Raw genomic sequence first — 137,898 nt, 5'->3', positions numbered from 1 at the left:
TCTAACTGTTGCCATCGTGGAATTAGTGGAAAAGACCCTGAGGATTGAAACCAATTGCTCGCCCACCACTGCCAAGGCCACCACTAAACTATGTCCCCAGGTGCCACATCTACACGGCTTTTAAACCCTTTCAGGGATGGGGACTCCACCACTACTCAGGACAGTCTGTGCCAGGGCTGGATGAGCCTTTCCACAGAGATTCTTACTGATGTCCAACCTGAACCTCCTCTGCAACAACTTGAGGCCAGTGCCTCTTGTCCTGTCCTTTGTTCCCTGAGAGCAGTGCCTGACACTCACATGACTGCATCCTCCTGCCAGAGGGTTGTGGAAAGAGAGAAAGTCCCCTCAAGCCTCCTTTTCTCCAGGCTCAGTCCTCCCAGCTCCCTCAGCTGCTCCTTGTGCTCCAGACCCTTCCACAGTTCCATTCTCTTTTCTAGACATACTCCTGCCCCGCAATGTCTTTTTTGTAGAGAAGCACCAAGAACTGACCCCAGGACTAGAGGTGCCTCACCACAGCTGGGTGGTGACTGCCCTGGTTCCACTGGCCACGCTGTGGCCGGTACAGCCCATGTGCTATTGGCCTCCTTGCCCATCTGGGCGCAACTGAGCTCATGTTCAGCCGGTGTGCGCCCAGGGGGCAGGGAGATGAACGGGCAAGACTTCCCAACCGAGCAGCGGTCTACTCTGGGGAGTCCGAGCTGCCCCAGCAGGATGGAGCTCCGGACGCCACCCGGATATACCACAAACACGGTCTGGACACACAACACACATCCCAGACGTCCCGCACAACCTCACCCCCAACTCCCGCCCGTCTCGCCTTTCGTCGCTGTTTCCACTTCCGCCGCCATTTCCGCTTCCTGCAGTGGTAGTCGTAATGTCGGCGCTGGCAGCGAATCCAAACAACCCCGTGGTTTTCTTCGACGTAACCATCGGCGGGCAGGTGGGGGTGCTCCTGGACGGGGAGCGGCGGCGCCCGGGGAGGGACTGCGGGGATAACTGGGGATGTCGGAGTGTTGTGGGGATGAGAGAGCACGGGCGGTGCCGGGGGTTCAACGTGGGGCTTGCGGGGCCGCAACTGGAAGCGCTGGGAGGGGCGGTACCAGGAGCCGGATGGCGGGACTGTCGGGTGACTGGGCCCGTCGGGAAGGGCTCGCAGGGGAGAGGGGAAGGACTACGTCAGGAGGAGCATGGAGGGGTGGGGATGAATGGGGGTGAATGAGGTGACCGGATTTGTGGGAGTGCCTGGGGTCGGGCGGCAGGCGTCTGTGTGCGAGGGGATCTGGAAGACTCACCTGGCCCTCGTCTCCTCAGGAGGTCGGCCGCATGAAGATCGAGCTGTTCGCAGATGTTGTACCCAAAACAGCAGAGAACTTCAGGTAACGAGCGGCTACCGTTCCTGCAGCTCAGCTTGGACTGGAACTGCAAAGGCTTTCTGGTGCAAGAATGGCTTTTGGTGGCAAACTGATTAACTGACACCCACCCCAAACTGCTTCACCTACGTTCTGTCTCTCTGTTCTCAGAGATGTTGTGTGGCATCCTGGTCTCTCAGGGGACCCTGTCTGGCTGGAAGGGGTCCTCCTCTGCTTCTTCTGCAAAGCCTCCTGATTTGCTCCATGCATTTAGAGCAGGCAGTGCCTTGCGTCATGGTGGAGGTCTCCTGGCCACCCAGTTCTCCTGCCATCAACTGAGAGATGCACCATGTAAAATCCCACTTCCATTGGGTTAACTCTCTGACTTCTTCACTACAAAGAGTACAGAATATGTTTTGAAATGTCAGGGGGAAGGAGTTACCATTTCCTGTTCCTGTTTCTCTGGGAACATCTCTGATGCAGTAAGGAAAATCCTGTGCACCTGTTGGTGCAGCCCTCAGAGTTCATATGCACCTAACACTCTGTTCTCTTTTTGTTTGCCAGGCAGTTTTGTACAGGTGAATTCAGGTAAGTGGATTATAATGTCCTTTAAGTGTCCCACTGGAGAAACAGGGCTGGGTGAGGTAGAAAGGGTTTGTTTTGAACTTTTTCATGTTATACTAGTACAAAATGGAAGAGAAATCTGCTCTGAGGAAATTGTGAGAGGCTGGAGACTCACAGAGATGGCAGGTTTCTCTTTCTGATATGACTTTTTTTGTGCTCAGGTGACTCTAAAAAGCCCTATCTGCAAAGCCCCCTGCTCATGCTGCACATTGCAGTGGGACCCTGTGAAGGCGATGGTGTGGGTGTTGCAGGGAACAGAGTTATTTCATATGCAGAGCCCATTTGAGGCTTTTTTTTTGCCTCCAACAGCAGCAGCCGAGAGGCTGCGGCACTCAGCTGTATTTCAAGGCAGCTGCTAATGTATACAGCAACTCTTTGGAACTCTGAATTGCTGAGACAATTCTGTGTTGGAATATCTAGTAGGTTGCAGTAATTCTCCTTTTCACTTCCCTGCAGGAAAGATGGTGTCCCTATAGGTTATAAAGGAAGCACTTTCCACAGGTAAATCATCTACTGTTGTTTTGACACTGAATAGCGTGCTTGAGACATACGGGGTTTTGTGACCTGCCATGAGCTATTAGTGGTGTTGGAGACATTTGCGGATCATGGCTAATGTAATTCTGTGGCTCTGGGGGACCTGGGGATGCTGTCTTCCCCACTGGGAGGAATCCCCTGGTTCTGATGTGCCATGTCAGATACAGCATCTGTGATGTAATCACTATCCCTGTTCAAAAGCAATGAGTCCTAAATAGCCTCATATCAACCATTAATTAATATTTGTTGTAGATTTTAGGCTGCAGCATTCACAGACTGTCAACTTCTGTTGCACAGCAAGGAGAACCCCTTTTCATCTTACCCTGAGCTTCTTGAGGTTTTTGACCACTGAGAACTAAGTGTTGTTTTACTTCTTTAGGGTAATAAAGGATTTCATGATCCAAGGAGGTGACTTCGTAAATGTATGTACTCCTGAACTCTTTTTGTCCTTTTCCTCTATGGTATAACATGCTACTGTTTCCAAGGGTCTGTGCTGATTTGTGGGCTCTCTTTCTTTTTTGAGGTATCCAGTAGTAACTGGAGGTATCCTCATAGCATTGCTGTCATCTTACTGCAACAGACAATAAACCACTTGAAAACAAATCTGGAGCCTTGGGTGAACACACATTCTTCCCAAAATATTTTCTCTCTGCAATAACCTGCCAAAACCCTGGAAGCTTTCAAAACTTGAAAAATTTTCTTTGCCCTGTTTTCCTTCCCCCTTCTGTGGACCTCCTCCAGACAAAACACCTCTGTGAATTTCAATTCACATTGTTGATAAACCCGAAGTACAAAACCCAGTGTGTAATGTAAGAGGTCATTTAAATCAAAACTAGCCTTTTGTTACTAAATTTTCTCAAAATAGAAAAGTCTTTGCACCCACAATGGTGGTCGTGCTCTGACAGGAGGATAAGCAGAACATATGAGTAAGGCTGAAGGGCTACAGGATCTCTTCACTGTTCTAGGATCTAGTAAAATTATTTTATTTTGGGAAGTGTTTCAAAATATGAGGGAAGTAATAAAGCTTTTTTAATATAAAACTTGGTTGTAAGAAAGTCTCTTAGAGAAATGACCACAACAGCAGGTGGTTCAGCAACACCAGACTCTGGTAGTTGCTAATCATGACACTGCTCAGATGTCCCAGTGCACTGTATTACTTCCATTGCATCTCAACAAGCTTTACACATTGCTCCAGTATTTGGAATTTATATGTTCTATTTATTACAAAGCCACCTAGGGAGCAAGCACAGTCACACTGACCCCTGAGACAGGGTGCAAGTTTCTTTCTCAGAGCCAAAAGTTTAAGTAAACTACAGAGAGCAGGAGGGAAACGAACAAGGACTGGGCAAGTAGAGCAAAAGGACTTAGTAGAAAGTACAACATAAACAGAAAATCTTTATTTTAGAAACTGTCCTTGTAGAACAGAAAGATTGCTTTCCTATTTCCAATAAAGTCACAGAAAATAAGGTGAAATATGTAAAACCACTGTAAGCCAACTTTTGCCATGCAACCACTTCTGTTTTCTTTGTCACACCATCCTATACTTCTGTGTCTCCTGCCTTTTCCCTTCCGAGTCCTGATGGGTCTGTACCAAGCAATCTGTAGCCTCCACTTCACTATGGGAGGCTTGGACTTAAACTTACCATCTGCATGGGCTTCTGCCAACCTATGAATGCTGAACAATGAACTGTGTAGTTAGAAACTGGTTGCTGTTCTTGTTCTGAAGTGAAACACTGAATGTGTTCACTGCTGGTGTATGTAAATGGCAATGCAGAGTCCATTTTGCCCTTTCCTCTTGCTTAGAGATTTTAAATTAATTTTTAATTTTAATTGTTCTGTAGCAGTTGCTACAGAACAAATGCTGTAGCTGACTGGGTACCTCTGTCATGCAGGGAGATGGCACTGGAGTAGCCAGTATATATAGAGGTCCTTTTGCAGACGAAAACTTCAAGCTGAAACATTCTGCTCCTGGCCTGCTTTCTATGGTGAGTATGAAATAATGGCATTACAGACTAAAATCTTTCGGAACTTTCTCTGTGCCCTTTTCCTAAGTGTATATAATATTTGCTTGGCAACAGAATGTCTGCCATAGGGTACAAGGTCTGCTTTGTAGCTACTAGTCAAGCAGCTACTTTTAGGTCAATATGTTGAGTAACACAATAGTCCTGATCCTGCAGCATCCTTTCTTTGCTGGGACAGGCTTAGCTTGATTGCTTTCAGAAGAGCTTAATTCTTGCCGTTTTCATACAGTGGTGAGTTGGTGGTGTTTTCTTCTTTCCTGATACTGTTGTCAAACACTGACCTTGGCAAGGATGAAACAGAGACATTTGGGAGTTCCAAAGCCACAGCAATGTTACCATGGTATCTTTTAAAACAGACCTTCCTATTCAACATAGTAGGAGAAACTGCAACCATTGCACATTGTCTGGTAGGAACAATACCCTGGCTTTTGGAATAGAAAGCAAATGGAGCCAGTGCTTCAGTGTTCCTATCCACAACTGCTTCTTCCTCAGCTCTTTCAGCTGCTCTGCCCTTAAAACCACTTGCTTCGGACATTTAGTAATTTGGGTTAGTTATTCATCCATGTTGAAAACATGGCCCAAAAAGCTGTCATGGCACAGCTAAGCAGCTAGTGTACTGTGGTGTGAGAGAAGGGATTCACTCCAGTATTGCCAGTTTTGTATTAAAAGTGGCATGGCTCTGAAGTCATTATACTGGGTCAAACCTTGGATCCCAGGAACCATGGATCCTAGCTGGATTCTTTTGAAGCTGGCTAGCATTAACTAGAAAGCCAAAATGACGCTATCCTTTGCAGTCCTGCAGCTGCAAAACTTGACCAGTTCACTCATCAGGACAGAAACTTGCTTTAGTAGCTCCTGGTCGTCAATATGACAAGTGGCATTCAGTGTTGCAGAGATGTTTTCTTAACAGAGTGCAGATCCTCTGGGGTTTTGTACTTGGGTGTGAATAAAATTTCACATCTGCATCCCAAGGTTCCTGTGAGTCCTGTGCCAATACAGTTGTTACTTTTCTCATCATGATCATTGAAAGTTTTTTATTTGTATTCTGAGGAAACCTCACAAAAACCAGAAATCAGCTGGGTTCTTTTCTTGCCCTGGTTTCTGGTGTTCAGTTTTCCTCAGGGTAGTGCTGCAGCCAATAAATACTTGTCACCAAAACGTTCAGCCTTTTTTCAGGAGTCTGCTCTAAAGCCTGGACTTCGGCACAGTTTTGTATTGAACACGCCTTTGTAGAAGTATAATAAATAGTTATTGACGTGGCGCTTGCGCATTCTGGTGTGACCATTTGTGGTGACATGCTACATCCCAGCACAGGGTCTCCTGCAGATATGTATTGTTTCCTTTGGTTTGTCTAGCAATAAGCTAAAAATAATACATACTTAAATAACACCTCTTCTTTATGTGTCTGCCTTCAGTTTTGTTCAGTCTGAAATAGTATACTTGTATTTTGCTATTCTCAACACCCAGGCAAACAGTGGTCCGAGTACCAATGGCTGCCAATTCTTCATCACGTGCTCCAAGTGTGACTGGTTGGATGGGAAACATGTTGTGTTCGGTGAGTACCTGCAGTAAAAGTCTGCAATAATCTGTCGGTTCTCTGGGCTTTATATGGGTCCAACCCCGGCTAGCTCGAACCCAAGCCCAACACGGACTTGCATAGACAAAAGGACAAAAGACGAGAAGCGCTCTTTTCTACGTGGGAACATGTGTCCCGTTTATTCACTTGGGGCAGGACACTGTTGGCACTGTGACCACCCAGGTAGAAAAGAGGACGGGGCCTCCTTGCAGGGCAGTTTTGTGTTTTGTGCCTCAAGGAAAGGGGGCGGGGAAAAAGGACCGTGGCAAATGGGATGCCACTGGGGAGGGGCAAGGGGAGGGGTATCCACAGGGCCAACCACCGGGGGTTCATGGGGAGCAACCATGTGATAGGAAGGGAGAATACACCATCCACGTGACCCAGTAACATTTCTCTCATCACTAGTGCGAGGATAGCTAAATGCAATACAACACCTCCACCTTTTCTGTTAACTTAAAACCAAAAGGAAATGTGCCAGACTATTTCTGCTGCTAATTATGAATTTGCCCACCACTCGTGGTTTGCGGGCCTGTCAATTTGCTTTAGTTCCACAAACTCTGAGCGGTTGACTTCCGCGGTGCTGGAGACCAAACCGTTGATAGCCTTTAAAAGTATGTGATGTAGAATACCAAATGCTAACATGACTAGGAAAAGAACAACAAAAACCAACAAAATTGTCCTAATTATAGAGGTCCACCACCCTGAGATTCCCCAGTTCTTGAACAATCCACTGAACCAGTCCTCGGATTCCTGCTTGACTTGTCCGATCAGGCTTTTCACTTTTCGGAGAGCTGCATGGACGTTGGGTGCTTTTGATGTTAGGTTCATGCAGCACAGTCCTTCAAATTCCTGGCACTCGTGTCCATGCAGCAGCAGGAGAAAGTCTGTGGCTGCACGATTTTGGAGTGTGGCCTGCCTGGTAATCTCCTCGTCTTCTAGGAGGGAGCTGATGGCTGTGGATGTCAAGTTTGCCTGTTTGACTACCCAGCAATCTAGGTGGCCCAATTCACCTAGAGCTTTGGCTGCTGCAACCCATGGAAAGAACAGGGATACAGCAACTCTTTTTGACTTGGCCCAATGAAAGATTTCTGCATCACAATCTGCGTCCAAATTGTGTACGCTTCTCTTATGAATTTTGGTAACCGAATTGTTCTTTTGAGTCCACTCGCCAATCATGTTTTGGTTGGGTGCCAACAGGGACAAACGCCCAATGGTACATGGCCCTCCTAATAGCCGAGAAGGGATTCCTGCCCATGCACGATCCCCACAAATTAAAAACAAACCTTTAGGGAGGCTCTTGGGATGTGAATGGTCTGGATTGTCTGCTGACACATGGCTTAAAACCTTACACCACCTTTTGGCAGTGAATTCTCCTCTATACTGTTTAATGTTGTTAAAAGGTTTGGTGTTGGAAGGTGCGATATCGAAGAAGTGTATGCCGTATGGTGCAGGGGAGGAGCCCAACAGCTCTAACTCTTGAGGCTCCTGAGCAGCTCTGGATAACTTTGGAAGCCACTCCTCTGTGAGGTTTTTAATCTTGACAGTTCGCTGGTGATGGACATTATGTGGTTGTGTGTGATTTGGTTTGGGAGCTGGGGGAGGTATGAGGGTATCTAACTTGTCTGTGAACTCTCCAGCTTGCAATGGAATCCCTACCAGGCAGGTAGACCTTGGGTCTTTTGCTGCTGCTGTGGACAGGCATATATTTTCCTGTTGGAGCGTCTGTGCCAGGGTCACCCAGATGTTTTGGGGCGTGGCTGAGGAGCGATCCACACAGCTGTGAGACTGCTCAGCACAAACAGGATGACAACTTGGACAGGGCTCATTGTGAGGTTAGGTAGGAGGTAGATTTTCTGTTTTACAAAGGAAAACAAACATTTTTAAAAACACATACAAGTTCATGGGTCTGCCAGAATGCAGCTAACTCTCTTAGGAAGATTCTTCCTTCTTTTTCCGGCGGCGTCTTCTCTTGGAAGCGACAGCTGCTTGCTTCTTATCCCCGTCTGCTGGAGCTGGATTTTTGGGGACAAAAGGTTTAACCCACTTTTGGGGTATCCATCGAGGGCCCGAGGGGGTGGATACACAAGCGTAAACATGCCCCCAGGTGACGAGCTCATAAGGACCCTTGGTTTCCCAAGTTTCTGGGTCCTTAATGAGAACTGGTGGATGCTGTGACAACTTAAACTGATTGTTATTATTGAAATGACGTATTACTGGAGGATTAATGTTTTCAAATGAACAATTCGGAAAATTGATAGTAAACAAGGCCTTGCAGAGCTTTTGTTCTGGAGTCATCCACGCTGCAGAATTGCCCTGCCTAGCCAGGACCTCTTTGAGCGTGTGGTGGGCATGCTCAATCACAGCTTGGCCTGTGGGGGAGTGGGGAATGCCTGTCTAATGCTACACTCCCCACTGCTGGACAAACTCTAGGAACTCCTTGCAGGCACACGCTGGGCCATTGTCAGTTTTAATTTCCCTAGGGACCCCCAATACTGAAAAGACTTGCAGCAAGTGCTGTTTGGCATGCGCAGCCCTTTCCCCTATGTGGGCAGAGGCATAAACCGCACCTGAGTATGTGTCTATGCTGACCTGTACATATTTCATGCGACTGAAACTGGGAATGTGTGTGATGTCTGTCTGCCACTCTTCGTAGCTCCCAGGGCCTCGGGGGTTAACCCCAACACCCAGGGATGGTACTGCCTGAAGCTGGCAATTGGGGCAGGTGGCCACAATGGCTCGAGCCTGACTGCGTGTTAAGTGGAACTGATGGATTAGACCTGGAACATTTTGGTGGTGTTGTTGGTGACTTAGCCTTGCCTGCTGAAAGATGTCTGGAAGGTGTGCCATTTCTGCTGGAGCGGCAAGGGAATCTGCTTTGCGATTATCTTCTGTGATCTCACCTGGCAAATCAGTGTGTGACCTCACGTGTATCACATAGAAGGGGTGCTCCTGCTGCAAAACCAAATAAATTAGTTTTGAGAGCAACCTGTGGAGATGCCCATCCTCGATTTCTTTGAGAACTGCCTGCTCCACCCTGGACACTGCTCCTGCCACATAGGCTGAATCAGTAACCAAATTAATTGGCTCTGAAAACTTCTCAAAGGCTCTTACCACTGCGGCTAGCTCAGCAATCTGGGACGACCCCTCCACAAACTCAACATCAGCTTCCCAGTGCTGGGTCTGTGGATTTCTCCAAGTCATCACCGACTTGTGGGAGGCTCCGGATGCATCAGTGAACACTGTAAGCGCCTTGAGTGGCCTACGACTCCTTTTCTCAGGAGCAATGAGGTGGAATTCCTTGTTGAACAGCTTGTGATGGGGCCGGGACTGATACCTGTCCACTGTAGCTGTCCAGGGATAGCTGGAGAATGGCATTGCTCTGGAGCAGGTTGTTGAACCTCTTTTTGGTCAACCTCTCAGGAGAGCTCTTTCCCTCCTTAGCAAGGTGGACTGGAAGGTAAATACACTCAAAGTCACAACCGGCCAGCTCACGCAATCTTACCCTGGCCTTCCAGATCAGCTGAGCTATTAGCTCCTGTGGCTGTGTGATGGTTTTGGATCGCTGATGGGAGAGAAAAACCCACTCTATGATTAGAAGTGGATCTTTTTGTACTTCAAACCACTGGAATATCAACCTGTGTATGTGTGGTAACTTCCCCAAAACAATGAATTCAAAAGGCAGCTCGAGCTTATAACAGTGAGGCTGCCTCTCAGCCAAAGCCTTCTGCACTTTTTGGAGGGCAGTTTTTGCCTCTGGGGTCAGTTCCCTGGGAGAGGCTAGCTCTCTCTCTCCCTTCAGTAAATTGAGAAGGGGAGCTAGGTCTCTGTTTGTGAGACCCAGCCAAGGCCTGACCCAGTTTAAAGACCCACACAAGGAATGGAGATCTGCTAGGGTTTTGGGATTACTCCTAATTTCCAATTTCTGCAGAACAGTGGTCCGCGCAGTGATTTGCAAGTCCAGGTAATTCCAAGGTGGCATCCTCTGAACCTTGTTTTCCTGCAGTTGGAATCCAGCAGCGGTTAAAACCTTAACCACTAGGTCAAGTGTGTCTTGCAGTATTATGTCATCGGGGGCACACACAAGCACATCATCCATGTAGTGTAGGATGATTGCCTCTTTTTTCTGGGCACGCACTGGGGGCAGCAATGAAGCCACGTACCCCTGGCAGATGGATGGACTGATTTCATGCCCTGAGGCAATACTTTCCAGTGGTAGCGCTTCATTGGGGCTTTTTGGTTGGTGGTGGGAACCGAGAAGGCAAACCGTGGTGCATCCTCCGGGTGTAAGGAAATATGGAAGAAACAGTCCTTGATGTCCAGGACAGCCAGTTGCCAATTTTGGGGGAGCATCGTTGGGGAGGGCATCCCTGGTTGGAGAGACCCCGTGTCCACAATTCTTTTGTTTATTTCTCTTAAGTCATGGAGGAGCCGCCACTTATTCTTCCGTGGCTTTTTTATTACAAAGACCAGGGAATTCCAGCAACTAGTTGTCTCTTCAATGTGTCCTTTAGCCAATTGTTCTTCTACAAGCTCCTCGAGCGCCTCTATCTTTTCATTACTGAGTGGCCACTGTTTTGCCCAGACTGGATCATTTTTCAGCCATGTTAACTTGTGGGCAGGGCACTCGACAGTGGCCGCTTCTAAAAATCCGGGGTGTTTTAGGAATGACCAGTTTGACCCTCCACTGGGACATGGTGTCTCTACCCCACAAGGGAGCTTTGTAATTAGTAACAAATGGACGGACGCTGGCCAATTTTCCGTCTGGTCCCTCAATTTGCACAATGCTCTTTGATATCTTTGCCAGTGTGAATCGTCCTGCACCTTGGATTTGACCAGCCACGGGCTGCAAATCCCAATGTGACAGCCATAACCTTTCAGATATGATCGTCACATCTGCCCCTGTGTCAAGCAACCCTTCCACGTGGAGGTGTTCTGTCCCACACATTAGGTTGCATGCCATAATGGGTTTGTCCTCGCCAACCACTTCTGCCCAGTATACACCTGGTGCTTTGTCACCTACTGAAATTTCTGCTGGAACAGGAATGGCCTGGGCGATGATTTGCCCTTTGGCCAAATAGAAGGGTGGCTGTGAACAGCGTGCCAGGAGAATGAGGTTAGGTAGTCCCCTTTGATGGTCATGGGAGCCACCTCAATCTCCATGGGTGTGTGTGCAGTGTCCCCAATAACAAAGTACTCACTGTCCAATCCTGTGCGATCTTTGGCAAGCTCTGCAAGTCCTCTGGCAGGTCCACTCCAATGACCATCCACTGGGTAGACCTGAAAGCAAAAGCTTTGGTGATCACAAGCTTGAAACGCTTGTGAAACCACCAGATTTTATCCTGTAAATGGTTATTTTGTGTTCCCGCATCCCACTTCCCTTCATCCCCCTGTTCTGTTTTGAGGAAGGTTTCCCCCTCAGGGAAGCCTGTTGCATTTATGTCGAGGCACCGGGCGGGTGGGTGCTGGCATTTGGTGTGAAGGGTGTCTTTTGTTGCTGGCTTTGGGGGCAGTCCTGGGCAAAGTGTCCTGGTTTTTTGCATATGAAGCAAATGGCATGTTGAAGTTTCTCTGGTGACATCTGTTGCTTCCAGGGAAGCAGTGGCAGTGCCAGGTACCCTGTAGTTGCCGGGAAGCCCTGTTACTCTCTCTCAGTTCAGGAGCAGAGGGTTTGGGGGGAAAGGTAGGGGAAGCCGTGGGAGGTGAGATTTGCTCTGGCTGTCCTTTTAAATCCCTCTTTAAGACTTCTTTCCGAATCACTAGGAACACAGGAAAAAATTGAGACACTGTCCCATCTCCCTGTTCCACTTTTGCTGTTAACAAGGCTCCAATTTTGTCCCAGGCAGAGACAGAATTTACATTCTGCTGGGTAAACTGAGGGAAATGAAAAGATAACCAGCGTACAAACCGTTTCAACACTGCTTTGGAAACTGTCACGTTTTCACTACTTAGGAGTTCTAAAATTAGGGTATAAATGCTTCTCTGTGCCACAGAAAACCTAGCACCCATGTTTGCTTTCTGCAGCACGTAAATCTGCCTTCTTTACAGCCAGCACAAGCAAAAACTGAAAGCACTGAGTCCACAGCCAATCCAGGAAAGAATCCGGGCAGCCTCCCCCTGCCCTCCTCTCTGGGGAAGACGAAACTGCTTGCGTAAGACCAAGCGGTTATTTTAAAATGGCGATCGGCAGCTGCCGGTCCTCCCGCGCCACGTGGCTGCCGCGTGTACGGCTGGAACTGGTCCGCGCCGCCTACAGGGTCCCGCCGCTGCCCAGGCACTCCGCTCCTGGCAAAAACACAAGCGGCAGACAATCTGCCACCACCCGCGCTGCCGCAGCGCTGGAACCTGCGCACAGCACTGGGTTCACCACGAAAGCCGCCAGCGCCACGAAATGGTGCCGCCGGTCCTGGGAGCCACGTGCCATGGGAACACGCCGCTGGAACAGCGCACAGGCGTTGCTGGAGCGCCGGAGCTGCCCCGCCCACACGAACCGCGCGGAAATCGCAAACCCTCTCAAGACTGGATTTTTTCCTGCACCGGGAGGTAACCCCCACCCTCTGAGGGTCCCCCCGAGGTCCCACTAAGCTGTGCAGGGAATACTCACCCCGCTTTGGGGACTGTGACTGGCTGGAGCATCTGCAATGAAGTTCCTCGTCTCGGATTGGTCCACCATGGGCACGGCGGGTTCCAGATCGTACCCTCTGGGCTCCCCGCCAACAAAAACACGACGAAGAAGTCAGAGGAAGGTGAAAGTCTAAAAGCTAACGTAATCCACTCGTGGAATTACCAGCTCCTTCATGGCCATCGTGGGACGACAAACACTTGGGCGCGACCTGCAATAATCCGTCAGTTCTCTGGGCTTTATATGGGTCCAACCCCGGCCAGCTCGAACCCAAGCCCAATACGGGCTTGCATAGACGACAAAAGATGAGAAGCGCTCTTTTCTACGTGGGGACATGTGTCCCGTTTATTCACTTGGGGCAGGACACTGTTGGCACTGTGACCACCCAGGTAGAAAAGAGGACGGGGCCTCCTTGCAGGGCAGTTTTGTGCCTCAAGGAAAGGGGGCGGGGAAAAAGGACCGTGGCCAATGGGATGCCACTGGGGAGGGGTGAGGGGAGGGGTATCCACAGGGCCGACCACCGGGGGTGCATGGGGAGGAACCATGTGATAGGAAGGGGGAATACACCATCCACGTGACCCAGTAACATTTCTCTCATCACTAGTGCAAGGATAGCTAAATGCAATACAACAAAAGTCCTGGAGTGGAAGCACAGACGTCCCTGCAGGGAAGCTGTTAAAATAAATACTGAGAATCAGAGTCTTCTGAACTGGGAGGAACCCAGAGGGATCATCAAGACCAACTCCTGACCCTGCATAGGTCACCCCAAAAATCCTACTCTGTGCCTAAGAACTCTGTCAAAATTCTCCTGGAGCTCTGGCAGCCTTGGGACTGTAATCATTCCCTGGGGTGCCTGTTCAGTGCCCAACCACCTCTGGGTATGGACTGCTCATTCTTTCCTCCTCACTTGTGCTATCTGAGGGATCTGTGCAACCTGTTGGATCACTGTTGAAATGAATAATTTTTTCACAGGTTAGCTTTTATCCAGATCAGTCTTCAGTGTACTGTATTTGTACACAAATCATTGTGCGTGTGCAGAGGGCACAGATGAGTGGAAGGATTCCTTTCTTCTCCACTATCAGAGAGAGCTGAGCTTTCACCACAGTTTTGGACAGTAATTCTGTGAAACCGTAACTGCTAACTTGCATTTACTGCTGCTTGAACTGTAGGAGTTCCAGACCAGTCTTAAGCTGGTGGTCTCAACCCCCAAATTTCTAGGCACACTACCCCTGTGATGGGAAGAGGCACTTAATCTGTGCTGAATGTGGAGAATGTTTGAAGAGGGATTGTTTCCTTTATGAGTTTAGAGATCAGTAACAAATCCTGAAGTGCCCAATAGCTACACACTGCCCAGGGCTTTTCAGGAAGGACAGAAATGTGTGTACCTGTGATGAGTGGGGGGGAACAAAGGTAAAAATCAGCCATATTGAAGTGGATAAATTTTCTCATTCTAGGTAAAATTGTCGATGGGCTGTTGGTCATGAGAAAAATTGAAGTAAGTTTGAATATGGCTACTTCCTTGTGAATGTCTGCATTGGAAAGTTATGTACATGATTAAGTGAGTTGTCTTGCTGTCTGTTTACAGGATACCAGCTAATACCAGTGTTGATAACTGGCATTATTGGTTGTCATCATTATAATGTAGCAGGAAATCTGTTGAAGCACAGGCTGTCATATGAGTTGGCTTTGGAAATGCTAGGATCTTGTGACTGTGATAGTCTTTGAGCGGGGATTGCGCTCTTGGCTTTATTTGCTTTGCATTTGTTCAGAGGCTGAATTAAAAAGTTGTTCCATCAGCAGCTCAGACAAGAGCATAAAGCATCTCACTTCTTTGCCATTGACTGGGATTATTCAGCGGATGCAAAATCATCAGTTCTGCTGATCTACGATCAGCATGTTTAATATGAAAAAATTAAGCTAATCTCCTGATAGGCTTCTAGGAGCTGAAGATAAATACAGTCCAGATGATGGTTGCTGCCAGCATCAGGCCTGGGTGTCATGGCAGGTTAATGAGTAGATTTAACAAATAGCAGCAAGTTCTCTGAGACAGCCAGCATTGACTCCATGACACATGTGGGATAATGTGCATAAGGGTCTCTAATCTAGAAAGTGAGGCAAAACACAGAGCTGTTGGGCTTTGCGACAAGGTTACACAGAAGGAGTAGTACCGCGTGGTATAATTGCTGGAGCATTGTGGTGAGCCTGCTTTGGGTATTGGTACAGTGAGACCAAAGTAAAGAAAATTAGAGATTCAGAGAACAGCTGAGTCTAGCGCATCAGGAGGTTCAGAATTAGGGTTTCTTTGCCACAGTCTCTCTCCTTTCTGTGTGAGCACAGGTTTGTTTTGCTTGTGGCAGCTGCTTTTAGTATCAAAGCCAGAGCAGCCTCAAGTATCTCCATGAGGAGCTCTCCAGTTCTTACTCTATTCCTTCCCTCGAATTCAAAGGACCAGCCTCTGGTCTGTGTCCCAAACCTCTGCTTACAGAGGGAATTCACCAGCTTATGGCTGGGCCTGTTGCCAAATGTGTAATGGTGCTTTTCTGCTCCTCAGAGCTGTGTCTGGAATTCCCTGTTCCTCATGTTACAGAGATCTCTCTTAGCCAATCTTCCAGTACCTGTCACTCCCTGAGTTTGCTGTGCTTTCATAAGTTTCAATGTTCTGTATTTGTTTGTCCCCAGAACGTGCCTACAGGTCCCAATAACAAACCCAAGTTGCCAGTTGTGATCTCTCAGTGTGGGGAAATGTGAAGTGATGAAAAAGCAATGTGGTAAGTCTCAATCTTCACAGGCACAGTGCCATGAACTCTGGGCTGCTCTGCTTCTTACTTTTCTCTTGATTTATTTTCACATTTCTTTGAACCTGCAGAGAGCTGTGTCAGCTCATTGAAAGACCAGAAAGTGCTTCTCTAACAGCATTTGTTTTTTGTCAGCTGAAGTCCCAGAACTGGCTTCCCTCCAAGCTGCACAAACACCAGAGGCAGCACAGCAGGGATAAGATTTTGCAGCTGTAGTCGAGGAGAGGATGGGTTTGTGGGAGCTTTTTCTTGGATTGGGTTAGGCTGCCTTGAAGCCTTGATTGTAGAAAGTGGATGAAAGGGAATTACAGCAGTTATCCCTCTGGCATTACCCAGGCAGTCTAGCTGGTGGGAAGCCTCACTTTGACCTGCATATTGGAGAACTTTCCAACAGCTACAAAAAGCAGATTATCCATGGGTGGGACAGGCAGGGATCAAGAAAAGGAGACGAGAAAGGGAGGACTTAAGCCTCCTTGCTCAGTATAGCTGTAGGACCAACATTACTGAAGGACTAAGGAATACCATTTTGCATAGTCTTGCCTTGACTTGAAAAGAGTACCACTGTCTTTATCTGAAGAGAGATGTTTCCACTATTTACTGTTCAGGCTTCATTTTGGTTAAACCAATAGTCTCAGGCTAACATACAGTAAGTATTCTGTTTCCATTTGTCTGCTCAATTTACTGTAAAAACTACGGGTATTTAAACAAATCTGTCTAGATTTCAGTGTGTTGGGCTTCAGTTTGTCAAAAATCGGCTGTATTAGCCTTTTGGTTGCTGATTTTTTCCACATTTCAGGAGGCAGTTTGGACAAAAGCACATACTTACTCAATTCCTTCACAGAAGGAATTGCCCACAATGTTCCTTCTTTTGTAATGAAGTCTCAGAGACCTGCAGCACTTCAAACTCTTTGGAGCTCTTGCTATTTGATGAAGTGACAACAGGGAATGTAATCATTCTTCCATTCCCCTGGTACTTCTGGTGGCATTTACAGGCTTTTGAAAAAAGCCTGCTAGCAAGGCTGTTCCTTTTCTTGCAGAGCTGTGCTGAAGGGTTGGGTTCCCTTTAGTGTTGTACTCAGTCCCAGACTTTCTTATAATTTTGGTTTGGAGTACTGGGTCTCTGGCCAATGCCCAGCTTGAGCCTGGAAGCTTTTCATTCATAGGTGCAAGGCTGGTGCCACCTTACTTATTTGCAAGCCTTGCTGCACTCTCATGTCTCTCATCTGACTGGGGATGAGAACAGCTTTTGCATTGCCTGATGTCACACAGCCACATCAGCTACTTGTCAAGATCCTTGAAAATCAGCTGGGAGAAAGAGGCACTGTTGCTTTTAACTTCAGAAGTAGGTGGGTTGCCTGACAGGCAGATTTAGGAGAACTCCTGAGTTCTCTGGATGATGAAAGCTGGTGTGTGTAGCAGCTGGCATGCTCTTAAAATCACTGTGTGGCCCCCAGTGTCACTGCACAGCCTGGCTGTTGTAGGATCTGTTGGGAATGGCTGTCCAGCATTTAGACTTACCTGTTTCTTTTTCCTTTCAGTGTTCCTTTACTGGTGATTAGACCTGTGCTGGCTCTGTGCAATTCTAATTCCAGCCAGCTCACCTACTGCCCCAGACTTCTGCACAGGCCAGATCCATCCTCTTGAGGTTCTCCTGAAATTATTTCATAATGGGCATCTTTTTTTTTTTTTTTTTTTTTTTTTTTTTTACATTTTGAAATGTAAATAAAGAATTTTTTAAACATCTGCAGTGCACATCAATTAACATTAGTGGGAATGGATTCCTCTCTAGGTGAGAAGGGCTGTAATATCTTCAGCAACATGTATTATCCCTGGCTGGTTCAGTCAGGAACATTTACTGCATGGAATTGAGAGAAAGAAGGGGTGACAGGAGTTTGGCAGAGCTGTGCTGCACCAGCTCTTTCACTCAGCAGGTAACTACAATTGCCTGGCTGGCAGAAAGGTTCTTGGCATCTTGCGAATCTCCAGAACCTTTGTGTGTACAGCCTTTCTGAGGCATGAGGAATTGGTATAGAACAGATTCCACCACCATGAGTGCTGTGCTCTGAGGAGAGTTCTGATGTAAACAGGTGTCTTTCAGCCTTCCCTTAGCACATGGTAGCACCAGGCCATTGAGGTGTTATGTGCCACATGTGTTGGAGGAGGGGTTCACCTGGGTACTTACAAAGGCGTTGGAGCAGGCTTGTTGTATGGGAAAACCAGAATGGTGATGCTATAGGAATGAAACTGGGGCTGCTTGTCCTGTGTATTGAGGAGAGTGCAGCTGAGGCTGTCTTTCTTCTCCCAGAACAGGGCTGAGAGCTCACCCTCCTGGCAGGGGACAAGCCAGCACCCTGCACAGGGCTGGGTTCCAGCAGGAGCTTTTCATCCAGCTGTTTAAAGGTAAAGTGCCTGATGAAAGTTAGGACAGAGTCTGTTCTGCCACATGCAGGTGCTTCATCCCATGTGGAGACATCCCATCTGTGCCTGGGCAGTGGGTGTAGGGTGCACTCTCTGCCTGAGCTTGGCCTTGCACAGCATTGACATGCTGGAAGAAGCTCCCACAGGCTTGGCTGTGCTCTTTTCTCTCATGGCTCTTTGAAATCCTGGCAGCAGGCTCTGGCTGTCAGGATTCCTATGTCCTCATTCCTGGGATTGCAAAGTAGCTGAGAACACTCACTTCTCTCCAGCCTGAAACGTATCACTTTGTACCTGCAGAACATCAGGTGATAAAAGAAGCACAGACACCCCAGTCTTCCCCAGCCCCACACATGCTTTGCAGAAGGCTCTCCTGTAAGAGGAGGGTTGAAGATTCTCAACAGGCTGGCTCAGGTACTTCAGAGAGCTATGCCTGGCAGTGCTGTGCTGAGGTTTGCACTTCTGGCTGCTGGTACCCAAATTCACCATTTTTTCACCAGGGAAACCAGTTTATTTCTGGTCCAGGCTTAGCAGCACTTTTTCAGCCTGATGTATTTATACCACTGCCATCAGCTGGCCTCACTTCCTGCATACAGGGGTCACAGAGCTTCCCCAGATTAATTAAGAGTGGCAAAAACATTACTACCTCTTTGTTGTTACAATGGCTAATTACATCCCATTATATTTCCCTTCAACGTGGAGTGTGCAGGATTCCAGCTCCTGTACCTTGTTTCTTACCTGCTGGCTGAAAGTCTTCTCAAAAACCACATTTTTTGTTTGAATTCTCCCATGAAGATATCACACTTGTGTTGTATGTAGCAAATCCTGGAATGTCCTGTAGAGGAGATGATGGACCTCCTCTCAGCTCCAGCATCTTCCTCCAGCTGTGGATGCTGCAGCTGGAAATGGTGTTTCTGGTGGCCTGTGCATTTCCCTGAGGGTCTGAGTTGCCTCTGGATCCCACAGTGTTACCCCCCAAAGACATTGTTGGGGCCCACGGTTTCGGCTGTAGGTGCATGGCCCTGACACATCCCCACAGATTTCCTCCCTGGAGTTTTCTCTGTCATGGGTGACTGCCTGGTGTATTCTCTAATTCTAATTCTAATTCTATAGTAAGATTATTTTTCAGGTGATTCACTGTAGTGGTTTTGGTTTGTTAATTTAAGATTTCTTTAATGTTGAGATTTTTTTAATTAACGTGTTGATGAGTGTGGTGGGTTTTAGTGTCGGCTAATTACTTACATACTTATTTCTTGTTGTGAAATAGGAAGATAGGATTAGGAGAAAGGTAAAGTAGGCTTAAAATTTTAAAAGGGTATAAAGAAAATTTTATTAACAGTAATTAAAAGAAAAAAGTAGTAAGAATTAAAACAAACTCTTTAGAATATTTTTCTTTTATAACTTTTTTTTACTGATAATGTAAAGAAATAAAATTTAAAATTTTTTGTTAGTTTATTACTTTTAAAATAGGGTTTGGTTGGTTTTTTTTCTCATACAAAACTGTGACAGTCACCAAGCAGCATCCAATTTTTACATCATTCTAGCTTCTTTATCCAGGTCATCATCCTGGTGCAGATCCTTTTGGGATTGTGTTATTGTTTTCAAGCCCTTCCCTTCATTAACTGATTTGAAGATTAGGTGAAAGAGGTCCCAAGAGAGCAGGATGAGACCAGTGTTCCTAATGGGTTGATGTAGTGGGTTGAGCTTAGCCTCGTTGGAGTCCCTCGCCTGGCTAGGGCAGAATATGGGGAACTGGGATGGCCAACTGGGCAGTGATTGTGTGCAGTGCTGAGAGGGCTGATCCCAAGGGGATACATGTTGGGTGCAAAAATGGTGGAGTGGTGGATCATCTCCCAGAGACATTCTGGGTGGTTGCTGATGACCTTACCCTCCTGCCATGTTAGACAAATGACATAGCCAAAGCAGGGCTAGGAATCTGGCCACCAACCACATTCTTCAACTGCCAAAGAAAAATTTAGTTGTTGGACAAGGACAGGGTTTTCCTCTCGACCTTCCCTCTGGGGAATCCAGCAAGAGATGTCGGGTATCTCCGGGCCACTGTAAGGTGAAGACATAGGGGTAAGGAGGCAAAGAGGAGCTGAGAGGTGGTGGTTGGAGAAAGGCTCCAGCAGGGTAAAGTTCCCAGCAGTAATGCTTTCCCGACAGCCTGGGTGGGTAGAAGGGCTCAGGGTGAGGATCTGCCCCCGCCCCTCCAGGAAGTGAAGGATGGGATGCTTGGGGAAAAGCTGAATCCGCGCGGGTCAGCTCAGGGCTGTAACTGCACGTCCGTACGTGCAGCACGTGGATTGGGGAGCTCTGACGCGGCTCCAAATCCGTCATTTTCCGCTGGAATTTAACGTTCTCAGGCCCTTTTTGGCAATCACTAGCGGGAGTGGGCGCCCCCGGAGCGCTAGGACCGGAACCGCCCGCAGGATCGCTCTGCCCTGGATCTTGGCAGCGAGCGGAAGCGGGGTCGGGGGCGGCATAGGACAGGAGCCGCCGCCACATGGTCGCGCGCACTTCCCCGTTCGTGCCCGTTGAGGGCGGGAGCGACGGCCGGAACGGCCAATCAAGGGGCGGGGGCGGGGACCCCGGGTCGGCCGGTGAGAAAAGCTAGCTTGGCAGCCGCGGGCGAAGCAACCAATGGGCGCTCGCTCTTGAGGAAAGGCAGGTGTCACCGCCAATAGGTTTTCGGTGGGGGCCGGGGGCGGGTTGAGGAAAGGCCAATGGGGTCGCTCTCCGTTTAACGGGCGGGCCGGGTGGCGAATTGTGGCGCGTGCGGGCGGGGCGCGCGGGGTGGCTAGCCGGTGCGCGCCGCCATTGTGGCCAGTTCGATCGGTATCGGGAGCGGAGAGCGGAGCTCAGCGAGCCCGGAGCAGGGAGCAGCCCCCCACGGCCGGCCTCAGTCACCATCACACCGCGGGAGGCGGCGCAAACAGCAGTCACCACCACCGTCCGCACCGAACAGCCGCCGCCATGAGCAGCGAGGCCGAGACCCAGCCGCCCGCCGCCCCCGTCCCCGCGGCGGCCCCCGCCGCCCCCGCCGACTCCAAGCCAAACGGTGGGACCGGGAACGGGGGCAGCGGCCTGGCCTCGGCGGCGCCTCCCGCTGGCGGGGACAAGAAGGTCATCGGTGAGGGCAGCCTGGGGTCCCGGAGTGGGGTGGGAAGCCCCGATCCCCTGCCCCTCCCCCGCCATGGCTGAGGGTGGCGCGCGCTGCCTTCCCCCCCGAGGGGCGGTGCGCACCCCCTCCCCGCCCCCGGCTCGTGTCCTCGCTTGCTCGCGCGCGCGGCGGCCGTTAGTCGCCCCCCTCTCCCTCGCCTCCCCGCGCGCTGCCGACCCCGCGTGCCGGGTGGGGGCGGGGCGGCGCAAGATGTCCGCCACGCGGGGCCTTTGTGCGCGCGCCTCGCCACGTGCCCCTGACGCGCCGCTCCTTCCCCTCCTTCCCCTCTTCACTCTGCCCCTTCCCGCAGCAACGAAGGTTTTGGGAACAGTGAAATGGTTCAACGTGAGGAACGGTTACGGCTTCATCAACAGGTGAGCGCCTAGACGCGGCGGGCCTTGTTACGGGAGGCCCGGGGAGGGGGGCGCGGCTCTTGTGTCGCGCGGGTGACAGGCGGGGTGGGAGGCGGCGGTGCCTTTGCCGCCTCTCGCCCTTCTTGGTAGAAGGAGCTGGGGAGATGCGCCCTTTCTCCACCCCGGGGTTTCTGACCCTCTCGGGGCTTGCTTTTAAGTCCTTAAACCTAAGGCAAGAGCTGCGCTCTCGAAGCGAGTCTGTTTCCACGGCGATGTGTCTTACATTATGGTCCATCCTTTTATGATGTATGGGGTTTTTTTTTTTCCCCTTAAGGATATAAAAGTACACTGGCTGTCAGGACACACAGTATTTGTTCAAACTGCGTGAAGTTCAGTCAATGCAAGCAAAAATTGCTTTTAGTGCTTGGTAGTTAAAACACGCTCTAATGAGGGCACCCCCAACATGTAGGAAAATGAGCAAAAGGAGCACAGTTCACACAGTCTACTGCCACACTCAAGTGTATGGACTGGTCTCATGAAACAAGTGCCTAAAGATTCTTTTTATGACAGTAGTTGATGTGAAAGAATAATTTGAACGCTTTGGGACTTATTTAAGTACCTGAAGTAGGCCTGTCAAGGAGAGGAAGTGCTCTGCAAACAAGTTTCCTAAAAATGGGCAATTCTTGCCCCCATTAGTTGGGGGGGCCTCCCCGGAGTGTTGCCAGAGCTGTTTCCCTTAATTCGTGGTACTTAAACTTCCCAGTCTCAGAATGAGGCTGCATACTGGAAAATCCCCCTTTAGACAAGCAAGTATAGTGTTATTATTGGAACTTTTATTTATGTTTGGTTTAAACACTGCCTTTTTGAACTGCCTTTTACTTTATGAACTAGTCTAAATTGTCTGTCAAGCTCCTGAATTGGTTTTGTGTCTGCAGCTTTACAAACTTGCCTCCCAGTCTGCCCAGTTGGCATTGTTCATCATGCCATGCTTCAGCTCCCAGTGTTGAGGAGTCACCGGTGCTGAGAGCTGTTGTGTCGCTGGCCTTGGAAACGCCTCCCAAATCCCAGCCACAAACCCGACCTCGAGGGAAGGCTTTTCCTGTTTCCTCGGCAGTGAAATGTTCTGTGATGTCAGTCAAGCAAGGAAGCAGCAGCAGCTAGTTGAGACATCCGAGTAGCTTCCCCAGTCATTACTTTGGCAGCTGTTTAATCCCTGAGGTTGCCATTTGTAATGAGAAACCCAGTATGATCTTGTATTATCAAGAGATTAGAGCCTGGTAACTGAAGGGGAGGACATTTCCTCAGCTCTGGAATCTTTGCTTGGCTGTAGGGAAGCTGTGCAGGAGCTCCTGCCCTTGCATGGCTCTGTTGTAGCCAGATCTGCTTTCAGATAAAATGAGGCTATGGAACTGAAATGAGCTTTCATGTAGTTGCATGCTCACTTCAGGTGTTTCCTGTGTGTTCTTAGTGTTAGAGGTGTGATTCTGTTCCAAAATAGGAAGGAGTTTGAATTCTGGGTCTTTGATAGTTGTTTCTTGTGTTTGCCAAAATAACAAGTGGATGTGCAAAAGCCGCTGGCTTGGTCTGTGCCATAGCTGGAGCTGCAGTGTCTGGCATGGTATTTGGTGCCCTGCTGGACTTGGCATCTTCTTAGTCTGTCTGCTTGTCTGTTGCCCTTTTTCTAATATATTTTAGTGGATAAAAGATGTGAATGGAAGAGTGGCACAGTACAAAGATCAGTTAAATTATTTGTTTGGCTTTCAGAATGGGTGTTTCTCTTGTACTCTTCCAAATTTTCTTTGAAAAAGTGATGGTCCTGTTGTTCCATCATCCGCATGGCAGCATGCTTGCTGCTTCCAGATGTGCTTGCTGGAAAACAGCATTGGGAGTGATGTGGCCAGTGGCATTAGGCTGTAAAAATGACCTGGTGTGTTTTTCACTTGATTCAGTGAGCTCTGTGTGACCTTGTTAGTTGTCCAGCCAAAACTCCGATGTCCTCTTGAATGGAAACTGCTTTGCAAATGAATTTTAAAAACAAGTATTTGGTCTGGTTGTCCAAAATTCAACCTGTACAAAAGTACAAGGCGTCCGTGTTATGGATAAGCACTTCCTACCACTGTTTTTCAGCTGAGGATGAAAGAAGGTGCTCAGCATTTTCACTAGAAGCATGTTATTACTATTCTCTTGTGAAGGTTTTCAGCATTTTAGGCATTATATTTTGAAGAAGAGTCTTTCAGCTTTGGCTTTGCAAGGGCTTCTGAGTGCTGTTTTCTTGAGGCTTTGGAGATGACATAGGAATGGCTCTGCTTTTTGGCTGCCTTTTCCCAGTAACCTTTGTGGTCTGTAGGCATCAATTTCAAGAGGAAACAAGGGGACTTATTTTTACCAGTGATGTCTGATGGAATAGCTGTAACTTGGATGGCATCTCTGGAAGAAGTTTAATTGTCAAATCTCACTTTTTAAAGCTGGGGGAAAGGAGCACCTGGCTTTATCTTACTAAAAACCATCCCAAGTATTCTGTTACCACTAGCCATGAGCACTTCAGTTCAGAGCATGTTTTCACACAAGCTTACTTATGTCTTTAACTAGGAAATAAAAGCCAATTTGCTGTTGATTCAGGCTGTTCCATGCTGTAATGAAAACACTGCAGTGAGGGTGGGTTGGTGTGGTGGGAGCTGGAATGCTTCAGGAGTGGTGGAGATGGCTTGTGCAGCTCTAACCAGTGCAAGGTTGTCTCTGCTGTACCTCTTCAGAGCAGAAAATAAACTTCTGACTGAAGCTGGTACTCTGTTGTGGTTGTTCAGGCTCATGGCAGTTGCAAAAGCTCTGCCAGGGTCCCGCTGAAGGATGGGTGCTCTTGGGTCCTTATAGATACAGACCTGAGCTCTTCTCTGTTTATTGAGAGGGGAGACCAAGGCTTGACCAGCTGTGCTGCCTTCATGGGCAGCTGGTGTTGCTGTTCCTCAGGTAAGTGAAACACTGAGGCTGAGGGGTTGTAAGTGAGGCTGCAGTGGCAAGGGCAGAGCTGCTTCCAGAAAGCTGCAGTAGCCGCCAGTCTCTCACAGAGCACTGCTGGGAAGGAGTGAGTGGTCACTGTCAGGTGTTCAAACATCTCTGGTGATGGGGTGTGAAGGATAGAGGGGTGTGCAGCAGTGAGGAGGAATGTGCCTTACTGACCATTCAGCATGCGCTTTGCACTTTGTGTAAGCTGATCTCTTTCCTACACACAGTAAGCTAATAGGACCTAGTTGAGAGCAGGTTGAGGAGTAATGCTGAAAGCCTGTTATGATAGATCTGCATTTTGCCTTTGTACCAAACAACTGAATTTTTAATTTACTGTGCATTTTATTAATGAAGTTCAATTTCCTGTTGTTTTGCAGGAATGACACCAAGGAAGATGTGTTTGTCCATCAGGTAAGATTTCCTTGAAACTGAAACATATTCTCTCTCAGAAATTGCCTGTTCCTGACCCATTTGAGTAGGATTGAAGTTGTGGAAGAGCCTTGCCTTTTCACTGTTACTTGAACACAAATAACTGATTCTTGGTTGCATTGCAGGAAGAGCCTGCTTGCACTTTTGGGTTTTGCACATCAGCTAAGTGGGCTATGGTTGTACAGTGATGAGAGTTGCACTTGATGCTAGTATGGGCTTGGGGATAACTGCTTGGAGTTCAGTCACCTTGTGGATTCATACAATGGTTAAGTAAGCATCTGGAAATAAAGTTAAATGAATAGCTTGCAGCAGGGAAAGAAATTAATTGAACTTAGGGATGAAGTGACAATGAAACTTTTTTTTCCTAGGCAGAATTACAGATTTTATTGCTCTAGGCTTTCTGTGAAAGTCTACCAAAATTTTAGTCCAGGCTTTTCAATTTAACTGATATGTATCCTTAGATATAATGTATGGCAAATAGTTAAGCCTCTGGAAAATAGACCAAGAATGCACACCACACCTGTGTCTTACTTTATGGAGCAGGTTTGCCTTGGTTTAGTTCTTTGTCTAATTGAGAGGCTGTGATCAGCAATTTGCTTTTTGCCCTTTCTGGCTCAGGATCTCCTTAGTAAGCAGACCACAAAGAATTCTTAGTGGAGCCTGCTTTACTCTGGCATTTTATACTCTCTCAGCTTCATGCTTGTTCTTTGTATGAATTACCAGCTTTTAGAGGCACTGGTTTGTGAGAGGTTATACATACCCTGAAGGGAGGCTTTCAGACCCGATGGGCAAGTAGGGCCATCTGTAAGTGACCTTGACTTACTGATTGTGTTACAGGACTTGTCATGTAGCTGGTGTCTCTGTTTCTGAAATAACAGTTTGGTAATGATTTGTTTTAGTGTAATATTTTTACAATTAAACCGTTATAGGGCTCTAATCAGAAAGAAATCAGGTTGTTTGAGAAGTCTAGCTGTGTGTGCTTTTCTCCATCCCTGTTACATACCTCAGGTGTCACAAAAAGCTGTTGGACTGGCTGCTTGTTGTAATAAGGCTTTCCTTAAAGTTACTGAGACTTGTGGGCATGTTTTTCTATTGATTTTGTACAATTTAGGCAGAAGAAATGCAATCAAATACCTGTGTGGCAGGTATTTATATTAAAGTTGTTACACTGTTATTGCCCTTCATTTAAAGTGTTTGATAAGCAGGACATGCCTGAGCACAGTGTGTATTGAGTATTAACTTGTCTGCTGAAGATGTCATCCAGTACAGCAGAGCACCGAAAACTGAGTCTGTTCTAGTAATGTTGTTTGACAGGTGGGCCACCGATACAGAGGATTGTCTGGTGCTGATGCCTAGAAAAGACCAATCCTTGTTGTGCAATACACAACTGGAGTAGATTTAGGATTAATTGGTTAGACCTGTAGTAGAAACTATGGTGTTGGAAGCCATGGAGGAGGAGATCTCTTGATACCTGGCTATTTTTATGTTTACAGTGTATGGAACACAGAAGCTGCTGTGTCCTGTGGTGTGTGGGAAATTCTGGAGGGCTGGAAATCCAAGAGGGTGATTGGAAATGCTGTGATATATTGGTGTATAGGCAGCAGAGGAATTAATAACTATCATAGTGACGTTGAATTTTAAACTCTGATTATAGGAGTGCTTTAGCCAGTGTGTGGTGTGAGAGTTTTCCTCTTTGTTTTCAAACTGCCTTTTTAGCCAGCAGACAGCATGTTGACAGGTGCTTCCAGTTAATGGTAAAGCTGTTGCACATTTCAAATAGTCCAGAGCATAATACAGGTACATTTTATGACTTCCTGGATTTTCCCAATTATTCAGTTGCTTTTTCAGAAGTACAGGTCTTTCTCCTCAGATAGAGAAACTTAAGTATTTAGTAGTCTAAAAAAAAAAAAAGTCTTCCTTTGTATTCTTATGCTGTGCCTGCACTGTTGTGTTGTTAGACTGCCATAAAGAAGAATAACCCCAGGAAGTACCTCCGCAGCGTAGGAGATGGAGAGACCGTGGAGTTTGATGTGGTTGAGGGAGAAAAGGTAAACACATCTCTCGGGTGTCAGAGCGCACATGGAAAACTCAGGTTGCAGGCTTGGTGTGGTGCCTGTGGTTTGAGTTGATGCCTGATGACATCCAAGGAGGTGAATGGTTTTTCATTTCTTCACAATGTGGATATAAATCTTTGCTCAGTACTAGACTTATGATGTAGCTGGTGGGATGGTGACTGTTTCCCTAATGCTATTTCCACTCTTTAGGGTGCGGAGGCAGCCAATGTCACAGGACCTGGTGGAGTTCCAGTGCAGGGCAGTAAATACGCAGCAGATCGTAACCATTACAGACGATATCCACGTCGTAGGGGTCCTCCACGCAACTATCAGCAGAACTACCAGAACAGTGAGAGTGGGGAAAAGAACGAAGGAGGAGAGAACATACCAGAAGGCCAAGCCCAGCAACGCCGTCCCTATCGCAGGCGGCGGTACCCACCTTACTATATGCGTAGGCCCTACGGGCGTCGTCCACAATACACCAACCCTCCCGTACAGGGAGAGATAGTGGAGGTAACATTTGCGTGACGTATGATGCTAAACGGGCTTGGTTGCTTTGGAGCAGGGTGATGGGATGCACCTTTTGACACTTCTTGTAGGTACTCCAGCTGATTTTGGTAAGGTTTGGCAGTAGCGTGAGATGAAGTAGCTGAAGGTCTTTATGTTATAGCGTCTAAAAACCAGAGTGTTACAGTTTTTTATGATTAAGTGGAGGATTCTCCATCATGTGTGCCCCTCTTCCCTAGAACTGCTGTCCACCTTGACTGAACTGACCATCTTCCAGATGCTTTCTCACAGTGTGACAAGCTGTGGAGTTAGCACATTTCTGGTTGGGGCTGAGGAGGTCTGTGGCCTGATGTCTTGCAGGGTGCTGACAACCAGGGTGCAGGAGACGGCAGACCAGTCAGGCAAAACATGTACCGGGGTTACAGACCAAGATTTCGCAGGTATGCTGCAGATCAGCTGCTGGTTTTAGCCTTGTTCAGAAACAGAGCCGGGACATGGTGATGCTCAGGTGCTGCATAGTTAAAGCCTAGCTTGACTTTCAGGGGTCCTCCTCGTCAAAGACAGCCTAGAGAGGATGGAAATGAAGAAGATAAAGAGAACCAAGGGGATGAAACCCAAAGTCAGCAGCCACCTCAACGTCGGTACCGCCGTAATTTCAACTACCGACGCAGACGCCCAGAGAACCCTAAACCACAAGATGGCAAAGAGACGAAGACAGCCGAACCACCAGCTGAGAACACGTCCGCTCCCGAGGCTGAGCAGGGCGGGGCTGAGTAAATACCGGCTTAACATCTCTACCATCATCCGGGTGCGTGACAGGGACCTGGGGATGCCATTTGTTGACTTTTTCTTTTGTTGCTTTGTATTTGTGCCTTACAATGTTTGGACTCTTCTTGCTCACACATGCTGTAACTGATTTGTGATTGTGTCTGCAGCACTGAATTGTGAGGCTTTGTTGCATCAATGCTGACTAATCGGGAGGACTTAGTTACAAGCTTCAGTTGTCACTGATGGAATACTGTTACACTTAAAATCTTGGCTGTGTGCAGTAGTTTAGGTGTACAGCAGTCTCTGCTCGCCCAGAAATTCAAGCAGTGCAAATGTAAAGACTTGAAAGTAGTCAGGAGAAGCTGTGAATTAACATGCTGGGATTTACCCAGCTCCATCAGTGCCTGAGCTGAGTCCCTACAGGAGGTGGATGGCATTGAGACCTTGGCATCCATTTCTACAAAGGTGATGCAGAATTAGCAGGAGTGTCTCAGGAGCAGCTTTTTATCTAATCAAAGTGCTGGAAAAACTGGTAGAAATTGTGGCTTTGTCAGAGCATGTGGGAGTTTTGTTGCAGTGCTGAGATGTGGACTCTGGAAGAGTTGTGTGCAGGGCAGGGGCCAGAGGCTGGGTTAGTTGCAAGGGAACCTATTTGTGATTGAGGCTTGTTTAATGCTGACTCCTGAGAGACAGTTCTGCTAATTTGGGAATATTTTCATTGCCAAGAGTCTACATGTTCTGCATTTCTTGTCACCCATGTGTGTATCCCATTCATTTTGTTCCTTGCTTATTACTTGGAGGGCAGGAAAGTGAAAGAAGCATATAGGCTGTAGTGGGAGCAGGCTGAGTGGTCACATTGATGGGATGGACAGGGGCTGGAGGGGTTGGGCTGGGAGACGGCTCAATGCTGGCAGCAGCTGCAGCCTCTCCCAACTGTGGGAGCTTGGGGACTTCATCTGCATGGGCTCTACTGCTTCATGTTCCGCTTGCAGATGGATCATTCGCTCACTGTCCAGACTGTGCTGCAGTGATCTCTGTGCACTTTTGGTGAACATTTGTTGTATCCTGGTATTCGTCTTTGTGGTCAGCCCCTCCTGGATGAATTCTTAGAACATAGGCTTCAGAAGAATATGACAAAATCACCTTGGTTCGTCTTGCTGTCTGGTAGCATTGGAGAATATTGGCTTTAGTGTCTGTGCTTTGAGCAGTGGCTGAATGTTGGCAGAGCCTGGTGGAAGCAGCCTTCCCCATGACAGGAGGGATCCCTGTGGGTTTAAGTTGACTGACTCTTTGGAGTCCTTGGCATTGTTCCTTTGCAAAGGTGGCTGGTGTGGTTGTGGGGGGTGGGGCGGACAAGGAGAAGTATCTGGTGAGGGTTGCGCTGTGAGCTTGTGACAGGCAGCTTAGGGTGAATTTTTGAGTTGCAGGTGAGCCTTGGTACACAAAGCACCCCTGTAACCCTTTGACACCTGTCTGATCAGCCTTTTTTCCCTCTTTTTCAGTTTAGTCATCAAAGAAAAGACTTCAAGAAATGAAGAAGAAAATGAAATTCCAGCAATAAGAAATGAACAAAAGAATTGGAACTGAAGACCTTAAGTGCTTGCTTTTTGCTGTTGACCAGATTACTAGAACTATCTGCATTATCTATGCAGCATGGGGTTTTTATTATTTTTACCTAAAGAATTCTCTTTTTGGAAATGATAAACGCGTTTTTTAAAAGCCTGGTTTTTCTCAATATACCTTTAAAAGTTTGTAAATTGTTTCATATCTGGTCACGTTGAGATTTTTAAGAACCTCATTTTTAATTTGTATGAAATATACGCCTGATTTTTTCAAGTCAAACTGCAAGCATCTGTTAATAAAGGTCTTAAAGAGTTACCATGTGTGCTTAAGTGTTTTAAAGGTTTTCAGTATTCATAGAAGGTTTGGGAAAAAAATGACTGCTTTACTCTTTGGGCATACAGGCTGGTGGGGTAAAGCAGAAAAGTTGAAGTAGAAAAACCAATGAAGGTGCAATTGAGTCACATTGGAGAATGAGGGGCAGCCACAGAGGGGTGGGAGTTTCTAGTGCTAGCCCAGTGTGTTTCCAGGAGCTGTTTGCTGGTACAGCTTGGCTGTGTCCTTGCTGGAATACAGCACTTGCAGACCTGACTTGGTGTGATGGTGCTTAAAAAAAAGGGGGAACCCTCCCCCAAAAATGGTAAAATCACACATTGGTTTGGGTTGGAGGAATGAGGAACCTTAAAGCTCACCTCATCCCATACCCTGTCAGTGGGGCAGGGACACCTGCTTGCAGATTAGGTTGCTCCAATCCCTGTCCGGGCTGGCCTTGAATACTTCAGGGATGGGGCAGCCATGGTTTCTCTGGGCAGCCTGTGCCAGGTTGTAGATACCAGAAAAGTCCCAAACTTGCCATTGGGGCTGTGCTATAGCACAATTGCTCCGTGAATGCACTGCAGAGCCAGCTGGGTGCAGCAGCATGGAGATGGGGCTGTGCCTTATGACACAACTGGCTTTGGCTGCACCCCACTGCCATGGTGAGAACCTGGTGAGTGGGGGCTGCTCCCTCAGCATGGAGCTCACAGCTGTGCCGTGGTCTGACAACACCCGTTAGAACCACCTGCAGGAGGGGGTCACTGTCCAATGGCAGTTTTTGGGACCCTTCTGCATACTAGTGAGCTCTGTGCTCTTAATAATTTTCTTGTGGGCTGCAGTGTCATAGTCATCCCCAGTGTCACAACAATCCTAGTGCTCCAGGCTTTGTTCTCTACACCTGCTAATGCTCACACGTGCTCATCCCTTGGCTGTGCCATTTGTGAGCATCCCTGCCCTCCAGACACTGCTGTTTGACAGCACAATCTCGTCTCTGCTCCTTCCTGTCACTCAGTGTTTGGATTTTCTCCTTTCCCAGGTTCCTGGGGTCCTGGGAAACAAGACAGACTTGCCCCAGACATTCCATCTTGCAGAAGTGTGAGAAGCAGCACTAAAAAACAGCTTTGCTGCTTTTTGACTTCATGTGAGGGGGCAGATGGCTCAAGAAGACCCTTATAGCTCCTCTAGGTTTTGGATGCAGGTGTTTTGCAGCCTGGCTGGGCTGCAGGAGTGGGACAGCGAGTCTTCACACCCATCTGTTTTGGGGACTGACTGTGCCCCTGCAGCACCATCTGCTTGGGCCTGGAGCTTGACTTTCCTCCTCTCAGGGTGACAGTGCTGAGGTGATTCTGCTTGGTTTCCCTGTGCTGCAATGGTGTCTGTGTGCCTAGCTTGGGGTAGTAAGGAGAAGTAAGGGAATGAGGCCACAACCAGTATTCAGTAATTGAGGGTGGTGGGGATTGAGTTGGTGGGTTTCAGGGTCTGGTTTGTTTTCATAATGTTTTACAAATGCCGAAAGATAATTCATTTGGAAAACAGAATTCCCATTTTGTGTGAACTTAAAAACCACACTCTTAGTAGAGCATCTCCATCAGGCTTCAGACTGACTCACCTCCTTGTGTGTATGGCTTCGATGTTCCTTCATGATCCCCATGAAAACATGGATAACTAAGTATTCCAGACTCCTGGTTTTATCCAGTTTTTGAGCACAAGCCTCATACTGCCCTGAGTCCAAGCCCAGGGAAGGTTTCCAGTGGGGCTGGTGTGGGAGGGCTACCAGCCACATGGAGTCAGTGCTGCTCCGTCTGGAAAAAGACTTCCCACTGAATTCTCCCAAAGCATGGGCTGAGCAATGTCAGAGGAGCTACCCTGCCCTCAGTGTCCTGACAGCTTTCCCAGGGAACAGGGGCATCTTTCCTTAAAGCAATACTTTTCTGGGATTTATTTCCATGAAACCTGGCTGGAAGTGGGGAAAAAACCCTCCCCTGGCTGACTGCTGCAGTACCTTTGCTTTTAGCAGTCAGCTGGCTACATCAGAACCTGGAAGCAGCTGCAGAAATGTCTCAGTACAGGTGCTAGTGCTTTAATGAGGTCAGACTGGCAGGGAGAGTGTCCCATATCAGGGCGGGGTGCAGGATCAGGGCGGGGTGCAGGAGGTGCTGCGGCCATCACACACGGGAATCCATGGCGTACATCTTGCTGGTGGCTGTCCGGGTGGCTGTTTGGCCCTGGGGCTGGGGATGCCTCTGGAGTTGACAGTGGCTGCTGGGGGCTGCCAGGAAAGAGTTGGGGTTGTGTCATGGCCGGCAGTTGCAGGGTGACTTGGGACTGCCACAGCATGGGCACACAGCAGGAGAAATTAACTGAGACAGCCAGCAGGGTTAACTTCCACCCCATGGGACCAGACATAAAGATTGGAGATGACGTCTGGGGAAGCATCATCTGCCCAATGTCCCTGGTGGGAGGGCTGTATTTCAACCAGCACATCCCTGCAGCCACTGTCTCAGGCTTTGGCTGACGACAGGGATTCAACTTCAGCACAGCTACTGCTTTGAGTAAACATCAGCACACCTTCACCAGGACTTGGAGGTGCACAGATGTGGATGGATCCCTGCATCCTCTTCATGCCCTTATAGGGTTTATGGGGCCCCTCACTCAGCCCTGTTCTGCCTTGTGTAGCCTTCCCAGCCAAGGGGCACAGGTTGGGCACAGAGGGGTCCCCCTTGGTTAGGCTGGGCCCTGCAAGAAGCCTCTGTGCCCTCTGAGCTGGTCCTTTACCCCTTATATCTGCAGGGCAAAAAGCTACTTGAGATAAGATGGGGTGGAATGAGACAGACTGACCTGTGCAGGCATAGAGGCAGCAGGTCAGCAGGACAGATGCCACAAAGCAGCCCATGGAGCCAGCCATCCCCAGCCAGCACGACCACCCAAAGTCATAGTGGACTCCCAGGAATATATTGTGTGACACCAGCATGGCCCTCTCCACGTAGACATCCACTGCATACCACACAGAGCCTATGAGACCCAGGATGCCTAGGAGAAAAGGGGCTTATTAAAAACAACCATACAACACCCCATACTCCCCAAGCCCCACTGAGGGGGTGCCACTAGCTCCCAGCATGCTCCCCAGCTCCCTGTGGGCCATGAAGTCTGTTTGCTCCAAAGCTCTCCCAGTCACGCACTCCCAGCGCAGAGTATGACTCCAGCTCCATAGCACATCTTCAGTTTGACACAAGGATCTTCCTTGAGGAAGGTGATACAGTCAAGCCCAAGGACCAGTGTGGCCAAAGCCAGGCCAGCCAGGAGATCTGCCGTGATCATCAGGGTCCGTGTCACCACGATCTTCACTGGGCAGAAAAGTTAAAAACAACCAGAAACAGGAATGAGGAATTACCAGAGGAACAGGGGTCTCCAGATTTCTGCCCATGTCCTTTTTGAGTCACCCAGCTCACCAGTGCCATCACACTGGAATCCACTAACTCCATCCCTGCCATGGGCCAAGGGAAGGTGCTCAAAAAGCTCATCAGAAACTTAATAAGGACTTAAACCCATGATTAGACCAGCTCAAGAAACCAAACAACTCAAGGTATACCCATCACCACTGGTATGTAGTCGCCTGCTCAAGTCATTCTTGAGCAAAAGACACTGCTGCTCACAGTGTTTTTTCCTCCAAGTTGTGTAGCAGGTGTTTTAAACAGCAAATGTCAATATACCAGTGAAAAACTAGAGCTGGCATGGATCATATCACTAACTGTGATGGGACTGTGCCCTGCAAAGCTCGCTTCTCCCCCAAGAGCAAGGTGGCAGTCCCCCTTGGTCCATACCAACTACTTTCCTTCTCCACTGCCTGAATCTGTGTTGTTCCATGTAATGACCCAACACAGAGGTTCTCTCTGCAGGGCTTGGTATGCCCTGTGCAGGCCAGAAGAAATGTCCCTACCCTGATGTGACTGTCCCTGAGCTGTGGGCATGAGTCCTTTGCCAGTGGGACTGGTCCTTGCTCTGCCTGCAGCATAGTGGGTTGCAAATCCTAGGCTCTGCATGCTGGAGCATGTTTGTCGTGAGGTGGCACAGCTTCACAGCATCTTTTCTGCCTGATGACCCCATGGCAGGTCTAACTGCCAAGTTCCTGCCAAGACCAGGCTATTGGGGCAGGACATCAAGAGCAGCACTAGGCTGGTGGGGCTGACTGACAAAGGGCAGCTTGGTGCAATGAAAATCACTTTCCCTCTTGCCTTTCAAGAAGACTCTGAGCTGTGAACTTAATAAATGCCTCCAGGCCAGGTCAACTCACCTGGGTGGTCAGCCAGAATTGAGTCATATTGGTCGCAGGTCCTGACCCCGTCCTGCATGTTGGTGACACACTCCCTCCAAAGGCCCCGGCATTTGTGACTTACCTGGAAGTAGGAGAAAGGCACTCATGCAAAAAGCACCAGGGTTTCCCCAGCTTCCCATGGATCTCCCAGCCCAGCAAGGCAGATTTCAGGCTCCCACTACTACACCTGGATATGTCCTGGTGACTCCCTGCCCATACCTGCTCTCTGTTTTCTCCTGCTCCATCCCTCTACCTCCATAATCGTCTAATCCTTCAACTTAAAAAGCAGTGGCTTTGCCCCACCATGTCCCTTTTTCAAGCCTGTGGAGCCATTGTGCAACCTCATGGATGGCAAGGCACCCACCTTGCTCTCAGCTGCTCACCTTGAGGATGATGGTTGCTTTGCTCACCTTAAAGGTGGCTACTCTGCTCACCTCCAAGCTGTCATCAGCATTGACCATCCAGCAGTCCGTGCATGTGGCCAGGAGTAGGAAGAGTGTTGAGAGAAGAGCAAACCCGAATGCTGTCACCTGTAGGGCTGCACTCATGGGGAGACCTGCAAGGGCACAGAGATGTTCACCAGCTCTGCTCTGGCTACTTCCAGACACCCAATCTTACAAGGACAAGGTGCCACCAAGGCCAGGCATCCTCTGGATCCCTAGGAGTCATCTGGGTCCTGTCTCACAGTGCTCACTTGCTGTCAAAATGCTCTAATATCCTCAGCCAAGGTTGGGCCACGAGGTTTACATGTAGAGAGAGCTTTTAGACACACAGTAATTTTGTAGTGGATTCATTTTCACATTGGTTCCCTCTCTTCCAAACAGAAAATGCCAACCATCAGTACTTGCCCTTTGGCAATCAACAGATGCTGGAAACCCCTGTCAAATAACTACTGCTAGGAAAACCTGTGACCTAAGCATGTCTCCAGAGAATCTCTAGAGACCTCCATCCCTGCCATATGACTTGGTGGGTACATCCTCTGCCTTTTCTTGCTTTTGCTTTTCACTCCAAGAAAAGCTATGAGGTGTTGAACGTCCAGGTTGGAGTACAAACAAGTGTCCCATGGAGGTGTCCTAATCTTAAGCACAAGCCCAAAGACACATCTCCCATTCCAAGGGGAACAAAGGCTGCTGGGGCATGATGTGGGTGCCCTGAGGAGCTGCCAAGGCTTTCCACAGAGGAGAAGGGAGGGCACCATTTGTTTTCCATCCTAGATGGATGTTTTCCATGCCTGGATGAAGGGACTCTGGAGAGAGGGGGAGCTGTGCCCAAGGTATGAGCTGGGGACATTGTGTCTGCAAACCCTGGACAGGAACCCTATTTTGTCATGTTTTGCAACCCAAAAAGCCAAATATTTTACTGCCTGAAGTTGCAGCCACTGCAACAACCCTTTGGACAGGGATTCATACAAATGAGTTAATTAGCAGCACCAGATGAGTTTCTGAGCTACATGAGTTAATTACCATCAAATGATAACTCATCATGATCCTTGTTTAGTACCTCCAGCCAGAGGCCGCCCACCCTGGCATGGCACAGGCTCCCTGTGGGGCAAAGACGGAAGGAGGGTTGTCCCCACACCCAATGTGCCCCATGTCCCCCCACATCCCCTCTTGGGATCTCACTGGTAGTAAATGCATCACTCTCACATCATCTCTGAGCACTTCCATCAGCTTCACTCCAAGTGGGAAGTCTCTTAGACCCCAATTTACAGTAAGTTCTTTTAATTCCCCAGGCTCTCTTCTGAGCTAATTCCCCAGAGCATTATTTGTTTCTGCTAGAGCCCAGCTGTTTTGGAGCCTTTGAAGAAAATCTGTTCAACCACTTCAGTTATATAATAAAGAAAAAGGAAGAGAAAGAAAATCTTAATGCTGGGAAAAATCAGCTCTAAACCTTGTTAATAATAAAAGGTGTTCATGGAGAGCATGAACTATTTACCTTCACTGCAGGCTCATCCTTGTTGCAGAGGGGGTGATGACAGAATCTCTTTGTTGCTGATGATTTGGGATAAGGGATGTAAGTCTGGAAGGCTTTTAAATGCTGATGGGATTGGATCCTGACTCATCTAATGGAGTCAGGGATACGCAGAAACAGCTGGAGCTTGTGCTGGGCTATTTAGGGTTTGTTCAAGGTATGTCAGCTGGGCTTTGTGCTCTGAGACATGATGGGCATCCCTGCAGTTAGAGCAGTCATAGGCTGGGAATGGAGCCTCCCCAAAAATGTCACATGAGGAAACCAGTGGAAACCTGCTGGGAACTCTCCCCAGGTGGGGGACTATGTGTGCTGGACAAATAATAGTTTTTTTATTAGACCTTTCAATTACTGCCTAAGAATGAGTGGCCTAAGATGCTGGAATGGAGTAAGATCCAGGAGTGATACCTGAGTTCAGAGGGTTGGAAGGGGCCAAAGAAAGGAGCTGGAATGCCAGGGTGGTAATGAACCTCTTTGACTGGTAATTAAGACATTTCTTTTTTTCCCATTAAGCAGAAAACAAGTGAAAACCCCTGCAGCAGTGATGGCTCAGGTCCCTGTCTGGTCAGCCCCCAAGGAGGTGCGTCTGAACCTGAATAGCAGCACCCCAGCTGTCTGGCACTTGGAGCTTCCCTAAAAGCTTCAGGTTTGTTCTCTAATCCCCTACTGTTTGGGGATTACACAGGATCTGTGTTACAGCATCCTCTGAGTATCCCTGGGCTCAGTTGCACCTCATGGCTCTGCCACCACTCACCCTCATCTCTCATTTCCATTCATGGGTCATAGTTGAGGTTCACTTGGGTTTTTAGGATGGGTTTTGCTTTTGTTGCGTTTTGTTTTTTTGGGTTTTTTTTTCTTCTAGATAATCCTCTGCAGCATTTTACTGTGGGCATTTTGGCAAAACACCAATCTTGGCAAATCCTTCAGCCCTGCAGAGATGCCCAGGTACCTGATGTGTGAGATTCCTGGGGCTTTGAGTTATTCTATTTTCCCAGAATTCTGGCACATGGCAAGCCTAATGCTTTGGAATGCAGCAGTGAATTAAGGCCAAAAATGTTCAGAAGGGTTTGTGAACCTTCATTTTCCAACCTTTACAGATCAAGAACGGTTCTTGGACATCTGTGACGCATGAAATGCTGTGTGACCCCAAGTGATACAAAACTGTACCTCCATGGTCTTGGCAACACCTATAGAATAGGTGTATTTATATTTTCTGCTCTGTCTAAACACTCAGCTTATATCAAACTAATCTGCTTTGTTAATCCACAACTGAAACCTTTTTGGGGGTGAAAAGAGGCAGGTAGAGGAGCAGAACTAGGAGCAGTCTGTCACAGCACAGCTAGTCTGTAGCTGAACAAGGTAAATCTGGCCGTAACAAATCCAATTCATCTGACTTGGCTCATTCTAGAAAAGAGGTAACAAAGACCTCAGCCAACCCTGTTTAAGCTTAGATGCAGATATACCAGTGGCCAAAGAGCTGGGGGAGAGAGGTCCCATCCAATCAGCTATCTAAGCTGGGAGACTCAAACGCCCTATAAAAAGGGCAGCTGCATTCAGCTCAATGCTCTTTGCTAGTGACTCTGTGTTGTGTCGTGTGTCTGTCTCCCACCCATGACTCCACATAACAGTGGTCAAATGATTAAGCTCCTTTCCCAGGTTAATGACAGTGAAAATCAGATCTTGGGTTTGTCAAAAAAATTTTGGTTTGTCAAAACAATGAGGTTTGTCACAACCATGTGTTAAAAAAGTGCTGACAAGACCCAAACCTTGAACTTCAGCAAATATTTTACTAAAAAAACTTGCTGTGGCTGGAAAGGAAAAAAAAAGAAAGATGTTTTCTGAGATGGGATCATCTCAGAGAACTAGAGAGGACTCAGCATATGCTGTAGGGGCAGGACAGTGAATAAGAATTATTAAAATCACCACCAAATTCAAACAGCCATGTCTCAGATGTGTGAGAAAAGCCCTTCTGCATGCCTATGTGTGGGGGTAATGTTCCCTTTTCCCTCATTTCTGCCTATTTAAAAAATGACTGTTATTTCACAGGGCTTTGGCTGAAAGCAAGAGGTATGACCCAAAACCTCAATACTGCTCATTAATCTGGTGTGTTTATTTGAAAGACAGGTGTCTGCCAGGGAAGGCAGGAGCCTCTCTTGGAATGGAGAATGTAAACCCCCTACCCCCGGATTATTATAATTTTGAAATCAAGGGGCTCTCAGGCAGATGTGAGGATAGGAATAACAATTCTTTACTAGTCTGTATAACAAGGCAAACAAAACAATAACAGAAGCAGGGACCCAGTAAAAGCCTTCTGGGCTGCTGGCACTTTCCCCTTTGGTGCAGTTACCGTCACAGCTGGCAGAAATGAGAAAAAAAAAATCCCGGGGTGGTGGACTAGATGTATTAGGAGTTCCACAGTGGTAGCTGCAACTCGGGGACCGCGCCGGCCACAGCGTGGAGAAACCCAGAGGCCGGACCGAAAAAAACAGCGGGGGCCGGGCTCTGAGCAGGGCAGTGAGAGGCGGGGTTCACGATTCACAGGGCACACAAGCAGATGGTGATCGGTCCCTCAGGGCTGAACTGTGGCGGTGCCGGTGAATTCTCTCTTGCAGTAAGCGACAGCCTGGCTCTCCTCCTCTGATGCCAACAAGCGAGAGCACCCAGCTGCCTCCAACCCTGTCTTTTTCACCTGCCCCATTCTGGCGGTATCTCTGTCCCCCGGAGAGAAACTCCCCGAGGGAAAAAAGGTATAGCCAGATGCTCCATTCCTCTCCCGACTTCAGACACAGTCTTTTGTCTTAAGTACCCGTAAGTATCCATAAGTCCCCAGTAGTTAGTTTCCTAGCAATTTATGGGAAAAAGAAAAATCTGTAAGTAAAAGAAAAAGGAAAAAAACCCCAACTCCCAACAACTGGTTTAATGACTAAGTGCTTTGGAGGGGGGGAAACTGTTTCAGCCTGCCTGTGCTGTGAACAAAGGCAGATCCCCCTCTCCAATGTGCTTCCAGCCTGGGCGTCCATCCCCAGGGAGCCTTCAGGTGACTATTGGAGATTGTCACAGCAGCCACCAAGGACAGGGAATCCCTGGGTTTGAGGTGGGATGGGATGTATTTCTGGACTAGATGCAGGAGGCAAAACGAGGATGCTAAGACGACACAGCAGCCATGCAAAAACCTGGATGGAAAACATGATCTCTAAAGAAAAACATGCACAGCAGGGGCCACGTCCCTGCATAGTGGAGTAAAAATCGGCTTAAATTAGTAAATACCCAATTAGGCACAAGTCAGCTCTGAATTCGTGGGAAATGGGAGAAAACAGGGAGAGTTCGGCTATAAGGGTTCATAAGAGGGCCCGTAAGTGGAAGATGCTGGTGGCATTTCAGCCTTGGGAAGAGACTTGTGGAGGGGTCAAGCTGGATTCCCAAGGATTTAATCTGAAGAAATTTGTAAGACCACATCCCCACCTTTGAGAGCAACACGTGGCAAAAGATGCAATATATTTAGCCAGGAGGGCAAGAACCGTTGAGGATGGGGGAAAGGCTCCTGCCACACTGCAGAAGTGGCTCTGAATCAGCACTGGAGGGGACTGGTCCAGATGGGGAGTGAGGGGAGATCAAAGAGACAGTTCCAGAAAGATGCCCATGATTTAAAATATTGTAATACCACCAAGTCACAATTTTAAGTACAAAAAATTCCAAGGCCATGCATCCCAAGGAAAAGTTAATGAAATTTATATTAATAGAATAAAAAACATTATTTACACTGAAATATAAAAAGGCCTTTTTAGTCTGTGGTTTTGTTTTGTTTTGTTTTGTTTTGTTTGTTTGTTTGTTTGTTTTAAAGCATAAGGTTCCTTTTCAATCCTTAATGCAGTGGCTTTGGTTGTTGTTTTTCGAACCCCAAAATCTGGGTTCAGCACCTGATGGGTGATGCCAGCCTACAAGCACTGCTCTCCCATGAGGTGTGCAGGACCGTTTTACAGGGGGACTGCAACTTAAAAGAGATAAAGGCAGTTCATACCAGGGAGAAAGAGAGAAATCACACCCCCCCTCGGGGAAAAAATAGCATTGTTTCTCCTCCAGCGCAGCCAGGGACCCAGACCCGGGCATGGGCATAACATCAAATAGAGGGAAAGGAAATCAAACAGAAGGAAAGAAAATAAAAATGAGAAAAGTAGAATAAAACAAAGTAGAGCAAAATAAAATAAAATAGAGCAACCCAAAATTTTTAAAAAATCAGCTTTCTCTTCATATTTGGGTTTAAAAATAGAATTAAAAAATAGATAATGAAGCTGTTTGGATAATTTTCAGTGTCCTTCCCTGTGGGTTGGTTGGTGCAACACCTGCAGTAGGGCTGGAGGGATGGACTACAGAGAGTTTGGAGGATTTACAGATGAAATTGGAGCTTTGGCAGTTACAAAACAATTAGTAGCAGTAGAATAGAGGTACAAAGTGGTGGAGGCAATTAGCAGGCTGTATTTGGAACCTTCACTGTCTGCTCTAGGGGATCTTGGCAGGGGAAGAGGGATTTGGACCCAGCAGGGAGGCACCAAAATTCAGGGCTCTGTCCATCTGCAACCAAAACCAAATAATTTGTTTTCAGACCCCCTTTTTGCTGCTTTAATTTGCCCAAACCCATTTATTGTTTAACAAGACACAGCCTGGTCCTGGACAGGAATGAGTCCAAGGCAGGTTTGGGCTGGCAGAGCTTAGCTGGAGCAACTGGCCTCCAGGAAGGAATCAATAATAATTAATAATAATTTTAAACTGTTACTTTTCAGTAGCAATGAGGAAGGGTAATGCTGCATCCTAAAAGCATCCCTCTGCCAAGAACGGGGTGTAGGGATGCTTGAATCCCAAGTTGGGCTGGTGCTGTTAGAAGTAAAAACCTCATCCAAGGAAAACCAAACACTGGCTTTCCTCCCCACTTGCTCCTGAAAACAGGATGTGAGAGAGGGGTGGCCATGGTACAAACCCCTTCTGTGTGGCACACCCCTGTGGGATTGGCCAGCTGGCTCTGTGCCCCTGTGCCACTGGCATCAGCCTCCCTGCAGCACCCCCACAGAATCCCTGTGACCGACAGAGATTGCATGGCCATAATGTGGGGCTGGGGGGTACCACCCCGCCCAGATGAGGAGAACACAGCAATGATGGACGTGAGAGGTGTGACACTTAAAACCTCTACTTTAGAGGCTGGCACTGAAAATGGTGCTGAAACCTGGAAGATAAGAAGGGGAAAGGTCTCACGGGGCATTCAGGGTCCAGGCAGGGTGGGAACACCAGGGTCTTGCCTCTTTTTGGGAGGGAAGGGAGGCACTGGGCAGCAGGAGCGTAGGGTTAGGGCTCAGACATACTCCCGGGCTGTGGAGGGCTGTGACTGCTGATGGTACTGCTGTCCTCGGCGCTCCTTGGCAGGGCAGGAGCAGCACAGGAGGGATCCCCCCAACATGGAGAGGCTGGCGGCCCCCCAGCCCACGAAGAGAGCAGAGCCGAATTCGTACCTGTGATGAAAGGGGTAAGGGAGCATCAGGGAGGGCCAGAGAGGCACAGGTGCAAACCGAGATGGGCAACAGGATGCTTGAAGCTCTGATGAGGTGATCAAGGTGATGTCAAGGCAGATTTTAGTTCTTCCCTCTCCATCCTCATCTTTCCTGTTGGCTGTATCCAGCTACCACATGTCCCCAGCTTATAATCCTCCCTGGGCTGAGATTCCACATGTGTACCACTACCCAGTCCCACCTGGTAACAGCTAAAGCTTTAGCATCAGGGACATCTTCTGCAAGGTGGCAGTGAGGGCTGGCAGAGGTCCCACCCGTGGAGCACATTGGCCCACAATGCTGTGCCTCACCAAAACCAGAAAGGAAAGGTCCAATGGGAAGTGCAGGGACAAGACAGGATTCAGACGGGCACCCCCTGAGCCAGGCTCTTACCTAGCGTTGATGGGGATGGTGCTCTCTCTGAAGAACTCATAGGTCACCTGTGTTGCATACAATGACACGGCAGCCAGTGTGCACAGACCTGGGCACAGAATCGTGGAATCACAGAATGTTTTGGGTTGGAAGGGACCTTTAAAGATCACCTAGTCCAAAGCCCCTGCAGTGAGATGGTTGCCTAGCTGTTCCACTAGACATCAAACGTTGGCTGTCAGTGACATCCAGCCCTCACCAAACTGCTCCCCTTCCTCTATCAGTGTTGAAAGGTGTTTGAGGATTCCTGCACCAGTGATGTATGAAGGCTAGAGCTGCCTTACCAGAGAGAATGAAGAGAACACCTCCAGCAACAGCTATGCGGCTTTTGGTAACAGGATCCTCCTCCCCAACTTTAGTGCATTTCATGCCCACCACGCTCACGATGATGCCAAAGAAGCCCAGGAGGAGAGAAATGACCATGAGAGCCCGGCATGTCTGGATGTGAACTGCAAGGGGGGAAGAAAAACTGCTCCCAGCAGGTGCCTTTGACCACAGCCGGGCAACTGGAAGCAAGGTCACTGTGTTCCATGCTGGTGATGATCTGTCCTTAACCCTGTCCTTGCTGTGTAACTCCCGTGTCATATCCTCCCCACTTGGTAGATATGGGGACCTGAGCTCAGCTCAAGGCACTGCTCCCAGTGCCTTCCCTGACCTTCCTCCCTTCCACTGTCATCCTGGTCATGACTGTGCCGGGCTAGGAAACACCTTGCCAGGAGCAGCACCACAGTCACCAAATGCCAAAAGGGTGATGCATGGTCACGGAGCAGGGGCGGGGGAGTTTTTGATGTTCCCATGGGGCACTCTTGGTATCTAAATGTGATGCCCACATTGGAGCTCAAACCTGCTGGGGCCAGGAGCATCCCAGCCACACAAATGGGCTCAAACCCACAGGGCCAAGAGAGGCTCAGTCCTGGGATGGGGGCCCAAGATTCACAGATGGAGAGGAAAGCTTGGACCCACATCAAGGCTCAGCTCAGTGGATGAGTGGACTCAGACCCTTCTTGGGTGGGGGGTCAGATCTACAATAGGGGTGGGGGCAAGAAGGACTTGGACCTGAAGGTGACTCAGGCTCCAGGAAGAGCCAGAGGAGCTCAGATGCATAGGGGAAGGAGGCATCCAGACGTGAAGAGGGCACAGACCTGTTCGGGATGTGTGTTCAAACTCATACAGGTGGGTTCAAACACAGAGAAGGGCTCAGAGACGTATGGGGGAGGGTCAAACCCACAGCGGGACTCAGACTTACAAAGGGGCAAGGGCATCTCAGGATCCCAAGGCGGAGACGGGGAGGGGGGACTGCATCCAAGAAAGGAAGCGGGGCTCATCCTACGGGGCCCCGGGCCCCCGTACCCACCTTCGAGGGAGAGCAGCGAGTCGTGCAGGCGGCACTGCACCTGCCCGGTGCTCTGGGCGGCGCAACTCATCCACAGCCCCTCGTGGAGCCCCACGGCCGTGATGATGGCGTCCCCGGCGTACGAGCTCTGTCGCCACTGCGGCAGCACGGCGGCCGCCAGCCCCGCCACCCAGCCGGCCAGAGCCGCCAGGTACCCGGCCACCTCCCGCGCCCCACCGCCCATCGCCGCCGCCGCTCCCGGGCCCGCCCCGGCGGACGGAGAGCGGCCGTGGGAGGAAGGACAAGGCCGGAGGGGGGGCTCTGAGGAGGAACACGGGGCGGGGCGGGGGGAGGAGTGCAATGTCGGGGGAGGATTTAAGGGGAAGGGAGACGCGTGGGTCTTGCGCGGGGAGATTTAGGTCCCCGAGGGGATTTTTTGAGTCTCGAGTGGGAGAGTTTGGGCCAAGGGGGTGGGTTATATGGAGCTTAGGGGGAATTGGGTACAGGGAAGCGGGAATTAGAGGCCTGGGGTGGGGGGCACTGGGGCCCAGGGAAGAGCATTAGGTCTGAGGGGGAGAGATTTGAATCTGAGGAGAGTGATTTGGGGTTGGAGACAAGGGATTTGAATCCTAGAGGGAAGAATGTGGTCTTAGGGGAAAAATTTGGGGCATGGAAGGTATTTGGGTCCTACAAGAGAGATTTGGGTCTTGAGAGAGATGGAAACCACTCAACGACAGTGGAGGGATATGCAAAAATGGGGCTCCCCGACAGGAGGGGGGAGAAGGTTAGTGGGAAGTTACCATCCTTGACCCCCTGCCGTGGACTGGGAGCCCCAGAGGCCCCAGGGGTCACTGCAGGAATTCAGCAGGGAGCAGGGAAACGGTTCATTCAGTGAGGGAATTCAGGCACACCATGCCACCATGGCACCAACAAGAGAAGCCATTGTCAGTGGTGTATGCCTGCGGGGGTGTGGGGAACGTGTGTCACCACCCTGGTGACACCAAGCCCATTGCAGCCCCAGGACCTGGCAATCGTTAACTGCCATGGCCTCATCAGCAGTCTGCTCACGAACTCAGGCAGCTGGGGGTGGACACTGGGATGGTGGGCAGCCTCCACTGGGACTGTATGTTCATTCTGGAGAAAACATCCTCCAGATCCCCCCCTGTCCACCTCAATGCTGAATGGCCCTCCAAGTGAAATAGGGGTGCTGGGTGGCTGCACATGGGGCAGGATTTATTTGCCCACATTCCCAGGATGGTTATGGTAATGGCCAGACATCTGCAGGAACAATTCAATGCCCTGTCTGGCAGTGCCAGGGTGCTCAATGTCCTTCTTGTTCAAGGACAGTTCCCGCCTCGCTGGAATGGTGGGTTCCTTCCCATGTTATGGGAGCGAGGTCCAGGGGATGCTCAGCCAGAGATTGCATTGCTGCTACTGCCCCTGGAACACCCTGTCTCCCATAAACACCTTTGTGAGGCTTACAGGGCTACAATACTCCTGGGTGTATGCTTGCCAGGAGCGAAGGTTGCACCTCAACACTGACAACAGCCAAAGGGTGACACCAGCCTTCAGTCCCCACCTGGAAAGCAGCAGCTTAGGAAACAAATACCTTTATTCACCCATTTTCTGCAGAAGGCACTTATATACCTCCAAGTTCAGGAAAGACACACATCTGCACCCATTGGCACCAGGGCCCCACCCCTAACAGAGCATCCCTCCCTTGTCCCCATATCACCCACCCCTAAGCCTCCATCACACACACCATGTCAGCTCCACAGGGGAATACTGGATGCTGCAGGGGTAGTACACAGCATTCCCCAAAACCCCACTCCAACTGGATTGGGGGCAGAGGGGATCCCGTATGTTACCCTTATGACTATGCAGCCCAAAGCCACAATGCTGACATGACTAGTCGCAGCAGAGACGTCCTGGTGCCCGTAGGATGTCACAGCTCATCCTTCCCAACCGCAATGGCAGCTGGTGATTCCTTCTCTGGCTCTGGCTCCAAATCCCCTTCTTCCATGCTGAAAAGCATCTTCACCAGGTCATCTGCCTGCACACGCTCCTGTGGGCAGACCCAGAGTGGTAAGCATAGCCACTGTCCCACGCAAGACCCCTACGCACTGCTGGGAGGGAGCTTACCCGCTCACTGTGCCGAGGGTCCAGGGTGAACCAGAGGGCAATAGCACAGCGCTGACCCTTGGTCACAGCTTTCACCCCGTGGGGGTTCTCTGAGCCAGAGGAGAAGCCCACAGCACGGCCACACTGCGGCTGGACCTCTGCCTGTCAAGGGTGGGAGACCAGGAGACCCCAGTCAGGGGTGAGTTGGTTCCCCTCAACCCAAGTTCATCTTTTGCAGTGGCTCAGGGGATGCTCCCAGGGCACACAGCCAACAGGCAGGAGCTAGATTTGGTGCTGCACATGGATCCTTGGAGCTGAGCTACTCACGGTCTCAGTCTTGGCATCCAGCTCGGTGAAGTAGAAAGCTCCTCCTTCAAAGTCCCCATTGAGGTAGAGGATTGCACTAGAGGGAGCAGGGGACAAGTGGAGATGACAAGTAACCATCACCAGAGCTCTCCAACACCATGGCAAGAGCCAGAGGCAAGAAAGGCCAGGTTTGGTGTACCTCCTACCTTGCTCCTCCCAACTCAGGTGCCACCAAATCATGGTACCCTTAGGTGGGGAAGCTGCAGCTGACAGCCACCACCAGTACCTGTAATCCCGGAAAGTGTAGGCTGGGGGTTCCTTCACACACACCAGTGCCTCTGCATTGAGAATGCAGTTGTCCACATGCACCTCATGGCTGTTGTCACTCCTGCCTTCTTGCTTCTCTAGGGTAGAACAGAGTATGTCAGGAGCCCTCTGTGCAAGAACAGGGTCCATCCCCAAGTATTCCATGCTTGCAGATGACAAGAAAGTCATGCATTAGCCTAAAGCACTTCCACTTGCTGGAGTGTGGATTGTGCAAGGCCATTTGGGTGGCATAAAACACTGTTGACTTGTCCCATGGCATTTCCATGGCCCTCCAGGTACAACCTCTCTCAGCGCCCATCCCAAGATGCCTCAGAATGATGAAATCCTGTATGGCATGAGGCCATCTGCCCTGTTAGAGGCAACCAGCAGAGCTCCCGCTCATCTTCCCAAACTGGGCTTAGGGACAAGATTCCTACACCCTCTTGGGAAGAGGAGTGGGTTAGGGAGCAGCAAGGAGGTCTCCAAAGAAAGGTCCAAGACTACACCACTCCAGCTGTTAGAGGAGATCCAGACAGGAAAAGACAAAAGACCTGTTCCTCTGGGCCACACTCACCATCAATGGCTGTGCGACATACTAAGTGGGAGTAGGAGAAGTGGAGTGGGACCTCCAGGCGGAAGTAGGACTCAATCATGTGCCGCACCTTCTCTGTCACATTGTAGTACAGGTAGGCACTGTGCAGGGGCACCTTCCCCTCCTGCCCCAGCTGTGGAGGACAGACAGGACAGGGACTCAGCCCCATATGGGCATGGGCAACCATCTCCCCCAAAACTACCCTCCCTTGTCCCCACAGCCTGTTTCTCCACACAGCCACCCCAACCTTGAGGGCCTTGAGGACAGTCACGCCATAGAAGGTCTCGCTGGGAGTGTGAGGAGAGGTCTTCCCCCGATAGCCATCTCCAGCCGAGGCAGCCGCCTGTAAAACCCGATTTGTGTTACTGGTCTGATGTGTGAGGTGCAGGATGGGATCCCTTGGCATCCTCTATCCATCCCTGCCTTCTCCACCTGTTCCTGCACTCACGTTGGTGAGTCTCTGCAGTTCTCGGCACTCCTCAGCAGAAAGGACTCCATCCACCACGACACGCTGGGAGCCATTCAGGGCCTTGGAGTTCATGGTGACACTGGCTCCTTCGTACACCAAAGGGCCACCTGTGGCACAAATGGGATTGGTGGACATGGGGAGAGATGCAGCCAGCTCTGGTGTGGCTGGAGGAAGCTGTGGTCCCTCCACCTGTTCCTGCTGCCACCTATGTGTAGAGGGACTGTGAACTGGCAGCAGGGGTCACAAAGGTCTCCATCCCACCTCCCCTCCTGGCCTTCTCCACCTTCTCGGATGAACTTGCTCATGTCGGCAGACTCTTTGGCCTTCTCCTCCACCAGTGTCTCAATCTCCTTCATGAGGTTGCCGATTTCCTCAGAGATGCGTGCTGCAGTCTCCCGCTCCACCCTGGGCATGCGGCAGCCATCAGCACCACCACCCCACTGTCCCCACATCAGAAATGAGGGCCACTAAGACAAGGGCAGGACAAGCTGTCTCAGGTGCTGCTAACAAAGCCTGCACATAGACTGGAGAGTCACCTCAAAGCATCCCTCACTCTGAGGTGTTTGGGGTGACCTATACATGCCCATCATCCCATGGGCTGATGGGAAACAAAGTTCTGCCCTCCAGCAGCCTCTTCCAGTCCCAGCATCAAAACATCCCCTGGCAGGAGCTCTATGCCACGTCCTTTGGCCCAAAGCCCACACTGGAAGAAAGGTTTGTCCTGTCAGACCCCCATTGGGTGAGCTTGGCTGGGGACAGCACTCACTTCTGTTTCTCTCGCAGTCTTTTTGGTATCACCTCTTCAGGTGTCCATGTGTCCTGCCACCAGAAGAACAACATCAGGAGCTGGACAAAGATCTGGCCAGGACACAGACCCCTCATCTGCATTCCATCTGGCCACTGCATCACCCTGGTCTCACATCACCCACCGGGTCCACAAAAGGGATGCCAAAGACGTCATAGCTGAAGAAGAGCAGCTCCTTCTCCATCAGACTCTGCTGGTAATATACCTGGATCTCCTGTGGCAAGGGGCAGAGGGATGGAGTGAGGTACAGCAGGAGGATTCTGAAAAACCCTGAGTGTGGGCAGGAAGATGAAGGTTTACACCATTCCTGTGGTTCTTGCTCCAGACCCGCAGCCTTGTTTCCTGCTCCATCTGGCAGCTGGGAAGCAAGTGGCATTCCCCATCCTGTCTGAACTTCCCTGTGGACAAGCCCTGAGGAGATGACAGTTCAGCAGAAGCACATGTGTGTCCCTTCTGCAGGAAGCTCTTTAGGAACAGTTTCCCTTCCCCTAGTCCAACTGGTGTGGGGCAGAGACTCCCATCCATGCCTATCACATCCCAGGCAGGACCTGGCCATCCAGATTTGGCTATTTTGAAGCTAAATCCTCTCATTTTTAAGCAATTTCACTTCAGCTGTGGAAAAGTGCAACAGAGTAGCCTCAGATCCTCCTAAAAAGATTGTCCACTTGCCTCTCACAGCCCCCTCTATCAAGAAAGGGTCCATGTGTGCCCGTCATCCAGCTTCACTTGGCCTAAGACATTTTGCCAGTGATGTTTTTCACCTACTTTCAAGCTTGTCTGACCTTAAATCCACCCATTCCTGTCCACCTTTGGTAGCTGGTACGGAGGAGACCCTACAGCTTCTGCAAAGGTTCCCAGTGAGAAGATGTCCCTGCAATCGTTTGTCCTTCTGACTGCTCACCTTTCGCGGTTGGATGGGTCTGGCCAGGTTTTCCCCCAGGACGGCAGTGTAATAGGCCAAATTTTGGTTCATCACCTCGTCATGTGGGAAGAAGAGCAAATAGGTTTTGGCGCATTCAATGGCTTTTTCATAATTCCCATCTGCAATGAGAAATGCGCTGTTAATGGCATGTCCAAGGACACTGAAGGCAGAGCAAAGACAGATATGGAGGAGACATGAAAGACATAGTCCTTGTGTTCCAAACTGTGTCACGAGTAGGGCAGATCCCCTGGGGCAAGGATAACTGCTGCCACAAAGGCAAAATTCAGACTCTGTGGTGCTCTCCTCTCTCCAGAAACCATCACAACAGAAACCAGGGGTACTTGTACAGCCTGGGTAATTTTCTCACTTGGAAAACATGACAAAGCCTATTTAGAGGTAGCCAGACCCAACCATTTACTGGCAAACCTGCAGTTTCCAGCCACTGAAACATCCTACCCCACTTTCATGTGGTCTTTCACAGAATCACAAAATCACAGAATGAGTCAGATTGGAAGGGACCACAGTGGGTCATCTGGCCCAACCTCTCTGCTCAAGCAGGGTCCTCTGAGAGCATACAGCACAGGACTGTGTCCAGATTGCCTGGAATATCCCCAGTGAGAGAGATGTAACACCCTCTCTGGACAATCTCTTCAGTGCTCAGTCGCTGCAAACATCCTCATATCCAGATGGAACTTCCTAGCCATGAGTTTCTGCCTCTTGTTTTATTTCTCAGCACCACAGAGCAGAGCCTGATCACATCCTCCAGAGCTACCCTGCAGATACTGACAAACATTGATGAGGTCCCCTCACAGCTGTCTCTTCTTGAAGATTTCTATCCTCTTGGACTTCCTATTTTTTCCCCTCCTTTTGGAGAAATTCACACAGAAACATCTTATACTTTTCTAAATAAGTAAATAAAAAATGAAATCAAATCAGGTGTATTTTCCTGGGTTGTAACTCTTCTGCAGTGGGAGCGTGCTGCTGTGATTTGAGGCAAGATGTGGACAGCTGGCAAGGAGGAAAAAAATGCTTCTCTCGGCTGTTTCACTTGAAAAGTGAAGCTGCCCAGTAATAAAGCAATGTGGACAGTGACTGCAGCCAGGCACAGAGTGATCTAATCTCCTGGAGAATGTTTCAGGCAGAAGGAACAAGCCTGTTGAACCTCATGAAGTACAAGGCCTAGTGGAAAGCTCTCCAGCAGTATCAGTGAAGATAGGGGGATGGATGGGATTAGAGCACCCAGAGGAGAAGGATATGGAGATAATAGTGGATGAAAAATTGCATAGGACCCATCCATGTGCACTAGCAGCTCAGAACCCCCCCCTCCCCAGGCTGATCCCTGGCAGCATGGGCAACAGGTGAGGGAAGGATTCTGCCCCTCTGCTCCACTCTGGTGACATGCCACTTGCAGTGCTGTGTCCAGCTCTGGGTTCCCCAGCATAAGGATATGGACTCATTAGTGCGGGTCCAGAGGAGACCACAAAAACAGTCAGAGGACTGGAGCCTCTCTGTGAAGAAAGGCTGAGAGAATTTGGCTTTTTGAACCTGGACATGAGAAGGCTCCTGAGAGATCTTGATGGCCTTCCCATACCAAGAGTGGCCACAAGAGAGATGAAGACAACTTTTGTATAAGGTTTATAGTGACTGGACAAGGGGAATTGTCTTAAACTGAAGAAGGGCAGCATTAGGTTGGCCAGAAGGATGGAATTTTAGGTCTGGGCAGTCTGTGCCAGGGAAGGAATTAGGTTGGCCATAAGGAAGGAATTTTAGTCTGGGCAGTCTGTGCCAGGGCCTCACCACTTTGATGAGAGTGGTGAGGCCCTGGCACAGACTGCCCAGAGTGTTAGAGACTGGGTTGGATGGGGGTCTGGGAGATCTGAGTGACCAGTGCTAGATGTCCCTTCATCTTCAGTTGTACTGATGAGATTATCTTTGAAAGTCCTTTCCCCACCTAAACCACTCTAAGGATCTATGATTTCAGGCAGAGTGCCGAGTGCTGACAACCACAGAGGATGAGGTGAGGAGCTGCTTACTGTTGTAGTAGGCAAACTGCAGATAGTTGAAGTGCGAGGGCAGGAAATCCTCCAGAGGCTTCTCCTGGCCAGGCTGGGAGGCCAGCTCTGTGACACAGCCCTGCTTGCAGCTTAGCACTTGCATGGAGTGATCTGGCAGAGAAAAACACCATGCTCACAGTCACCCACGGGCTGATGGGCAGGAACCTGAAGGGTATTCAATCACTTGCTCATACTGGGGTTGTTGCAAGCTTTTTGGTAGTGGAAAACCCTCAGGGATGGGGGTCGTCCACCTCAGAGTTGACCAGTGTAGGGTTGTGGTGCTCTCTCAGGACAGACTAGCCATCATCAGCCTCCCATCACATCCTGGTGACCCTCTACTGGTCTCTCTTCTGTCTTTCCATGTTCCTCTGGAATTAGGAGAATTCCTGGGCATCAGTCCCAGTGCAAAGTGCAGGTAAACACCTCCTGCCATTTACTGGCCACATCTTCCCTAGTGAAAGCTAGGATGGGGTTTCTACTCTTCAGGGACCCCCTACCCCCACCCCAGGTCTTTGTGGACCAACCTCCTGAGAATCGTACTCAACTCTTGTGACAGGACACAGAAGGCATGGCCCCCACCTGTAATGGCCTGGAAAAGGTCTGCATTGTACTCAAGGTAGTTGTAGCCCTCGTAGTCATACGGTCCCTCGCAGAGAGCGCGGCATTCAGTGTCTGCCACAAAATACTCCTCCAGCGCCTTCTCCAGGTGCAGGATGGCAGCAGCTGGCTGCTCCTCTGTATAAAACCGGATGCCCAGCTGAAATTTGCTCTGCAGAAGCATGAGAAACGATGTCGGGATCTCAGTGCTTCACCCCCACCCCGTCATGGGTCATCTCATACCCACCACAATGGCACCTCACGAGCTCTCTGAGCTAGCAGCTGAGGTGTGATTGCCCTGGGTTGCACAGTGGACAGGGACTTTGGGAGAGGAGGTTCTCACCAGGTGAGGTTTGGCCTCCAGGTCAGTGAAGTCATCCTCGTGGACTCCCACCATGGCCTGGTAGTACTCCAGGTTTTGCCTCATCTCCTGGTGCCCGGGGTTGGCCACGAAGAAAGTGTGAGCGGCCGCTGCCGCCTGCGCTGGCCGGTTCATCTGGGCGGGACGAGGGTGAGACAGCGCGGATCCCATGCAGAGTGGAGTGGACACCCGTCCCCGGGGCATCCCGGCGGCCGGGGCGGAGGGCGGTGACAGGGGCGGCTCCGGCGAGCTCCGACGTGGCACTGGTGGGGGGGCGCGAAGGCGGGGGGGCAAGGCCGAGACTGCTGGCCGGCAACTCCACTCCGCCGGGGCAAACACCGAACCCTCCCGGCGTCCCGGGACCGGGATCGCCACCGGCCGGTTCACCCGGTCCCACCCATCCATCCTCCCGCCTGATTCCGGGATCCTCCGTGCATCCCGTCGGTCCCAAAACCCGTCGTAGCGGGACACCCCTTTCCTTCCCTTCCCCTCCCCCTTTCCTTCCCCGCCGCCGGTGCCGCACCTTGAAATAGGCGACCTGGAGGTAGTTGTAGGGGCTGCGCCGGCTGAACTCCCGGTCCAGCTCCTCGCCCAGGCGGTATCGGGAGGGCGCAGCGGGCCCGCAGTCCCGCAGGCAGGCGGCGCGGCGAAGCAGCGCCCGAAAGAACCACAAGTCCCGGAGCACCGGGTCGGGTTGGGACTCGGTCGCCTCCGCCGGCCCCGCTGTGGCGTTGGCGCAGCGCAGGCGGCACCGCATCAGACGGGAGCGCACGGCGGCCCGCGCCCGCAGCGCCCGCTCCATCTGCAGCACTACGGTGGGCCAGTCCCCCCGCGCATACGCCTCGGCACCGGCGGCGAACAGCGCGTCCGGGGACTGGGCGGGCAACGGCGGGTCGCCTGGTGCTAAGGTCGGGACCGGGACCGGTTCCGGTGGCGTGGCCGCCCGCGCCAGCAGCACCATCAGCAGCAGCAGCAGCAGCAGAAGCGGCGGCGACAGCGCCATGCCCGAACGCCGGCCGAACCGCGGCACCAGCCACCCCGGGCACCGAAGCGATACTAACTCCGCCTCCTCCGCCCCGCCCGCCGGCCAATCAGCGACAGCAGAGCCCCGCCATGGTCGCACCCCTCACCGTGCGTGCTGACGTCTCAGCGGAAACCTGTCCACCGGGCGGAAGCCGTGGGTCGTGGCCGTCCATGGCGGAGGGCGGCTCGGAGCCTGGGGATCACGGCCCCGGCCCCGGTGCCGGTGCCGGTGCCGGGCTGGCCCTGGTCGAAGGCAGCGTTGGCCGCGCCGGCCGCGTCGGGGACCCCGGTGACCTAGTGGCCCTAGCCCAGCAGGTGCAGCAGGTGAGGGCCGGGTCCCAGCGGCGGGGCTGCAGGGGCAGGGCTGGGCTCGCTGTCCGCTGCTTCCCGGACGTCTCCGGGGCCTTCTCAGGCGGCGGCGGCGGCGGCCTTGGTGCCTCCCAGCACGTCCCGCTGCTTTCCGGTGGCCCCGGCGGCCTCCTGGTGTGTCCTGTGCTGATTCCCACAATCTCCCACTGTCCCCTCTGCGTATGTCGCAGTGCCCCGCCAGTATCTTCCCGAGTTTCCACGTTGTTGGTGTCTCCAGAAACTCTCATTGCACTTCAGTGCTTCCCACTGTGCCTTGCTACCCCACAGTGACTCAGAGCATCCCACTGAAGTCCCATTCCAGTATGCCCTGCTGCCTCCCAGTATGTCCCCCTATATATAGTTCACAGCAGCATGTACAGATGCCTCCCACTACCAGACTGCCAGTCCATCCTAGCACCCCTGATATGTTCTATGACTGCTTCAGTGATTTTCAGTCCATCCTGCCTCTCAGTCCTCCCCAGGTTTTCCTGATATGCTCTACTGGTTCTCCCAGTGCGCTCCAGTATGTTATACTATTCCTCCAGTGCCTCATAGTACATCCTACTGATCTCTGGTGATGTTCCTTGGAGCTTCTCAGTTCACCTAAAAGCTCAGTGTGTGTTCTACTGCCTGCTCCCTGTGTAGCCCACTACCTCCCAGTCCAACCCATTGCCTCCCAGTATGTCCTGCTGTTCCCTCTCACTGCCCCTCAGCCTATCCAGACAGCTCCTGGTCCTTGCTCCTGCCTAGGGGTGCCAGGACAGCTCCTGCACCCCATAACTCTGTGGATGCCTTGAGCTTGACCAGAGCTGGCTCAGCACAGTCCAGAGGGCTGTCGTTCTTCCTGTTCTGAACTGCCCTAATTTTCTCTCCCAGGCCAATGACTTTGTCCGAGCAAATGCCTGCAGCAAACTGACAGTCATCGCTGAGCAGATCCGGCACCTGCAGGAGCAGGCACGGAAGGTGAGTAAGGATGGGCAGAAGGCTCATTGCCTTGGGAGATGAACATCTGCTGCTGCTGCTGGGCATTTGGGAAGGACTGTGGCCTACATGTGAATTGGGGCTAGGAGCTAAGCAGAGAAGATTTAGTGGAAAAATAAGGAGGTTTATTGTCCAGTGTCAAGGGGGATGGGGGAAGGTTGATTTTTGTGGTTTCCCTGCGTCCTCAGCAAACCAGGAAGGACTTTATGAATAAAGTAGGGGAGCAAGGGCAGGTGGTCCAAAACAGCTCACGGGTATCAGGACAGAAAGAGATGACTCTGGTTTTGGTGCTGGTGATTTGTGTGTGCACTGTGCTCTTGGAAGGATCTGATGAAGTGACGATATGGCCCTAGCTGGATCTGAGGCCCTGGGGTAAAGTGGTGCACTTCAATGGATTCCTCTGTGAGCGACTAGCGCTTTCAGGGCCTGGAGCACGCTCGCTGTGATAGCTGACAACAGAGGCAAAGGACAGGTCTTTGTATGGAAATCCAGGGACAGTCTATTGAGTCCGAAAGGGAATCCAAGGACAAGGACAAACTTCTATTGAGAGCACAGGGTTTTATATAGTGAAAAAATAGACCCTCAGGGTGGCTCTGAGGGTCAAGGTCCAATGGGAACAAGTGAAAATGGTGCAGAGGAGGGGCAGCCAACCAGGGGAACTCTCGGGTCGGCTGCTTTGTTCTCTGCCCCGAGATGTGTGGGGTGGTTCTGAGGTGGCCCACGCACTGAAGAATGAGTCAGGACTCTTCGATGTTCAGTCTTCGGGTTGTTTATTTTATCTTATCTATAAGGTTTTCTCTCTGCCCAGCTGAGATCCTCTCAGCACGGCAGCCACAAGCACTCTCCACCGCCCCTGAGGCGGTGTCGTCTTTTATACTACAAGCTATGTATATCGTATATACTTTTAATTCCCAATACCTATCACCTATGTTAGACAGTGCACTTCTACTCTAAACCAATCCCCAAGTGCCCACATCACAGCAGAAAATGGAGAAGAAGAAGAAAGAAGAACGAGACACGCCCTGATCCCTCCATCTTGTCCCCATAACTCCTACACCAAAAATCCTAAAATCTATATTTCCACCCTGTGAACACCCTGTAATTACACCATTCAAACCCGTGTGACTTTCAAATCCCCATACCAAGTTGGCAATTTGCTAGAAGGATCAAAGTCAAGCCGCCAGGTGTTCGGGGCACCATGCCAAGATCTCTGAGCCCCCCGGAGGGGTCTTCGGCAACTCTGGACATCTGGAGTGATGTGCTGAGTTCCCACAGGGAACCAATAGAGTAACAGGGGTAGAACACTAAATCAAACTGAGACCAATGGGGATCAGGAGAGGGAAGAACATTCTAGGGAACATACAAATATAGTGTATAGGGGCTGAACTGGGGTGGAGAAGCTGTATGAACCAATAGAACTTAAGATATTAACATGTGCCTGTGAAGGCCTATGGGAGTGAGGTGCTTCTCACCCTAACCTAGGAGGAGTGTTTCTCCTTGCCTGCTTCTGCCTCCTGCCGGCTTAAAGGGTGATAGTTTTAGTGGTTAGCTCTCAGGCCTCCGTACTGGGAAAGATGAGTTCTCTATTTAGTGATAAGCTTGGTTTCATGTTTATCTGGATGCATTTGCTGGAGTGGGTGGTCCCAGGAGTACACAGCAGGGCTTGGCTGTGTTCATCAGTCTAGCCTTCCACTCTTCATAGTAAAATCAGGAGCCAGAGTAGGGAAGGATTTGCCAGTCACTGCAACTGGCCCACTGCCATTGAGGCCATTACATCATGTAATCATTAACTGGTGGAGCTGGAGCAGTCAGGTGGTGGAGCTGGGGAGATGAATTCTCCTTTGTTTGCTGCCCCTTCCCTTTCGGGGCACAGCAGGAAGGCCTGTCTTTGGTTGCAAATGCAAGTTGTGGCTGGGGGTGTGTATTCTATTACCATCTGTTAGAGGTGGGGCGGTTATCTTCTGTTAATTGGGCCACCTGTTAAAACCAGGTGGGGCAGTTTTCCTTACCTCTTCCATGACCCATCCTCCTTCCCGGGAGATATCTTCTGTCATCATCCCATTGAGAGATGCTCTACCCAGGGGGAGGAGCCAAGCATTCCTACCTGAATATAATCTGATATTTGGAACACCACAGTCAGCCTTTTCCCACTTGATTCCCAGAGGAGCAGCTTTCTTTTCCACTGGATTCCCAGAGAAATACTAGGCCCATTTACATCATCCCTGGACTTTCAGAGGAAAACTCCACCCTTCTACAGGATCACTGCTTCAACAGAACCACAGCTGGCACTGCAGGAGGACTGCAGCCATTATTTAATCAGACGGCTACCAACAGCCCAACCAACAGAGTGTGAGGTCATATTTCTGACTCTGTCAGTGTTGTTTTGTATTACTGCATTTTTAATTTTTTTTTTGTTTTTCCTGATAGAGAACTGTTATTCCTACTCCTGTATCTTTGCCTCAGAGCCCCCTTAATTTCAAAACTATAACAGTTCGGAGGGAGGAGGTTTACGTTTTCCATTTCAAGAGAGGCTCCTGCCTTCCTTAGCAGACACCTGTCTTTTCAAACCAAGACAAGGCCCTGGTCCAGCAGCTGTGTGTGGAGATGAGGAATAAGCCCAACATGTGGTGGCGTCAAGTATAGAGATGAATCTGGGGTGAGATGCAGAGGTATCTCCATCTCTGTGGAGAGGTTCTCTTAAGTCCTACTGACAAGGAAGAATTGTAAAAAACTTTATCTCTTTGGAAAACATCTCGTTCCTGTGTGGCAGGGAGATCAAGGCCTTGTGACCCATAGGTCAAGTGATGTGTCTTGGGCTATGGCTGCGAGGCAATAGCATGTTGCCATTTTATTTCAAGTGTAAAGATGTTTTGTTATTCCAGGTCTTAGATGAAGCTAACAGGGATGCTGATCTGAACCACGTGGCCTGCAACCTTGTGAAGAAGCCAGGAAACGTTTACTACATGTACAGGCGGGAGAGTGGGCAGCGGTATTTTTCCATCCTGTCTCCTAAGGTGGGTGGTTACAGGCCATGAAGAAGCAGGGAGGGGAAAAAAGTAGTGTTTCTGGTGCTTGGGAACATATAAAGCTCAGGCAAAAGCACCAGCTTGATGGAGGCATTTGTTTGTCCCTACTCAGGTTTGGTGTTTGCCCTTGCTCTGGGTTAGTCTGCTGGAGCCAGAGCCATCTTACAGAGTTCTCTGGCTCTTGATGGAGAATGGCAAGAAACCCTTTGTGGCATGGATCTGAATTTTATCTTTTGGTACCTGTGGTTCTTTGTCTGGAAGTAAAGAACTGTCAGCATGCCCTGAGCCTTCACTGACTGGTGTGGCTGCCTGGCAGGACAGTCTCTTAGGTACTTCAGCCCAGGAACTGAGTTTGCCTGCAGCTGAGGTGATGGTCTTAGAGATCTCCTCCTTCCAGACTACCCATTTTCTTACATGCAGGGTGAAGGCTTCGGGGCAGGTCAGGGAGATCTTGTGCCCACAAGCCTTCCTCTGTCAGTAGTGCTGGAGCTCAACCTGATTTTGGACTTGGGGTAGCTGAACTTATTTTTAGGTTAGGAAATGGTATGGTTGTGTAGCTGGGGCTGCTTCAAAGGTAGTAGGGCTTAAGGACAGCACAGCCCAGCTCCAAGGGAAACTGAACACTGATGGAATCTCTCTTTTCTCCACCAGGAATGGGGTACCACTCCCCATGAATTTCTTGGTGCCTATAAGCTCCAGCATGACATGTCCTGGACTCCATTTGAGGACATAGAGAGACGAGATGCTGAAATAACTGTCCTGGAGAAGCTGCTGAACCAGCAGGCAGCACTGCCCCTGTGCATGGAACCCAACTTCCAGGGCCTGACCAAGTCACACAAGTGACCCCACAGGACCCCCTGAGCAGAGTCCCTGAGTGAGGGGACACAGTGCCTGTATGCTGCCAAAGGCGAGGTGGAAAGAGACCAAGAAACAAAAATGCTGATTGTTTTTGTGCTTGAAGGAGACTAATTCTGCATTCAGTCTTACTGGATTTTGTAGTAATTGAATAATTTACTTTACTGACCTATGCCAAGCTATACCAGGAGGTGTCAGTTCCAAGAGTGCTTGGAGCAAAAAGCAGAAATGCTTGGGGTAGATGTGCTAATGCTGTAAAATAATATCTCCTATCTGCCTGGCTCTGGTGTACCTCACTGTGAGTGCGTCAGGTAATGATCTCGGGGCTGGATTTTCCCCCTTATTAAAATCCACATGTTTAAAGAGCTCTGTGGCCTGGGAAGAGTAGTCAAAAGCCTGTGCAAAGGGTCTGTTGTGATGAGTCTTCTGGTCTCCTAGCTGGTCTGAATCCCTGAGCTGGGAACATAGGGTGACCTGAAGCTCTTTTCTCTGGAAAGAGAATTCTCAAAAGTGCCATGCAGGCTTCAGGTGCTCTTGAGATGATGTGTGTTTCACATCCTCATGCATTCCCCCTTGGATGTGAATGCATGAGCTGCCAGGTAGAGGCAGGATACTGGATGACTTTATGCCAGAGCAGTGGGGAGAGTAAAATAAATCAACCATTATCTCACATGTACCACCAAGACAGGCCCTGTGTTCTTCCTGTGTGGCAAAAATACCTTTAGCTTTGCCAGGAAGACTTAGTGGCACGTGGAGCTGGTAGGACACTTCCAGCATGTTTTTCCCACCTAGGAAAACCAAGGAGAAGTAAAGATCAGAGCTGCTGAGAAGATATCCTCTCTCTGCTCAGCCACACGGGGCTTCTTCAGGAACTTGCCTGCTTTTCTGTGAGGAGCCGAAGTTGTAATTTATTGACAGAGAGGATGTCCAGATTGGATCCTGGTATGTAACATTAAATCTGGTTGGATTCTCCCATGACTTGCTCACTTTCTTGACATTACAAGATGATCTTATATGCTGCTCCAGGCATTACATGTACACAACCGCCTTGCCATCTCCATGGGCAACATGGGAGGGTTGGCGTCCACTTGTAGGAGCTGAATTCTGACCCTGGGGTCTGGGCTGGCTATGGATGGAGTTGGTGCTTCTTGGTGGAGCCCAGCTGTGAGGGCATCTGCAAAAACGAGACCCTTGGGGACCAGCACTGTCGATGTGTTTTGTCATTGCTGGAGTTTATTCCCTCTTTGCAGGACACAGCCTCGCCTCTAGCGTCCCTCTGTCCTCATCCCCACGCACTGGGAGATGCTCAAGGCTGCTGGCAGTGACAGTTCCTCATGGGAAGAGCTGTTTCCTGCTGGTGTTACAGAGGATTGGGAGGTTTGGGGCAGCTCCCTAGCAGCCCAGGATTTTTTTTGTCCCAGATTTTCTTCTAGCTGTGTCCAGTGCAGTAGCTCACCTACATCCCACCATGGCAGAGCCTCTGTTTGGCAGAAATCTGTTCCTTGGATTCAATATGGGACATTTTTCTCAATATCTTTCCTCACTTGGAGCATAAGGGCATATTAACAGCAATTTATTATTATTAGTAGTAGTATTAGACCAGGCTATAATTAATTCCTTATCAAGTTACAGGTGCCAAATTTGACAGGGTTTTTCTCTGCTTGTTTCATTGCCTTGAGTTTGATTTTACTGCATACTATTATATCTTAACTTGGAAGGGAGAAAGTTAATTACTGCATGGAATTTGTGTGTTGCTAATTATAGCAACCCCAGATCTTCATGTGTGTTGATTTATGCTCCTCTGAGAAGTGGGGATTCCTGCCCTGGTCTTATCTGTTTCCATCATTAATATCTGTACCATGGCACGCACAAGAGGACTGGGGGGGTGGTGGCTGTGGGCCTCTGTAGCCTTTGGGGGGATGTCATATGTGTCCAGCAGACACCCCTGGCCCTCCATACCCCACAGCTCACTGGTGTTCTGCAGTTTCTCTAGGCCCTGTCAAGTCTTTCTCTTGGATTTGTTCCCAAAAAGCAAAACCACTATGGCTTTGTATGAAAAGACAAAGGAGGTCTTAAGAGACAGGACGTGGAGGTGATGAGCCCATAGTCATGCTCGGTGTTCTTGGCACTGTGGGAAGTGGGGAATGAGGCTGGTGCAGAGAGTGGTTGATGGAAAGGGGGAACCATTCGTCCAATATTGCTTATGCATTGTTGGGATCTAATTAAAGCCAAAGAACTGAGGCATCATCAGAAATACTGGAAGGTGCTCTAAAGCCAAAGCAACACATAATCTGGAACACAGACAAGGATGAACCTGACTGAGGTGGAGCCTTCTGTGATGCTTGTGGCGAGGATGAATTTCTGGAGGAATGATGAGATGGTACCCTGTGGGAGACTCCAGGGTCTCTCCGGCTTCTTGATCTCATCCACTTGGCTCAGCCTCTACCCAGCTGGTGTCTTTGTGCTTGACAGGGCAGGGATTTCATAGAAATTCATCTGGAAGAGACAGTGAGACACTGATACCTATTCATGATTTCATCTTGAAAATTCTTTTGAAAATATTCCTCTTCCTTTGCTCTTTTGTGAGTGATCAGGGCAGCAATGAGCATATTTGGAAGGCAGTGGCTCTTTCCAAAATGCCCAGTGATGTCCAATATTTGCAGAAGACACAGATGTGCTTCTGACACCATTACATTGGGCAGAGTGGGTTTTGTTCTGTTTTTGGCCATGCAGATGAACCAGGCCTCATTTAAGAGGTCCAACACAAAGATGCTCTGAGGGTTTGACCCATTCCAGGTGCTTCTCAGAGCCAGTGTTTGGTGACTTGAGGCTGCTGGCACTGGTACTTGCAGCTGTTCCCAGCTTTTAAAATTTGAATTAGCCTGGGGTTTTCTGTTTCAGGCCAGATTTTTGCTTTGCTTCTGAAAGTAGCTGTGTTTGGAGATTTTCTTTCTAGCCTCTTATTCCTGAACGATGTGGGTGGTTAGGGGGATTTAACCTGCCATAAGTGCCCACTGCTCTGGGGTGTCATCTGTCAGGCACGAAGAGTGTCCCAGCAGGAGGAATTGTGGGTCTTTGGCCCTTCTTACGTCAGCCTCAGGTCCAGGGAGAAAAGACAAAAATAAAAAACAAACCCAAGCAAAACAAAACAACAAACCAAACCAACAAAAACAACAACAACAAAACAAAAAACCACACAAAAAAACCACAAACAAACAAAAAAAACAAACCAAAAGAACTTACAGGGAGTTTGGGCGCTGCCCAGGCGAGCCCCACATGGGGCAGGCCGTGCCCGCGCGCGCCCCCTGCCGGTCCATGCAGCGCCCTGCGAGCAGCGGCGCGTGGCCGGCAGGGGGCGCTGTAGCTGGCACGCCCCTCGCCAGCACGCTGCGCGGTGACGTCAATCGGCTGCCCCTGTGCCTTCGCCGAGGAGACCCCGCAGTGAGCTGCCAACGCCCGGCGGAGCGTCCGAGGTGAGAGGGGGGGAGGGGGGCGGAGACGGGACCGGGACCGGGACCGGGACCCCCGGCCTAGCAGTGGGACCCCCGGGACCACCGACTGGTCCTGATCTCCGCGCAGCACCCACCAGTGGAGCCCTGGCCTTCACCTCGGTCGGAGCGCCTGCTGTGCGGGAGCCGCCCTGCCGGGCCCGCTGTGTGTGCAGAACCTCACCGGCAGCCGCCTGCCGGGGGGAAGGGCGGCCTCGTCCCGGCGGGTCTCGGTGGCTGCTGGCGAGCGCTTGCCTTTGTGGGCCTGGTCTGTTGAGACGGTGGGCATGGCCGCCGCTTCTCCTGCCCACCCTCCCCCCCCCCCTTTCCGGGTGGCGGACGGACTGGACCCTCGGAGCAGCGCAGGAAGCGTTTCCGCGGCCATGGCGGGGCCCGCCCGTACTCCCTTGGCCCTGCCCGTCCCGGCTCCAGCCGCGGCCCTCCGCGCTTGGTGCAGCCCGGCTACGCCCGCGGCTGTGGGAGAAGCCCCAGGGGGCTAGGGGTTGGGCGAGGTGTGCCGTGCCACAGGAGCCCTGAACCGCAGCGGGGTGCGGGCATGGTGAGGGAATGAGCTCCAGTTATGTGCCCTGCACAGACAGCGCTCAGTCGAGAAGTCGCAGACTCTTCTGGGTATCTGCCTCACGAGCTCCAGTGCTGTGGGTTACCCAGAGCTGTCCCACAGCTCTCGTTACAGCGTGATGTCCCTGGCTGTAGCTGGGGCAGCAGCTAACCCTGCTTCGAGGGTTCATGTTGACATGTGTTTTTCATTCTCCTTGGGAATCTCATAAAATGTATATACTGCAGAAACATAACGCTTGCCTGTGTTTTAAAGGTCTGTTTCAGTGATCTAGACTTCACTTGTGTATTTGTAAGTAGATAGAACTTGCAGCTGTGACAGCAGTAGGAGACAGTCACAGGGCCATGTAGCTGTGAGCATAACAGCCAGCATTGGAAACCTGTGCTTAACAAAGAACATTCTCGTGCTCAGGATTCCTGGTGTCCTTTCTGTGTGGATGCTGTGGCCGGGGCAGCCAGAGATCCCATCTTGACAGCAGCATGAGGAAGAAAAGCTCTGGCGAAGAGGCCATGTTAGTTGGCAACTGGGTGATCAGAAGTGGCTTGCTTGGTCTGGCCATCTGTGATTGTCTCGTATTCATCTGTGCTTCTCTCCCAGGGAAGGAGGTGTGGGTTGTTCAAAGTATTGAGTTGCAGTGCCCCAAACACTTTTTTTTTGGAAGGGGGCATTTAAAACCAGGATCAAGCTGATTGGGATAACTCAGTAAAGCATTACATCTTCTCTTTTTCAGTAAGCAAATTTCAGCTAGTTGTATGTGAGGAAGCTGTTGTAAACTTCCCTTCTGTTGTAAACTTCTGCTTTGTAAACTCTTGTTGTTAATGTAAGGTTCTGAGGAAGATCGTACAGACAAGCGTGTATTTGAGTCAGGTCTTAGACATGCATGTAAGGTTTGAATGAGTATATTGCTGACTGTAAAAATGATTTGGTGTTTAAACAGTTCTCATTTATGCTTCAGTAACAGAAAAAAAAGATTTTTAAGTCTTGGCAAGGAATAAAAAGTTACTGTGGTGTAAGATAAAACATGTTTTCACTTCAGTAACATATCCTAGGCAGAAATTTTAATCACTAGATTTGCATACTTTGAACTTGGTTATTCATGACCTGCAACTGATGCTCTGAATTCATTAGGTGCTCTGCTTTAGAATTGTTTGTTTTCCTAAGACTGATGGTCGGGCTGGGGAGTTCGTGGTGTTTTTACTGTTTAAATAGAAAAGCTCTGGAAGCTCTAGAGTGTGAAGTACCTAAAATGGAAACTGTTGGAAGCTGTCGTTCTGCTAAAAACCAACAGTAAACAGAAATGGAGCCTCTGTGAAACTCCAAGGGATTTCTCTTATAAGTGTGCTGTGGGCTTTCCTTGCTCTAAACTGTGTGTGTGCCTGATGGAAAGTGCAGCATGAAGCTGGCCACTAATCTTGATGTAAAGTTTCTTTCTGGTTAAAATGGTGCTGTAGTACTAAAATAATTTTCCATGTCTTATGAGCATAGATAGCTGGACCTTACAATTAAAACCTTTTCAGCCACTCTCTTGTTACTGTGGGGGGGGTTGGTGTAACTGGGTTCCAGCTCTGCTGTTAGCTCCGGAAGACTTGGACAATAAACAAATGTGCAGCACTACAGCTGAGGTTTATGTAAGATGTTGCAGGTGAGGTGTGTGTAATCTGCTTGATGCCCATGTGAGTGCTCTCAGCTTTGAAAGTTGTCTGTGGGCTTGTGTGTGCTCATTCCTCTGCCTGCTCTTTGTGGTCAGCCGAGCTCTCCTGCTGTCCTTTGACACCATCATGAATTTATGATATGGGTTTCTGGAACAAGTGACAGGAGGAATTGTAGGGGGTGTAGTTATCCTTGTCCTTTAGGAAAATATTCTTTGCTAAGAAAAGAATAACATCTTCTTAATTTCAGAAGATGAACCTTCTGTCAAATCAAATGGAAGTAAAATTGGTTTCTGGTGCTTCAGGTAGCAAGAAGCCCTCTTTAACCACTTAGTCTTCTTCCTTGGCTCCTTTCACTCCCTTACATTAAATGTAGGTGAAAGCACCCTTGTTAATATATGACAAATAAAGCAACTTATTGACCAGATAAGCTTTTATGCAAAATTTTAAAAGAAATTTTAAGTATCTTTACATTTCTGCAGCCTGTCACCATTTAATTATCTGGCTTCTGCCAGACCCTACACTTTACATTTTATTATGGTTGTACACTATACAAACTAATTGTATATCCATCAGGAAGGACTGCCATTAGGAGTGGTAGGTAAAGAAATCCCTTTCTCCAGAGTTTCTGGAAGGGTTGAAGCCTGGCACAAAAGTTCTCCCTCCCGGAGGATGTCTGGCCACCTCAACATAGTGGTCAGCTGCCTCTTGCAGCCCATGGTGTGTATGTCAGTACTTGAGGTGAGTGACAGGAATGGCATTAAGGCAGGTAATTTCCAGCTTCTTGTGGGGGATCCTTTAGGTTGCTTTTGAGTGGATGAACTGGGTTTGGTTACCTGGCCCTGGGTGTGCAGAAAACTGCAAACAGTGAGAACAAGAAGCAGAGTTTGTGTAATTAATCTTTGTAATCTCCCCTTGGAGTTTCAGAGAATGACTCTGACCTAAAGAGCTGTAAAACTTCAAAATACTAATTGGCCTGTTTTCAGTAGAGCAGCTGTTCTTTCCTTGAAAATGTTGATTTTTCTTTGAAACACGTGATATTTTATAAAGAGAAAACAAAGAATTTGTTTTGAAAAGCCTTTAAAAGCTGTTATTATGTTTTAAGCTCTTGTGATGCCAGTTCACCCCATTACTTTAGAGTGTTATGGCATAATTCCTACCAGGAGAGTTGTTCCATGCACCATTTTCTTGTCTCATGAAAAAATACAGAAGCTTTTTTAGTAAAGTAACATGGAGTCTTCCTTGGGACCTTTGTCTGGAGAGATACTTCTTGTCTCCTGTAGGTACTTCCAGCTACATTTTTGCCAAGTTGTCCATGCCTGTGATGAGATTGCATGGGATCTGCATGTGTTTTCCAGCATAGACCGAACTCTGGCAGGTGAAGATTTTCACCAAGCTGAGGTGGTGTTCGAGCAAGCCTTAGGCTGCTGTGGGTTGGGACCAGTAGAGACCCTGGGGGAGCTGCAGAGGATTGATGTGGCATGTGTTGCTAGACTCACAGCAGTAGCTAAGACTGCCAGAACTATCTTGCTTTGGAGCAAGCTGGTTTGAATTGCTCAGCTCGTCTCAAGTTGAAGGATGCTGTGCTGTGTTTCTGGCCAATGATGAGTGTTCTGTTTGGGGAAATAATGACAAAAATGCTCCTGCAGCTTTGCATGCAAGTCAAGAAGGCCTCTGCCACTCTATAAGCTGGATGACTGTGTGCACCAAAGAGCAGCTGGGGAACAGCTGAATGCTGAGGGGCTTGTGTGGGGCCTGGATCTGACTGCATCAGTGTGTTTGAGCAGTTACCTTGAGTTCAGTGGTACTTCGGGGTTTAGTGCATGTGAAGTGTCGCTGAGTCTCCCATGTCCTGGAATGCTGTTACGTCTTCGTGAGCCTCTTGTGCATCTGGCGATAGCTGAATAACTGCCAGTTGCCCAGCGGGTCATGAGGAGAGGGCTGCTGGGGCTCATCTTGGGCTTGGCAAAGTGGGGTGGTTCCAGCTGCTCTGGTTCCTTCTGTTGGTTAGGTGAATGAAGGGCAGCTTCCCTGCTGCTCTCATAGTGTTGGTGAGTGTTGTGACTTCCAGCTACTTTATTTTAACAGCGATCCAGGACAGCTCAGTATCTGGAAAAAGTTGCTTTTGCAGTGTTTTTTAATCAGGCTTTCTCTTTGGAGTCTTCAAACAGCATGTTGGTACGCAGCCTGAGCTGTTCTCCCTGAACACAGCACGTCTTCCCGGGAACTTTCTGTTTGTGTGGATGGAGGCCCTGCAGCTGTCCTGTTCCCTGAGCATAACAGGGGTAAGCAGGATCTGCTGCAGTGTGCAAGACAAGGTGCTTCTCATGAAGTAAAACATGCCTCAAAATAGACGAACTTCTCCCAATATCTTTTCTACCTCTTTTGAATGTAGCTGGCCATGGGAAAGTGGGGAGAACCATCAGGGCCACGTGGGCCTTGGTTGGATGCTGTGTTCAAATAAGAGTGTAGGTGCAGCTTGTATTTTTAAATATTATCAGTATGCAACAAAGTTACTGAAAATAGGGGTTTTTAAGTGGTAATAAAATATTGAATAGGATTTTGTTGCATGGTTGAGGAATACAGCCTCCTGTAGAGTGTGAAAGTGAAGAGTAATAAGATAAGATTAAAATGCCTTTGGCAGAAAAGGACTTAATGTAACCCCACACACTTCCCAGTGCTTAATCTGGGGCAGGTTTTTCCAGTGGTGATGCTACTTTTGACAGCGTAACCGTAACCAGAGTGATAATGGGAAAGTTGTCACTTTTTTTCTGTGGAGTTTGTGTTCAGTTGAAGGTGGTTGGTTGGAACCTTGAAGTGGGATAGTGGGCAGTACCTGTGGCTAAGGAGGTGCAGGCACAGCTGCGCTGCAGTGTAATTGATATGGCAGCAGAGCCTGCTGAGTCACACTATATAGCTGGTCAGCTTTCTGGGTTTGAATTTAGGGCTAAAATGGGATGACATGTTTTTCCTCTTCTGTTTTTTGAAGTTGCAAAACTTGGAATGTGTGTTATGGTGCTGCTGGTAGTTTGGGCTCAGGCTATTCAAATTTCCCTGCCCAACTGTCTTCATTTCCTGTTTTGTGTGTGTGTACCAGGTGGTTGTGAGGAGTCTTTAGGAAGATGTGCAAAGTAGCTCTCAAATATTACAGATTTAGAGAAAATTGCATTAAGTATAGAAAAGATCAGTTGACCTCAAACAGTGGGGTCCCTTCCAACTCAACATATTCTGTTCTATTCTATGATAGCTCTATGATAGTTGCATTTTGAGAAGAGATCTCTTATTGCTTCTTTGGCAATTTATAGTAATTTGTCCAGAAAGGGGACTTCAAACCTGCAGAGGTGCTGGGGTATACAGGCTCTGTTGAGTCGATTAATCTGCAGATAAGGGATGCTCGAGGACCTCAGACACATGCTTTATCTTCCAACAGGGATTCCTGTGATGATAGCAAACTTTGTGTGTTTCAAGAACAACAGGAACCTGTGAGATAAACCAGGGCTGTCATGGTATTGATCCAGCTCTGTTGGTGATGGTGATCCTGTGGCTCTTCCCACTGCTTGTTTTTGTGTGCCTGCCCACAAATTTCTCATGCTGACGTCCAACACCAGGTTGAGACTGTTGATGTGAGCAGGCATGTAGGATGGAGCCCAGCAGTATGCTCTGCTGCTGTCGTTCTCTTCAACTTCAGATAAAAACCCACCCACTGCAGATCCAGGTCTTTACCTGAATTCTTGTGTTTATCTTGACAAAGCTTCTAGTGCAACTGAACTTTTGTGCCTCTGTCTTGTAATTAGACACACTTATAAAGTAAACAGCCACACTGGTTTTTGGAGGCAGAATTTGTACTCTGCAGGGAGAACTGGTAGTATTTAAAGGATTGTGTCTGATCTGTTAGTGATAGTTAATCCCAAAACAGTGCTTAAAGCAGGATAGCCTTTTCAAGATCCTGAACTGATGGAATACAAGATTGTGTCTCAAGTCCGTCCCTTGTGCTTTTGCAGGTTTTAGCTTGGATTTCATTATTCCCTTGTTCTAGAGGAGTGAAACTCCAGTACTGTGCTGGTTTGTAGTTCAACAGCTGCCTTAAGCCTCACCTAAGAAACTAAAGACCCAGGTGATAAGCTTGACTTGGAACCTCTGGTTACAAGTGTGCTTGTATATAGAGATTAAGTGTCTGCAGCAGCCTAAGCTCTGGGCAGGATGGACAGTTGAGCTTGGGCACCAGGTAGTTGAGAACCTAATATATTCTTTTATGTGTCATTTACCACTTCACTAGCATAGAAGTGGCAGATGTGTTTAGTCTGGGGTGAGATCTTCATGAAGAAGATGATTCCTAGCAAGCTGGAAGGTGGGCTTTGGGTTGGAGGATTTTCATTGTATCTGTAGATGGTTGCTGCACATGTGCAGAGAAGAATTCTGGCCATGGTGATACTACTCTTAAAACCAGTTTTGCTTTCTGTGCCAGTTCATCCTTCTGTAGTTAACTCTTAATTAGAGAGTGGTTTCTGTTTGTGTTTTACATCACAGGTTTGTGACTGTACCAAGAGGTCCAAGGTCTTCTCCCTGTGCAGTTGGCAGCTGAGCTCATGTGGTCCCTTCGTTAATGGCTTGGGATCTCTGCAGAGAAACAGTGTGTTGTACGTGGTGACCTTTGTCATGTAGTATTTGTAATATAGGCATAGAGTGCCTCTTCCATGTGATGCTGGTAGGTATCTCTGGTGAGGCAAATCAGGTTGCTGGGATTGTAGCAGCCAGGTACCCCTCCTTGGTGCCCCTGTGACTGGAGAGTTGTCACTTTGAAAAGCAAAAGTGTTTGTAGTAGGGCTAGGAGAGGTGGCTGAGGGTAAGGACCTTGAAATGGATTAGATTAATTTGGGAAGAAATTATCAAGTACAAAGGAGGACTTTATTTAGAACTGTGTGGTTTTACAGGATATGAAATGAAACTACCATGGAAGGGCAAAAGTAGTTACCTGAGATCATTAATAAAATCCTGTGAATATTGTTCCTGTCGTTGTGGACTCCTGAGTGCTTTGAGTTGGATGAATAAACTGTTAACTGTAAAATGACATTGGATGGGGAAAAAAAAAATCTTAGTTTTCAGAAATGGCTGCTTGTTTTCTTTGAATGAGGAGCAGGTGCCCAAACAGGATCTGGAAGCTGTGATTGACTGGTTAAGGTTCAACTCTTATGCTAGTGGTGTATCCCAGAGAGCTCCACAAATTGGTTCTTAGTTGGCAGTACCTTGCAGTGAGCCAAGGTAGCCAGTCCTAGTGATGAAATGGCAGCAGTTTCAGTCCTGCCTGATAGAGGAAGTGGTGGTGCTGCTGAGGCAGGAAGCGAGTTCAGGACACGCAGACAGATCTGACAGCACAGTTTCCTTTAGCTGGGAGAATGTGCACATTTTAACCTGAAAACAAACTTCAGTAGCTTAAAAGTTAGAGAAATTTTAACAAGCTTGACGGCTTGTGAGTTCTTCTTCAGATTACATGTGAAGCAGGAGTGAAGGTGAGATCGTGGGGATTCTAACTCTGAGTTTAGTAGGGAACACTGATTGTGTACAAAACCGCACAAAATTTCACTTAATTTTCCAGTTAATAGTGCACATAGGCACTGGAACAGATTTGAGCTACTATTAAGTTACAGAAAGTTTGTGAAAGCCAAGTGCTCCCATAGTACCGCCATATTTCATATGCTTGCCTTTAGGATGGGAAAGTCAGACTTGCACAGGAGATGCAAGTGTGTTTGGGATGGTATGGCTAGTGCTTAGTCAGTGGGAACCTGCCATGGGTACCGTGGATTTCTTCAGCCTTTTGTGATCGGTTAGTGTCTTGGTGCTTGAACAGGCCTGTGTGACCAAAGTCTGTCCCTCCTGAATTTCCTTTGCTCCAGGAAGGATTACCGAGCTCCAGAATGTCCCCCTGGAGACTTCCGTTCCTTGTTTGTTGTATTACTCACATCTCTGTTAACACTTCTGGAATTAATCCTCAATGCAGATCAGCTGTCTTCCACAGAAGTGTAATTGAGCTTTAAAGCAAAATTCTGTAAAATGTGCCTATGAATTTGACAGAGTTTACATGGCTGCGTAATCCACAGTTTCCAGATGCCAGACCCCAGTTCTCTAGGACAGTGTTGAGTTCTCTGAAATCCTGCTGTTGTGGTCGCATGCTGAGCAGGTTAAAATCTAGCAAATACTGCAAGTATCATTAGTTAACATGTACTTTACTGAATTGCTGAAGGTTTTGATTACACTACAGAGAGGCTTGAGGGATAAAATCAGTGCAATGCTCTGTTTCTTTTTTTAAAATATTTTTATTTATGTTTTTAAGAAGTCTTCAGAGCTCCTTGAACAGAACTAAGTCATATTGACCTGCATTGCATTCCTAGTCTATCAGCTCTTCTGTCTGGGCTTGGCCAGATGGCGTACAATTACATGGCTCAAAATCCACTCACTGCCCTCAGGCTGGGATGACTTCAGTGCTTTCCAGTCTCTTTCAATTCTTTCAGATATTTAAAACTGCTTGGACTGCTCTCTCTGCTGGGTGTTGTACATACAGACTCCCTTTTAGTAAGTGGTGACTTCTGGGGGGCAAAAAGCCCAAAGCCTCTGTAACTTCTTTGTTTCTATTTCCCTTGTCGTTGCACTCTGGGGACGAGTTATTCTGTGGTTAATCTCAAATTGGATTAAATTACTTAAACCACAAATCAATGATGTATGTATCCTTAAAGCTATTCCTATGGAAGAGGAGGTCCCAGGATTGTGAATCTAAGCTCCTTAGAAATGAGCTTGTTTTCAGCTGTGATCTGTGGACTTCTTACAAGTGCAAAACATTAGCTCATCCAGCTACTTTGCCACTGCTAAGACTTTGGAGGCCTGTGCTGAACACTCTAAATCTATTTAAAACTTACACCATCTTATTTCAGTATTTAAGCATAAAGTTATGCATCCATTTAAAAATGTAGGGGGATCTCTTTACCTAAGGGATGTGCCCAAATTTTTGTTTCTTTTAATGTGTAATTTTGAAGTGTCTGATTGATTGTGGTGGGGGCAACCAGAATTGAAGAACTTGTGTGAGAGCAGTGGTACTTGTTTGTTTCATAGAGAATTTTCAGTGATCCAGTTCAATTGTTTTCATGGTAAATGCTATTAGTTTTCTGTTTTAGAAAGGAGGAAAAAACCGAAAAAGAAAGAAAACAGCCCCGCCTGGGCTTTTCCAGATCCCTGTTTTGCCATTCAAATTCTGCTTTAGGCTCCAGAGCAAGGCTTTGGGTTATTTGCTCTCTGTTTTGTTCCCACTGCCAGAAAACTGAAAGGATCAGGTCACCTGGTAGAAAACAGTAGTGTGTGCTGCCTCACCCCATGCAGTGGCTTGTGTGTTTGAGTCGTTGATCTGCACCATACCAATGCTTTGCCTCAGGAGGGAATTGGAGGTGCAGAGAGAAAGAATGAGCAGTGCTCCTGTAGATGCTCTTGATTTGCAGTGCTGGTGTTTTTCAAGAGAAACTGTGTGGGATAGGGCTGATAGCTCACTGCCATAGTCGGAGCTGTGGTAGGCATAATATGAGATGTGTGCAGCTGGTGCTGTGTCAGCCCCAGACTCTGACCTGAGCCCTTGCCAGAGAACAACATCTTCTCTCCCAGTGTCAGTGTGGGGGAACTTGCCTGTGTCCAAGGACAGGGAAGAAGCAAAGGCTTGCAGCACACTCTGTGACCTGAGACACTTTCTAGTACTGTGGCTTGTTTGATGCTCTCTGGAGTAATGAGCTTTAAATGTTTTTTCTTTTTACAAAGGTGTATGTGAGGTTTTTTGGTAATACACAAAATCTGAGTTTATGGAGAGTCATGGATTGGTCTGTTGCAGTGAGCACAGGGAATGCTTCAGAGTCAGGATTTTCTCTCTTGTGTGTTTTCTGGGCTCTGGACAGGTGGTCTGAAGCAGATGTGTAACCCGCAAATTACAGGTAGAACAGGAAGGGAGGATTACAGCATGGAGGAGTTCTGATCTGCCAAGGAGAGAGCTGCTTGGAAAGAGGGCTTCTCTAAAGGTTTGACTGTAAGTGCTGTTATGTGAGAGGGATGTTCCTCCACTTGTGCCAGCCCTGGGGTGAGCAAGGACAGCTGGAGCAGGGGTTCCAGGGGTTCCAGGGCTGGGCAGTGTAACAAATTCGAGTGGAAATTGGAAAAACGTATGAGAAGTGGCTGGGAAACCCAGTCTGGAGATTTGTTTTGTACTTCATTTACTAACTCTGAGAGGAGTTCTTGGAGGCAGCAGCTTACCTTATTGAGCAGTGGCAGAGCTGAATGCTTTGGGCTTTGCCCAAACCGAAAGGTAGATGCTAGAATTGTATTGCCTATGTGAGTGGGGCATACTGCTGACTGTGTCTGGGATTAGCTGAAATGCACTTGGGTTCATTTGCTCTGCCTGAGTTTTGGCGTGTTTTCCTTTTGAAATCACCTTAATGAGTGGCTAATCCCTTTGCATCTTTTCTCTGAGCGTGAAAACTTTCTTAATATGGGCCTGAGCTGTGCTGCTGCACTGCCTGCTCTCTGTCTGGTTGGTTTTTTTTTCTTCTGAAATGGGACTTTCTCTGGGATCAGTCAGTGCTGACAGCATGGCAAGGCAGAACTGTGGGAGCCCTTCGCAACTGAGGCAATATTGAATAATAGTACTTGGGTGTAAACAGTTGAACTGGCCTGAACACAGAAGATGGCTTTTGAAATGTAAATAGTTGCTTTTTCCTTCTGAGTAAATATGTGTTTGCTTCAGGGCCAAATTGCAGAGCTTTTTGTTGTATTAATGATGGGCGTGTTGATATGTCTGCACAGTGCATCCTTCTGGATGTCTGCTGGGAAACTGAGATCTGCATAAATCACTAGATTCTATTGATATTGAAATGGGGCACTGGTGGCAACACCTGATGCTTACACACATAATTTATTATCTCTGTGCTTGCTGAAAGAGGAATTATAGATGAGGATGGCAGTGTGAGTGCCTGGTGTACCAGGTGCTTGCTGATGGCCTGCCCTGAGCATTTTTGCTGCCATTTCCTAAAACTGCTTGTGGTTTTGTCCAGGTCTTGTGGTAATGGTTGTAGCTAGTATTCCCCTACAAGTACTGTTCTTAGGAACTTTTGAGGATGTTTATTATGAAGGTAGCTGTCTTTCTTGAAATCTTAGAGCAACCCTGTGGTGTCTAAAGAGCTGGGGGTGGTATGTTTCTTTTGAGTCCCTAGCAATTTCCTTTCCTTGCAGGCATGACGGTGTGATACACAGTATCAAATCATGTTGCTGGCTGTGACTAAAGCCTCAAAAATTTGGATTTACACTGTACTTTATTTACATTACTGTAAGAAGTGAAATCTTCAGGAAGTGACCAAATGAATAGTTCAGGAGGGATTGATTTGGATTTTTTAATACAGTTACCCTGACTTGCTGTTACCCAGACCTGAGAACCATGGCAACATCCTTGCTTGCTAAAGCTTTGCTGTTCCTGTGATGGCAAATTTGCTGCTTGCAACACCTCCTGCTCCCCCTCAGGACTTTACAGAGACTTTGCAGCAAGTCTTTGTTGCTGTAAATAAAAGTGTTTTGGATGATACTATGCTGACAGTCAGTGAGAGCTTTGCCACTAATTTCCTGGGGTCAGGATTTCACACATCTATGTGAAGGCATGACCAGAGGCTTGGTACACCTCTAATTAAGGTAATACACAAATGAAAGACAGCTGTGCAACACTGGAGATAGCCAGCAAGTGTTTGGAGGAGATATTGGTGATGCATACTGGTTTAGTTCATGTACTAAAGTTTTTGCTGAGACTGTGTTGGAGTAACTGGGTGCATTTAGATTTTGTGATGTCAGAAGAGTAATCCCGTCTTCTTGGGATCTGAATGCCCTGCTGAGCTCTCAGTGCTGTAAACACTTCACAGTGGGCATAAAGGTATGTGTTAACTAGCAACCTTAACCAGAAAATTGTAAAATGATGCTTAGGTCTTAAAAAAGCCAGGGAGAGAAGAAAATAATCGTGTTTATTTTTGTCTGTACATGTTAATTTCTATTCCGTAAACACTTCTGGTGTGTCTTACACTGAGCTGGTCTCCAGCGGGAACTCTCTGGAAGGCAGGTGTGTTGCTGAGCAGCTCTCAAGACCAGAACTTACGCTTCCAGCTTCCAGTGCATGTGAGGCTGGATACTTCCATGCATAAAAATCGAGTCTGGAAAAGCCAAAAGGTGTTTTTGCCTGTCTCTAGGTAACTAGGCAAAAATTCTTCTGCTTATGAATGTGAGCTGCTTTGTGTGTGTGGTGGAGGGAAAGGATCTACCAACTCATTTAGGAATGCCATGTTTTCATATCTCACATATGCTATTAGTGGTTTGGGCTCACGTCAAAGGTGATGTGCATGGCTATCTAGTGCATGTGGGAAACATCTAAATATATATTTTTTTTTCTTCTAGGTTCTCTTTGGAGTTGATACTCTAGTAGATTTCAACAATGCAGACGATCAAGTGTGTAGTAGTGGGTGATGGTGCTGTTGGTAAAACCTGTCTCTTAATTTCTTATACAACAAATAAATTCCCATCGGAATACGTACCAACGGTAAGTGTGAGAATGGCTCAAACTGTTCTTTGGGCTTGCTGAGGTGGGGTAGCATGAGTTCCTTTTCGAACTAACCTTGATGGCATGCATTCCCTAATACGTGTTCTTATAGCCTCTTGGAGACTGACTAATACAGCATGGAAAAGTGAGAATCAGTCTGATACCATGCTGTTACCTTCCATATCACCTGGTAGTGCTAGTCAGTTCACCTGTATATGGTCACTTCTTGCTACTTGACTGCTGTGCAGAATCTGCATTTTCTTTGTGGATGGATTCTGTGAGTGAGATAAGCAGTGTGAACAACTGCAGATCAGTGGAGAGTAAGCAGTAGGAACACCTGCTCTCCTGGTTGTGCTCTCACTTCCTGCTACATCTTTGTTTTTAGGGAAGGGATTGTTTCATGTTGCTAGAATAGTCAGTGACTACAATTAACATTTTCTGAGGCTCATTTTTCTCATCCTCACTATGGAGGGTGATGTGCCAACTTCAGCTAAGTATGAGGAGTGTGTTTGGATGCAGTCACATTGTTTTGTACTTCCAAATGTATGCATAGTCCTTAACTACGTTGAAGTAACTGTTTTGAGTTTCACAGGCTCAGTTTTCTGAAGTACTGAATCCCTTGACTTATCCAAAGTTTAAATTGAGAGCAGTTTGACTGCCTGTGAGGCATGTGCACAGTCTTCCTGTTAGAAAAGTGCTTTTCTACTTAATATTGCATATGCAAGATCGGTGTACTGCCACTGAGGTGGGTCAGTTTTTAGTGAGGTTGCTGCAAGAGACTGGCAGCTGGATGCTCTTTTTACTAATTTTCTCTGTTATGGACCGAAAAGGCCATCTTCTATTAATATACAAGTTGAAGAGTTTATCTATGTATCCCAAACAAATTTGGACGTGGAAATGCATCACAGAGAACATCTGCCAGTGAAAGCGTTGGTAATATTCTCTGTGTTACAAAGTAACTCAGAAGACCAGGTAGCTCCTCTGAGATGGCAGGTAGCTCTGCCTGAGAGCTCTTTTGGAATAGGACTTTACGAAAATGTCTTCTCTTTGTGGGAAAGAAGTTGCAGTAAACATCATCACGTCTCTTTGAGATACTGGCTTTATATGCTATCCAGAATTTTTCAACTTACCATATACGAGGTTTGTCCTGGGTAGGACAGACTTCCACAAAATAAAAATGTTTGTCTTTAGTTGTAGATCAGGAGCTGAACATGAAAGGACTCCCAAACCTCGTAGTGTTCAGGGTAGAGGCAGTGGTCACTAGTGGGACCTTGTGGATTGTGCTGTAGGCACAGAGACCCGGGATCAGCCTCTCTCATGGGCTCTGTTATGGATTGGTAGAGAAGTGGCATTTGAAACTCTTTTGCCATTCTTAAGTTTTTCAGTGGTGTCAGATATCCTGATGTGATGCTTGTAGGGCAGCTACATTCTGTGCTGAACCTGTGAAAGGCTGCTTGTCGTATTTAAGCTGTTCTTTATAGTCAAGGCAAAATGAAATAGATCAGTGAATTCAGCAGTGAGTGTTTCTATACTTATCCCTTAAGGGAAGTGATTAAGCTGAAAAATGTTATAATCTTAAAATGTATGTTTTGAAAGCCTTCAAGTTGGTATCCTGTCCTGCACACAGTAGTACTAGCTGTAAATCTCTGCTAGAAAGGAATGTGGAAAATATGCCAAAAAGTTAGTTGCCAGTGAAGTTTGTTCAAGGTGTGCTAAGGCTTCTCTATAGTGCCTTTTAAATCTGCCTCATGTTTCCAAAATGTTATTTACCTCTGAACTTCATGGCTTGAGGAACTCGCTGTTTTGGAGATATCAGAGGCCCATTCCTAATTCTGTGAACAGCCTAGAGGCATACTTCAGACTCTGGAAACTGGAACATCACCTCTGATATTCTAACTAATGCTTCTAGTAATAAATGGACAGAGAAATAGAACAGATACTTCTGTTCTTGTGCGGTGGCCTGGCCACAGTATGGATGGAGAGCACACCATTTCAGTCCGATAGATAGTTCTGTTCAGTTGGCGCTGTGTTTTGCAATCCTTTCTCTTCATGGAGGATGTTTCCCAGTGGAAGATGGGTTTCATGGTGCTACTGCACGTAGTTTGTTACCTGTATGTTTTTGATTTTGTTGCCATTCTCAAAAATCAAGGCAGTGAAGGGCACGTCTTTGGAAAGGCACTGGCAATCTTTGGGTTGTGACAGCTCAAGTGAGAGCTCATGCCAGTTGCTGCAGTGGGCTGCCTGGCATTGGCAGGAACTGCTTTGAGCTCTGTTTTTTAGCCATTTTGGCACAACTGAGGATGAAATTGTCTGTGAATTGTACTATGAGACTATAGTTGCCTGGTTTCTGTGAAGGCCAGCCTCATAACCCTGGCCTTCTCAGGGCTCTACCCCAAACATTTCAATAGAAACTGTACCTTAACACAAAAATTGAAATTAAAAAATCCCATTTTGTAGATAGGGAGCTTTAAAAACAAAAAACAAGATGAGAAAGGAGACATGTTAATTGCCCTGAAAGGGCAGCTACAGGTGGTAGCTGAACAAAAATGAGGGGATATTGCTGGGGGATTGAGCTGCCAACCATCTTCTGACATGTGGAAGAGGAAATGCTCCAACCTTCATCACTCTGGTTCCTTGTTCTGTTCCTAGGAACAGAGGAGTCCTCATCCTGATAAGTCTTTTGGGGTCTTGAAGCAGTACACTCATGGGATGTTGAATGTCCCCTGTGAAAATACTTTCAACCATCCCTAAACCTCAAGGTGTGATTTGGAGCTAGACCCTTTGTTGTGTGTTCAGTAAGGCAAACCCAATGCAGTGTTTGATGGATTGAGTTGCAGGTAGTGGGGACGAGTGGTGATGTCTCTTGCAGTGCTTCAAAATCTTGAATGTGCTAATTCAAAATAGTGTGGGAAGTGGATTTCTGCTTCTGGATGATGTTCTGGGGATATGCAGTGTGCAGTGGCCGTAGTTGCTTTCTCAGTCATTGTAAGTTTTGAAAAGCTGAAAAAAATAAGATTGTGTTAGGTCTGTCTTTAACCAGGGCACTCAGGTGGGAAGGAGACATTTGAATTCTGCGGAGTACAGCTTTGAAGTGCAGTCTCACTGCTCTTCAATTTTTGTTGTTTTTTTCTTTTTCCAAGGACCTAAGCTCTTACTATATTAACAACAGATGCACGTGACTACTTGTTTTCCACATCCCTCCCTGCTCACTTCCATGAAAAGCCTTTGAGGTGGTTGCTGACATCTTTCCTGTTGTGATTTACTTCAGCTGTGAGAGCTGCTCAGGCTGCAGTTCTGTGAGGAAGCAGAATTTCCTCATCGTTCTTTGGAGATCCTGACTGGCCCCAAGTGACCATGCAGCAACTTGCAGGGGCAGGTGGTGGGTTTTTTTTTTTTTTTTTGCAGTGGGGAGGATCTTTTGCCATAGGTTGTTTCTGCAGTATTGTCTGTTGTGGTTCTGAAGATAACATCGTTATTGAAATGAAGGATGCTGACCTCAGACAGTGCTCTCCTGAGTGGGTGGGTGTAGGAGTTGAGCTTTTGGGTAGGCCCTTGTGCTCAGTTGTACTGTAAGCCACTTAGTGGGTGAAACAGTAGTGGGTAGTGCTGGTTTTAATCTGTGCAATGTCCTGGAGGGCAGTACTGTTGTACCAGGTGCTGTTGCAGAGGCAGTAGAGCTTGGTATCTGGAGCCAGACTCTCCTTTTAGATTGGATTTGACACAGATTGATTTTTTTACCAGATTTTTTTTCTTCCTTCAAAGATGGAGGATAAATCTCTCTTGAAAGGATGGACTCTATAATAGAGTTCCCTAGATACTCAGAAATATGGACTTCAGAGGATTTAGGTACTGTGAGATACAGCCCCATCACTGCGTACCCTTGAATGGCAGGGCTGACTTTACATGTTCTGTCCTTGTGAGGATGTGTTTACTGTGTCTAAGACTAAGGTTGAAGTTTGGAATTTCTGTGGCAGCGTGGGAAACCTCCTTACAGTAACAGGCAAACACTGTTGTAGGTGTTTTGCTCAGTGGTTTTTATTGTGTGTTATTCAGTGGTGTACCTTACATGCCTTTGCTTGACTATGTTGTGGAAACAGTTGGAGTATCACTATTACATGTGAAATTGTTCTGTTAATAGTATTACTGGTAATAATGCTGTAAGCCTGATGGTTCTGTTTTCCTCTAGAGGTGTCTCTTATTCAAATCAGATGTGCTCTGGCAAGGTGGGTAGGATGATGGTTTGAGAATCGTGTCTCCTTGAAACATGTGTCTCTTTTCTTGCCAGGTTTTCGATAACTATGCTGTAACAGTGATGATTGGAGGAGAGCCTTACACCCTTGGCCTCTTCGATACTGCAGGTGAGAAACCAAGTGCTTGTATCATTGTACTTGACCAAGATTTACCTGAGGTGATGTTGAACATGAAGACATACAGTTGGGGTTTTTTTGTTGAGATTTTCTTTTAATAGAAGGGGAAAATCTCTCTTGATTCTGTCAAGACAGAATGACTAATATTAGAACCTCTTAAATGTGTTGTATGTCTCTGCATCCTTAATGTGGATGAAGTCAGGGTGTGGATTTCATAAGCCCTCTCACTGCTTGCTTTTAAAAATTAAAAATCTGCTGGCCTCTTGTTTAAGCTGCATCTCAGTTTTAGGCTGGAGAAATGTGCAGTGATGAAACAGCTAAACATGGCTTTGCATGTGTGAAAAGAAATGGTAGAAACTGCTTCAGCTGCTGGATACTCGTCCCTACCACCTAATAATACTGAAGTGATGTGGCAGCAACTGGTGTTGTAAACTGTTCTTCAAAAGAGCCCTTCTGGAGAGCTTAGTCCATAAGCATTCATCTAAAATTGTCTGATATAATTTAATCTGTTTCCAGCTGTGTTCTTACATGCATCATTAGTGTCTAATTTGATTAATGAAACAATCTTAGGTTTCCAGTTAAACCCTATAGCGGTTAAAGAAACTTTCTTTTTTGGCCATCTGGTCACACTTCACCACCTGAGCTGGGACTGAAGCCTGTTCATAGTGGCAACTCCAGTGATGCAGTGGGGCCTCACTTGATTCTCACTGTGCACCACACTCCACAGTCAGACAAGGTCTCCTTACTGCCTCAGCCCCAGGTTTCCCATAGATGTCTCAGGCATCCAGAGCCTTAAAATTTAATTGTGGTGCAAAACCAAAAGAACAGCTTGAGCTAGTGCCTCTGGGAAGAGACACTGAACAAAGCAAACAGTAGGCTTTTATATCCCTCACAGCACGTGTTTGAAAGTCTGGGAGCTTCCAGCTGAGTCCTTGGCTCCTGCTGTATCTCTGAATGTGCATCAGCTGGCTGTGCCACAGGTCCCTGGGCCCTTCATTGTGCAGAGGGTCAGTGCCAGCTCCTCTGGAGCTCCTGGACACCCAGAGCTCAACCTGCAGCTGGCACTGCATCTGTACCTTGAGCTGTCTGTACTGAACGTATTCTTCAGCATGGCTTCACTTAGCTCTCCATGTTCTCCCAGATGTGATTTGTGTTCCCATTATTGTAAGCTCCCTACTTCATGGATGAGGAGTTAGGTGGAAAAGAGAGACTCTTTCCTGACGTATGTTGTGTGGTCTGCTGTAGGGATCTTGGTGGTCCTACAGCAGTTCTAGCATTGCATGGTCCCTGTGTGGGTAGTTGTGTTGGTCCTTCTATGCCTGCTTTCCGGCTGAGGGTTCAGACCTCTGAGAGGTGTTGTGTGTGTAGTTACGCACATTTTCTGTTATCAACATTAGCAGTGATCCAGCTAGTAATTTTGAGAAGTTACCAAATTACTTTAATGTGTGTAGGTGACTCTGTGCACTTGTGAATGTAAAGGCTTTCTTTCCAGAGCAGGACTGCTGAGGGGAAAGTATGTGTTCTTAATGGTTGCCTGCTTTTTCTAAATACCAGCCAGCACAGGTGACAAAATTTAGTGATGTATGAAGCCCCTATTGCTGGTTCTCAGATTAAAACCCAAGTCTTTGTTTTGAGCTTGTACTTGGAAGATAGACTTTTGGAGTAGTCTGTTAATTGCAACACATTATTTTAGATTTAGATTAGATGCTAGGAAGAAAATCTTCCCTGTGAGGATGATGAGGCCATGGCACAGGTTGCCCAGAGGAGCTGTGGCTGCTGCTGGATCCCTGGAAGTGTCCAAGGCCAGATTGACTTGGGCTTGGAGCAACCTGATCCTGGTGGAAGGTGTCTCTGCCTATGGCAGGTGGTTGGAATGAGATGAGCTTCAAGATTCTTTACACCCCAAACCATACTGAGACTATGATTCTGGTCAGTGCTCACTCCTCTCTGTCCAGCCAAGCGCAGTAGACAGGATGGGATGTCTAGATTTCCATCTTCAAACTGTAGGTCTTCTCCATTGAGGTGTCCCAGCTGCTGTGTTGACTCCTTAAAGATCTTGTAGGTCTTTGTCATGTATGATGAGTGAGACAACATTAGTTGGAATCTGAGACATCTTAAACAAGTGTTTTGGATTTCATTGCCAGTAAGTGCAGCAGCTTCATTGCCAAATTTGGTTTCTAAAAGTAGTGCTGCTGAATTGGGCAGGAGGAGGTTTAAGAATGAAATTTGACAGTCAGGCTGGTGGATCAGTGCTAGTGGTGCCTTGCAGAGACTGCGTGCAGATAGGGACTCAAAAGGAGGAGGCTGGCTTCTTCCAGAGCACAGCCCATGCTGGGACTTCGGTGAGGTTTTAGGGGAATACTGCTGGGTGGCCTGGTCGCAGTCATGTGTACCAGCAACATTCTTCTCCTCATGCCTGGAGACACTTCAGTGAGTCACAGCGTAAGTCAGAACAAAACTATTTTTTTCTCCCTTCTTAAGAGGAGGGGATTTTTTGCAGGGTAATGAAATTTGATGGCATAATACTTGTAATGAATGGTCACCTATAACTGGAGTGACGTTCTGCAACTGTCCTTCATAACTGAAGAGAGTGTTATGCAGTCCGAGGGTGTTTGATCTCAAAATGTATTGGAGGCTTCCCAGCTTTCTTGTGACTTTCAGCAGCTCACTGTTACATAGCAACTGAATGAATTCTGGATTTGAAAGCTAGATTTTTCAAATGTTGGAGTTCACTATGTGCTTGGCTATTTGCTTAAGAGTTAGGATTAATCACAGCCATGTTATTGTGATGAAATGTTCATTCTGACTCCCTGTAAAGGGCAGGATTTTGTTGTCTGGGTCTAATACAGTGTTAATTTCCTCCTCTCTAGGTCAGGAAGACTACGATAGATTACGACCCCTCAGCTATCCACAGACAGATGTATTTCTGGTCTGTTTCTCAGTGGTCTCTCCTTCTTCATTTGAAAATGTGAAAGAAAAGGTTGGTTGAACTCCGCATGGAAACGGAGCTGCTGAAGTATGTCAGGAGTTATCTTAGGTAGTTAGTAACAAATGCTGTGTCTCTTCTGTCTTTAGTGGGTACCTGAAATTACTCACCACTGTCCAAAGACTCCTTTTCTGCTTGTCGGGACCCAGATTGATTTAAGAGATGATCCCTCAACAATTGAGAAACTTGCCAAGAACAAGCAGAAGCCCATAACTCCAGAGACTGCTGAAAAGCTGGCCCGGGACCTGAAGGCTGTAAAATACGTGGAATGCTCTGCACTTACGCAGGTAAGAGTTGGTCTTTGACCAGTTTTGCTTGCTTTTATTCCATACTTTTTTTCAGTTCCAGGGAAAAACAACTCAGTGTGGACGTGGAGGGGTGTAAGCTCTGTTTCTGCTATTTACAGTGTAGCTTTCTCTTTGTCATGTTGTTCTAAGGCACAGAGAGTTGGCAGTGGTATAAAGAAAATCAGCCTGTGTGGTTTAGGCCTAATGTGGGTGATGGAGGAGGGTGTGCTTACTGTGTTTGCTTCTGTGCTGGAGAAAAATAACCACTGATAACTTAGAATGTACATTATGGACAATAATTGGGTTGGGACACAGAGTTCACGTCACTGCTGAAACAAGCAGACAAAGGAAAAAATGCCTCTCGTTAAAGTTAATGCTGGTACTTTGAAGACTGGAAACCTTCATAGTTGATAGCTGCCTTCTCTTCCTGTGCAGCTGGTGGTGAGCTGTTTCCTGTGTCCTTCCTTCAGATAGAAGTTCTGTTAAAACAAAAAGTAACAGTTAAATAGTTCTTAAGACAGTTCTTACATCATGTTTATAACTTGTGAATGTGAGTCAAATGCCAACTAAAGTAGCTGATTTGAGAGCAAGAAACTCAATTATCTTTTCCCTTTCAGTTAGGAATACTAGAGTGGGAGCCATTTTCTGGCTAGCTGACATGTTGCCTTGACTTTGGATGCTCTGAGAACTTAATCCTAGGTTCTTACTCTTGCTGAATTGACTATAATGCTTTGAACAGCTTCCTTAATGCTGGTCTGTAAAGAATTTGTTCATCTCTGATGTGCATGGAACCAGGGGGTGCACAGTATCAAGCTCCACACTCTTTCCAGTTATGTTGTTCATTGATCTCCTTGAGCACAAAGCTATTACCAAACTTCACAAATCCTGAAGTTCTACTTATCTTGCCCCTTTTTCCCAGATTGCATGTTTACTCTTCCATTTAAAATCCTCAGGCTTTTTTGTAACAAAGATTTGCCTGGGTGTCTCCTGTGAAGGAAGTGGCTTTGCTGGAGTTGTGCAGGACACTGGCACTGGAGGTGATGTGGTGAGGCATGCTGCTGTTCATCCTGGGAATCCCTGATCAAAAGGTGGTCTTGGCCATGCTTCCTAACTGCCTGCAGGCAAGCTGAGGGCTGTTTATGCTTGAGCTGTAGTTTTTCTTGGGTCTCTTCAGCCCCAGAATACTGTTTTAGATGGTGTCTGGCCCAGCCTGAATGCTCCTGCTAACTAGGTTGTAGAACCTGCTAATTGGGTAAATACCTACCAGGGCCTTTGTCCTGTATTGCTCTCTGAGACCCTTTCCTCTGTAGCTTTGGACTTGCTTTGGACTTGAGCTTCTGTCTGCTCAAATTGCATGGAATCACTTAGAATTACTGCAGCAAGAGTTGATATGACAAAAAATGTTTATCCATTCTTTCCATTTCCCGATAGACTAATCTATATCTATTGAACAACTTCATGCACTTGGAAGCTCAGCCTGAATTTTCTTCCAGAGCATTAGTGCTTGTATACCAAGTGATGATTTTAGTGGTCAGGAGTGACCTGGGAGGAGCATTCAGAAACCGTCTCACCTGGACAACTAGTTGGTTTGCATCTGCTCCATTTTTCTCCCTTCGTTTGTTGTTGACTCACCAAACACTTTTTTCCTGGGTCTGTCATCAGTAGCTGGTGAACAGCATTGTAACTGATCTGCAAAGGGTTGTGTGGAGCTCCTGCAGTGATCTCACTGGCAGCTTGCTGAACGCAGAAGGCAGCTGCTTCCCTGGCCTGGAGGGTTATTTTCCTACCTGCAAGGCGATGCTGTAGTAGCTGATTTTAGCTGAATGAGACTCAGCTGGGTATTCAGTCTCTCTTTGCCTTGGATGCTTCTGTGCAGTTCACTTCAGCAGTGTAGGGTGGTTTTTTTCTTCCCAACTAATTTACAAATTACTTTGACACCACAGTAGCTAATATTCATAGAATCATGGAGCTGGCATTATTTGTTTTTGTACTATGTGAGTCATGAGAGGCTGAGTTTTGAGTTTTTTCTGTAAAGACAGAGTATCTTCTCCCCAAGTTTGGATAACTGCTCTATTGGAGAACCCGTTCTATCCCCCTTTCCTCAGATTGTGGAATCCCTTTTTGTGATGAAGGCATTTTTAGTGTCTATCTCCAGCCTTTCTTTACAAAATCACCCAGTGCTACTGTGACAAGTAGGTGAGACTTTGCTGTTAGGAAAGGGTGACTGACAGATTGCAGCTACAGTGATTGTTACTTCTGTTACTTTTGGGTACGGAAGCCCAATCCTAGTACCTCACACCAGAGAGAATGCTGAATTTGGTTTCTTTTTCTCCTGATGGTGGGTTGCCAGTTTTGAACAGATAAATAAAGTGCTTTAAGCTGTCCATAAACAGAGGAAGCCTGATCTCAGCCTGTTTCCAGTGTAACACAAAAGTCATAATTTTAACAGGCCTGTGTGTCTGTGGTATTGAACACAATTTCTTCCCTTCATGTTGTTACTTGTGGTCATCCAGGCTTTTAACCCTGGTCCATTTTCACAACAATTTTGTCCCAGTCCTTTTTTTTGTCCTCTTCCCTTTTTTGCTAGGTCCTTCAAAACAAATCCCAAACTCTGCACTGCTGAACAAATTTCTCACAGGCGATACAAAAATAAGAGGAATCGCCGAATAGGAGAATTTAAGTAAAATTGTTTTCTTGACTCTTGCCCTGCCTGGGTTCTTAATCTGTTTAACAGTACATAATTGATTTTATGCTGCAGCCTTATTCTCACAGAGAAATTAAATCTAATTACTATTTAGACTTCAGAGGCATTATTTATTGGAAGTCTTTAGCTCTTTTGTGAGCCTGAGTTGCAACTCACTCAAAGAAAAAGAAAAATTTCTGGGGAGGATGTACAGAATGTACATTGTAGTTTCCTTAAACTATCATTCTTTCAAGTATAATCTTGCATGTTATGTGATGGCCTTAAATGCTTCCAGATGGCACTGCCTTGGAGGTCTCCCATATATGTGCTTCAGTAAAATAAGATTAAAGACCTTCTAAAAGGGATATATCCAGTATAACCTGTAAGGGAAAAACCAGTTACATTTGAATGATCTGAAAAGAAATTAATTTTTGCACAGATTGCAGTTGTTTACAGGATGTAATTGAAGCTTTTCTGTTTGCTTTCAGCTATCATAAAGCAGTTCTCCTGAATTTTTGAAGGGTGCACTCATGACAGTAGATTTAGGCGAGTCCAGTTAGTCTAAACTGAGCCAGGTTTCACTTCTGGTGTGGTGTGTAATCTGGCAGACTTGGATGGGAGTGGTAATGCCCTGCACTGTTCCTGTTGTGCTTACAGCAAATGCAGCGCATACTTTGTGTTCCAGTGTAACCCCTGCAGAGTCCTGCAGCTCTGTGACTGCTTTTCTGGTGTGGGATCCCAGCTGTTGCACTCATAAAGCTGTTCCTGTCTTTCTGTGGTTACACTTGCTTTGGCAACTAAACTGAATAACTGAAATGCACCATTTCCATGCTGGCTCCCAGTGTCAAAGTAGCACTGGTAAGGTATTGCATCACTTCTAAAAACTCGAGAGTTAGTGACTGCCAGTGATGATGGCTTACCAGGGTGGTCCTGCTTCCATCCCAGAATGTGTGTTCCCAGCCATTTGGAGACCTTCAGTTATTCAGGGGCTGAATTCACAAAGCAGAGGAGTTGTTTGGAGCCTTTGCTCTGGACTTGGGGAGTTCGGAGCCATACTCTGTGCATCCGAGGTGTTCACTTATCCACAGTGGGTGACGACAAAAGGTTTAACTGACCTTTTGGGTCCCCCTGCTGGGGCAAGCTGCTATGTGCTTGATTTATTCCCCTGTAAACTCCCTCAGTGTAGTACAGCAGTGGAGCGGAAACTGTCACCATTTGTGTGGCCCCGTCCCCCATGTTCTTGCTGTGTTTGTGCCTCTGCCCTTCTGAGTGTTGATTTTGTCCAACTTGGCCTGTCACATGTTCTGTCTCTGTCATTGACTTCTGGGTTATCTAAATGAGATTTTCTCCTGGGATCTACTTTGTTTTTTTGCAAAGTAAATCTGTTTATTGCCTCTGTGAATTCAGCCTGCTCCTGAATGCTCTTTGTATCTGCTTGTTTTTCTCTAATCCTCTAACCTGGCTGCTGTTTTTTCTCCTCCCCTCTGTCTTGTAGAGAGGTCTGAAGAATGTGTTTGATGAGGCTATCCTAGCTGCCCTCGAGCCTCCGGAAACTCAGCCCAAAAGGAAGTGCTGTATATTCTAAACTTTCTTCTTCCCCTCTTGCTGCTGCTTCCTCTGTCCCACTACTGTAGAAACCTGGTTAAAAATGAATCAAACCATCTTGATTGAAAGCTGTTGTGCCTGCTTGCCATCTTAGAGCAACCTCTGTATTAGCTCTTGGACTGAAAACAGTACTTGAGATCTTTAGTAAAACATTGTGACTGTGGAACATGAACTGGACTCGCTTAACTCCCTGCTGCTTGGGTTGCCAGGTGTGGCTAGCTTTATAATTCAGGCTGTTGGGGGAAAGGATTTGGTTACATTGTTGTTTAAAGAACAACCAAAAAAATGAGAGATGATGTTTGATTTTCCTGAATCCAACTGGAAGAAACAATGGGTGTGTTTTCCATTTCTACTTGTGACTCTTAACTGTATTTGCATGACAAAAGTACCTGAACTGGTGATCTGCAAATGATGATGTAAAGTGAAGGGTTTTCTGGTTCTCCTGTGTGCAGTGAGATGTTTGCTGTTGCTTTGGCTGTCTGTGCTTTAGTGGAGTATCTGTCAGTCCTTGGGGGGAAGGAAATATTGATGTACTTGCTACTGCTTTATGAACTGTTAAAATTATTGCTTTCATTAACATGGTAGAGCTCTTCATTTCAATAATAGATCCTTAAAGCCTGTTACTGTAAGATGTAAAGCTGCTGCTTACTATCGTGCTTCTGATTTTTATTGTTTTAAGGAAAAAACATCGATTGTAGCTTGTCTTTAAATTTTGAAATTAAAAATTGCAGTTGTTTGTATAAATGACTGATGAAACCTTATTCAAGTTGCATTTCCTGGCTCCAGTTTAATCCTTAACAGAGTGTATGATACCCCTCTGTACTCCTCCCAGCTTGACTTCTCTGTTACCATGGCGGCTTTCTGGGCTCTGCCTGGCTGTTCTAACCCTGGGGTGTTTAGGGCTGGATGCCCGACTAGAGCACGTACTGGACAAGGTTATAATTGCATACTTACCTTGTGTCTCCTCCACTGACACATGGGGGTGTGTTGCCACAGGTGTTCTCCAGGTTAAGTTCTTCCATCTGAATGCAGCACTTTCTACTTTGTTATTAGCACGTGAAATATGAGTAGCCAGTTGGTCATAAAAGTTGCCTTAAGGAAAGTACTTTGGTGCACGTGTTTTGCTACTTGTGAAGCACACTGGTCTGTTCTCTGAGGATTAGTTTTCTTGTTCTGAAAATGAGATGCTCTGCTGAGAAGCTGCTGAGAGCAGTGGTACGGAGCTTCGCTGGGCAGGTAGGCTTTAGGGATGGCAAATCTCCATGTGTCCTTAGAGGGGTGTGGCTGCCACTTGGCTTTCTGGGGTTTTGTTTGTGTGCAAAATCAAAAATGAAACTGCCCCTTTCTCTCTTTGCCCCTTTTCAGAAAGGCCTAAAGAATGTATTTGATGAAGCGATATTGGCTGCCCTGGAGCCCCCGGAGCCGAAGAAGACTCGCAGGTGTGTGCTGCTATGAACGTCCCTCCACAGCCCCTTCTGCAAAGCTGGTGTTTGATGTCATACTAAAAGCAATGTTAAAATCAAACTAAAGATAAAATTTTAAAATTTGTTTTTGCAATAATGACAAATGCCCTGCACTCCCATCTCCCCCACATGATCCCTGTGTGAGATGAGAATGTTAGTGTTTATTCCCCAGTGCCCCCTCAATTCACTTAAACTAGTTAATTTTGAGTAATTATGTATTATCAGAAGACACTGATCATTACTAGTTTTTTTTTATTTTGTTTATTGTTTCTAATTTTTTTTTGTTTAACATCAAGGCATGCTCAATGACTTTTTCTATAACAGACTAATTTTAGGCTGTTTAACTGAAGTCTTGCCCCTTACACTGGTGCAGCAAGACTTGGTTCTGGTTTCTAGACCTTGCAGGGCTGTTCTGCAGCCAGCCAGCAGCCTGGGTATGAGGAGACTTTAGTCAGGAAAGCAAAATGTCCCAAGCTGGTGCTCCTCTAAGAAGGATTGTAGAAAATACATCTTCTCTGAAGTTGCCTTTTATCTTTTTGCCCTGGCTTTTTAACTGTGCAGGTAATAAATTTATACCCCATCCTCTAAGTTACGAAGCCTTAGGAACGAGAGAATGATTTTCTCTGGATGCACCATCAGACTTGAGACTAACTTGCTGGTCTCTTCCTTAATCTTTGCCATCACATTCTTTTGGCTCGTGCTGAAGAAATAACTGCCCCTTTGGAAGTACGCCTAGCTGGGTCAGTTGGCTTTTATTGAATCTACCTTCTGGCAATCCTTAATTATTAGAGAAATGCTTACAATGACCAGCACATACATGGCTGCTTGGATACCCTAAAGGGACCTGGGATGTGCTACAATGGGTTTTGGAGCAGGCTCTGATGGTGCATCTCTTGCTGGATGGCTTGGCATCCTTCGGGGAGAGGTGGAAAGATAGACCTGTGTCAGTTGAAAAGAAGTGCAGGGAGGGGCTTCTGGTGTTTGGTGTGACACCATATTGGGACCAGTTGAGGGAACCCCTTTTTCTGCATTTTGCTCATGAGTAACCTTGAACCTGTAAGAGGGGCTCCAACCCCTGAGGATCATGTGCAGTGTCTCTACATAGACCATCTGGAGTATCATAAGGATTTTACCAAAAATATATTTTGGTTTGCAAATTCAAAAAAATTTAAGACTTAGGGAATCTTCTCCATCTTCCACAATTTAAATTTCTTGTAGACTCATTAGTGTTGAACCAATGCTTTTTCATGTCTAAGTTCTTTGTATATGCATTCTTTTCAGATGTATTAAAGTATCTTCACAAGCCTGCCTGAGGGTAGTTATTTCCTTTGCCTTTCTTCTGAGTGTGGAGGACTTGTAAATATGGCTTTTATCCCTTGTGAGTCCCCCTTTCCTCCTTGTGAGCTAGCCTTTCCTTAATGTTTAATCCTTGTCAGTCTGCGTCTGGCCTCAGTTCTGTCAAAATCGCTCTAATTTTTAATGCAGCATCTTTCCTGTCAGACCCCATAAAGAAGAGGGTTCAGTAGTTCTTAAACAAAGAAATACTCGGTGTGCATGCTCCCAGATAGTAAAAGCTGGCTTTTGGGGCTTATTGGGTTCCTGAATCTCTTCTGTCAAGAAATTTCCTGTTGTTCCCTGCTCATGGGCGGATAGCAGAAAGCCTAAAGGGACAAATGATGTCATACCTATCCCAAAACTGCACACACTTCATCACACCTTTTTGTTCATGCTTGAGAAGAATAGCGAAGTCTTAACACTGTTGATAATAACTTGTATTTATTATTAAATCACACTAGAAAGAACCTCACTTTTCTTTTAAGAAGCTGATTTTTGAGTACTCTAATCCTGAATCTTAGTGTAAAATATGTGGTTTTTCATTTTTCATAGTGATATGTGCTGCTGTTCAACTTTGCAATTCAGTTTTAATTGTTGCCTTCTATGGGGAGATTTGGCTGGAACTCTGGGCTTCCTGGAGAAGGTTATGCTGGTATGTGTTGGTGGCTGTTCTTACAGCTTCTTCACCTTGTAACAGCTAATCCTAATTCCTATGTCTAAAGCCAGCAGCAAGACCAAGGGATTGCCTACAGGAAACAGCCTTTGAAGTGGAGGGAGAACCCTTATGACTTCTTCAGGGTTACCCTGTCAAGCCTTTTCTGTCTTGGATATGTTCTTAAGTGGTCCCTCTGCATACATCTTCATGGCAGTGATCTGTGCCAGTCCTTTTGGCCAAGCAATAAAGTCTATTCTGTTGAATCAAGGCCACAAGGTTAAACTTGGCTCAGGAGGGAATCCAGGAAGTGCTAGATGGAAAAACATACTTTTCAAGGAGTGGTGCTGTTTCCTTCTTCCTAGTGTTCATTAGCTTTGCAGAAGTCTGATAGCTCCCTGGATCTGCTAGGATGTAGCTGTCCCAGGCCTATGACTGGTTAAACAAGCTCAAACAGCTCTCATGCTGTTTCACACTATGCCTGGTTTTTTTCTGGAGTGTGGTGGAGAGGTTTATCTGAGGCTAGGTGTGTGAGATGTGCTCTCTCTTGCCAGGTTCTCGAATGAGCTCTATGGTGACTGTCTTCCTTCCCATATGAAAGCATGAAAAGCTGTCAAAAGCAGGCAAATCCACCACTTGCTTCCCCTTCTGGAACTGCCGCTTTCAGCTAGTGGGTTTGAGAGCACAGGGCTTGGAGGCAGGTGGAAATATGTGGCACATTTTTCATCCTAGAATGGCAAACCAGTCTGTAGTGTGAGCTGGGATTTCCTCATGTTACTGACAGAGGATTTGCTTCTGCAGATATACTTGTGGCTAATGGCTCTTGTCCTCTCACCTGTGAGGGCTGCTGAGGTACCTGCAGCAGCTCATGCATACAAATAGGATGTGAGGTTTGGACTGGCTGCTTAATCAGCTGCCACATAAAATCCCAGAATCCCAAACTGGTTTGGGTTGGAAGGGACTTGAAAGCCCATCTCGTTCCACCCCCTCCCATGGGCAGGGACACATTCCACTAGACTTGGTAGCTCCAAATCCTGTACAGTTTGGCCCTACATGTGCTAATGGGGTCCTGTGTAAAGGGCCAAACATCTCTGATGGGAAGATGCCGGAGAATTGTATCAAGCTTAGGCTGAGGGTTACATGGAGGCTGAAGAGCAGCTTTGTGTTTTATTGGCTGGGACACTCCAATTTCTTATTAAATTTTTTGGGTTATTCGTATAAGTCTTTTACTAAACAGCCACTTCTTCCTGCACAAGGATTAAGTTTGTGATTTGAGGGTTTTGATTGGCTCTCATTGTGAGCTACTAGTTCCTAATATTAATCAGGTTCTTGCTTCTGTTGGCTACTCAAAACAAGTGGCGCTTGATTAGCTGGTTGTTGTCTCTGAAGCAGGAATCATCTCTTTTCTCTGTCTGGGCTGTGTTTTCCCACACATCCTTCACATCAGTTCCATCAGCTCCTGTACAGGGAGACAGTTACATTCATTGCATGGAAATTTGACATCTTGCACAATATTTTCTTGATGAACTAGTGGACCCTGTTTTTCAGGGTCAAGCTGATACCAAAAGGAGTGCAAGGTAGGAGAGCAAATCTGCTGTAGAGGGTTAGGAAGTAGGTGGGAGCACACCCAGAGTATGACCACTACACCTGTGTCAGGTAAATTCCTGTGTGCTGTGGTGACAAACAGCATGAATCAGTTTGTTTTCCCACTGTGCTGTTGTCAGTGGAGTTGACATATGGAAATCGAGGACTAAATACGGAAGTAGTTAATGTGGAGAAAAACCTTGCCTCTTGTAGGGGACATACTTGCACCTGAAATCCAAACCAAGACACTGGACTCCAAGGTTGATTACTGTTGGGAAGAGTGCTCCAGGGCAGCAGTTGCTTTCCTGAGCAGAAGATAATTTTAAGCATACCCTAAGCTTGGTCCCTCCCTTGCTGATTTAGATGGTATGTGGAAATTTTCCACTATTTATAAAGATGATTCAGCTAATCTTGCTGTTCCTGTACCTTTTGGTGCAGACATAGAGTCTGCATGGCTGCTGTAATGCTGACTGGTGCTAAGATTGTATTAAACTAGTGGCCATTTTTTCTCTCCAAGCTTTCCTGTGCTCTGCTATCATGTTGGAATCATGAGCCTTTTCTTGCTCTCCCTTGCCTGTTTCCCTGTGGGGCAATGGGAAATCGTTATGCCATGGAAGAAATGGTACTGCTGAGCATCAGATGCAGTGAGGGTCATCTTTACTGAGGTGTTTGGGAGATCAGTGAGACAGGCTGAGCTCTGCAACTTTCCCAGAAGGCAACTTCTTTGGTCAGCTGTGTTCTTCACTCCTCTTCTCTCTCTCCTTCCCAGTAATGTGCTGGGCATTATACATAGTGTGGCCCTAATTAAAGTATGGGGAAGGTACCAAGTAAGGAGAGATGGGCATATTTGATAGGACCTCTGAGAGAAGAGCTTTCAGGAGCAATGGCATCTTCCCCAACACAACTGAGTCATCCAGGCTTCTGAGCAGTTGGTTTCATGGCATTACACAAACCTGTCATGCACCCCCAGTTAGCTGTTGACTGTGGCCTTGAAGGCTTTCTGAGGATTGTGTTAGTTCATCTGACCTGGGATGGTTCCCTTTGTGCTTCACTGTCTCTGCCTTGATTATGTGTCTGCCCTTCCTGTCGTAAGGGGTTCTCAAAAAGAAGATTTTATCTTAGAATGCAGCTGTGAAGCTCCTTTAGTGTTACATTGGATTGATGTACAAATCTCCTGAGTTTTCCATCCTTTCTGTGCTCTATTTCACATCCTAGAGTGGTTTTGGAGTGTGGTATTGAGATTTGCACTAGGTGAAATGTAAGTGGGTATTGCCATTCAGTGGAGAATGGAATTTGGGTCATTGGGGCCTGACTGGAGGGAGTTTGAAGGGCTCCCAGAATCTCAGTTTTGCTTTTGGGTTGGTTTTGCTTGGTGGATCTGTTTCTGTTGCCTCTGCTGCTTGCTGCTGCTGCAGCTAAAAACAGACCAATGATTTTCTCATGTTTCCAAGAGACAACAGTGTCCTCTGGTACTTGGCCACCATCTAGGTTTCGATTTGCAGATGGCAGCAGCTGCCTCCTTTTAAAACCAGAGTCTGAGTGGTACTTGCAAAAGCATTGTCGCAACTGACCTGACCCAGCTTTCCTGCTGCTTTATCTTGTGTTAACCAGCCTCCTCACTCTTCCTGTCCGGCTCTTTTCCATGGGGTGCTTCTGGGGTGCTGTGCTTGGAAGGTATCTTACTTTGCTTCCCCTGGCTGCCCACCCTCTGCATCCTCTGAAAAATATTCCTCAGTATTGTTGCTCTTTAAAAAGATCAAGCATGACAGAGGAAATTACTGCTTTAAAAACTGCAAAGAATAATCCTGAACTGATTAAACTATAAATAAACAGGTTCTAGCTACTGAAACGCACTCGTGAATTTCTGCTAGTTTTGTCACCTTGGTCCCAGTGGTGATCTGTCCCTTTCATGAGCTGAATCAATTCCTGAAATTGAGCCTGGAATAAAGCAACCATGATCTGGGAGTTGGCTGGAGCTCTCTGTGAACTTCTGCCCTAAATGACTTGTCCAGGATTGCACAAGAACCTGGCAACATTGGTTCAGGCTGGAGCTCAACAACAAGGTTATCTTAGCTAGAGATCCTGCTGCCCTGCCACAAACACACCAGCAAGTCCAGGGCTCCTCCCTCTTTTTCCTTTGGAAGCTGGTGCTGACTGACCAATTCCTCGGTACAGTGAGATGAAAATACAGCTTATCATGGGCTTAGGAAAAATGCCTGAAAGCAAAATAAATGGACTGTAGAAGAGACGGAGGAGCTTGGATGAGGGGCAGGGGAAATCCTGATCTGCATCTGGACTTCTGTCTGTGTATTTTTTTTCGACCCATCCTGATGCTGCTACCCTCTGCTTACTGCTCAGCTTTGGAAGAGTAAGCAAGGGTGTATGTTTATCTTATCACCCCCTAATGCAGTGGTCCCTGGAAATTAGTAAATTTTCTAACTTATGCCAGGCAGGTTTTTGGCTTGAATTGTTAATGTGAGCCCTGTGAGCAAAGGACCAGCTGAACACGGGCCCTGTGCAATGTGTTCTGTCAGGTTCCTGGCACCTGGCAGAGTGCTTCCCTGAGGCATGGATGGGAGGGCAGCTCCTGGCCTCTGGAGGGCAGTGTTGTGTGCTGGGCTCTTTTCAGTTCCTGTGGTGCAGTAGCTGGGCAAGGGGAATGCTCAGCAGTGGAACTTCTCACCTTGTGTGCTTGTCTGTGGTGCGTTTCCAGCTGCCCTCTGGTGGTTTGCGACAGAAGGGCTGAGACTGGAATTTGGCCCATGTTCGTGGCATCACATGCTCGTGAGAGCCTCCGCGGCCAATGGGACCTTCCGGAGCTGAGCGACCCTTGGAGCTGGAGCCCGCAGGGTGGGACATGGTGGGCTCAACTCAAGCAGCCATCCGGGCCTCCTGGGTGAACTGCAGTGATGCCTGGGTCGCAGCTGCTAATAAAGCCTGATGAGGGGCTAAACGAATCGACTATAAGGGTCATACAAGTTGGTTCCTGCACGGGAGTTGGCCTCATGTTCCAAGGTGAGGGGGTGGAGTTCTGGAGCAGGAAAACGAAGACTAAAGTCTCTACGGGGGAGACATCTCCATGGGCTCTGGTGAAAAATGGGCGTGAGCTCTGACGCACAGATTTGCCATCACCTTTAATCTTGCCATCAGTATTAGTGCTGGAATAAACTACATAAAATTAAACTAGATATATACTGAGTTCCTGACCTTCAGTCTTGATGTGTGTGTGAAAATACTTCTGTTAGTTTTGAATTTCCAGCTCTTGCGTGGTTTTGAAGAAATCAGGACCCTGCTGAGTGTTGTGTAGGGCAGCCTGGGGTGGCTGCCTGCACATACTGGAAGTGTATGTGCATCTGCTCACCCCTCCCATATAGTGGATATTTTTGCCCCCGACGAAGGAGGAATGATGAGGAAGACTCCATCTTATCAGAAGGCTAATTAATTACTTTATTATACTATATTATTCTATACTATATTACACTATATTACATTACATCTAAACTGAATCTGCCAAGCACTCAACTGCACAGCATCTTGTGACTGTCATTCGATAGTCCCAACACACACACACGCTTGGCCCTGATAGGCCAAGAAACAAAACACTGTCACTTTGGGAAACAATCTCCATATTGCATTCTACTTTTGCACAAACACAGGCACAGCAAATGAGATAAGAATTGTTTTTCCTTCTCTGAGGTTCAGAGAATGTGAAACCCAGAAGTATTCTTGGGAAGAATTGTGTCTCGCTTTTCTCTGTGAAGAGAAATGTGGCGACACCCCTGTGCCTCTTTGTGCTGCAACTCTCGGCCTGAAGTGGCTGTGTAAATGGTGTTTTCAGTGTGTGAGGGAGAAGCCTAAACTCCATAATACAATGGCTGTACTGGTCCTGTCTGTACAGTCCCTGGAAATCCTATCCTGAGTTGGACGTGTACTGTGTAGGGTTAGTGTCGCTTATTTTGGGGTGATGGTGCTCACCAAAGTCTGCCTGTAATTGTATGGGGAGGAGAGAGGATTTCTTTCCACAGCGGGGAAAGGTTGGTTACTTAATCCAACACCCAGCTCTGGAAGGATGGGGATGTTGGAAGCGGAGTGCTGCATACGTCTTCCTTGAATTTAGTATATGACCTAGATCTAGGCTGCTGTCCCATGCATAGCTGTGACAACCTCCCTGTGCTCCCAACAACAGTTACAGCTGGAGGGAGCTTACCCCAGGAGAAACACACCTCTTGGCCCTTCCAGAATGTTTTGGGAGGATAAGATTGGAGCAGAGGTTCCCTTGCCAGATGCTATGGCAGTGGTGAAGCCCATGGGTATCTTGCCTCCTCCTTTATAGTTCTCTGCTGATTTGATGGTGTTCTTCTTCCCATCAGGTGGGAGCTGTCAAAAAGTCCCGTGCTCCTGATCTGTAGCTAGTCCTGGCTTGGGTCATATGTTTCCCAAATCTTCTCACTCCTACCTTTCACTGTTGGCTATCCAAGGGGAACTGGAGATCCTAGCACAATGCTGCCCACTTCCCAGAGCTCGTAGCAGGGTGGACTCCTCCTTGATGGTTTCTGAGTTGTTGGCTGTCTGTCACCTGCTTATGCCATTCTGGGCTGTGGACCTTATATCCCAGGGTCAGCATAGGGTGAGAAGCAATTCCTTTTAAATGCAGCTGAGGCTAGTGGGGGCAAAACTCAAATGATTGGAAGCTTGCAAGAGTTGAGACCTGATGTCTTCCAGGCAAGGTAAGTGACTGCTTTGGACCTCAAGGAGTGTTTCAGCCCCCTTGGCCATGGCCTGGCAATGCAGCCAACTTCTTCCTTCCAGCCTGTGTGTGCTGCAGAGGCGCAGGGCTGTGCTGAGTCCATGGAAGATGCTTGGATATATATGGGAACTTAGAGCATGAAAAAGGCTTGTCCTGGAAACCTGCTCTAGCTTCTTCCCTTCTCTTGTGGAGAGTCTGAACTGGGCATCACTTTCAGAAACTGCTGCAGCATCATCCTGGCAGCCAAGAGGTTTGGTTCCTGTGAGCCTGGTGAGCTCTGAGATCTGGCCATGTCTGACTGGTTCTGCTGCAGAGGAGAAGCCACTTCGTTTTCTGGAAAGCAGAGCAGACAGAGGCAGGAGAGCAGGGCGATGGGCTGGGGGGACTGTGATGGGGCTGTGTGGTTGTTCTCTGCTTTTATCCAACATGTGGCTTTAAGAGATGTTGGCAGCCCACTCTGGAGCACAGCATCCCTGGCTCATTGCTGGTGGTGACAGTGCTGGGATATGTAGGTGGCTGGTGAAGTCATGGCAGGGGATAGTCAGGAACTGAGGGGGTTGTTATGGCAGATCATAGAACCGTAAAATTGTTTGGGTTTGAAGGAACCTTAAAGATAATTTAGTTCCAATTCTCTGCCAGGGACAGGAATACCTTCCACTAGACCAGGTTTCTCCTGTCCAACCTGGCCTTGAACACTTCCAGGAATGGGGCAACCACAGCTTGTCCAGATCCCTGGAGGCATTTAGCCCTACTTCAGAGCTGGAGTCTCTTGAGCCAGCAAAAGGTGAGGTGATGAATGTTGATTCAGCCATGACTGTCTGGGGTTGGATCCTGGTGGAAGATAAGGTCTGCTCAGTTTTGCAGGATTGCTATGTGACAGGAACTGGAGCTCAGTGGCTCCTATAGAGTGAATCAGAGATTTGTGAGCACAACTGGTATGACATGGGACCCTTTACTCACTGTCAGGGTTTACTGTGGGTGAGACAGTCTTGTCCTGTGTTGCCTCTGTTCAGCTCAGCTCACAGAAGTGTGCACCAGTAACTTGCAGCTTTCCAGGGATCTGCCTCTGAAGCACAAGGAAAAAGCCTTTTCCATGAAGCTGAGTTTCCCAGCTCATCTTCTGCACCAGGAGCAGAGCTCCAGCAGTAAACCAGGTAGGTATTGGTACAGGCATGGTATTTGCAGGGCTGGGGTGCTTTTTTGGATTTCATGACAAAGAAATGAGCCCACCAAGCCCTAGTGAGGCTGGCTGGCTGTATGTTTTGCCTCAGGCACATAAATGTATGCTTCTTGCACAGATTCTGGTGGTGGTACCCAAGCTCCAGGGATGCTGTGAGGCTGCAGGCCTTTTTTTACTTCCTTTGAAATAATGAAAAGTAAAAGGGAAAACTAAAGAAAAATAATTCTCCTATGACAAACAAGGGCAAACCAAAAGGTGCTGGCTGATAGCTAAAGCCTGTTTAAAATAAACCTGAAAATGTTGTGCACAGCATTTTCTTATTTCGTTGTTTGATTTACTGATCACTGATTTGGGATGTGTTTGGATAACATGGGGATATGTCACTTTTGTGCGGTGGGTGAGTAGGTGGGGATGGAGTTGGCTGCAGGAAATAATCTGGAGTTTCTCACTGCTGCTCAGCATGTGTGTCTCTGGGGCCTCTGCAGACAACCTCATAATGGGGTCCCCTCCTCTGGTCATGGGGCTTTACCTGGGATCAAATCCAGCATTTGGGTTGGTAGTTTTCCATTTCCTGTCACGTGCAGGATGACTGTGCCACCCCGAGCTCCTTTTCTACAGGCTGAGAGCCCTCAGCTCCCTCAGCTGCTCCTGGTGCCCCATTCCCTTCTCTAGACACACTCCAGTCCCTCAGGGTCTTTCCTGTCATGAGGAGCCCAGAACTGACCCCAGGATTTGAGGCAGGGCCTCACCAGTGGCCAGCACAGAGGAACAATCACTGCCCTGGTCCTGCTTTGCCTTGGCCTCTTGCCCACCTGGGCGCACACTGGCTCATGTTCGGCACCCCCAGGTCCTTTTCTGCCCAGCAGCTTTCCAGACTTTTCTGCGTGCCTGGAGCACTGCCTGGGTTTGGTGTGACCTGAGTTCAGGACCTGGCACTTGGCCTTGTGCAGTTGGCCTCGGCCCATCAATCCAGCCTGTCCTGATACCTCTACAGAGCCTTCCTGCCCTTCAGCAGATCCCACTCCCATCCAGCTTGTGGTGTTGGCTGTGACAGCGCCACCCTGGCTGCCTGGGGTGGATTTTTGGCTCACACCACATAAGCACAGCCCCGTTGCCCTGATGGATGTTGTCCTCAGCCATGTTCTCCCAGAGCTGGGCTCTCATCGGCAGGATGCTTTGCAAGGTGCTGGTCCACCTCACTGTCTTGCCTGCACCGCAGAGCATCGGGGAGCTGAACTGGGACACCGCCGTGCCTCAGGCAGAGGTGAGTTCCAGCTGTCTCAGGACAGCCCATGTCAGGTTGTTCCCAGCCCACTAGATGGCAAACATGTAAAGGCTTTGCTCGTTCCTGGCCGGCCCGGTCTTTGGCTCCAGTGCCAAGAGGAGTTGGATTTCTTTTTGCTGGTGCCGTCTGCACCAGCAGCCACCGGCTGTGAGTCCAGTGCAGTCATTTACATTTCCAGCTCCTTTGTGTAACATCAGCACTAACTGCTGAGCTGTTTACAGCTGTGCCAGAGCTGCAGCATCGGCTGAGCAAGCTGTGCTCCCATTGCTGCTGGTGTTGGTTTTGGCTTCCTCCAGATGAACCCAGCCCTGGTTAACAGAGGACCAGGAGGAAGAGGACAGAGGCTTGGGGGTTTAGTGGTATAGTTTGTTCCACTGACTATCCTGAGCAGTTTGGGTTTCCCTGAGTCTCCTTGGCTGCTAAGCAAGCATATCCTCAGCTGCCCTGACACTGTCCCCATTGAGTGCTTTATGGGCACAATCCCTCTCGGGTACTCCAATCCAAGACCTTACTGCAGTCCACAGCTTCCTCACAAGGGGAGGAAGGGGGTCGCTGTCTGGTGACCAGTGACAGGTCCTGAGGGAATGGCATGAAGGAAGCTCTGTCAGGGGAGGTTAAGGCTGGATGTTAGGAAAAGATTCTTCCCCCAGAGGGTGGTGAGGCACTGAACGGGCTTGCCAGGGAGTGGTCATGGCCCCAAGGCTGCCAGAGGTCCAGGAGTGTTTGAACAATGCTTTCAGGCACAGGGTGGGATTGCTGGGGATGTCCTGTGCAGACGCAGGCTGAACTCGATGATCCTTGTGGATGCCTTCCTGCTTAGGGTATTCCATGGTCCAGGGTGGGTAGAATGCTTCCTAGACACCCTCTCTCTTTAGATGTCCTTTCAGTGCTGTCTCCTGTTGTCTTTAGCACTGGTGAACCTGGGGTGTTTTGGCCTCTTTGGTCAAAGAAACTGCTGTAAATTGGATAGGACAAACCTGTCTGAGGGAGTACACTGCCAGCAGACCAGTTCCTCTGCCCAGCTTTGGCTCCTGGGCCTTTTGCCTTTCTTGCATGAACAGAAGGTACCACTTGAGTTTCCAGGCTGGGGCTTTTCCTTTGCGGTTCAGTGAAAGAGTGGGAGCATCTTCTGTCTGCTGAGAGTGATGAAGCTGGAGTCTGCCAAGGTTTTGTGGAAGAGCTGCTGCCAGTTACAGATACTGGCCAGGGAATGTGAGGACATGGCTGTTGCTGCAGCAGAGCAGGAGACTTTTGAGATGCCTGAATAATTCAGGAACTTGATGGATACATGTACTAAGGTGCCTCTGAAAATCCCTCCAGACTATAATCTGTATGATGATGACCTGAATACCTTTGAAAACGTGGCTGTGGTGTCTGGTTGGAGCTCAGCTGCCATGATTAGAGAGCAGTATTACTTTGAGGATGGGATTATGTTGCTTGATGGGCCTTTAGAAGTGTGAGCTTTGACCTCATGCCCTGATCAAGCCTGTCCTGTTCCTCAGTCCTGTATGGAGACAGAATAGGGCATAATTTGCCTGGGAGGACCTGGTCTGACTGAAGTGTATGCTCAGATACATTTGTAACCCTGGTAGGAAAGAGGAAGGGTCTGGGCCATGTGGTGTGTCCACAGTGCTAGTGGGACCTGTGGAGTGCATATAGTACTTGTGCCATCCTTCAGTGATGAACTTGACAGTGGATGCGAAAAGCCTTCACATAGTGCTATGACCATCTGCTTTTTCACAGTAATCCATACTAATTTGGACTGGAAGGGGCGTTAAACCTCATCTTGTTTCATTCCTCTGCCATGTGCAGGGACACCTTCCACTAGACCAGGTTGCTCCAATCCCCGTCTAACCTGGCCTTGAGCATTTTCAGGGATGAGACAGCTACAGCTTCTCTGGGCAACCTGTGCCAGGGCCTCACCACTCTTGTGGGGAAGAATTTCTTGCTAATGCATTATCTAAACCTACTGTCTTTCCGTTTAAAGCCATTTTGACCTGGTCCTTCCTGGGGTCCCTGCCCACTGCATGGTACAGGCTCTGCCTCTGCAGTTTGATTCCTGGCTCAACCTCCCCTCCTTCAACTGTCTTCCCCTTACTCTACTCCCCTCTAGTTTCATCCTGGCTTGGCTTCAGCCTGGCTCCAACATGGGTTAATCTGTCAAACTGTTTCTAACAAGCCCACTCAGACAATGGATGATCATGGATCTCTGCCTCCTCTCCCCTCCTGTGACCTACAGCAGTTTAGGTTAGAAAACAATAGTCCTGGTCTAACAGACCTGATTTCATTCTCAGGAAGATTGCAGCTTTGGTTGTAAAGATAACCAAGTTTGCATAGGGGGCTCCAGATCTGCAGAAGGTGCAATTTACTGTTGTGATACTTAAAACTTCTCACAACACACCGTGAGCTGAGGGTGCTTGCTTGCTCAGCCTGCTGCTCCTGTCCTGTGGGGGGCCATCCTGATGAAGAGAGCAGGAAATGGCAGACACCCTGCTGTGTTACTGAGGGTTAGCTGAGGCTGTGGCCTCCCTTCCTGAAGCACAGAGACTCAGGACACTGCCTCTAAGGCAGAGTTTTAGGGTTGGAAGGGGATGGAGCACTGACCATCTCTGTTGAGGGGAGTTCCAGGGTGATGGCAGCTGCTGAAAACATTTTGAGCCAACTACAATGCCATTACAGCCAAGCATGATGTCCAATGCCCTTTCCCAGCATTAAATCTGTAGAAGGACTTGTTTGTGTACTTAGAGGTTCATTGCTAATGCAGTGATGCCAAGATGGTGGTTGTGTTGGAGGTGGAGGTAAGTCTGACTCCCACCTTTGCCTTGCCTGGTAGAATCACAACTCAGCCCCAGTGCCCTGGTTTTATTTCCAGGTGTGCTCTCCATAGGTATCATGACTGAAGCCAGATTTACAGTCTATTTCTTGCTTGTCCCCTGCTTCTGAGGGGGACATCTATTTGTGTACTGATAATGGAGCCTCTGAGCTACAGCCATGTTATTCCTTTTCTTTGTGTGCTGGTTTTGGCTGGGATGGAGTTAACTGCCATCATAGTGGCTAATGTGGGGCTGTGTTTTGAATTTGTGCTGAACACAAGGTTGATAATATAGAGGTGCTTTTGTAATTGCTGAATGGGGTTTACACAGGGCCAGGACCTTTTCTGCTTTTCCTAAGGCCATGCTGGGGAAGAAGTTGGGGGTGCAGGGGAGGTTGGGAGGAGGCACAGCCAGGACAGGTGATTCCAACTCACCAAAGGGGTATTTCAGACCACATGACATCATGCTCAGTATATAAAACTGGAGGGAAGAAGGAGGAAGGAGGGGACATTTGGAGTTACGGCACTTGTCTTCCCAAGTTGCTGTTCTATGGGATGGGGCCTTGCTCTCCTGGAGGTGTTGAATACCTGCCTGCCCATGGGAAGCAGGGAATTAACTCTGTTTTTCTTTGCTTGTGTGTGTAGCTTTTGGTTTCCCTGTTGAGCTGTCTTTATCTAAATCCACGAGTTCTTCAGCTTTTGCCCTTCAAATTCTGTCTCCGATACCACTGGTGGGAGAGTGAGCAAGTGGCTGCAAGGGGTTTGGCTGCTGGCTGGGGTTAAACCAGGACAGTGTGCCAGATGCCTTTTATTACTGTCTTGGGTGGAGTTGGGAACTGCTGGAAAAGCAATCCAGGAAGTGCTGGAAAGCATAGTGCACCCCGCAGGTCCTGCCACAGCTGGAGCTGTAGGGGAGACACATACATCTGCTGTATGTTCATTGCCACACCCCCTTGTCTCTCAGTACCAACCCCCAAGGCACACCAAGAAAGCTGGGGGGACCTAGGCTCCCTCCTGGGTGCCTGAGCAATTCTACAGCTTTGCATCAGTGATGCATGTATCCAAAGACCAACACTGGGTCCTGGAGTCTTGGAAAATGAGGATGAATAAGGGGGGAACATGAAAGCAAGTGACACTGGAGGAGCTACTGCTGACTCCAGTGACCTATGGACATGTCTTGGGACCAGGGTGCTGATTTGGGAAAGTCTGTGTTGTGTTTTCATTCCTGGGAACAGCTCAGGGAACCAAACCTCTAGTATGCAGCTGGGTCTATCAGTCTTTTGACACAGTCCCATCCAAAAAGCCCCTGAATCTGCTTGTTGAGCTTGCCAGCTCTGGCACCTTGCATGCTTCCCTCCTGAAGGCTGGTTGGAAGGCATGAGTATGGGCAGAAGGAATCTGTCCTGATGTCACTGCAGTGACAACAAGGATCATTTTGGTCACTACAGGTGCTGTCAAAGCTTGAAGGACCAGACATTCCCAACACAACCAGCACCAGAGGTTGACACCCAGCTCGCTGGTTGGCTGTATATTGGCATCTCTGGCTGGGAGGTTCTCCTCTGTTTTGGGGAGGAACAGGCATCTGGGGAACCAAGACAAAATGGAAACACTATTTTTTCTAAGCTCTCACGAGCCTGAGCAATGGTTGCAGTAGGGCCCTAATTCCAAGGGAATCATTCTGTCTGCAACTGTGGCAATGCTGGGTTAGTCTGCTCTGTGGCATCGCTGCTGCCATGGTGTGCTGGGTCAGTCCCAGCTGGCCTGGAGTTTGGGGCAGACTCTGTTCAGTCATGCCTTTTGGAGGTTTATTCCTCTGCGTCCCTGGCTTTTTCCTTGTCTTTGAAGACCTTGCATGGGAAGGGTGAGAATCTGAAGGGTAGGTGTCCTAGGAGTTCAGCTGCCTACACAACATTCCCAAAATTAGCTGCCACTGCTGTGGCATTTGTATACACAATCTCTGGTCATGTATTGTACTTATGGCTTCCTTCATTCTCCTGTCCACCCTGCTGAGGATAAGACCCTGGGGATATGGCAGCAGCCATTGGGCACACTGGAATACACTGAGAAGACACTGAACCACAGAATCAGTTAGAAAGACCTCTGAGATCACTGAGTGATGAACATCATCATGTCAACTGGACCATGGCACTGAGTGCCTTAAACATCTCCAGGGACAGTGACTCCACCACCTTCCTGGCCTGGTTGCCTAGGAGCAGAGCCTGACCCCCCATCTGGCTACACCTTCCTGTCAGGGAGTTGTAGAGAGCAAGGAGGTCCCCTCTGAGCCTCCTTTTCTCCAGGTCGAGCCCTGCCAGATCCCTCAGCTGCTCCTCACAGGACATGTGCTCCAGACTCTTCACCAGCTTTGCTATTCTTCTCTGGACCTGCTCCAGCCCCTCAATGTCCTTTCTGAATTGAGGTACCCAGAACTGGACACAGCACTTAAGGTTTGGCTTCCCAGTGCCCAGTACAGGGGGAGAATCACTTCCCTGGTCCTCCTGACCACACTATTCCTGATACAGGCCAGGATGTTATTGGCTTTCTTGACCACCTTGGTCTTCTTGGGCACATGCGGACTCATGTTTATCTGCTGTTGACCAGCACCCCCATGTCTATTCCACTGGGCCACTTTCCAGCCACTCTGCCCCAGCCTGTAGTGCTCCATGTGGTTATTGCGGCCAAGGTGCAGGACTCAGCACTTGGCCTCATGCCAGTGATCTCAGCCCATTTATCCAGCATATCCAGGTCCCTCTGCAGGGCCCTCCTACCTTCCAGTAGATAAACACTCTGACCCAACTTGGTTTTGTCTGTGAATTTACTGAAGGTACACTTGATCACCTTATCCCGATCATCAGTAAATATATTAAACAGGCCTGGGCCCAGCACTGATCCCTGGTGTACACTATTAGTGGCTGGCTACCAACTGGATGCAGCACCATTCACCACCACTCTCTGGGCCTGGCTGTCAGCCAGTTCACCTTCCCCCAGTGAAGATGTACGTGTCCAAGCTGTGGGCTGCCAGCTTTTCCAGGAGTATGCCATGGAAGGTCATGCTACCTGGACTTTAGCATGCCATGGCTTTGCTAAAGTCCAGGTAGACATCTACAGCCTTCCCCTCATTCCCTAGGTGGGTCACCTGGTCATAAAAAGAAGAAAGGTTGGTTAAGCAGGACCTGCCGTTCCTAAACCCCTGCTGGCTGGGTCTGATCCCTTGGTTGTCCTGTATGTGCTGTGTGATAGCACTCAAGATGATTTGCTCCCCATGGTCAGGCTAACAGGCCTGTCATTTTCCAGATCCTCTTTCTGGCTCGTCTTCCCAGCCTATCTGCCTCGGGTAAGTGCTCAGGAAGAGCTTGGTCCTGCCAGGTATAGTGGTCTGGCTCTCCCACTGTCAAATCTTCAGCCCCTGATCCATCTGCCAGCTTATGCCCTGGTTGCCTCACATTTTCCTCTTCTGTGTCTTTGCAGATGCGTTATGGGGCTGGAAGCTTCTGGGTGCCCACAGGCACAATAGGAAGGAGCCTAAGGGCTAGGCAGGGGTGGTAAAGGGGCTGCTTTGGGCCTGCTGGCAGCCTTTGGGCCCTCCTGGTGCTAGAACCCCCATTCCTTGGGATGCAGCAAACTGTGGCACAGTTTGCTGAATGCCACCAGGTGCACCAGCATGGGGATTCCTTGCCATGGGGATGACACGACAGCTTAAGGCTCCACAGAGATGGGAACTTAACAGCTTGACCTTGGGACATCTCCATTACCCTCTTGGGGCAGCAGCTGTGATTTTACAGTGTGAGTGAAAATGTCTCCTTAGCCAGGCTGGACACTGGAGTGAATTCCTGGCCATGTGCTGCAAGAGGGGCTGGACAGACCCCAGCTCGTGGCAGAGAACTGAGTGTCTGTGGGCCAAGGGCTTGTGTGTGCACTGTGATGCTGCAACACAGTAGCAGAGTGTCCACATGGGCTGTCTGAACCCAGCTCTTTAGGGCGTCATGGTTCCTACATCCTACTCCATTGTTTGGTCATGGAGCTGGTTGGGGGGGGTTGGGCAGCAAGCCCCTGCCTGTCCAAGTGTACTTGAAGGGACCCCACAGAAGGAGAAGCTTGTCCCTGGCCATACATGGGAAATGTGAATTGGAGGACACTCCCTGATGACATAGCTCTCATCTCTCCTCCAGCAGATGACTGCAGCATGATCCTGTCTGTGTCCTGCCATGGATACTGGGTGGGCTAAGTACAGCTCCAATATAGTGAAAGGTGAGGAGGATGGCACACTGGGATTACAGTTTCTCTGATGCCATCTGGGATCCCCAGTACCTGCTGATTGCAGGCAAGACACAGTTCTCAGCATCACCATAAGCCCACGGACTTCTCTCCCACACTGCTCTCAACACATCTCCTGGTGTGCCAGCTCTGGTGTGTCCTGGCTGCTACCATGTGGCTGTCTCAGCACACTTGATCAGACAGGCAGCTCTGACCTGTTGGGGATGCATGAATGGCATCTTGGCCTGGCAGCAGCTGCACAGTGCCTGGTGCCAAACAGCTCCAAGCAGAGCTGGCCTGATGCAGGCTGGCATGCCAGGGGGCAGGGTTTGCTGCCATTGTGCCTCCTGTCCTCATCTGTCAGTCTCCTGGAGAGCAGCCTGGGTCCCTTTGTTGTCACATGATGTCCCTGGAGAGGAGGGGCCTGGTTTTAACCTGTTTCATCCAAAATTGTGATGTGCCTCAGAAAAGCCTGTCCACCCTGCTTGCGCTGCTGCATCGAGTGATTCTAATGTGAGCAGGAGGTCTTGGCTGAGTCCCAAAACCCTGCCAGGGACTGTCACCAAGCCCAGGAACATCCCTGGCTCCAGAGGGGATGCGTTGATCTTTGTGGTGACCCACTGGCCTGCATCCCAGCAGTGCCTAGCCAAACAGGGCTGAGGCAAGGGGGCCCAGCAGTGTTTTCCCCCTTTCCACAAGTTGTTATTTCAGCTGTTGGAGCCTTGGCAGGGCTGATAAACACCCTGCAGGTGCTGTTTGCAAATACCTTCTCTATGAAATACCCCTGTGCCCTGGCTCGGGGTTCCTTTGCTGCCTGCCCCCCACCCTCACGCCTCTTCCCCAGGCCCCTGGGACAGGCACTGCATACATGGACCCTTGTACTTGCCTCCCTCCTAACCCACCGGTTAACAGAGGCTGCTTTTCTGTGGGTGTAGAAGCCAGCAGCAGAGTTCAGCCTCAGCCATCGTGCTCCAGTCCTCCAGGGCCACTTCTTAACCTGGAGAAGCAGTGGGTTATTTGTGTTGCTCTTGGCAGGCACACCCAGGCCCTCCAAAATGCATGGAGGTGTGGGGCATGGGCTAGCCTGTGCTGTTTGTGTTGGACCCAGCATGCTAGGAATTAATTCAATTCAGCTGCTAATTGCTTCAGAAGTGTGGGGCTGTGTCAAACAGATGCATGATAGGGACAGCAAGCATGGCTGGGGAGGAAAGCTGGGCCCATGCTGTTTTTGCTCAGCACTCTCAGGACTTTGGTATCTCACCTCTCCTGGCTGCACCAGCCCCAGCGAATCTGCAGGGAGTGGAGGTATTTGGGCTGTGACCCTGTTTCTCAGGAGCCTCAGTATGGAGATGTGATGCTCTTTTTCTGGTGGAGAGAGAGCAACCCCCTTCCCTACTGCGCATCATCTCTTCTAGGATGGAGAGAACTGGTGGGCAAGAGGCTTTCCCAGCCCCAAATCCCCGTGCTAAGCCCTGCTGATTCTTCCTGCATTGGCTCACCCAGGTTTGCTCTCATTTTTGTTTGTAAGTTCCACAGTGCTCACACTGATGGGAGTGGAGGATTTTGCGCCACAGAAGGGCTTCTCCCTTGCTCAAGCATGAGCTGATTCCCTCCATTCCCGTCCTTCCACTGTACCTGGTCCCTGCCACAGCTTCAGTGCTGGGGTGGTGGTGGAGTTCACTCACCTTGATATGAGCACAGCTGATAGGGCAAGGAGGAGTGGATAGGCCTTGAAAGCACCACCCTGTGTGTTGTACAGAGCATTTCTGGGACCTCCAGACATGCTAGCATCCAAACCCTGGAAGCTGGCTGTGGGCTGCTCAGCATTTACCTTTGCAGGCTGGACACACCACCATTCCCCTCTGAGCAGGTCAGCTTCACCACTATTTCCTGCAGCATCAGCTGTCCATCCAGGTGGGAGGGGATGTCCTTTCCCAGAGCTGGGTGGGATCTAGGGCAGGAGGAGGTGCTACCAGGTGCTATCCTGGCCTTGGAGGAGGCTACCAACCCTACCACCATCTTTCATTCAGCCATGACCATGCTGCTAACTCAAGGCATGTTGACCCCAGGGCAGTGTGCAGGGAGAGGGCTCTGTGCCAGGTCAAGGACTGAAACCCCAGGCAGACTCAGGTCTCTGGGGTGGGCATGGTCCCTTGGTCTTCATGCCTCTGAGATTTAGCATTGACTGTTGCTTTTGAGCCGCTATGGGCTAAACCAGGATGCCTGTCCTGTGGCTTCATCCCTCCTGGATGTTTAGCCCTGCCTGGCTTGCTGCCCCACTGGCCTGCATCCTGTCATCCTACCTGTGCCCTCTCCCACCCTTCTCTCCCTGCCCCTGCTTTCCTTCAGTAATTGTCCTTTAAAAGTCCAAACACCTATTGTCCAAATGGGGATTAAGCACCATCTGTACAAACTTTGAGGCCATTTTCAGTGACTGGAAGCAAGCAGATGACTCAGAGAGGTATTGTGGCACAGATCATCAGTGACCCTGGCTGAGCCAGAGGATCTCAGTGGAGCAGCCCTGTTAACCCAGGCACCTCCCGGCAGACTTTTAAGGCTCATGGCAGAGCAGCCAGCAGCAGTTTTCAGAGTGCTGTGGGATCCCCCCTGATTTGTGAGCTGTTTCCAAACAGCCATCCCTCATGGCACAGCTGTAGTCCATCTAGTCCTACTGTTTAGACCCTGAGATCTGGTTTGGAGTGGTGCTGGTGAGAAGGTGATGCAATATGTGGGCTTCATGGCAGAGCACTCAGGCTGGAAGGTCCATGGTTAGTGTGGGATCTCCCAAGACCTTCATGCTGTGATCCTTTTTCTCAAAATGGTGACCAAAGATTGGTGAAGGTAGCCCTGGAAGAAGGTGACAGCATCCACTGATGGATGTCGGGAGATGTCTCTCATGGGAGCAGAAAAGTTGTGCTCAAGTCCCTTCTCTCCACACCACCTCACCTGCCTTGTACATGACATGTTTCTGTAGCCCCTTGGGACTGCGATGGCATCCAAACTGAGGACATGGTAGTAGTGCATGGGAGGCAGAGGACCAGGCTGCTGGCTGTGGTGGCCCAGCAGTGAGGAGCACTTGGTCAAAGTAGGATAAGCAGCAGGATGTTTTGCAGGCAAAAGCAAAACCCTGCTTTAGCAAAGTCCAGCAAAAACCCCCTTTGATCCTGTGTCCTGAAGGAAGTTAGGTGAAACAAAACAGATTAAGGTTGGGAAGACTGAGTGGATTAAATGTTTTGAAGGATTTGAGATGATTTAGCTGATCCCATGGTTACAGGAGGTGGATCTAGGTCCTGAGGAGTGCAGGCACAACTAAGCCCAAGGAACTGAACAGGGATCCCTGGGTGCTGGATGTGAGGATAAGGAGTGAAATTCTCCTGTTTTTGTTTGTAGGGAAACTGTAGCTTACAACTTTTTCCCTTTGTTTGCTGTGTTTGTTATTCTCCAGCTCCACCACGGCTTGTTTGTAGCTTGCCCGAACTCTGCTGATTTGCAAGATGTGATGCTGGAGCATCTTTGAGCTCAGATCCAACAGCAAGGATGAGGCAGGCCTGGACTTCCGGTGATGGCAGTGGTGTGGGAGGAGCATCAGGAAAATCTTCCTCATTTGGGAGTGTTTTGCTCAGCTCCTCATGGTGCTGTCCATGCTCACTGCATTGGCATGGCAAACTGGTGTGATATATACTGGGGATGTGCATGTATCTGAATATCATATCCTGTGCACAGCTCAGTGCCTTCACATCCTGAGAGGTGATGGCTGGGACAAGAAACAAGTAGGTCTCAACAAGGAGCTGTGATTAAGACAGCTTTACCACAAGTGAGGCCTAGACAGATACAATAGGGCCAGAAGTTAGCAAAACTATTAGGCAGAGTTTAAGTAAAATTATCTGAAGACAGTGCTAAGACAACTAAGATTTTGCTTGGCTTAACACACAAAACAGAGGAGAAAAGGAGAAGAAAGAATTTCCCCAGTGAAAGTCTCAGCTGGTTCAATTTCTAGTGACAGTCAAAGAGTTAAAGTGATATGTTGGGAGTTATGAGTGTTTATCTAAAAGAAAAGTAGCAGGTGAAAGGGATAAAATAACACAGTTTGTACAGCAATGCAATATGTTTGAATTATCCAGGGATCAGAATAGGAATTTGGAAGGTAATATTGGATAGAAGGAAATGAGAGATGGAGACAGAAATAGGATGTGGCAAAACCAGCTTGAGGTGGCTTTCCCATTGGTTAGTGCAAAGGAAAAAAAAGGGGTTGGTATCATTAGGACCATTGTGAAATTTGTCTGTTAGAAGGGCTTTTTATTATACTTTTAGAGTTAAGCTCAGGGTCTCTGCTCTATCAGGATGCAGAACAGACCCTCCTGAGCTGGGTTTGGCTTGAAAAACATGTGCAGAGTCTCTTACTGTGCTCAGAACATCCCTGAACAGTCCTTGTTCTCAGATGACCTGTGGAACACCCAGTGCCATTCCTGACTGAGTGCTGCATCCTTTGCTTCCTCCTCAGTGTGCTGTGAGTGCTCAGCCCCATGGCAGAATTGGGTTCCCCCCAAATCTCCGGTGGCTGAGCACTTCTTCAGCAGTGCTGAAACAACTGCTTTCCATCTGCCCAACCAGGTGCTTCTGCTCTTGCCTCCATAGTACGAGGAGGTTTTCTTCATGGGGAAGCATGTGGGCGAAAGAGTGCTGGCACCACGGGAAGATGCATGGGATGCAGCTGGGAAAGTGCTCTGCTAGGAGAGATTGGGCACTTCCAAAGGGCTGCTCTTAAACTGTGGCAGAGCCATGCAGGAGGATTTAAAATAAGTGTATCCCACTGCCCTCACTCTTAATTGCCTTCTACAACCTTGTCTTCACCTGCTTTTCAGGCACCATCCCCACTACCCCAGAGATCAACTTTTCCTGGGCTGTTTGCTTGATTCTGGGACGTTTCCAGCTCATGCTGGCTGAGAAACTCCGAGAGTGCTTGGGGGAGTTGCAACACCTCCACCATTGCCTTTGCCTGGAGCCTTCTGCCTGGATAGCTCTGAAATCTCTCCCTCTTCAGCCACATCTTCATCCTCACCTCTGCTCCCCTAAATGGTATGTTGTTGCCTCCAGCATCTTCATCTGACAAAGCCCTTGGATGGCAGCTCACAGCCGTGATGTTGGAAGATGCTTTCCTATTCCATAAGTGCCTTTTCTTATCATGGCACTTATAATTTTGCACTTTGGCACTCACCAAGGAGACCAGGCCTGTGTTCCAACCTTTGTGAGGTTTACAGGTACAGTGACAGACACCAGCCTTCTCTAACCAAGAGAAGGTAAAACTAAACATCTAAGGAGAATGAGTAATTGATGCCTTGACTTCCTGAATCTGCAGGCTCCCCAGAGCAGGGGCTCCAAGGTCACCATAACCCCAGCGACATTTCTTATCAGCCTGACATTTCCTAGCTATGTCACATGGAAAATTGAGATGATAAAGTGACTTTATTGAGAAAAAATGTCACAAAGGACTGATTTAATTTGCATCTAACTCAGCTCTGAGGCCCTCCCAGATATGCTAGGTTTCTTGATGGAAATTAAATGGTGGCATATTTTTCAGCTGGTCAGGTAGCAGAGTACTCACCCCAGGCCAGGTCTCAGATGAGCTATCTGCAGGGCTTCCACTGCTGCTTCTTTACTTTGGTTGTTCTGCCTTTTCCCATGGTCATCTCAAAGTTCACTGTTCTTCACCGCATCCTGGAGGTCTGGTCTGTCCCACTCTTCCCTTGTGGTCCCAGACCCCTTGAGAGTGTAATCGTTCTGCAAGGTTGTCCAGAGAAGCTGTGGCTGTCCCATCTCTGGAAATGTTCAAAGCTAGGTTGGATGGGGCTTGGAGCAACTTGGTCTAGTGCAAGGTGTCCCTGCCATGGCAGGCAGTGGAACTGGATGAGCTTTAAGGTCTCTTCCTTCCCAAACCACAGTGATTCTGTGATCTTCATGGTTTCCTTGAAAGTAGCTGCAGGCAGACCATCACTTTGTATTGGTCTCATAGAGGTTGTCTGTGCAAGGTCTGTTACCCCTGGTAATTCTGAGATGCCACATGAATACTGATGTTCCTTTTTATTTTTCCTCCAGAGTTCCATGTTTTTTCACACTTCAAATTAAGCTACATAGTAACTACAGTGCCTAGACCCTCTGCTCTGTTCTGAACATATTCTGTATTTCTGTGGTCATTCTTGTACATCTTGTTTTACAGCCAAGGCCTCTATAACCCTGATACATTAAATTTTCTGCAACAACTTCCTTCCTGGACAGTAGCTTAACAAGAAATTCTGAAGTACAACAGGATGCCTGGACTGTCTTTTTTCAGAAGCAGCCTGAAAACTCCCTTTTGAAAGTTCTAATTCTTGGGTTCACGAGCTATTTGCTGATAAACTTCTATACACCATCTTCCTGTCCTTCAGAAAAGTGGAGACTTTGAGGCTACAAATTTGATGATGTCAGGTGCTGCTCTCCTGGGTGTCTTTGGTGGAAGCTGCAGATAAGAGGGAAGATGCAGCAGCACTTCTGGTTCCTACATCCTTTCCTGGCCACAGCAATTTTTCTGACAGTTCCTTGGCATGTTGTGGGGTCGTGCATCTCTTGTATCTTAACCAGCAAAACAATGATGTACATGAAGGTAGTTGAAATGATCTTGCAGACCAAAGGATGGGAGCTGGAGAAGTTGATGGCTTCTCAGATTATGCTGTAGGGAAGAAGTCACAGTCCATTGTGCTCTGACTTTGTGAGCAAACAGCAGGTACATTGTTCTGGCAGTGGTTTATGTAGCTCTATGAGATCACTTATGGGCACCTAGGGATGATAAGATAGGTGAGAGGTGATCAGCCATCATAGTTTCAGTTCCTATACTATAGCATAGTCACCAATGAAGACAGATTACCTACCTGCTGGCTGGCTGCTTTGCCACCCTGCTTGATAGTCTTCCTTTGGAAAGGGCTTGAGGTGGTGGTGAGACTTTCTCATGGGCTGTGTTTGGCTACCCCCAGCTCAGGAAGCCGAGACACCTGAAGATATAGGCTATTGCATTTTCCCACCTCTTCTTATTAAGCCTTGCTGTAATAGCCTCACAACCATCTGGGTAAAGAATTTCTTCCTAACACCCAATCTAATCTCACGTCTTTTAGCTTAAAATAGTTTCCCATGGTCCCATCACTATCTGCCCATGTAAATTATGGGAGCAAAGCTGTGATAATGCAACAACTGTCCTAGACCAGAACCAAGAGGGACAAATAGGCTCAACAGCCACTGAGGGGTTTGGGGTGGGTTATTTTTTTGCACTGCTGAGCAAATGACTCTAATTAAGGCTTGCAATTTGTGATTTCATTTGTGGTGATGAAGAGCTGGAAGGAGAGGATCCTGGTGGATCATTTACATCCTTTGGACCAAACATCTAGCATTGAGGCGCTGCCAGAGCAGTCTGGGCATCCACAATGGTATGGAGCTCACCTAGGCAACACTCCTTGCACATGCACTTGAGAAAACTGATGGTCAGATCTGGGATTGGAGAAGGAATGTGTCGCCAGGTCTGGAAGCCAGCCTAGGAGAGATCATAGCTCCTGAGGACTTAACACAGGCACAAGGATGGGACTTGCATGTGGCTGCATCTCTGGATCCCTGGTAAGGAGCTTGGTGGCTTGGTGGCTGCAGAAACACCCTGGGCATACCTGTGAGGGATGAGAAGGGCAGAGCCCAATGCAGGTGCTGCTCGAGCTCCAGGTGTTAGTGTGGTCCAGCCTAAACGCTGTGAGGCAGGGCCTAATCCTCAGCCCAGCTCCTGCCCCTTTCTCCCCTCCACCCACACTGAGTGTTACAACTCAGTCCAAGGTAGGTTGCACAATTTATTTTCCTGTGCTTAAAGCAGGATTTTGGCAGTCAGGGTTGGGAGGCCTCTCTGAGGAGTGCTGGCTGGGTGCCCTCCTGTTGTCACGGTATCATGCTGCTGTCAAAGGCTCTGCTTCTGCTGGGTGTCTGTCCTTCAGCATGGCCTTGTGCTGCAGCCTAGTGCTGCTGAAGGACACACTGCATGGCCAAGGCAACACTGACATCTTCAGCAAGTGCAGGTGGAAGTGATGGTCACCCCAGTGTGGGTTCTCCTGTGCCAGACTGACGTGAGGCCCATCATGCCCAATTACAAGTGGCATGATGTGTGTGGTGTGGTAACTCTAAGGAGGACTGATCGTCTTCTTTACCTGCCCATGCAGTAAGACACCATTCTGTCCTTCAAGTATCTCTTTGGTAGTCCTAGACACTTCTTTCCTACTGTCTCCATCACCTTGCTTCCCTACAGCCAGCTGGTAAAGTCATGTGGATAAAGGGAGAGAAGGAGATGCAGGAGAATTACTGTGCTCATTGCTGAAGGAATATGCAAAGAGATTTGCTGTAATGTTCACTGATGGTGTGAGGGAGGGAAAGGATGTGAGTGCTAACTTATGCTCTGTCAGCATCATCAATGTCACCCATAGTGATTTAATTGCTTTGCAAGGAGCAGTGGGTGAGGCTGAACATGCCCAGGGAGAGAGAATGAGATAGTTGGGAGTGATGGAAGTGTCCTTGCTTAGTAAAGGGCATAAGTGTGATGTGGTTGAAACAGCTGGAGAAAAATACCAGCTCTGCACATGTGCTTGGCTGTGCTGGGCTTGGACTGGATCTGGGATGGAGAGTTGGGAAATGTGAAGCCCAGAGTTTCAGATAGCTGAAGCTGAAGGTACCTGACACCTAGGTGGATTTTCCAGTAGAAAAGGCAAAGAAAACAGAAGAAGCAGATCATGGTGGTAAAGTTGTGAGTTTGGGGGATGGGAAAAAAATAATGAATTTACCCTTTGGAGCAGGGTGGAGAGGACTTGATGTCCTATTTTTGCTATGATGATCTCGAGTTGGCAGTGGGACATCCAGGAAGGTTTATGAGGGGGAGGCTGGGTGGAGATGTCAGCCTGTGAGTTCTCAGAGGAGGGATGAGCTTACTAAGGAGAAGGTGTTGGGGGACTGAGGATGAGGACCTAGTGCTGGGCCTGTGGGGCTGGAATGGGGCTGAGCATGTGGCAGGATGCAGTGGTGGGGAGAGGCATAGTGTGATGTGGTCTGATGCATGTGGGATTCCGGGGAAGAAGTAGGTGGAGGGCCTTGGAAGGAAGAGGAGAACACAGATATCTTGCTCTATGGTTACAGAGAAGTTAGTGTCTCCATACACCTTGTTTCAGGAGAAGAATGAGGCATCTTTTTTTCCACGGGAGGCCTTTCTGCAACAAGTTAAACTAACAACATATCCCTCAAGCCCTGCCACCACAGAGGCCAAAGGGAGAGAAGACATTGGTTTTACCATGAGCCTATGAAAAGGTGAGCTTTGAGAGCACACAAATGGAGAGCTACAGCTAAAGAAAGGAGACGAGGCAGGCTATACAGCTGGACCCAGCAGCAGCACCTGCTGAAGCAAGAAGCTCCAGACTGTAGGGAACAGTGTGAAAAGAATGCAGCTAATGCTTCTGCTTAGAGGAAGGACAAGGGACAAGCAAAATGCACTTTGTGGGCAGCTTGGAGCATACCTGGGTATCAGGCACTGCATCCACTCCAAATCCAGCAAACTGCATCACAGTGATGGAGGCAAAAGGCAGCAGGTCCCTGACTTGGCATCTATGGGCATTCTTGCCCTCTCCCAGCTCAAGTGCACCTCAAGCCCACTGGCAGGATGCTTCCAGCAGCACACAAGGTAGCTGTGGATCCTTGGCTGTGGGCAGGACAGGGGAGCACTGTTCTAAGCAGATGGATATTGATGCCCTTTCTACAGGAGGAAGTCACAGACTTACTGAGATCTAAAATAAGTCGCCTCTTAAGCCAGTGGTGTGTCAAGTGGTTAAGGCAGAAGCAGGCTATACTTCCACTGATGGGAAAGCAGGGATGCCGTTTGTGGTCCAAACACCAGCATCTCCAGAGGAGAGACTGGAGGAGGGACAAAGAGAGCTTTAGTGTTCTTTTTGCATTGTCAGGAGGCACCATGTGGGCACCTCTCTTCCCAGCTAAGGACTCTTGGGAGGAGACCAGCGACACCATGAGGTGTCTGCAGCACATTATGGTTTTACACAGCCCAGTGGAGCTGATTTCAGGACAGGAAAACCCCATGGCTTGTTTAGCACAAACTTATTATTTAATAGACAAAGTAAATATGAAAATGCATTTCTAAACCCCCCTGTGGTGTTGAAACTTAGTTATGAGAAGAACCAGAGCGCTGCAGAGCCAAACTAACCCTGGGTGGCATTTGCAGGGCTTAGCTTTCATTGCAGCCTGAAAAAATCCCATGTGCAGAGATTATCTCCATGCTGTTTTGAATTGTCTTGTTCAGATTTGGCCCTCATCCTAGATGGACAAGGAGCAGAAGACTTGGCCAATGGCCTGAGGTCTGTGACCTCCTCTGCATGAACTAGAAAGGGAAGAACTGTCTTACGGTATTTGAGGATTTGCAGCCTTGGGGGGCTGATGAGATGGAACCATGGGAGGCAAATCTTAGATTTCTCCCCCCCCCCCCAGGGATTTAATGCTGTACTTAATGCCAACTGAGAGAGGCAAACCTTGCTCTGGTGAGGAGATCTCTGGTTTGCACTGAAATGGATCAACCCACAGTGCTCCACCTCAGGACCCACCTAGGGTATCCCTCCCCACCATCTGTCACATTTTGCTGGAGGTTTATTGGAACTGGTGCTGAGCAGGCAGGAGAGAGGCAGCTGGGCTGTGCTGGGGTTTACCCTAATGCAAACCTCCCTCACCCTGCACTGCTTCAAGTCAGTTGTCAGCAGATGGTGTCTGGAGACCTTCCAGTGACCACAGGCTCTCCTCCAGCCCATAGCTACCATGGCACAGATGGGATTTCACATATGCCTGTGCATTCCCCCAACCTCTTCCCTCTCAGAGAAGAGCAGGAAGACTGCAAGTTTTGCAGAGACCCCCTCCTTCACCTGGGAGGGTGATGGCCACAGCTCTGGGCTTTCCTGGACTATGCAGGGAGCTCACTCCTACACAGGAGGGCTCGGCAATGCTGAGCCTCACCTGTCGGCTTGAGGTGTCATTTTGAGGTTTTCCTCTGCTTCCCTTTTACTTCTTGACTCATATACCAGTGGGTAAGGGAGAGAGAAACTGGTTCACTTTCCACCTTCCCTCATAGTGTCCCTCTGCTTATTAGTTCTCCAAATATTTCATACTACAGCCCAACAGCAAGGACTCCGCACTAACCCAGGCCTAGGCAGAGGGAAGGCAGAGCAGGCAGGACAGCACCTTATCTTCATGGCAGTGTCCCAGGGAGAAGGACAGGACTGCTGGGGCCCTGTTGCACTAAATCTCTGTGATTTCAGGGCACACATCGCAGCATTCCTTTGGCTGAGTCCTTCTCTTGTGGCTTCCTAAGGGTGACACAGCAATAGGGGCAGAGCACTAGCATTCCTTCACCCCCAATTGCTCCACTTTATTCTTTTGCTTTTCCCAGCATTCATCAGGATAGGGACTGTCCCCCAGTGTCTTCCCGAGTGAGGAGAGTGGGCACATGGAGGAGAAAGAGGAGACCTGTTGTGGGATGCCTGTGAGGTGGGGGCAATTATGGGACAGAGGAGAAGAAATCAACTTGGTTTTTCTCCCATCAGCTCTCAGCTCCATTAAATGTCAGTGGATTGCAGGTATCACTGCCCTTCACTGTCTCCAGTGGAACCAGGTACTGGAGAAGAGATGGGAGAAGGGAGCATGGTGGGACCATTGTGTCCTCCAATAGCCCTAGGCAGCTACTGAGGAGCTTCTGTAAATCAGAGCAGTCCCTGGAGCTGCTCCAAAATCCATCCATTCCCAGGAGGCCTTTGAGCATCCCACAACAAGGGGGTGCAGGAGTGTCTCACATTGCCCTCATGAACTGATCACCCTGGCTGAGCTCCACATGGACTTAAATCTTGGAGGACAGTGCCAGCCTGTCACCACTTGCCTGTCCCTTGCCATGCACCTGGCTGCACAGGCTGGCTGTGCTCCTTCTCTTCCTGAGGCTTAGCCAGGCCAGTGGCACTCCAGGATGCTCAGCACATGCCTTTAAACAAACAAAAATAACTACAATAGAAGATTTCAAATGCTGTACTACCCTTGCCTTAAACACTTCTTGTCTGCAGCACTCCAAAAGCAGCAGGAGCCCATCCGACAGGAGCTGGCATCACACAGGTCCCCAGACAGCCAGAGAGCAAACACATCTGCCGGCACAGGATACCAAGGGGCTCTGGCTTCAGCAATACATACAGCAAAGCAGATAAAATAAAAAAAGCCAACAATGACCAGTTTTTTTAAACTTTAAATATTTTTTTCTTTAAAATCTGTTTTTCTCTGTGGTTCTGTCTCTGTAAAGAGCTGTGCTCTCCCTGCAGCATCTGGGTCACTTCCTCAGTCCTGGCTGTGGGGCAAGGGAGCAGCAGGGTCAGTTAAAGAGGATACAGGTGGGTGCCCTCCCCCATGCATCACCGGCATGTGTGGATCTCCACCACCCGATGGCAGGGTTTGCACTTGACGGAGCAGCACCAGTGGAATTTGCAGCTGCACCTTTCCACAACCTCCACTTCGTCCGTGTGAAAGCCACGGCCGCAACACATCAGCTCGCAGCCATCGATAGCCTTGGACGTCTTGTTGCACTGCCGCCCACTGGTGCCCAGGACCCCATTCTTGAGGTCGTGGTCACAGAAGTCAGGACTGGAGTCTAGGTAGACGAGGTCCTCGTCTGTATGTGGCTTGAACTGGGAGTTTTTGGGCACCAGCACTTTGGTGGATCCAATCTCACTCTGTTCGACCTCTGTGGCACCATCGAATTTCTCCTTCAGGATGTTGCCCACTTTGCGGAAGGGGGGCATGGCTTTCCAGCACGTCTTGAACTCACATGAGCCTGACACACCATGACACTTACATTCCACCCGCATGTTGTTCAGGATCGCCTGGAGGAACAGACCCAAGGAACAAGATGGGATGATCAGTGTGGGATGGACATAGCAGGGAGGGCGCAAAGGATAGGGCCTCGGAGGGCTGTGCAGAAAACACTGCTGGGTGGGTATGGGATTAAAAGAAGCCCAAATGGCTCAAGCCATGGCTGCAGAGCCTGGCTGGGATGCTGCAGAGCGGTGCCAGCTGCCTAGGTTCTCTCCTTGCCATTACCTTCCTCCCTGCCTCGTTGTTGTGGAGGTTCATTAATGCTCTGTTGGAAGAGGCCCCTTTGCTCCTCTCACGGATGTCAACGAAGGACTGCGAGAAGGCCACACCGTAGGCGATGTTATCGGAGCAGCCCGACCACTGGAAGCCTGAGGCAGAGAGCACAGATGAGACAGGTACTGCCACCCTGTAGTGCTTGAACTCTCCAGCCCTACTCTTCCTAAAATCCAGCTGGCCTGCCCTCTCTCTGTCTTGCTGCCTACTAGTATGCGCCACATGGGAACAGGGGAAGCTAGGGAGTGTGGCCCTGGGGAACACATGGACAAGATGTTTTCAGTCCAGTGGGTGATGCACTCAGGTGTCTTTCTGAGGCAGTCACGTGAACTAACCAGCATTTTGTTTTTTTTAAACTTTTCCCTCTTTTCTGGATGGGTTCAGAGAGTGGGTTTGAATTGCAGGTATTTTGGCTACTTTGCGATTCCATACAGCTGCAGCTGCTCCCTGTTCAAACACTCACCCTGTGGGCTGCCCCCCTGCACTGTGCGGTCACATCCACACTTGTCCAGCTCGCCACTGCTGCAGGCACGGGTCACAGCGAAGGCCACCCCTGCTGAAGAGATGGCATAGACGAACGCTGCCTCTCGTGTCCCTGCAATGGCACAAACCATGGTGGGAAAGGTGGCAGAAAGTCTGAGGCAACGTGAGCGGGAATTCTGGAGGCAATGCAGCCCGGTGGCCAAAGGCTCTTGGTGGACTGCCACATGCGTCTCTTCTCCCCTCTTAACTATGGTGTGGCACATAAACTCCCCTGAAAACCTGGTCTGAAAGACAGGTCTTGGCAAAACATGCTGTACAGAGCTATCAGGCTAAACCCTTTGCTCTGTCACTTCCTCCTAAGACAGAGGCAGCACATGCAGGACCCTCATTGTCCCCACCCCCGGGGATGCTGTTTGCTTAGTGCCAAGCCTGGACCTGACTCATCAGAGACCCCTGGGTGCTGGGAGATGTTTTGCAGAAGTGAGAGCCCATTCTTGCAATAGTGAAGAAGCTGGGAACTGCCCCATAACATTAAAAACATGAATGATGGATGAATGATAAAACCTGGCAATAGGAGAGACAGAGGCTGCACTGCTAATGTGGGCAGAGCTCTAGCTTATATGGAAGACAGTCTTGCCTTGTGCTTGCAGGGCAGCTCTGCCATGAAATCCTTCCTGCATCCAGAACAGATGGATGCAGGAAAGATTTCATGGCAGAGCTGCCCTGTCTGCTTTCCACATCCAGGAACATTTCCTGCAGCTGCAGATCCTTGCCATCCTCTTTCACAGGGCTGTGTAGCTCGCAATGCCTCCCAAACTACCCTGCAAAACCCTGTTCTGCTCCCAAAGCACCTCACAGAACCCCACTAGTGTCCAGGGTGCAGTGCAGTCCCAGTTTTTGTGTCTACCTATGTGGTGCCACATGGTTGAGAAAAACTTGTTTGGGAAGTTGGGCGCATTCCTGGGCATGAACACACAGAGTAGCAGGGGCAGGGATCAGCTTTAGCAACACACAATGCCCACTATCCTCTGAGGCTGGTTGAGGGCACAGACCCTCCATTTCTGAGCAAGGAGGGCTGGTATTTGGGGTGGTCCCATGTTTGGTACAGAGGGGCAATGGCTTGTGAGCAGGCATCGCTCAGCTTGCCAGTCAGAGAGAGGGCAGCTACTCTGGTGGTCGCATCCCAGACTTTGGTGGCCCAGTTGGCAGTGGCTGGGGAGGACCCAGCCAGTGTGGGACTGAACTGCCTCCAAGTTAATCGAGGTTAATAGTAGGATCATGTTGGTCGGTTTGTGCTGTGGCTGCCTAAAAAGAGACGACTTTTAGTTTCTGGTATTTCTGGTATTTCCAGTCCCTGAATCTTCACAAGAAGAGATCTTCACCCCTGCATTGAGGGGAGGAAAGTCAAAAAAGGAGCCAGGGGGATGCTTTGGTTTAGGGGTCCTGGGATGGGAGGTGAGACAGTGCTTGAGGGGAGGCAGAGATAGCACCTGAGGGGAGGCAAGGGATGCTTCAGTGATCTTAAGGGGTTGCAGAGGGGTTTTCCCCTCTGTATACTCACTCTACAGGATTACAGTCCAATGCTTCTTGGAAGTCAGGGTGCAGCTGGGGGCTGCCCTGGCCATATCCAACCCTGAAGGCTGATGGTGGGGGATGATGCTGCCACATGTTCTTCCCATGCCAGGCAGCACCAACCCATCCTCCTGACGGTGCCCCCATTGATACTCTGCTCAAGAGTGGCCATGTGCCAGCCTGGCAGCAGCCACTGCTTCAGCACTGCCCAGAAAGAGACTGAGTAAATGCACCCATGGCTTTATGGAGTGGAGCTCCTAGGTTTGGTGGGGAAGAGATGAGACCAGGGCGACTTTAGGACCTTTGTTCAAACTTGGCATGTCCTTGTCAATTGGTGTGGGAAAGGTTCAGGAGAGCTGAGGAGCAGCAGGAGTCTGAATATGCTGTACCCAACATACTGAACAGAGTCCCACTGAAGTGCACAGGGACCCATCCACCCCAAGATCCAACACTGGATGGGCCATTCCTGATGCTATACAGCCACTGGTTCAGGGGCAAGCAGGCAAAATCCCACCTGCAGTCCACCAGGCTGCTTTTATAGCCATTTCCCCAGCAGCATCACCCCAGACACGTCCTTCCAGCTCACCTTGTGTCACCACCTTGCCGAAGACAGGCAGGGTATCCAGTGTGGAGCAGTTCCAGCGGCGGTTGCGGAATTGGTACTGGCACTCCTCAATGGCCAGCTGGGCTCCGCGTCGCACCGAGTCCATCACCTCCAGGTTCCTCTTGCACATCTGCACCTGGCGCTGGATCAAGCCCTTCAGCTTCTCGCAGGTCTCCTCCTCAGAGATGCTCCCTACTGAAGACAGCTTTGCCAGGTACCTGCCAGGACACCAGCACAACAGGTTAGGAGGCAAAGGCTGGGGGAGCCCATATTCATCTGGGACCCATGTTCAGCCTTCCAGAAAGCAAGGAGACTGAACCTCTTACCCCCTCCATAGCTGAGACCTGCTGCCCATCTGGGTCACCTTTAAATGTACCATAGCAGTGACTCTGCAGGATGCATTTCTGGCTGACAGAGAACAAGCCCAAGCAAAAAGACCATCCCTCTGCAGCCTAGTTCCTATCTCTTGGAGAGTCCAGCTGTTGGCTCCCCTTTGCCTCTGTTGCCTGCAAGGAAGATATTTTCAGCACTGTCTGAATGTGCCTGGTCAGGTCTCCTGAGTATTGGCACATCCAAGTGCTACTAGGAAAAGCCAGAGGTCTCCAAAGTCAGCCAAAACAAGCAGAACAGGCACTTGGCTGCCAGCTCCATCTGCCACAGTGCTCCCACAGCGTGGCTGTGTGCTCATAACTGGCAAACATTGCCCCCCAAACCACTTCCCTCCTGGAGGCTGCTTTTAGCTGCCCCAGACCCCAACAGGCAGGGATGGCCTCTGGGAGCTGCCAGGTTTCCTGTCACTTGGGATTCAAGCAGGATTTGAAGCAAGGAAGCAGAATCAGGAGCCTACCAGGGCAAAATTGCACAGGCTGGGCACTTCCTCCACCAGCCCAGCTTGTGAATAGGGCAATGAGGTCTTTGCTGATCTGGAAAAGACTAGCCCTGTGTGGAGGGGACCATGTGTTCTGCTTTCCATAGCGCCATCCTCAGCAGTAAGAGTCACAGAGCTGCTCTTGGGTGTCAGTATTAGGGGAATGAGGGAGCAAACTCCTTGAAGAGCAAGCACCTCACTACCTCTCAGCATTTCCTTGTCCAGTGTGTGGGTATGATTGTCCCTGCTGCACATCCTAGTAACTCAACCTCCCACCCCTTGTTGTGCGTGGGCATGGTGTCCATGCTTGCCCATTTCCCAGTTCCATCCTCCTGCCCCAACCTCTGGAACACAGAAGGAGCTTAAGATAGTCCCAGTCAGATTTTCCAATGAGGCTGTGTGATAATTCAATATCCTCTACAACTATTAGTGACTGTGTCAGCAGGTGTGTAGATGAGACTCCTTCCTTCCTGTGGCTGCTGGTAGCCACTTCAGATGATGCTGCCATAGTAGAGCCCTGACCTGTTGTGGACATGGAGGGTCCCCTGCATGGGACAGGTGTAACTCATACTTGCATCCATCTACCAACCACACTGAGCTTTAGTGTCCTTGGGAATTGTCAGCATTGTCTCACACTGCTACCTCCTCTGCACCAAGAGCTGCAACTACTGAGCTTTTTGGAAACTTCATTCCTTGACTCTGCATTTCCCAGCCCTACAGAACTTGTGGGTTTGTTTGTGTGTTTTTTTAACTCCTCCTCCCAAGTTGCAACATCCTGCAAAGGATTTTTCTTTTGAAGCCCTGCTTGTCTCTGAGAAGTGACTGTGCAAAAGTGGCTCCTGCTCCCTGCCTGTTCCCATGTGTCCCAGGAGCCAGATCTGCTGACTTCAGCCACAAAATCAAGTTGTCACAGCCTCTTCCTCCCATTAACCCTGCCAGTCTGCCCCAGGAGGAGAAAACAAGATTTTCTCTTCTGTGCATCAGCAGAATTATTCACCAGCTTGGTTTTATGCTCACAACTGGGGGGCGTGGGAGCCAGGGAGAAAGCTGTCTTGGCTCATGGTGTCTGTGGGAAGTCTGCATGGCGAGATGTCAAAAGTATTCAGTTTTCCCTGTGTGTGATCATGGAGGCAATGCTTCTCTGACAGCGGGAAGAGGCAGGCTGCTGGGGTTTCAGAGTCAAGTGCTGTTAGAGCCTTTATACCAGCAAATCATCTTTGCCCAAGGCTTCCTGCTCCTCCAAGGGGACAGCCCTGCTTGCAGAAGACAGGACCTGATGTAAACAGGTGGCTTGAAAAACCCACTGTGGCCAAACTCAGGACTGTCACCTTTCTGCTGCCCCCCACACCATGCAATGGGTGTCCCCAACCCCATGGTGCAGTCCCAGACATGGAGTGCAACAACTGCTGTTCTCACATCTTGCTGCACTTGGCTGACCTGGCGTGAAGGCACCAAACCACCTCTGGGAGCTTTGAGGATGTTGAATGAGGGTGCCTGTAACAGCTGTCCCCTCCCAGGTCCAACCATTATTCCAGTTTGGGCATGGGGAAGAAGACACACAGCAGAGTGGCAAGATTCAGTTCAAGACAATGTGGGTTATTGACCAGCTTTGAGCCTGGAAGCCAAGAAAATCAGAATCTATCTCCAGTACCAACTCCTTGTGCTGATTTTGCTTCCCCCTCTGCCTGGCATTTATCATGTCAGGCAAGAGCAGCTCCTGCAAAGCCAGTGAGACTGGTCCTACAGATGAGTCAGTGCCTGCTTTGAGTGCAGACACATTGGTGGAAGACCTCTGTGACACAGATGTAGCATCCACATTATTATCAGCTCAGCTCAGGATGGGGCATCATCTCCTTTTCTAATATATTTCCCAGCCTGAGATTCTCTGGGCAATGTGCAGTAATAAATTCAAAGCATGCATAAAGTAAAGTGTGACAAAAGCCTTTCAAGCTTTTCCAAGGAGATGCACCTGATAAGGTGCCTTCCCAACTCACATTTAATGCTATTCAGGATTATAAAACAAAGGCCAAGGATGCTTCAAAGATAGGTACAGCTCTCAAGAACAGGTCTGGTAATTTGTTTTGCAATGCAGACAAATAAGATGAAACTATCCAGAACAGTGCTCTGGCCTCTCTCCTCCTTGACAGGTCCTGTGTCCTATCACCTCTCCTTGGCCTATGTTTGCCAGCCCCTCTGTGGAGATGGAGACAACTGTGCCTAAAATGCTGTGGCCCCATCATGCTACTAGTTTGTTACTCATCCAGGAGAACAAAAGACAAGGTTTTTGATGGGGGAGGAGGCTCCCATCCTGATCCTTGATTCAGGATCCAGAGGCTGAGGCAAGGATTTAAGGAAGGACCTTTGCTGAAGGACCTCAGCTTTGAGGCTCTCACATGGCATCTCATCACACCACATTCAGGAGCACCAGGTAGGAATTATCTTATCCCTTTCCCCTCTCTGGGGCAGATGAAGAGTTAAGTAAGAACTGGGAAACATGCTCTGCCCTTGTCAGCACTCAGAGGTGCTTCCATCTCATGTTTCTCAGGGCTGTGGAGCACCAAGGCTGTCAGGAACCAAACACATCTGCAGCATCCCACGGTCCCCATGGAAACCTGACTGTAGCGCTTTGTCTGGTTGTTAACAAGAACTTTGCTCCAAACTTTGTTTCCCTGGGCTGAAGTGGTAGAATCTGCAGCCAAAGCCTTCGTCTAGCTGCACAGACAGATAGACAGGCACAGCAGGAGGAAAGCAACAAACAGCTCCTGCCCTCTACAAAGTCTCAATGCAGATCCTCCATCAAGACATCACATCTCAATTGCTATGCAGAGCTCTAGATTATAATTTAAGTCTGACATACAGCCTCAAAACAGCCCTGTTTGTGGAAAACAAACTCAAACAATGGCGTATTTTCTTCCTTTTCCAAGACTGGGCAAAGTATGTTTCAAGAGGAGAGCTGCTGCCCACACCATTTTTTTAAGTTCTGTTTTCTTGCTTCATCATGGCCTTGTATATTTCTTTTCTCTTGCCTTTAAATCCAGGCAAGTCACTTGCACAACAGACTCCCTCTTAAGAGTCATTGATTTAGGAGAAAACAGACTGAAAGCCCTTCCTTTTTTCCCATCTGAAGTACTGAGATCAGGATTGAAGCCCATAATTTAAGCAGCTGCAGCTGATGCACTCTGCAAGATGGCAAATATGTAAATCTCAAATCCAGGGAGCTTTGGAAAGGTGGGGGATGTCAGAAAGCCCTGCTTAAATAAAAATTATGATAATACTTTCATGAATAATTAGTGAAATGACAAGGAGACATTGAAAGAGCCATAGCATCTGGCAGACAGAACCAGGAGGAGAGGGGAGAAGATTCCCTGCCATGGAAGGTGTCAAAATTTCAGTCATTGACAAATACTCAATTGAAGTGGGTCAGAGAAGATACCTTGGAGAAAGCAGAGGTTTCTTTTTTCCAAACAAATGAGTTTCAAATGTGAACTCTTTGTATTGTCTCATTTTGGGAATATTTTCCTGAAGATGATAACTTTCAGACCCAGGGCAGTGGCATCCCTGATAAACCACTCAATGCATGTTCTGAAATCAGGCTCAGAAGCTTCACCCTGCCCAGCGAATACTCAACCTTCCCACAAGGTTGAGTGGCCAAGGCCACAAAAAGCTTGTCCAAACCTTAAACTGTGAAGATGATTCAGCTCTGCTCCTGTCTGAGAGGCAGCAAACACTCCCGTGCTTGTGGAGGGGTCAGCAAGAACATATCTGTGCCTCCTGAGGGTGCAGGGACAGTCAGCGCTTGGGATTGTCCTAAGGATTGAGACAGCTCATGCAGGCAAGCTTCTTCTGGGGAAGAATTAAAGACTTGTTTATAATGTGAAAAATCCATGGAAAAACCCCATGCATCCCTGCATGCATCTATCTGTCTCCATAGATATATCCATGCAGGGAGAGTTACTGACCAGTGTTATGGCTCCTTACAAGGAGCCATCCTGCAGATATAGAGAAGTGTTTTATCTTTGCCTTGTTGCTTTCTCCTAGCAAGCAGGGTGAGTGAAGCCATGGAAAGATGTCAGTCCGGCAGGCCAGATGATGCTCTATGCAGGCCACACAGCTCCCATGATTTCTCATGGTGTCCCACATTGGGCTTAGTGCCAGTCTCAGTGTTCCAACAGCTCCAGGTTAGTAGGGCCCACCACATACATGGTTCCTCAAGCCTGCCAGCTTGGGAATGTTCCTGTCAGGATTTGCAGGAGACCTGCAAGGTTGCCCTAGTCCAGCTACTGGCTCTGTAGCAGACTTGGCCCTCCTAGGGACCAGGCATTCCCCTCCTGGGATTACACATCCTGCCTTTCTAAGCGTAAACTATGATTTACAAGTCATCACCTGAGAACCTGTCTGGTCTCTTCCTTGGAAAAAATACAGCGGTCTGCCTCAATCCTTCCTGTCACAGTTAGGGCACCATCTCTTGGCTGAAGCCTGCTTTTCACACCTACTCTTCACCTCCAATTAACAGCTTCGGAGAGAGTCGCCCAGGAGGAGGCAGTGCTATGCCTATACCTCCATCCCTCAGCTCAAGGGTGAGTTTACACTTCCTGTCCCCCATTCCTTGGACCTTGCATCTAACACCACGTGCACCCAGCAAACACCCATGTCCCAGCCACTGGTGGTGGTTCACCTCCCCCCTCACAAGTCTTTGGGGACAGCAAGATGGCCAGCTGCTGGTCCTGAGCCAGTGCTGCTTTTTGGCTTTCTGAGCATGCAGGGGCAAAATCTCCACTTTTTAATGGGGGAGAGCAGGATGGAAGCTGGGAAGAGCCTGAACAGCAACTGTTTTGGAAATCTGGTTTAAATGTGTAGGAAATTTCCTTTACTTCCTTTATAAGACAATAGAAGCTACTCCTGGATTCAGGTACAACACCTAGGCCTTGTTGCAAGGGGAGGCAAGTGCAGGCCAACTTCTGCAGTGCTTCAGGCTAGACCTCATTGCAGAAAATCTGATGAGTTTAAGGTTTTGATCAGAATTTGCAAATACGTGACAAAAAAAGCCTTCTACAGTATTAGTTTGATCTCACCCAACTTTCAACAGACCCCAGGCTGCTCTCCATTGGCCAAGAGACTCAATTACTTTTCCCCAAGTAATTTCATGAAATCACAATACTGGCTCCAGTTCTGCTGAGCCAGCCAGATCGTGCAAGACAGCTTCCTGGCTGTGAAGTGCAACAGCCCATGGCGGCAGCTCCAAGAGAGCCTGGAGGATGCTGCCAGGGGTCAACCACAGGTGTCGGGGACAGACACCCCTGGGTAGGGAAGGCAGAGGTTACCTGCACTGAATATGCAGAGCAGAGTCTACCATTCAAGCAGCCTTGGATGACTGCAAGTTTTCAAGCTTTAAGAAAATATCACCAATTATTGTAAGAGCCAGTGTCATTGCACTTGTAAGGAAATACAGAAGAATCTTCTAGAAACTGTTAACCTCCATGATTGTTCAGCAATTTCATAATTTTAAGTAAGTGGCTGTAATGCATTTCTCTACATCTACAAGGATGAATTAATCAAGCAGACAGTAGCTCTCAGCAAAGTAACATAAACACTTTTTTGCTTCAGTGCAAAAGTCCAGTTTTGATTCATGGAGTCACATCAAGCCATTGCAAAAAAGAAACCTGCCTCTTGCTGTTGCTCATTTTTGGAGCTTATCCAGTTCTTCATAGCCTGGCATGCAGAGTGGTTTTATCTCCTTCCTGTCCATCCTCCCTAGAGTTAGGTTCTGCTGTGAAAGACAGGGGTGTAATTTTACTTGAGGCTTTCTCAGGAAAAGACAGAAATGCCCATCACCACCAAGGAGCTAGAAAGCACAGGGCCCTTCTACACCCTGGCAAACACAGCCCTGAAGGGTGTCTGCCAGACAGGACCATTGCTCAGAGACAAGCCAAACTTGTTTGGAAGTCCAGTGCCAGGACCACTGGGTGCAACCGGCAGGGTGCAACCCACAACCAGTCCATTTTCATCGCTGAGCTAAAATTAGCTGGTATTGTCAGAAGTGGCAACACCTACAAATAAATAAAAATTAAAATATATATCCAGCAGTTTCAGTTTCCTACCTCACAGGTAGGAAACCAGCCTTGGAAACAGGTTCCATAGGTTCATGCACCAACCTTGTGGATCTGACAGGATTCTCAGAGCAATGCAAAGGAGCCCTGAGCATCTCAGAAGTGGAGAGCCATTCGTCCAACCCACAGCATCCCTCAAGGTAAGGAAATTCCTCATCAAACCCAAATAGTGCAACTCACCACCCTGGCTGCTGGGACCAGCTCAGATGTGACCAGAGAACCTTCCTGACACTGTCCTCACAGCAAAAACCATGGAGCATGGAGAAGGGAGTGGAGCTTGGCAGGAACAGCTCTGTGTTAGAGCTAGCAGCACCTGCCAAATCTGTGCCATGGCAGCATGGCATCTGAAGGGAAAGTACTGAACTGGTTCCTCACCATGAGGAAGACGGAGCATTGCAATGATAATGCAAAGAATGTTGTACAAAATTAAACTATGCCAGGCTCCAAATGAAGTGATCTCTCCCCACTATCAAAGCTGTGGAGACTCTGAAAAAAATAAAGCCTGGTTTAAAACCAGAAGGATGCAAATGCAGGACCCAGGCATGCTTCCTCTCAAATCTTCTACATTGCATAATGACCCAAACAAAATGAGCATTCCGGCTGCTCTTGCAACATCCCTACTCCTAAGCTGGCAAAGATGGGCACAGAGAATTGGGCCACCTGTCTGAAAGCACTTTGTGATGTTCTGATGAAAGGAGGTCAGGGAAATCCAAATTCCTTTTATCCCTTCCTCACCAGCCTTTGAAAGTGGTTAGAAAGCAGCTGCTTAGCCAGGCTTGTTTGGACCTTCACAATGTCTTCAAGCTTTCCCAGAGCACTCATATTTTTTTTAAGGTTTTAAAAGCCCATCTGTGCTCCTGGCCCTTTAAGCCAAGTTCCAAGCCCAGATGGAGATTTTAAATCCCTGTAAAGAATGGGTAGACAGAGTTGCTGGTGGTACACCCTGCTCTAAAATGGCATGAAAATATCTCAGACCAAGCATGTCCATATGGAGAGCCTCTTCCAGAGCCAGTTTAGCTACAAGAAAATGGAGAGAGGCTGTAATGATTCCCAGATAGTTTGATAACCAGGGGTCTCACCCCTAAAGGACCCTATCCTGTTGTATCTGATGTTTTCTGTTTCTGTTCTCTCATCATTCAAACCCTCTGAACAGCTAGAGAGCAAGGCTCTGGGCCCCAGTGCCTCATGCATTTAGTGGATGCTTACATCCATAACCCACTTTGCACATTTTCTAGTTCACTTTTTCACATGGACTTCCTTCTCTCCAAAATAGGTAAATAAATTAATAACTAACTAACTAAACAACTGGACTAAAACCAAAGCCTGGCACTCCTGTGCCAGCTGTGGAATGATGCTTGTTTGGCTAGAAGTCTCTATGAAACACGCTCAGCATCAGGATGAGGCCTTGCTTCCAAATTCAACCACATCACTGCACATGTGGGTTCAAGTGTCTACGAAGTGCAAGTTGCTTTGAAAAGTAACTCATCTGCTTCCCCTGTAAAAAGCACAGCCCTGGACTCCTTAAGAGATAAAGCAGAAGTCAGAGGGACCTTCCCGCGCACAGCCAACCAGATATAAAAGGCTCTGTCTACAGCCCTTTATTTAATTTACAAACCTCTGCCTGAAGAGGTGGGAGGCAAATCAGAGCCTCCAAAGGCAGAAAGAAGAGCAAGTCTGAGGCTTTCACAAGAAGTGGGAATAGCGTATTTCTTCAGATTTGGAGAACAGAGTCTTTCTGGATAGGCAACAAGGCAAGCAGCAACTCCCCAGACTCAAAACACTGATAAAAACCACCTGAGGTTTGCTTCCTAACCAGGGAGAAAGTAGGCTGGTTTGTTTAATGAAAAGATTTGGGAAATCCCTTCCAGCTCAATGGCCACTGTAGCAGAGTCATCCCTTTGAGAGATCCCTACATCATCTCCTTTTTATACTGGATGGGGCAGCTCATTGCATGGCCAAAACAAATGCTTTCCCCACAAAGTCAGGCTTACAGAAACCCTTAGCTCAAGCATTGCAAGCAGTGTATCTCCAAAGCACTGGGGGAATGCGAGTCTGTACAGGTCGAAAGAAGCTTTAGAGCTTTAGGAGGAGAGGAAAAAAAGCTCACAACTGAGCTTAATCTCTAATCCAGCAGGTTTCTGGAAAAGCAAACTTCACCGCATGCTGCCATTCCGTGCACACACCTCTGTGCAGAACAATGTGCCTGGCGAGGCTGGATCCATCCCGTGTGCTGGGCACAAGCTGGCAGCGCCCTGGGATAACGCCGAGCATGCTGAGCCCACACACGTGAAGACATACGAGGCACACTCATTCCTCGAATATCTGATAATTCCTGGGATCCTTCTAACTCTGTTTATTGCCTCCGGCAGTCTTTGTTTCTGATGTGAGAAGATAAACAATGGGAATTGTCTTAATCCTAAAGGCAAAGAATAAAAAGCACTGAGCGGGGGACGATCCTTTTATCATGATACATTTGCAACATCAAAAAAAGTTGATCCCCTTCCTTTGAAACGCACTGAAATGTATCTGCTTTTCCTCCCCTGTTGGCAGGAATGAGCCCTCCGCTCTTTGCTGCCGAGCCCCCCGCGCCCACCCTTGCTCTGCCAGCACGGACGGCTGCACACAGCCCTCCCTGACTAGTGCGGCGAATCACCACTCCGCCTCGCCTCCCAAATCCTATTCCAGCTGCGTGCGGCGCCGGGGACTGAGGGGAGTCCCACCTCTGCACATCCGTGCGGGGCAGCTTGCCGACCTCACTCATGAAAGCCCCACTTTCCGCCGTGCCCGTCCCAGGGCAGCCAAAGCTGCTCCTCTCCAAAGATCTGCCATCATCTCACAGAGCTTTCTCAGCAGGACTTTCTTCCTGCAGGAAAAACACTCCCACAGTTCCCAATATACCTTCACTAGAAGCATGACAGCTTAAAAGACCACCTTGATAGCTGCTATGATCCACCCACCAGTTGCTAGAGACGTGCGGCATGCAAATCGCTCCATCTGGCAAAGAAGGAGGGGAAAAGGACTAAGCACTAACGCATCCTAGGCAGCCACCTTTTCCCACAGGCAGGACACTTGGAGAGTGCCGCTGACCTGGCAGTTTCCCCAGGCATTGGTGAGCATCCTCCAAAAACCACCTACATCCCACAGCCTCCAGCAAGTCAAAATGTAAAGGCAGGAGCTGTACCCGGATGCAGAGAGGACTCTTTGCACAGGGGATGTGTGCCCATCTGAGCACCTGTGTTTGGGATACACGACACTCAGGATCTTTCATGCTGACAATCCTGGGAACTCCTTAACTTGTGTGGTGTACTTGCCCCTGCCGAGAGAAATCCATGAAGGTGAGATGGAGGCGGCCCACGCTCCTAAGCTGGAGAGCGGGTCTGCTGGGTGCGTGCACGGGAACTAATTAGTTCCCGTCAGCCGCCAACACGGGCAGCGGGGGAAGCACCATCTCCCACCAAAGCAGATTTATTAGGAAGAACCGATGCCTTCGTTCAAAGTTAGGTGGGAAAGTGCTGTCATGCTCTATCCCGTCTGACCCGGGAAGGGGGAAAGGGGGGGTGTCCTCTTCAGAAAGTAGTCCCAACGCCTTGGCAAACACGTAGGAATTTTCCAGAACGATTTCCGCCCCTGTTTACCTTACACATTATTTCAGTGTTTGTTCAGCGGGTTCCCGATGTCATCGGGCTCCTCTGCGGCGTGCAACAGCCCCCCGACACCCGTCCTCTTACCGGGAATGGGGGGGCGAGGCGTGGGCAGCCCTGCTCGCTGCAGATCCCCGGGCCCAGCACGTTTGGCCGCTCCAGCTCTGCCAAATCCTCCCCTGGACCGCTGGCCCTCGAGTGGCATCTCGCCAACACCCAGGCCCCACTCCGACCCGACGTCCTGACCTCCACCCGTGATCCCGGTGTGATCCGGATTCCTAACTTAAGGACAAAAAATGAGACGGGGCTAGATAACCAGACCCATTCCCATCAACTGCGATAACACTCCGCCATTGAGCGGCTGGGGAGAGTCGGCATCCCCTGCCGCCCACCTGCCTGTGGATGAGGGCTGCAACCCCACCGCCACGGCGGCAAGGGTCAGCGGGGACAGGGGACGGACGCGATGGCGACGGGCGCCCTATGCCCCGGCGGGGACCGAGCAGCATCGCTGCAGGGGGTCGCGCCCGGTGCTACCCAACCCCGCGGCACCTGCTCCGCGCCCCCAGGGCTACCAACAAGTTGCGGCGTGTCCGTGTTCTCCCTCTCGCCCCGCGGCTACTCACAGCCAGTTGCTGGCGTTGGCCGAGAAGGTGGCGAGGATGATGAGCAGCAAGGAGCGCAGAGAATACTCAGGGCTCATCCTGGAGGGCAGGCGGGGTGGGACTACGCGGAGCCGGCGGCGGCAGCGCCTCCGCCGCCCCGCGCCCAGGGCAGCCGCCGCCGCAGGTGGGCGCGGGCAGGAGCGCCGGGCGCTGCCCGGCTGATGCTCCCGCGGCGGCCGCTGAGCCCGACTGTCAGCGCGGTCGGCCCGTCCCGGGATGGAACGGCGGGGCCGGAGGCGGGCCGGGGGCGGAGGCAGCCCCGGGGGCCGCCCCGGCTCCGCCGCTCCCTGGGCGGGACTCACTGCCGGGGACATCCCCGGGGCGGGCCGGCGGCGGGGAGGGCGCCGGAGGGGGCGCCGGGGGCTCCGGCGGCGGGGAGGGCCTTGGGAGTTTCTCCGGTGACGTGGAGGGCAGCGGGGAATCCGCCAGCGTCCCCCACCTTGCTGCTGCACCCACCAAGCGGCACCTCTGGGTGGGTTCTCTGGGTGCGGGGAGAGACGAGGAAACCTTGCAGAGGCGAGGGGCGGAGGTTTCTGCATTTGATGTTTTTGGGGTAATTTCCTGATCGCTATGAAGCAGCAGAGCCCTGAGATGTCCTGGCGCTGCCTGGGGTGCATCGCCCAGGCTGCCTTCTTCAACAGGCACCCCTTTGACTTGGAGTGATTTCCGAAATTCCAGTTTCTGAGAATTCACTGTAAATGCCAAAGTGCATTTGAAAATTTGCAGCTGAGGAGAGGGGTCTGGGTGGGTTCTGTCTGGGGGTTCTATCAGGAGAACAGCATTTGGAGATGGAGCAGGGACAAGTTTGCAAACCCTCGTGGCATCTCAATAAGGGCTGCCCTGTGGAGAGCTGCCAGTGGCTGGTGGCAGGCTCTAGAGTGTGCAGATGGAGGGTGATGCTTGAACAAATATCAAAGCTTAAATTCACCTCTGGAAAAGTCAACTCTTGGGTAATCCCAAGAGCTCCTAACAGCATGTCTTAACCACCCCGAGGACAAGAGATGTGGTGAGGATCCCTATCACTGCTCCATCCACTATGCCTCTGTCTATCCATATGGGCATAAATAACTTAATTTAAAGCCAGGAGCAACATGAGCTGGCTGCTTGATGTGAAATCCAAGATCCCAGACAGCCACAACTGTGCACCAAATCTCCTCTTGACAATGTTGTTACTTAGGTCCATTACTAAAACCTCTTGCTACCATCTCTAAAATCTTGCCAAGCTGGTTTGGAGCTATTCAAGATTCCCTTTGTCTTTTCAACTCCATTTTCGTGTAGCTGGGGCACACTTATTCAAAGCATGGCAACTTGCGCTAGGCTGCACATATGCCTGTCTAACTTTATTACACCTACTTTAAAATCTCTGCATTAGTTCCCTGTCAAAGTGAGGATTTAATTTCAAAGTGCTTTGACTTATATTCCAGCTCCTGACAGGCAGCTGCCCACCCTCACCTAGTCATTCATCTGGCTTTCACATCCTTGCTGATTATCCTGGGTGAAAATGGGATTCTGGCTGCTTTGCTGGTGAATTGGAGGTTGTTGCCGTGAGCCCTGTCTGGGTAATTCAGTGCAACTGGAGCTGATTAATCTGGCTCATCATTTGAGACAAAGCTGATGCCTTCTGGCTTCTAATTGCTCAGGGTGTTGAGTGAACTTGTCACGAAGGCAAGAACTAATTGAGAGGCTAAGTGGAATGAGAGGTTCAAGGGCTGTGGCTGGCTGGCCAGAGCCACGTGGGTCTATAGGAATGTCATACTTTTGGGCCTCTCATGTGTTATTCCCCTCCAAGGAGAAACATCAGACAGAAGCCAGAAGGGTGGGCATGAATCCTGGGGTCCTGTCTGGCATGGACATCTGCAGCCCACGGAGCACTCTTGGCAGAAATGTTCCTGGTGCCAGGGCTGGTGGTGCTGAGGGCAGGCTCAGGGCACCCTGCTGCTCTTTTTGGGGTAGCTGTGGTGGCAGGATGGTGCAGTGGGTGCTTGACATTGATCTGGAGGACCTCTTGAGAATTCTCTTGGCCTGGGTGAGGAATTGTAGATCATGTCCACCTAGTTCTGCAGCAGCTTCAGGTCCTGTTTCCATTGTAGCAGGTGGAACAGAGGGGACTATCCTGACTTAACCAGCAAGAGAGCAGGAAAGCCAGGCCATCGCAGCAGTCACAGTGTGCATTGGGGATAGAGTGTCACATCCACAGGATGCACTGGGGATAGAGTGTCCATGGACTGATGAGTGGTACCCCCATGCCACAGGGGAGGCAGATGCAAACACCTCTGGAGTAAGGCACTCCGACAGGAAGTGCAGTGTGAGCTGCCTGTGGAGATGATAACAGTTCACCAGGGCATGAGGGGTGTTTATTTTACAGTCTCTGGGGTGGAGGAGGTGATGAGTATGAACGGAGGACAGAATATGGAAATGGGCACTCACTTCAAGGGTGTGGGTTCCTTGGTCTTTTCAAAAATGCCCTTGAAACACTGCTTGGTCATTACCTACAGCTTTCTGGAAGCTGGGTTCTTTTGGCCTCTGATTCAGAAGGTGCTAAGGTTCTTTAAAAACCTAAAACCCAGCTGATTTGGAAGAGCGGGAAGCCCAATTCCAAGGGAATGTTTAAGGGACGCAGCAGGTCTCCTGGCCTGTGCATTGCTGCAGAGGCCTCTTGGCCAGCAGGGCCCCTCCTGTGTACTCCTCTCAGGACAGCAGCTGGTGATGAAGGCCCCTTGTCACTGCCAGTGTGGATTGGAGCTCAGTGCCTGCTGACCACCCCAGGCTGCAAGGCAACACTCTTTGTTACTGACTGTGTGTTGCTTTAATGAACATCTAACTCCCATTAGATAAGGAGACTCCCTTTGATGTGTAAATATTTCAGTGATGGGAAGAGGAATGAAATGCATCCCAAGGCTTGCCCAGGTGGGTATTTATTCAAAGAGAAATTACCATCACCATATCACAGGCAAGGCAAAGGGCAAGCAGTGGTAACAGGAAGGGGTTTTCAGCTCAGAGACCAATATGAAAGCAACAAAGCTTGCAAAAGTCCATGCAAAATTGTAGCCAGGCTCTGGATATAAGCGATGTAAATACAAACTACATTGAAGAGTAAGCGCAGGCAGGTAGCACTCTTCCTCAGCTTCTGGATCTGATCAGTGCTATCAGTCATGGAGGTTATGAGAGGTATTTTACAGGTTCTTTTCAGGTTTCTGATGCCCCATGGGTTTACCAAATGGGATTGAAAGTAGGGTACTCTACAATTTAGAGAATAGTCTCTACCATGTGGTGGGGAGAAGAGCTGCAAGAAAAAGTTCTCCTTAACTCATGGGTGAATCTGAGGCGGTGGGAGTTGGCTCTGAATAGAAATAAATTCCGTTTTGGATTTAATGGAACATAACTATTGGACACTTTAGCAACAGTACATGTAATAATCCTGTCCTGGAGAAAGGAGAAGTTGTTCTGGGAGCCTCCATGCCAGAAAATACAGGACAGTTGTACTCCTTTACAGAAACCTGTGGTTTTTCTGATGAAATTTATTTCAAACTACCCAAACATTTCCGAGTGGCACTGATGACTGGTTAGAGAAGGGACTGTATGGGACTGCAATTCACAATCAGAAGCAGCTTTGCAAACATGAAGGTTGCTCTGACAAAAGAGCTGTATCCAGTCCATTACAGTCATGGAGCGAGCAGTTGCTGTAACCCATGCTCAACTGGGCAGCTTGACACATCACAGTGGCCACTGGAACATCAAGACCAGCCTTTTTTTTAGCTGCAGCAGGATGCTTGGATGCTTTTAACCCCATACCTATTCCAGAGCCTGCTTGGGAATGTGCATATATTTGTCTGAGTCTTCAGAAGCAGGTGTTCAGTTAAAATAAATCTTCAGTGGCATCACCTGAAATCTGGCACTGAGGCTGGTAAGACTCACTCCTCCAATTTTATTGTCAAATAGGGCACTGAAAAAAAAATACAGAGTGGCTTGGGATTTAGGGACTTTTCTTTTGGATGTTGTCTCTGAACACACCATCAAAATTTCTCTGGGAAAAATGAGTGGCTATGGTGATCTTGTGGGTGCTGTCCATGAGGGAAGTTAAGAGCATCCCCAAATACTGTGAATGCCTTCAAACCATACAATTGCAGAAAGAGCCAACTTTTCCACTGCTCAGATAGATCCTTTTTCACAGGTCTGTGAATGGTCCCCTGGGTTGTACTATTTTCAGAGGAAATTGTTATCACAGTTCCAGATTCTGGCATTTAAAATATATCCCAACCGATTTCCCCACTCTCTTGGGTGCCATCCACACCAAGCAGTGCATAGCACTGCTGAAACAAACCTTGATCCAGGTGCTGGACTGGCACTGCACATGTAGACAGCTGACACTGGAGTGACAGCTCACGACTACATTTGCCCTACTCATTCTGCCGAGGAAGAAAATGAGATTTTAGGCTGGTTGGATACATAACACCCTGATTCACTCCTTTCCAGTGCTCATTATACCTCCAGGCATTTAAGAGCACTGAGACTTCATCCCCCACTGTGGGAACTGGGAGAGCCATGCTCAGCTGAGCAGGATGAAAGGAGGGATGGAAGCTACCAGGACCGCAAAAGGTCTTCCAGGCTAGGAATGGTCAGGAGAGGACAGGGCATGGGTGAACACCTTGAACTGTTCATGACTTGTGGTGGAGTTATCTTCAGCTTATCTTCGCATTCAGCAGATGCGGTGGATGATGGAATCCCAGACTGGTTTGGGCTGGAAAGGACATTAAAGATCATCTCATTC

The 137,898-nt window shown here is 48.7% G+C and overlaps 7 protein-coding genes across 16 annotated transcripts; 4 read left to right on the top strand and 3 right to left on the bottom strand.

Moving 5' to 3' along the window:
• Positions 1-847: 847 nt before the first annotated feature.
• On the top strand, positions 848-17,259 carry PPIH (peptidylprolyl isomerase H). The gene is made up of 10 exons (XM_030963927.1): positions 848-940; positions 1,312-1,376; positions 1,914-1,937; positions 2,430-2,474; positions 2,887-2,929; positions 4,400-4,492; positions 5,996-6,083; positions 14,178-14,218; positions 15,403-15,491; positions 17,057-17,259. Exons 1-9 carry the CDS (start codon positions 875-877, stop codon positions 15,469-15,471), a joined length of 534 nt encoding a protein of 177 aa, XP_030819787.1. The 5' UTR covers positions 848-874; the 3' UTR covers positions 15,472-15,491; positions 17,057-17,259.
• Positions 17,260-20,735: 3,476 nt separating this feature from the next.
• YBX1 (Y-box binding protein 1) lies at positions 20,736-30,088 on the top strand. Of its 4 annotated transcripts, none has more exons than XM_030963616.1 (8): positions 20,736-21,066; positions 21,407-21,470; positions 24,830-24,863; positions 26,840-26,929; positions 27,146-27,448; positions 27,803-27,882; positions 27,985-28,250; positions 29,718-30,088. In XM_030963616.1, exons 1-7 carry the CDS (start codon positions 20,910-20,912, stop codon positions 28,217-28,219), a joined length of 963 nt encoding a protein of 320 aa, XP_030819476.1. In that variant the 5' UTR covers positions 20,736-20,909; the 3' UTR covers positions 28,220-28,250; positions 29,718-30,088. The 4 variants fall into 4 exon arrangements, with proteins under 4 accessions (XP_030819476.1, XP_030819475.1, XP_030819474.1 ...); XM_030963615.1 differs by having other exon boundaries at positions 29,713-30,088; XM_030963614.1 differs by having other exon boundaries at positions 27,973-28,250.
• A 2,113-nt stretch (positions 30,089-32,201) lies between these two features.
• Positions 32,202-43,962, bottom strand: CLDN19 (claudin 19). Of its 4 annotated transcripts, XM_030963875.1 has the most exons (6): positions 43,683-43,962; positions 34,832-34,953; positions 34,377-34,479; positions 33,265-33,429; positions 32,924-33,115; positions 32,202-32,354 (listed from the first exon to the last, which is right to left on the bottom strand). In XM_030963875.1, the coding sequence occupies exons 1-6, from the start codon at positions 43,903-43,905 to the stop codon at positions 32,251-32,253; spliced, it is 909 nt and encodes a 302-aa protein (XP_030819735.1). In that variant the 5' UTR covers positions 43,906-43,962; the 3' UTR covers positions 32,202-32,250. The 4 variants fall into 4 exon arrangements, with proteins under 4 accessions (XP_030819735.1, XP_030819736.1, XP_030819738.1 ...); XM_030963876.1 differs by lacking the exons at positions 32,202-32,354; positions 32,924-33,115; positions 33,265-33,429; positions 34,377-34,479; positions 34,832-34,953 and adding exons at positions 38,598-39,206; positions 41,717-41,863; positions 42,293-42,380; positions 42,613-42,777; XM_030963878.1 differs by lacking the exons at positions 32,202-32,354; positions 32,924-33,115; positions 33,265-33,429; positions 34,377-34,479; positions 34,832-34,953 and adding exons at positions 39,158-39,206; positions 41,717-41,863; positions 42,613-42,777.
• Positions 43,963-45,255: 1,293 nt separating this feature from the next.
• On the bottom strand, positions 45,256-53,244 carry P3H1 (prolyl 3-hydroxylase 1). Its single transcript, XM_030963874.1, has 15 exons — positions 52,718-53,244; positions 52,177-52,329; positions 51,816-52,005; positions 51,216-51,347; positions 49,162-49,301; positions 48,385-48,474; positions 48,222-48,274; positions 47,739-47,860; positions 47,435-47,562; positions 47,234-47,329; positions 46,969-47,119; positions 46,375-46,492; positions 46,110-46,185; positions 45,804-45,944; positions 45,256-45,726 (listed from the first exon to the last, which is right to left on the bottom strand). Exons 1-15 carry the CDS (start codon positions 53,195-53,197, stop codon positions 45,607-45,609), a joined length of 2,190 nt encoding a protein of 729 aa, XP_030819734.1. The 5' UTR covers positions 53,198-53,244; the 3' UTR covers positions 45,256-45,606.
• A 78-nt stretch (positions 53,245-53,322) lies between these two features.
• On the top strand, positions 53,323-58,709 carry C21H1orf50 (chromosome 21 C1orf50 homolog). The gene is made up of 4 exons (XM_030963779.1): positions 53,323-53,541; positions 54,442-54,528; positions 57,429-57,560; positions 58,224-58,709. The coding sequence occupies exons 1-4, from the start codon at positions 53,389-53,391 to the stop codon at positions 58,413-58,415; spliced, it is 564 nt and encodes a 187-aa protein (XP_030819639.1). The 5' UTR covers positions 53,323-53,388; the 3' UTR covers positions 58,416-58,709.
• A 3,080-nt stretch (positions 58,710-61,789) lies between these two features.
• CDC42 (cell division cycle 42) lies at positions 61,790-89,434 on the top strand. Of its 2 annotated transcripts, none has more exons than XM_030963611.1 (6): positions 61,790-61,900; positions 74,594-74,735; positions 79,021-79,093; positions 81,973-82,082; positions 82,178-82,375; positions 88,029-89,434. In XM_030963611.1, exons 2-6 carry the CDS (start codon positions 74,631-74,633, stop codon positions 88,116-88,118), a joined length of 576 nt encoding a protein of 191 aa, XP_030819471.1. In that variant the 5' UTR covers positions 61,790-61,900; positions 74,594-74,630; the 3' UTR covers positions 88,119-89,434. The 2 variants fall into 2 exon arrangements, with proteins under 2 accessions (XP_030819471.1, XP_030819472.1); XM_030963612.1 differs by lacking the exon at positions 88,029-89,434 and adding an exon at positions 86,554-87,407.
• Positions 89,435-118,071: 28,637 nt separating this feature from the next.
• Positions 118,072-133,325, bottom strand: WNT4 (Wnt family member 4). 3 transcript variants are annotated; one of them, XM_030963964.1, is made up of 5 exons: positions 133,092-133,325; positions 121,835-122,070; positions 119,657-119,788; positions 119,146-119,288; positions 118,072-118,928 (listed from the first exon to the last, which is right to left on the bottom strand). In XM_030963964.1, the coding sequence occupies exons 1-5, from the start codon at positions 133,166-133,168 to the stop codon at positions 118,461-118,463; spliced, it is 1,056 nt and encodes a 351-aa protein (XP_030819824.1). In that variant the 5' UTR covers positions 133,169-133,325; the 3' UTR covers positions 118,072-118,460. The 3 variants fall into 3 exon arrangements, with proteins under 3 accessions (XP_030819824.1, XP_030819823.1, XP_030819825.1); XM_030963963.1 differs by lacking the exon at positions 133,092-133,325 and adding an exon at positions 131,011-131,138; XM_030963965.1 differs by lacking the exon at positions 133,092-133,325 and adding an exon at positions 126,396-126,551.
• Between the last annotated feature and the right edge of the window lie 4,573 nt (positions 133,326-137,898).

The sequence above is a fragment of the Camarhynchus parvulus genome, chromosome 21 (genome assembly GCF_901933205.1).
Source record: "Camarhynchus parvulus chromosome 21, STF_HiC, whole genome shotgun sequence".
NCBI classification, from domain to species: Eukaryota; Metazoa; Chordata; class Aves; order Passeriformes; family Thraupidae; genus Camarhynchus; species Camarhynchus parvulus.
This window is presented reverse-complemented; position numbering and strand designations above follow the sequence as displayed.

Excerpts from the sequence above, each read along its gene's own strand:
- PPIH (XM_030963927.1), top strand. The coding sequence starts at position 875 with ATGTCGGCGCTGGCAGCGAATCCAAACAACCCCGTGGTTTTCTTCGAC. Across the intron at positions 941-1,311 it reads ACGTAACCATCGGCGGGCAG|GAGGTCGGCCGCATGAAGAT; the intron begins GTGGGGGTGCTC and ends TCGTCTCCTCAG. Across the intron at positions 2,475-2,886 it reads AAAGGAAGCACTTTCCACAG|GGTAATAAAGGATTTCATGA; the intron begins GTAAATCATCTA and ends TTACTTCTTTAG.
- YBX1 (XM_030963614.1), top strand. The coding sequence starts at position 20,910 with ATGAGCAGCGAGGCCGAGACCCAGCCGCCCGCCGCCCCCGTCCCCGCG. Across the intron at positions 21,471-24,829 it reads GGTTACGGCTTCATCAACAG|GAATGACACCAAGGAAGATG; the intron begins GTGAGCGCCTAG and ends GTTGTTTTGCAG. Across the intron at positions 27,883-27,972 it reads TACAGACCAAGATTTCGCAG|CTTGACTTTCAGGGGTCCTC; the intron begins GTATGCTGCAGA and ends GTTAAAGCCTAG.
- CLDN19 (XM_030963875.1), bottom strand. The coding sequence starts at position 43,905 with ATGGGCGGTGGGGCGCGGGAGGTGGCCGGGTACCTGGCGGCTCTGGCC. Across the intron at positions 34,480-34,831 it reads ATGCTGATGACAGCTTGGAG|GTAAGTCACAAATGCCGGGG; the intron begins GTGAGCAGAGTA and ends TCCTACTTCCAG. Across the intron at positions 33,116-33,264 it reads AGTCATACTCTGCGCTGGGA|GCATCCTGGGTCTCATAGGC; the intron begins GTGCGTGACTGG and ends CTTTTCTCCTAG.
- P3H1 (XM_030963874.1), bottom strand. The coding sequence starts at position 53,197 with ATGGCGCTGTCGCCGCCGCTTCTGCTGCTGCTGCTGCTGCTGATGGTG. Across the intron at positions 49,302-51,215 it reads GCAGTTTGCCTACTACAACA|ATGGGAATTATGAAAAAGCC; the intron begins GTAAGCAGCTCC and ends TTCTCATTGCAG. Across the intron at positions 47,330-47,434 it reads AACTGCAGAGACTCACCAAC|GCGGCTGCCTCGGCTGGAGA; the intron begins GTGAGTGCAGGA and ends CGGGTTTTACAG.
- C21H1orf50 (XM_030963779.1), top strand. The coding sequence starts at position 53,389 with ATGGCGGAGGGCGGCTCGGAGCCTGGGGATCACGGCCCCGGCCCCGGT. Across the intron at positions 53,542-54,441 it reads TAGCCCAGCAGGTGCAGCAG|GCCAATGACTTTGTCCGAGC; the intron begins GTGAGGGCCGGG and ends TTTCTCTCCCAG. Across the intron at positions 54,529-57,428 it reads TGCAGGAGCAGGCACGGAAG|GTCTTAGATGAAGCTAACAG; the intron begins GTGAGTAAGGAT and ends TTGTTATTCCAG.
- CDC42 (XM_030963611.1), top strand. The coding sequence starts at position 74,631 with ATGCAGACGATCAAGTGTGTAGTAGTGGGTGATGGTGCTGTTGGTAAA. Across the intron at positions 79,094-81,972 it reads TGGCCTCTTCGATACTGCAG|GTCAGGAAGACTACGATAGA; the intron begins GTGAGAAACCAA and ends CCTCCTCTCTAG. Across the intron at positions 82,376-88,028 it reads AATGCTCTGCACTTACGCAG|AAAGGCCTAAAGAATGTATT; the intron begins GTAAGAGTTGGT and ends GCCCCTTTTCAG.
- WNT4 (XM_030963963.1), bottom strand. The coding sequence starts at position 131,138 with ATGAGTGTGCCTCGTATGTCTTCACGTGTGTGGGCTCAGCATGCTCGG. Across the intron at positions 122,071-131,010 it reads GCACATTGTTCTGCACAGAG|GTACCTGGCAAAGCTGTCTT; the intron begins GTGTGTGCACGG and ends GTGTCCTGGCAG. Across the intron at positions 118,929-119,145 it reads ACAACGAGGCAGGGAGGAAG|GCGATCCTGAACAACATGCG; the intron begins GTAATGGCAAGG and ends CTGTTCCTCCAG.